The sequence below is a fragment of the Seriola dumerili genome, unplaced genomic scaffold (genome assembly GCF_002260705.1).
Source record: "Seriola dumerili isolate Sdu_G_001 unplaced genomic scaffold, Sdu_1.0 BDQW01000242.1, whole genome shotgun sequence".
Lineage (NCBI taxonomy): Eukaryota > Metazoa > Chordata > Actinopteri > Carangiformes > Carangidae > Seriola > Seriola dumerili.
In genome coordinates, this window is record NW_019174497.1 from 722269 (window position 1) to 859899 (window position 137631).

Here is a 137631-nt window from a genome sequence, read left to right on the forward strand (position 1 = left end):
ATAATAGCACCGGCATCACCGCTGCGTTTAGCAATGGTTGAGAAGGCAAATGGAACACAAGCCGGGGAGACTTGTGCTAAAGCTTTCACCAGAATAAAGCATCAAGAAAATTTACACTGAGAAAAGCATTCAAACCACCATACTAAGCGAAATTTACATCATTGGCAAGAACAATATTTTGGCAAACACACCCTTAATGTACATCCACTATATTTTTGGTTGCCTTATAATATCTATTGTATTATCAAAAACTCTTTGAGAACAGTTCTTTCTGTCTTTGGATCTCATTATCTATAGTATGCAAAGCCCTTTTGATATTAAGGCCATATTAAAGCTTTGGGTTCAGTGCACTGAAAATGTCAAACAATATAGTATAAAGCTCAAATAGTTTGACAATATCTAATGCACTTGTTCTTTTCACAGCATACATCATTCAAAGACAAACAATGTGAAACTAAAGCTCTTTTAACCGTGAAAATAGAAGAGAGGGAATTTAAAAAATGAGGACCTCTAGATAATAATGCCCCAACAGAGGTAACAAGACATGAGAATGAAATGTTTTCACCTTGTCCCCTGAGTCTGAGATAATACTGCACAATATGTGGTGAAAAGGAGGTAGTAATGAACATACAAGAACAGAACACTGAGGTAGGTAATCAGTCAAAAGGGCTCAACGACACCCTTCACTCCAGTGGAAAGTAATTAAATATAATGAAAATGTATCACAGTACATTTCTGACATTCTTTTTAACATTCATCATGGGTGAGCTTTGGTTTAGGACAGACAACGCCAAACACAGGTAAACAGGTAGAAAGTTGTAAAAAAAAAAAGGAAATAAAATGTTATAATAAACATTCATACAAAATCCTGAGGTAGATCCGAAGCAAAAACACATCTCCTCCATCCCAGCAGCTGGCTTCCTGATCCCTTGTGCCTCAGGAAATAACCATGTCGCTCAACTCGGGAAGAAAACAAGGAAGAAGTGCTGTAGCTTCGGCTGCTGCAGAGCAGACAACAGGCCGGGTGATGTCAGGATCCAGCTGCTTGGGACGTGTGCAGGGCAGGATGAGAGCCCTCCAAGGTGTAGCAGAGCCGGGAAGCATCAGGGGCGGAATGATGGGCGGGATGACTCAACATCTCCTCATTTTCCACTTCAAAAGACTGCTTCATCTCAGCAACAGTGGTACCATCATCTTCCCCAAAAGATTCTGGTCTGGAGCCCTGGCTTGACGAAGGGTTGCTCATCTCTTCGTTGCTTTCTTCGTTGGAGTAGTGTCCAGAGTCTCCCGTCTCTTGGCTGCCCTCACTGGTGTGAGAGCTCTCCGAGTGAAGTGGTCCATAGATGATCTCCCGGGAAGAAGGAGGCAGGGGCGCTGAGCTTAAATTCTCGTCATACCTCAGAACAGTTTTGCCAGTCTCATACAAACTGGCTCTCCTCTCCACCTAAGGAGATTAAAAAAAATGATGAGATAGAAATTAAGATAAAAAGAAATCTGATTAAAAAGAAATCTGCTTGACCAGAATAATGTCACTTACATCACTTTGCACTGGATTCCTGGTCTCCCTCTTGAAGAGCAGCCACCTCTTGCTTTGATTCTTGTTGCTGACTGGACCGGCACTATTTATGACCATATTAGATCCACCCTAGAACACGTGAAATATGTATGTGAAATATTTTTCAATGGTTCTGTGCTCTTTTAAAAAAAACATGCACAACATGTGGAACTTAAAATTCTATTTTGGAAACCAGTAGTCATCAGAAGCCCATTTCCTCGTGTACTCGTTTTGTTTTACTCACCTTGGCATCTAGAAAGTGGCGACTTATCATGGGTATAAGTGCCTCGACATTCTCTGTATGGTGCTCATTGGGCAGGGACATACCAACATCTGGACCTTCACCAGCGCCTACTGCAACGACTTTGTGGCTGGAGGATTTTCTATTAGTCATACAAAGATAATGATGTAAACAAATGTCATTGTTTATGTTTGATAATATAACAATGAACTGTTTTTAATTACTTCAAAATGATTATAATCAGTACCTTGGTCGGCCCTTGCTGATGAGGATCAAGGCACACATAACAATACAGGTCAAGGCGATGCTCACACCAACAATGATCCCTGTCATTGACCTCTGGTCTATATGGTACAGACCATCAGAGTACACTGGAAGATAAACAACACAGTGTTTCAGGTGGGACATAATTACACATTAGCTGCACTTATGGGAAACAATTAAGATACAGGGGAGAGATAACAGAAGTTCATACTCTCACCCTAGAGACTGCTGTTTAGCCAAACTTCACATTTATGTATTCCCAACAGGCCAAAATGTACTAACTACATATGTAAGTATGAGTTAAGACCAGAATCTGATGTCTGTCTATATATAAAATTATTATGCCATAAAAATGTAAATTTGCAGTAACTACAAAGCAGAGCTAAAAACCAAACCAAACCACAGTAACTGCACTCTGACTGTGCAGTTACGGCATCATGGTTTTTCTGTTGCTGCCCATGCTGTGGTTACTGCACTCTGTGGACTCTAGAAGCCACTGACGTACTTACTGCACGCTGTCACAGAACTCTGTCAAGTAGATAAAACTACATTTATTTTATTGATTCCAACAGAATACAAATAATTCCCAAAACCTATGAACTCAAAATAATCAAACTAAAGTTTATTTTCTTGAACAAAGAGGAAAGCTGAAAGAACACATTTTGTTAATAGACACTACACTTTCTCTGCTTGCTCTCTGTGGGAACTGTTGGGTTTCGCTCTATAATATTCTAAGGTCTTGACCTTACCCTGTAAAGTGCTTTGAGATAATGTATATTATGATTTGGCACTATACAAATAAAACTGAATTACCCAAAGGGAGAGTGCAGTATCCAATTTTGTTTAGGTCTTTCAATTTGTATATTGTAGTTTTGTTGATGCCAATGATAATGTGTAATCAATAATCAGCCTAAAAAGACGGGAGCATTACAACTTCTCTAACTGTTACACAGTTTGTCAGACACCCTTCTCAACTTCACTGTTTCTGTAGTTACTGCTCGCTGCCTTTGTAGGGCACTGTTGTTGTTTGCAGTTCATGGTCAGCACTGGACTGTGTGCAGGACTAGAGGTGCGTTAAAAAGTACAATATGCTTTTATCAGAATAAAACAAGGAACTTCTCCATATTACTACCTTAAATATGAAAATACTATAACTAACATAAAAAAAAAATTCAATAAACAAAAACTAATAATTAAAAAAAACAAAACAAAACAAGATTTCCAATCTAACTTGAAATTTGAGTACAACTCATTTAAAACTCACATTTATGGTCCAAAAATAGAGAATTTTTTTTTATTAAAAACAAAAACCTCCATGTTCTATTATGCCAATACTGACCCACTCTTTTGTCATTAATTAACAGAGTTAAGAAGTGTTGCTGAACTACGCCTCCTGGTGGTTTGTTTCCTACCAGAGAGGAGACCTCATTCACTCTTACTACTCATGATAAATCTAATTAATAAACTAATGTCGGAATCACAGGTTTTTTACATATGTACAGCAATAAACAACAGAATGCAATTTTGTCAACACAAGATGCAGAGCAGAGATTACATAGAGATGGACTCAAATTAAGCCTAAGCGGCCTTAGAAGTTCCATATGGAAAATTCACTCCATTTCAATTCAAGCACTTATACACTTATACCAGAGTTATAGCATTATTTTAATATAATAATAATAAACAAATCAAAGCCATCAAGATGAGACGCCTCATGTATGCTTCAGTGCTTCATGATGCTTACCTGTTGTGTCCGGGGAGCTGTCAGAGTGCCTGGGGTTCTTGCTCCTGTGGGTGTTTCCACGCTTCAATGCCAGCTCCACAATGTTAGAGAAAGGCCCATCACCGACCTGATTGGAGGCAGAGATCTTCACCAGGTATACGTTCCCCGGCTCCAGCTTCTCCAGCAGGGCCATCGTATGGCTTCCTGTAAATGGCAGCAGAATCAGACAGTGAGAATTAGAACTTGAGGAAACTAATACTGGTGCACTTAATGTTGCGCTGTAGAAAGCATATATCATTTTTATAGCTCCCTATGACAGGTACGCTTGAAGCTGCAGGGTTCAGGTGATACACAACCCACTATAGCCAGTGGTGAGAGAATGTCCCTATGTGGTTGGTGGTGTATATCTTAGGTATTGTAGAATGAATAACATTGAGCAAAGTAAAATGTATTAAAGAGCTTCCAGAAATCTAAATGTTATTATTGTTTAAAAATTGCCCAAAAACACTCACATACTCATACTATAGGGGATAATAGTGTTTCATTAGTTACCTTATTTATCCTTACTTTATTTACGTGATCAAGTGTACTACTCACCCTCCCTTTGCATTATTTGCCAGTGTCCAGCCAGCCAGGCTTTCTGAGAAGCGTACAGGATGGTATAGTGTGTAACCACCACATTGGACTCTGTGGGTTCCCTCCAGGACACCAGAGCAGTGTCATCCTCAATCAGAGTTACTCGCAGTCCTGCAGGAGGGTGGCTAGGTGCTGTACACAGAGAAGTCACGTTCATAATAAACATGACTTAGAGTCTGCACCACAAAGGAAACAGTGGGGTACACAGAATGCAGCATAATTATATTACAGTAATGTCCAATTTATTACCTGCTGGCAGGGTTCGGTGGTAAACAACAGAACTCCAGGGACTCGACATCTGGTCCACATGGAGACGCACAACAAACTCATAGCGAGTGTTTGAGTCCAGATTCTGAACCATCACGCTCTGCTTGGTACTGTGAACAAACAGCATTCTTATATTATGAGCATTGGGCAAGGAATAATCCAGAGCTAGTTAGTGTATGAAATGTACAACTGTAAGCGTAAGTAAGCTTAAACTCCAGTGTCATCATTAACACCCAATGATAAACCTTATCCACACATCATTTGCAAACATGTAATACCTATGCAACCAAACCAAAAATATGTTTTGTTTCATGCCAGGAGTAAAATACTAAATTGATTTTGGTTCTCATCTTACGTTTGTATGTAGCGTATGGCAGAGGCGTTGTGGGTGCCCACAGGTGTACAGCGGACTGTATAGCTAACAGTCTTTCCGGAGGGGAAAGCAGGACGGCTCCAACGCAGGGACACTGCAGATGAATTGTTGGCCAAGACAGTCACGTGATCTGGAGATGGAGGGGCTGCTGCCAGTTGGTCTCTAGCCGCTGAATGACGAAAACAAAATGTATATTTTCATCACATTTCTTAATTTGAGAAGAGGTTCTATGTCAATTTCAACTGGAAGTTGAAATTCTGAAAAAAAAAAACAAAGAGAGAACTGTACTTACACACACATCCCGGAGTACTGACTGTTTGGTCTGTTTGATAACCATCTCCAGCTTGACCGACAGCTAGAATCTTCACATGATACTTTCTCCTCGGATCTGGAATACAAATAATCAATTTTCAAACACAACTGAAGGTTGCTCAAACTGACATTACAATAACTGCACAACCCTTTCACATGAATAGCCCAATAGGGGCTAAATAACTTGGTTAATAATGCCAAAGCCTGAAAAATCATCATTAAAATACCAAAAGTGATGGGTAACAAACAGAGCAGCATCCCTTTGATACAAGGCAAAGTGACACTTTGACAGTTAGCTGCAGGAGGGGAAGTTTGGAGGTTATAACTAGCAATCTCCTATGCATGGACAATACACGGTCTCCTGAGTCACAACCACTTCTCATTTATCATGTGTTGTCATGTGTAAGGAGCATGAGAAAGATACACCAACCCCAAGGCACAGTAAATAAGGTGACATGATCAATAACAAACAAATGATACTTTGAAATTCTAGATATTACAGAAGATATTACAACTATAAAACCCTATTAGCACTAGGTTGTGCTTTAAACACAAAACAAACTAACTAACTAACTTTGGAAGAGATGGAAGTGGTAAAATGTGATCTTTGTATTGTGCAATTACAATAATTATGGACACAAAAGACTGTATCAAGGACTGGCTCAAAGGCATCAGAGAGATCAATGAGGTATAGGGGTTAGGATTTGAAAAAAAAGACTACAACTGCCCCAACCCCTAAATCAGGACATTTTTAGGGAGTGTTAAGATTTGTTTTATGCCTCCAGTGTGAAAGGTCAGTGCATGGGTATTGACCAGTGAAGGCAGTGTGTCCAAGCCTGTTGTGGGGGCTGGGCCAGGGGCAGTGTTCAGCTGCTGGGATCCTAGGCCCATGGGACTGGGGGGGGTTGACTGGGGTCACCAGGTCAGGCTAAGATAGAACAGAAGGAATCTGGGCGCAGAACTGTGGGATAGGAGCTGGGCCCCTTTTGTTTCCCCTTTCACATTCTTCCTACTGGCCTTGTGTTATAGCCTTCAACTTGAAAAAAACATGGCTCCAAAACAGAAGTTATATTGAGAACAATGATATTATGGACTATGTAAACCAGTGACGGTGGCTTGTGTGATCGCCGATACAGAACCATACTAAAAAGGATTTACATTTTGAGCAAGTAATTACTACAAAAACATTTGAGTTAGAAAATTGTTTCTAACAATCTTTCCGTTTCTATTTCAACTTTTTGGTTATGAACTGAGTTGGAGCCAAACTGTGCTTGAAGGCTCACATCAGACAAAATATATATACGCTGTTGCTCATAAAGTTGGAATAAAATATATTTTAGCTCTTTCCATGAAATGATTGTGACAATGTCATTTATTTCATTTCACCTGGGTAATTGGGACACATAATGTAATCATTGCACCTGGTCAAAAGTGATTACTGATGCATTTAAATAGGAATAAACAGAGGATTGTGTGAACTTATATATATACTGTATATATATATATATATATATTGTTGATCAGTATAGCCCTGGTTTATATTGCATATAGATTGCTGTGGGTTATTTACATGGACAGCACAGACGACCAGCGGGGGTGGGGTCCTAAACCAAGACTGCTGTCTCACGGCTAGAGGTCAGTGGCTCGGACCAGCTCTGGCCAATCCCAGGGGTCTTTGTTTGTGTGCTCCAGTGTCCAGCTAAAGGGGGGTAGTGACCAGAGTCTTAAAGGGCAGGTCTGGCCCTGGATACAACACAATGGCCAGGGGTAATTATGCAAGCTGCAGGATGGGAATTGGTGGTGGGAGGGACATCTGGACCCTGACCTCTAACCCTGGGAGCCAGATCTCACACAATACTGGAGAGGGCTTCTGGTTAGGCAAGAGGGCTCAGCCAGGACAGAGGGTGAAAATGCAAATGCAGCATCCAACTGCCCACTGAATGAAACTGGGCAGTGCAAAAGACAAGTAATCTGTCATTCTGTAGTGTCCACACCCCAACACAGGTCTAGAAGGTAGAAATGTGCTGAAAAAGTCAAATATAATCTTATGTTTTTAATTCACTCCATTATCCTGTGACCCCACAACTTGTCAGCTATATCAACAACAGTGCATCACTCACCAAGGCCACTGATGGTGTAGGTAAAGGTTTGAGCCTGCAGTTGGATGTTGGGCTGCTCTGGTTGGCCTTCCTCATGGTAACACAGCCGGTAACCCTGGACAGCCACAGATTCTGGGGAGGTTTGCCAGCGTGCCACAATGGAGGTGCAGTTAAGCGGCTCAAGTTGAAGAATAGGGGCTGAAGGCACTAGGGGGAGGGACAGCAGGCATGGGATCAATAAACACTCATATTTAGAATATTACTGAGCACAAAGGAAGACTAAACCCTGAACAACAAAAAAGAATAGCATACTGGGTGTAGGAAAAGCTGGGTAGATGGAACATCACTTCATTAAGACAATGTTTTTTGAAAGAGTCAATTCATACTGAGAATTTCAGGTGTTTGTTATAATTTCAGCTGCCATCTGGAAGAAAATCACTTTAAATATGCAGCTAGCTTTGTAGTAACAATAACCACTGTCCTCAAATCAAAAATGTGGAATACTCTGTGATCAACACGTATGCCTAAATATATAACTAAACTTCTGAAAACAAGAATTCGAGCTTTGGTGGACTTCTCTCTCTCAAATTAAATCGAAGGCAACTGGACTTGTATTTGTCTGTGGAAGACGTTTCGCCTCTTATCCAAGCGGCTTCATCAGTTCATCATGTATTGGTCTCTCTAGTCCGCACTAGTCTGACGAACAGGACAAACAGCCTCCCCCAACACACCAGGCCATGAAAAGAGGCTATTCTTTCCCCCACATAGACGCCTGAGGCCCTCTCTTTATGACCCATGACTGAGGCCGCTCTAACATCACTGACAGCGAAGGGCAAAGGTTCCTGGGTAACCAACACAAAGACTGTGGGACAATGCTACAAGAGCAAAGTCTAGTCATAAGCCGGCCACTCTGCATGAGCTCTAGTGACCCCCATGGTATTCTAAGAGCAGAAAAACACTGATGTGACAAAAGCAAAAGGACAGCCAGTTACCAGTTTGCCACCATGTGATTCTATTACTCTATACAATGTACTTTTTAAATTTTTTTTTTATTATTCTATAGAGGATCCCTGCCTTTGACCCAATGAAATAAATTCAAACCTGCAAGAAAATTTAGTAAGAAATTAAGTGAAAAAAGCTCTATACAACCGTGTGATGAGATTGCATCGAAAAAAATCACATATTACTTTGTAACACCAGCTCTCAAAATATCGTGACATTTCCATCTCAGCCATCTGCAGGTTTACCTTTATTACTGGAGGTCTTAGGTGTACGGTGCGAAGTCCATGCTGAAGGCTCACACCAGCCCACACGGGTGGCTGCAGCCATACGGAGCAGATAGATGGTATCAGGCTGCAGACCCTCCAGCAGATATTCAGTGCTATTCTGAGGTAGCTCCACAGAGGTGACAGTGTTGTCTGCAGCTGTACGATAGGATAGTCTGTATGCAGACACCCGACCACGGCTCACTTTAGCTGGGAGCAGCTGCCAGTTCACCTGGATATCTGTTGAGCTGTAGCTGGTCAGACTAAGCTCTGGGGTACGCAAAGGCACTGCAGAAAGACAAGGACATCACAGATACACTTGATACTGATGTGGTTATGGATTTCTTCAGAATGCAAACTTGCTGGCAAAAAGCTAGACTGTCATATTTCTATCTATTATTCACACAAATTTCCTGTTAGTGAGTAGAATATACAAGAAAACTGTGTAAACAACAGCACGCCCATCCCCCTTATTTCCACTCAAAATGTGCTCTGAATACACACCACTTGCATGCATGTTAGCTTAACTACCAAAGTGATTTATTGCATGGAATGCTGGGAGGCTCAATGCTCTATGCTTACCATCCTCCAGGGTATGTTGACTGACTTGGTCTGACATACGACTGGCTCCCATTGGCATATAAGCCACGATGTAAAAGCTGTAGTTTCGAGCTGGCTCAAGGTCATCGATGATATAACTGGTCGTGTCGTTGCCAATAACAACTTGGTATTCCTCGTTGTTTAGCCCTGACATGCAACAGATCAGAAAGTTAGGAAATAAGTTAAGATTATCCAAAGAAGAAGACATTTCTATGAAAGGCTGTCAAGCCTGTACCATGTAAACAGTCCGTGTATTGAAAGTCTTGATGCTTGTAGTTTCTGTGTGTCAATCATCCTTTCTATAAACATGTGCAATGCTAGGCACAGCAACATAACTGCTTCCAGGCCTCTTGAAGCAAATTTAATTAAACATCTAAAAACCTGTTTACTACAAAGGCAGACTTGACTTAATAGAGTTATCTAACTGTCAATTCAATGCATAAAGTTAAATATCTCCTTACATTACAAGTTCGCAAGACTGCGAGGCTTTTAAAAAGCTGCCCTGTCCCTTTAACTGTGAGCAGAATGAGCTGGGGAGTGGACAATGGCTTGACTAAGCCTGTTGTTATTTCAGTGAAGTTGCCATTCTGAGTCCTCCTTGACCTCTGCTCTGTGCAGCATCAACAGATGGCCTTCACCAAGGAAAGTTGATCACATGTGAGAGAGTGAGATTGCTTATTGTCGTCGACTGTCATCTCTCATCTCTTCACAACTTTATCCTTCTTAGTTCACAACAGATTTTTTTTTTTCCTCAAATGCAAAGCCTCAAACATAACTAACTGGTTCTTCCTCTTGGTCTCACCTTCAGCCTTCATGTAATGGATGGAGTAAGCAATGACTTTGTCTGCATTGTAGAGTGGTCTCTCCCAGGCCAGTAAGATAGCAGAGCTTGAGATGGTCTCAGCATGGATATTTCTTGGTGCACTGGGTCTGTCCTCTGACATGACAACAATAAGGCGAGCCAGGGACAGCACTGAACCCTGTTCACTTTCTGCCATGCATTGATAGATGGCATCATCCTCAGGGATGATCTGGGTAATCACCAATTTACTGTGAACCAATAAAAAACAATAAAAATCAGTACAAGAAATCAAAGAAAAGTTACTTCAAGACATTTCAATTTAATCAACTTAGGGAAGTTGATGTTATTTATTTTTGTTTGATTGAGACCATTACTCCTGTTGTACAATACCTGTTATACATTTTAATCCTTCCATTTAAGTGAACCTCTTCTCCATTCTTTAGCCAGCTGATGTGTGGTGGGGGCACTCCCTCTGCTTGGCACATAAACCTAGCAGTGCCTGCTCTTGGACGGGTCTGGCTCTCAGGCCTCTCAACAATGGATGGTGGCTCTGAAACAGAGGCGTAAAACAAAAGTAATGAAAACAGAGTCTATTGCTTATTATGTATTAACAGACAAAGCATTAACTGTTTGGCACCTTGCACCTAACAGTTTCTCTACAAGCAGACATTGACTAATTATTATAAAAGTATAAAAGTATAAAAATTTGTTCACATCTGCAAAAGCTTTTGGTTTGCTATGGGAATATGGAATACAAGATTTAGGCAGAAGATGTGGTCTAAGGACCCATGTGCTATAACTACTTAAGAGTTTACAGTACCTAGAACCGTGAGGTTAGCTGCAGCAATAGTGTAGTTGCGGGTTCCAGGGGTGGTGGCCCTGCAGAGGTAGACTCCACTGTGCTTGGAACTGACATCACTAATAACCAGGTTCCCATTGCCCAGCACTTTTGCATTGTACACATCAATGGGTTTACTGTCAGCACGGCTCCAGGAGATGATGGGCCAGGGGTTGCCCGTGGCCACACACTCCAGCACCACAGTTTGATGAAGAGAAACTGTGACGTTCTGAGGTCCAGCAATGATTCTGGGCCTCTGACGTGGTTTAGGACCAGCACCTTCACAAGAAAAGAAAATATTGAAAAATTAATTCAGAGTTGTCTAAACAGTGTGATAGTTTTATGTCCAGTATCATGGTTTAATCAGATGTAATCTCTTTACCTTGGTTGACTGTTAACATGGCTCCTCGACTCCTTAAACGGCTACCGATGTTAGTTGCCACACATCGGTACTGTCCAGCATCTTCCAGTTGTACATTGTGAATCTGAAGGACTCCATTGGGCAAAACGGTAATTCTACAAACACACAAAGGTAACATTAGGCAACATATTTTGGCAACATAAAAACAGGCTCCAAATACCTGACAAAATGAAGTTTATTAAATGGGGATAACTGTATGATGGTGTCTAAAATGACGTGTCCGCGGTTACCTGTCCGTCTGTAGTGGTAACGTGCTTTGGTTGAGCTCCCAGGTGATGGTGGCAGGAGGGCTGGAGGTGACCGCACAGGAGAACCGTGCCACTGACCCCTCAGTCACCGCCATAGGCACAGGATGCAACACAAACTCTGAGATACCTGTGGAAAAAATTAATTAGCAAACAAGGCCGGAAGTATCAGCAGCATCATTTCAACTATAATCTACCTTATTAACATACTGGGCCATTAATGGGTATTTGTTTTAGTAGTGGGCTACTGCATTAGATATTTCACATGATCATTTACACAAACCTATTTTGCAGTTGTGATAGCCATACACTAAATATAACATTTTCTTCCCCTTTTGGTAAAACATTATACATTATGCATGCAAAGCCCTGACTTTGATGGATGTTAACTGATTCTATGAAAGGAATTGATTTCTGTAAGACACCATCATCTTGCTTTTGCATAGATGAGCTATCAGGTCCCATACTGACCAGCTGGTCCAATCAATGGATCAATTGAAGAATGACAGTGAATGATGCATTGTTATAGATAAAAACTAATCAATTTAGCTTGGATAAGAAGGACTGCAAGCAACCACTAGGAATAGAAAATACCTACAACAATATTGTAATACAAAAGTAAAGCTATTTCTTGCAGAAGCCATGGATGACCCATTATATAATGTAAATGTGTCTACTTAAACCCTGATATGTAGACACCGATTAAGTATAAATATACTTGCTTTACAATAGCTTAAATAGCTCCGCACAGTTTGCTGAGTCACATTCTGTTTATGTGCAGTCAAAAGGTCTTTCAATAATCACCACAAATAAAGCAACCCCCAATCTGCATCAATCTGAAGCACACTATAAGATATGACCAGTGACCTTCATTCATTAAGGTGATAACTCTCTCCCTTCCCCCTCACTCACAGGAAGGAAGTCAATATCATGTTAAAGAAAATCAATACCCTGTACTCCCACTGAAACGCCACATTCAAATCCTGAGCTTTGGGGGATTCAAATTAAAGAGCAATCCTTTCATTTAAGACCTAATCTCATCAATATTACACAAATAAACTGGCAACCCTGTTTATGTGAAGTGCATTAGGGGTTTAGCCTACACCAGGATAAGATATGATGATCCTTTGTGGTTGGTTTGTAAGGTATTCCTCGGAAATGGCAGTATGTTTTGGTGTAGGGTTAGTACATGACAGCCAAATCCTATGCCAAAATATATTTATTATCTTCCAAAGGTCAGTATTGTCAGAAAGTCAGGAATAACCCCCCTATTCTGTCTCCAATCAACATGCCTGACTGGTGAGCATCATGAACAGCCCTAAGCATCTGGTAAGAAATTTAAAACAATACGTTGTTTACTCTCTTTTGGGAGATGAGAACAGTCCATGCTTTTATCTTGCTGGGATCAGAGACGTAGATGGTGGGTGTGGTCTGCACAGACTGATCCGCTAATTTGGTCACCTCTGTTGTATAGAACGAATCAATGTCTAGGTCAGACAGCACAAAGGTTTCTCTAAAGAGGTCAGAGTTCGCTTCAACCCCCTGTCCATTCAATTTTAGCCCAAACTGGGCAGCAGATCGAAGTCAGTTTATCACTGGTCCACAAAAAAGAATCTTGTGAGTCTTATGTTGTTTATATCGTCTAAAAATGCTATAGTAGTAAAACCTTATAATAGGCAAAGCACATATGTACTAATTTTGCAAATATTGTAAAAAATATATGACAGATATCTGACACCTTCTGTAAATCTAAGAGGTGCTGAAACTGGTGATGTAGTCCTACCACTGCAAGGAAAATACTTCCTGTATGTAAACGTGTTTTGAAAGGACCAACACTATTTACTGTGGAATATCGGGCCCACTCATTCACATGACAAACTGGCCTTTCTTTTACAAAAGGGCTCTGCTTGATAGGGCAACAGAGGGACTGGTCGAGTGAAAGGGATTGTGGGCTGGGAGAGAGAACAGCAGGACAGCCCAGGCAGAGCAGGCCTGTGACATCACAAAGCCTTTCCCCACTGACCCATGACCCCCAGGACCTCTGGACAGAAGGGGAGCAGAGAGGAGGCCCATCCTCCACTCCCCGCCTACAGCTGACCAAAAACCTTTAACCCTTTCACTGACAAAGGCTGGACACCAGGTCAAACTTGACTTTTGAGGATTTTTATCTGGTCATCTAATAGAAAAACCTTTTCTTGCCCATCAATAGATTGGCAACAGTCACAACAAGACTGTTAGAGAGTTGGTGTGTGAAAAAACTGCTCAGATTTATCTTCCTGTTGGTATTTCTGTATCTATAAATCTCTTCCTGCATGATAGTTGTATCTAGTTCTTCATCATTTTGTTCTGTTGAGTATCAGGACACATTTCCCAAAATGTCATTGTCATTGTCAAAATCAGTATATTTCAGAAGGCCATGCTTGTTTCCATGACACCAGTCATGGGATATCCCTTCTAAGACCTGTGGAAAGTGGCCATGGTAGGCCAGGCCCAGTGAATAGACACAGCTGTCCTGACCACTGATATGTGGACAAACAAATGCCCTGGAAACCTAGCCTTTTCTTCTGGAGCAGTCAGGGGCACTCCAAACAAAGGCTAAAAGGCAAATGGCCTTTCAGAGATTCCTCTGTGTAGCAGACCATTCAGCAATTACACAGCCACGCTCTGCAGTGACAATGCAATCCCACTACCATGTGAGAGAGAGAAGGCTCATTTTTAACTTTTTTCCAATGTTTCCTGAGCTCTTCCATACATGTTCAAGTGGTATTTTCCCTCAAAACAAGGATGAGATAGTGTACTCAGACTCAGGGATACCTTTTTATTGTGTATTTATGAGCTTTTAGATTGACTCTCCATCTACCTTTAACTGTCTCTTAAAATGTTCCTATAACTGGACTGACAGCTTTAAACTCAAGCATGGCGAAGTCTGAACATGGAAACCCAGACTTTAGAGGTTTTTACTCAGTAAAAAAAAGAGAGAGGGGTGAGGTACATCTGCTTCCCATCTCCAGGTTAATAACCCATGAACTTGCTATTCTTTTGCCAGCATGTTGACACTACAAAGTGGATATCACCAACAAGTCTAACCCACTCCAACTTGGTCCCATCAGTGGAAAACAGGAATAAAGTCCATGCTAACCCATGAGGATTCGTTTCACTCTGAGCTCCATACTTACTTGCGATAGTCAAATGTGATCTTTGGCTTAGGATAGCTCCATATTTGTTCTGGGAGAGGCACTGGTAGAATCCTTCATCTGAATCCTCCTTGGTATGTTTTATCTTTGGTATGTACAAGGAGCCGTTGGGCAGAAACTGTATGTGCTCACTTTCTGCCAACCGAACCCCATTCTTCAGCCACTTGATTGAGACTGGAGGCTGCCCATGAGCCTGACAGTCCAACACAGCAGGGTCCTTTGGTAGTACAATAACATCACTGGGCTCTGTGATGAAGGACAACTCGCTGAAACATAAAACACCTAGAGGAAAACAACAGGAACATTATTAAAGTGTGTATTATGTTTCTGAGTAATAGAAGACTAAAGACAGCTGCACAACAACAATAACTATGTAGCCTGTGACACACCATACATATTAACTACTACAGGGGTATTAAGGAAAACTATGTTTCTATTGAAGGAAAAGATTTTGAAAAGACCATAGAGAATGATGTTATCGACAAACATTAATTTCTTAGACACACTGTTATGTCTTCACACAAATATTAAAGTAATAGCAGCTGTATTAGTTAATATGTAATTTGCTATCCTGATAAAAAGAAAGAAAGGGAGAAGAAAAACATTTATCTTTCGTAAACAATGAGGAGTTTTAATATTTGCTGCCTGTCATAAACACCGGACATGAAGGTGGTGAGCATCCAAACCGACGTAACGTAACTGACATAATGACAGTGAAGCACTAGACTCATAGAAAGTACACAGATAAAGTTAAACAACTTGTCTTGTTATCTCCTCTTAGTCAATGTGGTTCAAAAACAACGTTATCTTTTAACAAAATATGTGTCTGTTTCCGCAGCTATCGTTACGTAGGCAGTCGACGGTCCGTCCGCGGAGCACAAATCAGGTCAGCACACTTAGTAACAACGATAACATCAATAACAAAAACAAGACACTTACTTGACAAAGGAAGAAACAAAACAAAAAGCAGCCACTGCTGGTAAACTTTCATCTTAAACTTCGCCATTTATCACGACTGTTGTGTCATTTTTCTTCTCCACCTCGAACCGCCGCTCTCCTGCGTGCTGTCCGTAGATCCCCAAAACCACGTCTGCCGGCAGCGGAGGACCAGCAGCTCTACCGGGGGGAGCCGGGGACCCCCTCCACCCTCCAGCGCATGCGCTGACAGCACAGGCCAGACGCAAGTGTGTGTGTGTGTGTGTGTGTGTGTGTGTGTGTGTGTGTGTGTATGTGTGTGTGTGTGTGTGTGTGTGTGTGTGTGTGTCAAAATGGGGTCCGGGGACCTCAGGGGCCCCCGGGAGGAACCTCTCTCAGAATGCGGAACTGGAAACTTTCCACAGCAGTTTGATTCACTACACCTTCAGACTGATGCAGCCTGATTCTTTCCTTTTAGACCCTCACCTGGAGCCGGAACTGGCAGCTCATCAGGTGTACTACAATAACCAAACTTGGTCTCAGTGGCCTAATAATCTTCACATTTTTTTCTTTGACATAAATAACTGTGAACTTTGAAAAGTGCTCACACACAAGAAGTAGCCTAATGCACTCCCTCCTGAATTATATCCTTGTGTTTAGCCTCCCCTATGTATGTTACACACTTAATGTGTGTCTGTGGTAACTGCTGTATGTGACTGAATTGCCTTATTGTTATTATCGATTAATCTGCTGATTATTTTTGTGATTAATTGTTTTTTGTTAATTGTTCATTGTTAACTGTTAATTGCACATCACAACTCCATAAACATCTTTATTGTAGTCTTGTTATGCTCAGCCAACAATCCAGCAGCAAAAATATTTTGTTTACATTCATATATGACAAAGAAAAGCAACAAATCCTCTCATTTGAGAAGCTGGAATCAGAGAATATTTGGTGTTGCTTCACTATTTTTGCTTGAAAAATGAATGAAACCATGAAATTAATATAATAATAGAACTAATTGATTATTTTTCTGTTGAGCACAGGTTTTCTGGTCCAGGCCCAACTTGCTTAACTGTACCTAAAAGTTGCTTGTTTTCTCTGACCCACATTTTTCATTTCTTAATTTAGCTGATATTATCATTGTATTTCTCAATGTTGTTATTTCACTACTGTCTGTCCTCATCCAAATCCAAGGAAGAGGTATGTTTTATAATTTGTAAAGCCAGGCGAGACAAATTTCTGATCTTGGACTATATGAATGAAACTGACTAGATTTGACTTAAGTTGAGAGTTTTCACTTCTTTTAGTTAAATTGTTAACACACTATATGAAACTGAAGTGCACATAGGCCCTACATGTCAAGCTCAGATAAAGGTCCATAGACAAAATCCCTTCATACAGTGATTTTCAAACTACAAACTGATTAGTAATCAGCTACTGATTTCCCCTGTCGTAACTTAGCTTAGTGAGATCTTTTCTTTTCTGTTTATCAGCTGTGTAAGACAACAAAATAAGATCAACATAGTAAATTATCAGTTACCAAGGGCCACTGGTAATAAGGTCACACTGAACAGCATCTGCTCCTTCCACAGAACCTGGTAATTATGAAGAGGTATTGATGGCTGCAAGTCAGCTGCCTAATTAATTCAGATATTGATCCAGCGACCATGCCTTTTGACAATGACCCTCCCGTCTCCCAGCCCTCATTCAGTAGCAATACAATGGGCTCCAGCTGTGAGATCAGCCATGCTGCATCAGCAAAACACACATCCACTGGTGCAGGTAAATGCAGTCATCACATTCAGACCGGGAGATGTGCCTTCTAAAAGATATTATATAACTCTTATTCTCAACAATATCTATGAATGGTTGTGTAATGATTTTAAGGGATTACTGTCACAAACATGCACCAACCACACTTCAATATCCAATCAAATGAGGAGAGCAAAGTGTAATTATGTATTGATTAGAGCTAACTATTGATTTAATCATCTAAAGCCTCATAGTTATAATTCAACACTAAAAACCGATGGTCAGCTAAACATCATCCCGTAATATGTTTACTCAGTAGTTTAGATTTTGAGATCATTTCATTATTTATACTAAAGTTAGGGAGAAGCGTGTGCATCTACGATTATGTATTCAGTTACATTTTCTTCATTAGGAAACACACTTACATTGTAGTTTAACTAGTTCAACTAGTAAGTGTGTTGCTGCGTTCAGATAACAGTTATTGACATGCATCAGTTAACAGAAATGTTAATTCTGTGGATTGAAAAGAATCGTTATTCTCACAAAAGCTCCAGTGATGATTTTAGCTGTGGCAAGGAACCATAGTTTAACATTGTTTGGTTATTGATATGTTGTATACAAACAGGAAACATGATCATGTATCCCTTGTGAAATCTGTTGACTCACGTTGTCAAATGTTGTGGTGTGGAGGTCGAGGTTACTGCTGTGCTCCACATGGCTAGAGGTTGGGCTGTTTGGCCATGATCAATAGGGTTAAGGTCATTAACATGTTATGAATATCACGAGGCCCTGGGAAAGCCGAGCAGAGGACCAACGAACTGGGCTCTGATTGGCTGGAGCTTGTCTCTAGGAGAGGCCACCCCCCACTGACCTCAGAGGTCATTTGAAGAGCTGATGACCTCTAACCTTGTGTCAAGAGGGTGATGGAGAGGTTTTCTTGCGTTTGCATAGACTTGAAAGCTGAAATATAAAAAAAATCTCATGTTTGAACAAAGGCAAATAAACATCAGTATTAGCATAATGTCTGGAAAAATCAATACCATCCTGTCATAAGCTGGGGGGACAGTCCAATCAAAACTGTTCTTGTTTTTCAACATTTGTATTGGAGACAGATCCTTCTTCACCTATTGATGTCTAGTATTTCTATTATTAAACTACAATGAGAACTAAGTCCTGAAAGTCACTTTCTCTCACCTTTTTATTTACTGCAATAAAATTTAAAATCATCAGCACATAGACACACAAGAACATTCTTTAAAAAAGTTTATTGGCTTTTAAAACCACTTTAAAAATCTCACCAGTGAGTACTTTCCATTGAAAAAAGAAACAACGCGTTTGCAATATTAACAAGCTACTGTACATTAAGCAGTACACCAGACAACACCACAGAGGAGGGTTTTTTTTTCTACTGGTAGAAATGGACAAGATAGTCAAACAGAGTTGGTTCTGGGTCAGTCAAAGGTAAAGAATCAGTCACTGCTTGATGGAGCTCCTGTACACATAAAGAGGTGCATTTCCTTCATTCAAATTCAAATATCAGTGCCTTATTGTTAAAAAAAAAAGAGAAAATGTTAAATTTCTTCACAAATGCATTTAGCAAAATAAGAATATGTAAAAACAGTCATCAACATAACATATAGAACAACATTAACTTAGTAAACGGCACAACAAAAGTAATGTAACTCATAAAACTAGCACTGCCAGTCTGGTTAACAGAACCTGCCCAAATCACAGAAGACAGTGGTTACCAAGAATACAAAGTACAACAGAAGTCATCACACATGCGTGCGTACAATCATTTATCAACATAATGAGCATGTAGGTTTTAAAAGGTTATTTAACTTTTTTTTCCCTCAATGCTTTATATTCTCATGTATGAGAATGAGTAAGAAATGTGTATCTCACTGAGATTAATGCACATTTTGCTACAAGACAATTAGTCATTTTCTGACAATTCAGTTAATTTCCTTACTCATTTTGTCATAAAAAAATTTTTTTCTTTTTTTTTTGCGGGCATCCATCATTACGTTTGTCCACAAAGATGTGGCAAAGCCATGTGTCATAAAAATTTAGTGCAATAATGTGAACCTCCAAAGTTTGTTGAAACATGAGTAATAGTTTTTTTTTTCCAGTGTCTGCTGAAAGGCTTCGAGCACAATGTCTGTCACAGAGATGTTTGCAACCAGCTAACAGTATCACAACTTTTTTTTTTCTCAATATACCATGCTATTGATCCTGCTCAAAGCACACATCACTTCTGCAACTGCAGAGACCTATTATCTTTGAATAGAAAAAAAATAAAAAATAAAATCAGCAAGCGAGACCAGACAGCATTACTTTTACGACACATTGAGCCAGAAATGTAACACACAACATACAGTATCTTGCCGACTATAGATCTGTTAAGCTTTTTTTTTCTTTTAAATGGCACATACTTAGCTAGAATAATGGCCATAATATAGTGTCTTGATACATCAAATCTCTATGTATCTATCCTATTTACAGATGGAGCTTAAACATGACTTATACAACATTGACAATAGCCAAAAACTCAAGCAAGCATCCTACTGTATCACATAGCCTACCTGGCTAGCAGTGATGGTTTCAACATGCTTTCAGGTCCATGGTTACCTATAAAACATAGGACAGTGACCATTTCACAAATTTACATACTGTACATAAGATTTATGCAACTTAATCCTTTTCCTCAAATGCAATAAAACTCTTTTTATATCTCCGAGGCTGCCCGTTTCCCGTTGTTGTTAATGTTTACAAGGAGTGTCTCTAAGTGTAATAATCTCTTATGTTATTCAAACAGATCATCTTTGGTATGGAAATAAGGCTGGATCTCAGCAAACATAATAATTTCTTTTCCTCTTGATCTCAAGATGACATCAAAACATACATGTCAGCCTTTAGCCTTTTATGTAAGTAAGCCTTCTCCATACCATTAATATTCTTATCCAAGCTGGGAGTATAGCATGCCAAAAAAATCTCATGACTGAAAGTGTGCCTGCCATGGTTTTCATGAAATGACAGCATATCAGATTCCTCGAAATCCATTTCTGATAAGGGCACACACAGTGTAGTCGTTAGCCTATACAATACGTGTCTATATTGTAACACTGCAAAACAAAAACGGAACAAGAAATAGTACTGAAAATATCACAGTAACAGCTGCCTTGATATGATGAAGCTCTGGATGGTTCTGAAGATATCTTAACATTATACTATATACAGTCTCTCTAAAGATGGCGTAAGGCCTTGGACTTTGGGAATAAGGCAGCCAGTTGTTGATTCCTTTCAATGTGTAGTCCGCAAAGAGGCCTGAATTCCCATCTTCTCCCTACTGATTCATCTACTCCCTTTATAAGATATTAAACAGTACAAGAAGTATAGGCTTTAAGAAAATTTCACTCTTGGACAATGCTCAGATGTGAATCAGTTTTCCACTGATTTGGTATATGATAAAGTATAAAGATTATGTCATAAATTCAGCACCTGGCAGCACAAGATGCTACCCTTTTTAATATTCAGATATGGCAGGCAAATGTACTACAACTATTATGTGCATATACTACAATCCCAATATTGTCTCCATTTGGTTGAACTTGAACTGCACACACTGAAAATAGTATACAACAGCGTACGTTTTTTTTTTTTTTTTTGGTGAAGTCTTTTGTGCCAAATTTCCTACCCATCTCACTTTCATGAAGTGATCATTAAATATAAATATTGCATTATTGATTGGTTATGACATGGAAGATTATGTTTCTCTTAATGTTCATACCATACAAATCTGCTCTTGTAAGTGCATGCTGCCAGACCTTTTACTAGAAATGCTTACATTTCTGTTTTCAGATGAGGGAGAAAAGTGGTTAAGTACTGAAACTCTGGGTGACAAATGAAAGAGGAGAGAAGTAACGAAACGTCAGTAGGAGAGATTTTCTGGTAAGCCTGGCACTTTTAACAGAACGAATGGCAAAGTCCAGACAAATCCCAACAAACTATAGTTTAAAAACAGATATACTACATACCCACCAAACAAACAACAGAGAACAGAAATCATACAGAGTAAAAGATAACATTAGCCCAGCATCTCTACTGTAGTAGGCTGGTCTTTGCTTTCTAGCCAGTCAAAACCAGAGTTCACAGTATCACTGCATATCTGCTGAAAAAGCGGGTCGTTCTTCAGTTCTTCCAGTGTTGAATCTTCATATTGTTCCTGCTGTTGATTTGGGTCAAACAGCAGGTTGGTGTCCAATGTGTTAAGGTCAGTGATGCTACTGGACAGATCTGAGGTCAGTCTGATGTCGTTTGAGAAGTCAGATGCCACGGCGTTGAGCTCCGAAGCTACCTGACCCACCAACTGGGAACTGGGGTTGAGACCATCATCCCCCAACAAGTCCTTGACAGTGTTGTTGAAATCCAGCTGCTGTTGCTCGTCCTCCACCTCCTGCTGCTGTGTGCTCTGGAGGAGGAGCTGTGGTTGTGTCTGAACAGGATTCTCCTGGAGCTGCTGCTGCTGCTGCTGCTGCTGCTGCTGCTGCTGTTGGTCTTGCTCACCAGGACCGGCTTGTGCTTGGCTGTCCCCAGTAGAGAAACTCACCTGTTCTCCACTGCCAGTGGTGAGGTAGCCATGCTGCTGGAGCTCAAAGGCAGCAGGGCTGGGGCTGACAGGCAGCTGAGTCTGGTGAGCGGTTCCTCCAGCGAAGCCAGGAGTGGTCTCCAGGATCTGGGTGAGGTTCATACGGGCCGTGTAGTTAGAGGGGAGGTTGTTTATGCCCAGGCCACGGACAGAATCATCTCCATCAGCTTCCATCTTGCTGAGAAGGACATTAGTGATTTTGGCGGTGTTACTCTGACCCTGCACAGGCAGCATCTCACTCTGCATCATGATGTTCAGAGGGACAGACTGGCTACGCTGGGCCATGCTGTGGACAGAGCTGACTGTCTGGCTGTTGGACAGGATGCTGAGCACCTCTGAGGTGATGGGTGAGTTAAAGGGTGAAACCACGGCACGGGTGGTGGTGGTGGTGTTCGTGGTGGTGGTTGGAGGACCGGTGTTGCCGCTGAAGTTCCTCTGGCGCACTGCAGGGCTAACGCTGCGGCAACGGAAAGTAATGGACGCAGATGAGGTGGATGCTTTGTTATCTAATGGTGCAGGCACAGCAAAACTCTCCTGTTTAGTGGGAGTAGTTACACCTGTTACCAGCTGCTGCTGCTGCTGCTGCTGCGGTGTTTGTTGCTGCTGCTGCTGCTGCTGTTGCTGCACTGGGGAAATGGGAGTCAAACGGCCAAAGTGAGCAGCATCCTGTCTCGACTGGGCTTGAAATGACTGGCCAGGAATTGCAAAAGCATGTGGCTTGCGAAACTGGTCATCTACCAGGTCTTGGTAGCTGGGCAAAATACCAATACTATGGTTGGACAAAGGGCCTCCAGAGTTGCTGTTATAGCGGTTGTTGATCCACTCCAGTTTGGCCTTGTCGGGGTGTGTTGCCATGGGCCTCTGCATGGGCTTAACAGGGCTGCTGGACACAATACTGGCGTCATGATAACCTGTGATACTCGAGTTTATGGGAGTGAAAGCAAAAGGGTTCCTGCACTCTACCGGGCTCGGGGGGACGCTGCTGCTGCAGTTGGACAGTGGTGTGCTGATGGGGGTGTGGCGACCCATGGCTCCATCCACAGGGGTGATGGGAGCCATGCGGGAGCAGGGGCTCTCTCTCGTCAGGCTGTGCCCCATTGTCATTTCAGAAGTGGGGGTCGGTGTCGGTGTCGGTGTCGGAGTCGGAGTGGGCGTTTGGACGGGAGTGGTGCTGCTGTGGGCAGAGTGGTAGAAGGTAGTGCTGGCCTGGTGAGCGTTTAGGATAGAGCCTTGGTTGCTGGCGGACTGGCCTTGTAGAGACACGTCAACACAGCTACCAAACAGACCCTTCAGCTTCATCTGCTCCTCCATTTGGACTAGCTCCTCCACGATGCTGTCCTGGGTCATGTCGTCATCATTGAACGGGAAGTAGTCCATGTTGGGCTGAGAACCTGCAAAGTCAACCATCTCCTGTGTGAGGGTGAGCTGGCCTGAGGCCTCAGGGGGTGGAGCTATAATGGAGAGTTGGTCAGTAGGGGCTTGTTTGTGTTCTGCTGGTATCTGCTGAGCAAACGCCTGCTTTCGAAGCTCATCAAGCTGTCCCTCCTCCCATATTGTGCTCTTTAAGTCACTCATCACAGAGGCTTCGTGTGCTCCTGAGTTGGCTGGTATGGCACGAGGGTCCCCGGTAATCTGCTGCAACAATGCCTGATCAGACGGGTTGTTTCCAGCCGCTCCAGTGCTGGTGTCAGTGCTGAGAGAATGGTCTTCGTGTTTCACCACCAAGGCCTGGGGTTTGACAACAGTCTGGGAGCCCTCAGTGTGTGTGATGGGCGAGTCGGAGAGTGCGAGGATCTGTGTGGGTCCTATGGGTGTGTGTTTCACAGTCACTTTGCAGGGGGCACTCTCTGGTCTGGCAGGGGTTCCCGGTCGGGGGATCCTCTTCACTGCAGCACTGATTCCAGGTTTTGGATTGTCAACTACAGCCAGTGGCTGCTGGGAGATAAACACCCTCTTCACAGGAATCACGTGAGACTCCCCACCTGGGCCTGTGCGCTTCCTGGGGCTCTTGGCATCTGAGCAGGGATCCTTCGACGTTGGGGTAACAGCGGATGAGCCATTGGATGACGTGTTGCCATTGGAGTTGTGATTATCAACAGTCAAGTACAAAGTACTGTCATGGCAGTTACTGTTATTGCTGTCCTGAGTCCCAGCTACAGCTACCGACGTGGGAGGGGATGTGGGGTCACTTTTTATCCTTACCCCTTTATCTGGTCCCGGTGAACACTTAACCAGGAAGCTTGGCTCACTGGCAGCCCTGAACTTAGCCACTCTCTCCTCTTTGACCCCAAGAACAGTTTTCTCTGTGCCAGAGGTGGGGTTATTGTCACTCCCAGCTTCAGACACCACTTTGATGTCAGTGGAGAGGGTGAGGGTGGAGGCTGGAGCACTGGGTCTGATTGCAGGAGACTGAGGCGCAGCCGAGCTCCCACCATGCGATTGTTGGGAATCATCCAAAGCAGCCGTGGTACTCACACCGGCCGAGGCAGGACGCACAGTTGTGCTGCTGCTGCTGGGAGCCAGAGCGATCGCCGTCATCTTCACCACATTGACTGAGCTCACGTGGGAAGTGGGCATCACAGTTTTTATGGGGCTGTTGGTGATGAGCAGGGTGGGCGGTGAGCGCAGCGTGATGGCACTGGTGGCAGAGGGCTTGGGCAGGATTTGAGCGTATCTTGTACCGTGTCGTGCCAGGCGGTCACCCACAGGACTAGCTGAGATATTCTGGGGAGTTTTGGGGGACTGCTTCAGAGACTGAGTGACCACTTGGAAATTCACAGGCAACACTTTCCCCTCTGCTGTCCCTACAGGGCTGGGCGAGGTCATCAACTGCCTGCTTCTCTGTACCTGCGGGAAAAACATACAATTACATTTAGGCGTATTTATCAATAACAAATCTGACCATAAATAGCGGGAAAAATTCAGCCACATACCGTAACTGGGCTGGGGACAGCTGCTACTACGATGCCTATGGTGGGCTGAGGGGAAAGAAGAGCAGGGCTGCCACAGGGGATGGTGGGGCCGGGGGTACTGGCCTCCGCTCTCTTGACCTGGGTCTCGCTGGGCAGGGGTGAGTGGAGCTTCTGCTCCTGTTGCTTCTTCTGGATCTTTCGCTGCAGTTGCTGCTTTGCATCAACAGAGGGCGAGGGCAGGGTCTTCACCTGGGGCTGGAAAGAGTTTGCCTCAGCGGTGGGCACAAACGCAGAGGCAGGAGTTGGCGTCTTCATTCCTGTCAAAAGAAGACAGAGTCAAAGAATTATGATTGGCAGAGTACATATACTCTAAGCACAGAAAATGTCATGAACAGGGTTATCAATATTTCAATCTTGCAACAAGCTTTAAATCGAAAACCCTGATCCATAATATTGGAAATATTGTTACTCTTAACCCACATTGCCTGATATCACCATTTATTTAAACTCCATTCTAATTTGCCAGCAAGCCGCTGAGCTGTTATACAAGATGGATTTCATCTTTTGTTTTTTACTGCTCATAACAATGTTTTGTTTAGCAGGAGTGAGCTATGTAATTATTATTCTTCACTGATGGACAATTTCAAATTTCGACTACAGTCTCACTCGATGTGTACGTGATGACAAAATGATGACATGACTTGCTGATGATGCTCCTTTTGAAGAAGCGTATTAGAATTGTTCCTTTTGATTTTAGGCTAGTTTGAATTAGCGTCAAGCTGAGATCCGACTGTTGACAAAACGTTCGGCTCCATTTTCACGTTTTACTTAAGTGTGTTAATGAATTTTCCAAGAATTCATCATTTATTTTTAACAGCTTTCACGTTGACAAAACGCATAGACAGGCGAGGTGCAGACGTGTGGAAGCAGAGACGGATGAATGAAAACCAGGTCGAGCTGAAGGAGGATTTAGCTGTGAAGATCACACTAGGAAAACACTTGTAAACCCTTGAAGGTGTAAAAGTGTAACACATGGTGTCCAGTGATGATCATCAGGAGGCAAAATAATCACAAAGGAAAACAATAAATGATATTTTTGAAAGGCACTGCCCCTCGTCAAATAACACATCGACATGCCGCACACAGACAACGCACAACAACACACGACAACAGACCAGCGGACGTCTTTACCTGTGGGTGTTCCGGTCATAACAGTGAGTGCAGCCATGGACTTCGTGCCAATGTAGTGGCTATTGAGCAAGAAGCGGGCCAGGTCCTCCACGTTGTCAAACTGACGGCTCAGGACCTTTTGCGCCCACTCACACACCAGTCCACAGGCCGCAGATCTCATTTCATCTTCAGCGCTTGGCGACTGGCCCGTCGACTCCATCAGCTCACACTGCAGTCGGACAGAGCAGAGCAGCGGGTGGATGAGCATCGGCCTAGTTTGAAAGTTTCACCAGATATTTATTTTAAGTTGAAAAAGTTTTTATAATGTAACTTACCCCATCACCAGATTTCTGCAGATCCAGGTTGGGTAAAGACGGCATGTGAACAAAAGCTTTCTTCCTTAACCCGCTATAACAGTATGTGAGACGGAGTTAAGGTTTCTAAAACATTTTCTGAAACTGTGTCTAATGTATCGTCTCTGCTAATGTGAGTCTCTGCATCAACAGAGAAGTTGTTCTGAAAATCTGCCAGACATCATAAAAACATCAGCCTCTCAGCTCTGTGACGAGGATCTCCTGCTACAGACCTTTTAAATACACCAGCAAAATTGGCAGCAGCCTTTTGGCAGTGGTGGTTCACAGTTTTTTTTTTTAAAGTAACCACAGAACAATGTGCTTAGCGCATAAATCCCCTTATTTTAGGAAGTTTGATTTTTCAGTGGCGCCTTGTTGACACCATGCGCCCCTTCTTGTGCATTATCGATACTGTCTACAGTTTAAACAGCATTTTCCTTTGGTCTTGACAAAGTCAGAACAGATTATCCACCGTGCATATTCACGCATTTACACCATGAGCAACACAGCCAATAAATCACCAGGCCATAATTAGTCATAAAGTGTAGAGCTGCACGACCACTTACACTCAGCAGAAAGTCTATGAGCTTTCTGGTGAAGGAAAACTGTCAACAGCTGAACTTTATAATCAGCGGCTTTCTGATTTCATTTTATGAACCTGACAAAATGAGCCAAGAGTTTCTACTTTAAAATAATAATAGTATGTTAACATGATGATAAACTTACTATATTCTGCTAATGGTTGTGTCCGGTGTGTCCATTTTGAGTTTTTATGTTTATAGAACATGTCATGAATTTGGATGGCTGGTCTTGTTCAAATGGTTAGAAAAAAACTGAAAAGTGACACATATTTACAGAAGCGAAAAGCAACGATCTGCCTGATCAAATCTGAAGGAGAGCACTGGCAACAAAAAGCATCAACCAAACTTGCACACAGACGAAAAAAAAAAAAAAAAAAACACAGCTTCCTCTGAATTCAAGGATATTTGGATTTGCCCCTCATGCCCAGTCGACGTGCCTTCATGTTAGGAAAGACATTCTTCATGATCTTTCCAAAGTCTGCTGCACTCAGTGGATTGTAGCCGAGATTGTCACAATAGCTCCTGTAAGAGAAGAGGATCCACCGTCAGGTTAAAAGGTAACACATACACTGGCCTCCCCTTCTGTCCCCTTCACCTCCCCTGACCCCACAGTGAAGGTCACACACTCACTTGTATTCATCATACACCTCTTGCTTTGGGAGGGAAGTCTCTGGGTGCTCTTCTAGGTGATTCCGTATCCAGTTGAATGCATACATCTGTTGAGTACGGCTTGATGACATGGAACTCTGATCACTAAAATTGGTGCATAAGAGAGACAGATCTGGTGAGGCAGTGTCTTTGACTTGTATGCATCATTTCTTGTTAATACAGAAACTTCAATACCATAATCCAGGAGTGGAGGACCCCCTCTCATTCTCAGTCCAAATGGGCAGAATTTGGGGGTTGGGGTGATGAATAGATATGGGGAAACAAATGAAACACAGACAGCTAGGTATAGCAAAAATCTACATATATCAGCGGTTTGCGTCATCATGATAATCAATCATACAGCTGAAAAATGAGTGTTAATTTCGTACGAAGAAAAAAAAATAAAAATACACCAGTGACCAACAACCCCCCAAAAAATGTCACAAAGCAAAAAAAGGAAAGAAAAAAAAAAAAAATCAATCTCATTTCTAGGAGCTATCAGCCTAAACTGTGTCTGTGTAGTAGCCAGTGGATAGAGACTTGAAATTTTGACAAGCAATGAGACAACAGCACCAATAATGTAATGAGAGCCACAACAAAGCAGCCATGTGTGTGTGAGACAAAAAAAGAAAAAAAAGGCCAAAGAGCAAAGTGGAAAACTTGAGTAAAGTGTGTGTCTGTGACTGTGACATACCTTTTATCATTGCCACTGCTGGGACCAGAAGGCAACTTAAGGTAGAGGTAGAGTTTTTCGATGTCTGTAAACTTCTCAACATCTTGCTGTAAAAATAAAAATATCACAAAAGGAAACCATTCAAAAGATTATTCACATAAAAAGTAAGTAAATCACGTGTTGACTGGAAGAGAATCTATAAATGTGTGTTTCTAAGTATTAACTAGAGAATGAAGTCAGAAGGTGGCAATGATCAAAAGAATCCAGATCTTATTTCAAGGCCTGATGTTAGGTCTTTGCAAATGGGCTGGCAGCGGTCACAGAGGTTTCACTACACAGAAAATTTAAACTATCTGCTTCAAAATTAAGCGCAGATTTCAAACACACCACAGAGGCATGACGGCCGCACACAGTGTCCTTACTATTGATTCCACCCCATCTGCTTGTCACTTGGCGTCTAAGAATGGCTTCATCTTACCTGTTCCTTTTCTATTTGTCTCTTTGTTGCTAGGGGAACCAATACTTGAATGAATGAGGTGAGAGCTGTCAGCCAATGAGCAGTGAATGAAAATGCTATTTACTACGCTCCATCCCTACAAGCAGAAAGTGAATTAGCCGAGTGCTTCTCTGCTCACACCGTGGTTGATGCTTTAATTCTCTTCTTTTGGACCTTTACGCTTCTTTACATTTCTGTTTTTGTTTTCTTGGATTTTCCAAGATGGGGCCTATAGGCCTACCGTTGGCATGTATGCCGGTAACCCCTGGCAACCTCAGATGTTTGATTTCATCTGCATAGTTAGGTTTTAGTTTCATGTTTGAATGTCTCAGAACTGGAAAACTTCATGTCAAAATCTATAACATGAAGCACCACTATGCAAGCATCACCCTGCATTATTATTAATATTGTATCCTTAAATATGATATGAATTGTTGCTCAGCTTGGTTCATCCACACACAATCTCCTCATTTGGAAAATTTCATCCATACATGCAGGAAAAAGGGCTGACATGTGCAGGTTTTAAAAGTTGAACCCTTAAGAAGGATGGCATCAATTAATCAAGTTATTTTAATTTATTATTGGGGTTGGATGATACGATGTCATATAAAATCAACTGTCAGAGATTTTGCTATCGTGTTTATACCATGGTAATATCGACAAAAAATAGGATTTCAGCATTTTTGTGATGAAGTATCTTGATTTGTCGGGCGCTGAATTAGACAAACACAATCTAATCTGCTTATTTTATCTATAAATGGTTTCAATATCAGTATGTACATCAACATCATAATAAAAACTCAATCCAGTCGTGAGACACTGACACACAGAGGTGCAAAAGGTGGGTACTATATCTTGCAATGAAAATGGACTAAACCTGGCTGCTGAAATCTGCCAAACAACAGATACAGACTCTAACTGTCTGTTTTTTTTTTTTTTACTGCTGACATAAAAATAGACAAAAGCTTTATCATGCAGCTTTGATTGTTGCTGAATACAAGTGTGTGACACTTCAGCTCAGATGAATCCACAACAAAATGTGCATAAATAGATCAGTTTTTACTGACTTAAAAAAAAAATGTAATACACTGATATGCAACATATCTAAATAATTACACCTGAATTTACTCGCACACAGGCAGAGATGAATACCTCACACTTGTGTACATGTCATGTTCCTTTGTATATTTTGAAAAAATGGTTGAACATGTATTGAGAGGCCAGTGCTATATATTGTGCACCAATATAATGTACACTATAGTACATATTTTAATAAGATTGTCAACCTATGTCTTATTTTGTATCATTTCATTAGTCATTTGTGTACTGTAGCACAACTAAGTCACTTCATCAGGTTATAAGCATGAAACACACATTCATATATTCTTTTTTAAACAAAAGCTAAGCTGCACACCTGATCTTATGATCCACCAATCAACAGTTACATGTGTCTCTCTGATGATAAGGCGGTGGCAGTGTTGGGTAACAAATAAAGACTGTTCTAAAGTAGGACAGTTTGTTACGGATACTCACCAATATGCTGTCCACTTTTGATTGTACAGATTTACTGCAATGAGAAACAGAACAAGAGCCAGAAAGGTGAATGCTTTAGAATTGTTTGCGAATACATTGAAAATTAAAATCTCATTACATAACAATTCAGAGCCTTTATTCAGTACTTTGTTGAAGTCCCTTGAACAGTAATAACGCCTTCAAGTCTTTTTCCTGGCAGATCCTCTCAAGGTCTCTCCACAGATGTTCTATGGGATGGTTTTGGCTGGGCCATTCAAGGACATGCAGGGACTTATCCCAGAGCCTCTCCAGCACTGTGCTGGCTGTATGCTTCATATACTTAGTGTGCTTTATTGTAGAGATGTGTGTTAAGAAAGGTGGGACCTCATATACACTAAACCATACACTACACTAAACATCTGTGCTCAGTCAAGAGAATTTGCCACAGCTGGACTCCAGTCCGAGTCTGTAAAATGTCAGGCATTGCATTTTGGGATTGTTAGCAGTAAACAATTGACATGCCATGGACACTTTTTGACTTGTCATAGTAGGAAAAGCATGTGTAACTAATAACATTAATGACGACTTTGTTCTTTAAAAATGTCCCAGTAATACCAGGACCCTAAACTGAAGCAGCTAAATGGACTTCGGCCATCGTTCATTTAATTTTTATACCTGTGTTTTTCAGTGAGACTGTCAAAACGACTGCTGTGAAAAAGGCCTATTTTGGGATTTTCCAAGACCATAAATTTCACATTTTGAATCCTGAAACTCAAATAACAGTGGACAGTAGATACAGTGCACTATTTAATTAGTAGTGATTAACTAAAGTGATTTCAGACACAACCATTGACAGATCTCAAGAATAATCAAAGCAGGTGCATCAAAGGATGCAGCTGAATCCCATGGCACAGAGTCTGAATATTTATGTAAATGAGAGATTTTTTTTAAGCAAATCTACAAAAACCTATAAAAATATATTTCTACTGACACTGTGGATTATTCTGTGTAGAATTACTGTGTGCAAAAGGTGAAGGTGTCTGAATTCTCTCCAAAGCCACTGTACACTGTAACAGCTGGATTGATGTAGATGATAAAATACAAAGTTATGAAACTGATTTTAATCACAACTGACTGCATGGTGATGAGGAATCAAACTGAGACTGTGTGAAGATTTTTCAAAGCCAGAAATACAGAAATGTAAAAACTGAATTGGTATAAGAAGTTCTTGCATTCTGAAAATTATTATTATTATTATCATTATCATTATTATTATTATTTCCAGCTCTTCCATTAACAGCATTAAATCAGAGTGGAGCTGTGTCTGTGGAGCTGTCTGGTTTGACACCTGTCATCCTGAGCATCAGCACCACCGGTGGATTTGGTGTCATCTATAACATGGCCTCCCATGGCTCGATACTAATGATTAGAGCTACTACAGCTGTAAGTACTCCGACGTTAGCGTGTTATTACTGCACAAACAGGCAGCAGGCAGTGAAGCCCCGCTCACTGCTATCGTGTTTCGGGTAAATATCCACGGTTAGCACGGGAGCACTCGTGTTATTTTCAGCCGCTTTGTGCAGCTCACTGCCTCCCTGCCACTCCACAAGCTAGATACGCTAATTATGAGGCTACGGCTAGCGAAAAGGACAGTGTGGCTGCTCGAGGATCATTTCCATCCTTACCAAATTGAATTCTTTATTTTGAACTGTAACGCGTTAGCCTCGGGCCCCTGGAGTCCTGGCACCAGCGCTGGAAGAGAGCCTAATCCCGAGGCAGGCTTCTGACCAGGTTGTTGTTGATCATCAGCCATCGCGATGGAGGGGTGGTGGGGGAGCTTTAACAAGTAGGCCTCATCCCCGGCTGTGCACTGCACCGGACCCACCGCTGCTGGAGCGGCTCAGGCAGCTAGGACAGCCCGCTGAATCCACCACAGAGCATGGCTACAAACGCTGTGATCTGACCCTCGCAAAAACGCAAAACAAAATCAGAAAGAAAAAAACACCCGGGCGTACAAAAGGCATTTCGAGGAGGTCTCTCCGCTGCCGCAAATAGCACGCCTGCAGCAGCCAGCAGCAGCTACAGACGAGCCGTCCGCGTCAAGTTACGCACAGGCAGCAGAGGGGAGGCCGGAAGGACGGTGGGATTTCGCTGTCGAAATAAAAGCATTAAGTTTGTCGTGTCAAGAGGAGTTCATATAGCTGTGCTTAAACCAAAACTCACATGCCCATATTTAGAGTACTGTGCAAGAAATTTAGGATGTGTGAGGATGATTTTGAAAATAATGCCATGAATATATTTTATTCATCAATTAACTTCATAAAAAATGCAGTAAACAGACACAAATCTTAACCAAATCAATATTTGGGTTGAACACCCAGCACCGGTTCTCTCAGGTCACTATTCCTCTGTCTCAGTGTCTTCTGTATCTTCATGTGATCCCAGACTGACTCCATGATGTTGAGGTCAGGGCTCTGTGGGGGCCAGACCATCTGTTGCAGGAGTCCTGTGGTTCTTCATGACTCATCTAAAATACTCAAAACATTTGCACAGTGCTGTGCATTCAAAGAGTTTCTCTTTGCTGGAATGATTTCATACAGGCTGTTAAAATATGCCTTTCTAACATACTTCAAATCGATGTAATGAGGGACAAAATCCAAGGCCCTCATTCTGAACAAAAACATAGTATTATCTGAAGTTAATATGAGTCTTCAGCTGTCTGGATAAATCAAGTCAAGTGGGGATCTTTAAAGTTAATCTTTTTAGCGCAGAACACCCTCTTTTGTGTTTCCACACATAGTGTTTTCTTGGGGATAAAAACGACACAGTAAACTTTTGATTACAGCAAGCAAAACTGTTACAGTGTTCATATGAGCACCTGACTAATGTTTAAACGCAGACCTGAAAAATACAGAAAACCTATCCTTTATGAAATACAGAGTAATGCAGTGTTGGGTGTGCACCAGATCCAGATAAAACTCAGTGTACTTACAATTTTCTGGTACTTTTACTTTAATGGACTTTCTACATTTCAGAGTGAAATGTTGTACTTTTTCTCCACTACTTTTTTTCCTACCGATACAGGTACTAGATATTTTTATCGATAGATCTTTTTTGTCTTACATTATATTTAATTGAAATTACTTTACCGAGTATTGGTCAGATAAAACACGCGAGATGGACATTTTTCACAATGGCAGATTAGTGGACTGCTAAATAATCATTTGTAATCATAATCATAATCATAATCATCCTCCAACATACCCTGCTTTATCAAATGAAAATTGTGCATGTTAAACAGACTTTTAATTTAAAAATCCTGACCGGGATTTTAGTTTTTCGTTGTGTCTAATTTGACGCTGTCTGTGCGCTGTAGATCCGCTGTGAGCCGGAGGGGGCGCTGCTGCAGGAAGCTGGTTGAGCAGACAGTGACAATGACGGGTAAACAGCCGGGATGATATCACTTCACCATGTAAACCGGTCATTTACCAGCGCGTGTATTGATCTCGATATCTGCCGATATGTTCCTATCGAGCGATGATCTGATCAGACTCTCGCTGAGGAAATGCACAAACACCAAACTGGCTTCACAGACAGATTGTCTCAAGATTTCTCTGTGCTCATCACACAGCTCACTATTTTTTCCTTCGCCTGAAATGTGAGACACAGTTGGCGGAAAAAAATAACCTGCGAGGATGAACTGAATTGAGACAGTCTGTACCAGATATAAATATAGGCGTCACTTATGTCCCATCGGTAAACCAGCCATAAATGATACATATAATACTCACATGTGCTGTTAATTTGGTTATAATTACTGCTTTTAACCTATAATTAATTAGCAAGGATCTCTATATCCCCGTCATGAGAGAGTAAATGTGAAAATCTCGAATAATAAAGTCACCAGGTCAAGAAAAACAAGACCTAAATAAATTCTTTCATCATGACTTATTTTATGCTGCCATCTGTTGATGGAAACAGGCAATGTCACTTCACTGATCCACTCACACCATGGTCATGAAACATAATGCAAGACAGCAATAGACTGAGGCACACGTGGGAAAGGCATGTATGTACAAGTCACTGGTCTGACTTTGCAATAAGAATAACAGGAACATAAGGGAATAATAGAAATGTTGTTACTTGCTTCATGTTCTTCTGCGGGACTTCAAGTTACTCTGCTCCAGTTTTGTTTGAACATTATTGTTTATTTAATGTCTCTTATCACAGTATGTGACTGCTTTTCTGTTTGTCTTTCAGCCTTTTTTTAGCGCCCAGACTCTGATGATGGAGTCAGAGACCCAGGTTAGACATCAATTATACAAACTTAATATAGTCACCTCATGCCCAGTGGCATGATCTGCTTACACACCAAGAAGAAGCCATTTTTGGGACAATTTTTCCAATATTGGAGCCTCCTATATATTTTGGATAGATTTTTGTCAACACTGTTGTTTCACGGATTTGTCATGATGGCAGAAACTTCTCAGACACCAGTGCACCAATGGTAAATCCTTATATTTTTGAAGTATTGACAATAATTTGACCCTAGAAAAAATAAAAATAAAACAATCCATCATATTTGAAATTGATTGAAAGTGGAGTATGACCTCATTACTTTATTTTCATGTGAGATTTTTGCCCAACTGGCTGTGATTGTTACACTGGATTTATAAAACAAATATCAACTGTATTCCTGTACTCAGTATTTAAATGGCAGTTTTACATTTAGAAAGAAGGTGACGGTGTTGGATTAAGGAACATATGACTGGTGAAGCTAAAAATGTCACCCTGTTTATTTCTTATCATATTTCATCTGCATCATCATATTTGTTATGTTTTCTGTTTGGTGCAAATCAGTTTTTAAGCAAATTCATGATTCACAAAAAGGATACAAGAGTCCATTAAAGTGTAATGGGAGGAGTCTTGTAACTGGTTGTATAAAATATAGTCCTTTTGACTCTCCTATTATTTGGAAACATATGGCCTGTTAGTGTAGCAGCTAACTCAAACGTTATCCATAAGAACATATTGTACATTGCACAAATACACTTGCTGTCTACAACAGTACATCCTGGAGGCCAGGGAGCTCCTGCACCTTTGTTACAGCCGAGAGAAGGAATCCTGTTCTTGGGTTGTACATCAGTGCCAACACGATATCTGAGTAACGTCCTGAGGGAATTTCTTCAAGTTTGGCACAAACTGTCACTTGGACTCAAGGATGAAATGATTAGAGTTTGGTGGTCAAAGGTCAAAGGTCAGGGTCATGGTGACCTCACAAAACACCAGTTTGACCTTGTGAATGCAAAACTTCAGGAACTCCTCAAGGGAACTGCTTCAAATTTGGCACAAATGTGCATTTGGACTCGAGAATGAACTGATTAGATTTTAGTGAGCCATGGTCAAAGGTCAAGGTCACTGTGACCTCACAAAGCACGTTTTGGCATCTTGAATATGATATCTCAAGGCTGCCTTGAGCGAATTTCTTCAGATTTGGCTCAAACGCTCACTTAGGCTCAAGGATGAACTGATTAGATTTTGGTGGTCAACATGTTTTGGGGCATAACTCACAAATTCAAACACTAATTAGGACACAATTTAACATAAATGTCTAAATCGATTAAAAATCTTGTAGTTGAGACAGAAAAAGATCAGGGGAGTATATTAGTGTGTTTTTTATTTGTATTGTGGTCATGCATTGGGGGAGAAAGTGTGTGACAAGAAACATACATGATTTACATTTTGGTTTAATTCTTTAAATCTGAATGCCATAAATATTTGAACCTACTTTTTTTTCCCTCAGAAATTGTATGAAAACTTACACTGAAAAATTACCCTGGAATGCCAGTGCTAGCTGCTTTGCAAAAAGTTAAATCACGTAAATATTTCAGCTACATGCGATTGTATAAATCATAGATGAAGCTGTAGTAGTTTGGGGGGGGGGGCATAAACAAATAAGGAGAGATGATGTGCAGAATAGAGCTGCAAGCTGTTTCCTAGAGAGCACATAATAGACATAAATCTTGCCAGTAGTGGACATACGATGGGGGAGCCATGTGAGATGAGGCATGGAGTAGCTATGGAGAAGATCATAAATATTACATATCTTATGTATGATATATTTGATACACGACACCTCATTTGTTGCTGTAGAAGTGATGTCTTGTAGGTGAGCTTTGTACCCTCTGGTATATGAAATTCAAATCAAACATTCATTTATCTCACTAAAAGCCAATAAGGCAGGAATGGGGACATTCATTTAGTCTGTTCAGCCCTTGTTTTTAGATCTTTTTTAAACATTAAAACTATAAACTGAAGTAAAACTGAAGACCAGAGATGTAAAGTTGCAGGATTATGTCATTCATTTAGTTGTTTTGTGTGAAGGTGGCCGAAACTGTGACACATCTTCTCATACACTCGACAGGCAAATGTTTTAATTATGATCAGATGACCAACAACTTATTTTTGTAGCTGTTGTGATTTGATGAAATAGATATCTGCTTCAACGTTTAGATATTCCTGACAGTTTCTCCTTCTTTCCTCAACGTATCACACACATCCATCAAACCCTGTCATTTGCCGACTTGTTAACAACACCGGAGGTGTGGAACGGTGACACTTCATCTAAATCTCAAGAAAATGTTGTTTCCTTGTTAGTCATTGTTTTCTCACTCTATTTTTGACCTTGGGTTGCTGGCTATTCTGGACTGATTTATTTTACTGTCAATCTTCTGTCACTTCTGATTTGGGTTGGAAGGTCTCATCTCAGCAGTCTTTGCCCTTGCTCATTCCTCCAAATGTTAAGATTTACACTCCTCCTATGGTGGCTGCCATTTTTGTGGTCATATCATACCACACTCACACCTTACAATATCTCATCAGTGTGGTCTGCGTAGCTCTGAGACACACGTCGGCCTGTTGCTTCATTTTTACACAAAATGTTACTTTTAAGAGGACGTATGTCACATTGTGCTGTGATTGTCAAACACATGCAATTTTACATATTTTAAATTTACAAACACAAATCATTTTAAAGGGATGTTCGTCCGAATATTTAAATCTATTTGAAAAATAGACACGTTACAATAAAGAGAAATTATAACAACAAAGCTGACAAGGACCATCAGTCACAGCCAAATTTTATTTAAATAGAAACCAATTAAAGCTGATAATCTGAACATTTTGTCATATACTGTAGTCTAAAATATAGATCACTTAATGCCACACTTAAAACACATTTATTTCTCTAAACAGCACTTATTTTGTTTCTTGTAGAGTTTTGACTTCATGACATGCTCCATGAATATTGACCAAGTTACACATTAGACTGACAGTGACCTAAAGCCACTTGTGTTCTCCTCGTAAGTGCTGGTGAATGTGGGACAGCGAGGTCACTGTGGTGCAGAGGTCGGTGAGTCTGGCTCTCACGTGCACCGTGCAGCCACAGCCGATCCAATCCTCTTACACCCCCCTCTTCTTCCAGCACTCAGGCCAGACTATAAGATCAGCTCACTGTGTCCAGGTTTTATCCTGAAGTAGAAGATCCTCAGCACAGAGTCACGCCAGCAGGTATCAAACACCACAGCCAACCCACTTACCTCTGGACACGTAGAGTGGGCCTGTTTGCTTTTGAGATGCGTTCACTGACATGTCCTCAATAGAATATTCCAAATTAAACATTTCTAAACACATTTTTTCCAGGTTTGGTAGGAAATATTGTAGGTCAGTTGTGTTGACCTGATATAATCTCATTACAGTGACATCATGTGGTTAATGAACAGCAGAAACCAAGTTAGATTTATCTGTCTGATAAAGCCAGCATTATGTTGACGGTAAACCACGTTTTATTAGAGTACGCAATCCAAGAAATCTGTTGACCGTTGAAATGACAGAAAATAATTTGGCAACTATGTTGATAATCTATTGATATTTACCAATCATTTTTCAAACAAAAATGCCAACCATAATATGAGGATTCACTCCTTTTTCTTCAAATTTGATGGTTTGTTTTTGTTTTTTAGGCAGAGCAAGTCATTTGAATACATCACCCTGAGCTATGGGAAATTAGCCTATAATTAGCCTGAATTGATTTTTTTCATTACTGTCTGACATTTTATAAACAAAACAATTATTCAAGAAAATAATCACCAGATTAATCAATAATAAAAATACAAATGTTTCTATAAAAGCTAAACCTGACTATTAGGATGGGGTCACGTAACCCTGTTAGAGTCAAGGGTCCACAGTGTGTCTGCATTAAAGAAGTCATTTTAGTCATTTTAACCCCAAAATACTGTTATCGGATCTCCTAAAATAACACATTTGTCTGCCTTTACCTTTGGTTTATCAGTTTAGTACCAGGGTGAAATATGGGAGTCCCTGGATTTGACGTCACTTACACAACCTGTCCCAGACCAGGCTGTTATTGCAGATTTTATACAGTGTTTTTTTCCTCCTTTTTCTTGGCGTCCTGTGGAAGAGCGGATGGGAAATTCTGATGTCATCAACCTTGGCACAGCGGGACAGAGGAGCATGCAGACCCTCAGGGTGCCACGATTGGTGCCCATGTATTTGTGCCCCGTAGATGGTGAAATAGATGGTGTGGTGCTGCCCGCCTGTGCTGCACCTGCGTCCCAGCATGCTGATTGATCAGTTTGGTCATGTGGAATGTCACCATCTGCTCCCCAGTCCCACTCACCCCTTCTTGTGTGAATGCCAATCACTGGCAGGAAGATAGTTATTTAAGCCATGTCAAATCAGGCGCATGACGATGAGGAATATGCCAACAACACTTGAAATGTGTGTTGAAGGCATAGTATGCACAACAGCATATCGTACACTAAAAGGACAACCATGACTTCAGACTGCAAAGAGGTTGTGCGTTTGTTCTTACCGGTTGGCCATATCAATAAAGATTTTTTTTCCTCTGCAGAGTATAATCAGATTTTGTGCACCTCACAAAATTATATCCTGCAAAAATTGAATTTGATAACCGAGGACTGCAATGATGGCATGATTAGGTGAATGTGTTTTTATTTATTTGCATATAAAAGTCTTCATTTTATTTTCAGCGTGGTTCCTTATTTATTTCTCCTCCAACCCCTTCAGTTGCTCTTTTTTGGCCTCTTAATGGCCAACAGCGTATCAGGGGGCCATCAGGAGTGACATTCTTCATTGTAGAGCGCCATAACCAATGACATTTCAACCATGGGAAAATAAAGATATGCAAATTTGAACTCATTAACATTTGCATTACCTGTTTGAATAATCGCACTCCTGACAAGACTGCAATTAACTAAGATTGATGCAAAGTTCAGGGTTAGGGGACTGTATATATTTGCTCTTGGATCATTTACTCAAGATATGTGCGTGTGTTATTCACGCTTAGTGTCTCAGATAGGAAAACTGATCTCTGTCAGCAGAAAAGGTCATTCAGTAGCCGCTGGTGTTCCTCGATCATTTGTACATAAAAAAAAAAAAAAAAAAAAAAAAAAAAAAAAAGCATGTATATTCCAAATTTTGTTTTTATTTTCTTACACCTGCATAGAGATGATTTCCTCTTGATAACCCAAAGTTTAACCTAATGAAAAAAAAAAATCATGGGACATATGCTGTTCCTAAAAAGAAGGAATGGTCTACAAACGATTGCTCTGATGAAGATGAAGAGACTGACCTCCTAACCCAGTTAACACTAGCGTGGATAGTCAGGATTAGACTTTGACTCGAAGGAAGCTGTGCGGACTGCACAACTCACCTTCACATGGACTGAAACCAGTCGACAGTAGTTTGTTTTTCTGGTTTCAGATCAGTTTATCTCCTACCTATGGTCATGCTTGTTCAATAACAGTTTTCTAATTATTTAGTGATGGATAGTTTGCCCAAAACTATCAGTTCTTTAAATATAAAAAGTATTGTTAAACATATATACATATATTTATAAAAGTTTGTTTAAACTGCACCAACTGTGCGTTAAAAGTCACACAGAAACGTTTTCTTAAAGACTTAAATAGAAATAGATGCTATGGAGAGATTCCAGAGAACCGTTAGTTTGGCAACAGTACACCCAGTCCCCTGTGGCTTCAGTGTAAACACTGGAGGGTTAGTAAGACAATGTGTTTAAGATAAACACTTTGCTCCGTCTCAGTGGGAATTATTTGATTGGATTCTTGCGAGGTCTCTCTAGGACAAAATGCCTTGCCAGGACAGTGTGCCACTCTGCAAGTCTGCATCATGCCAACTGCAGTGTTTTTTTTTTTTCCTTCTATTTATGTAACGCACAGAGTATGGTGCACAGATACTGCAGGTCAACTCCTTGTACTGTTTATATGCCCTCTGTTCTGGCTGATAAAGTATTTCAATGAGAGCAGCTGACTTTCCTTGAAGAGAGTTTCTGAAGATCTCACTCAGAAATCACAACCCTAAGTTGCTCATTTACACATGCAGTAGGTCACTGTGATTATCAGCACCAGGGCAGCAGACAGTGGATTTTTACCTCAAACAGGAAGTCTGACTGTTGCTGTTCATTAGCAGATCACCCAGACAGACTACTGTAACCTTTAACCCAGCCGCTGGATGAGCTTGCCACGCTACACGTGCCTACAAACCAAGACTTGGTTCTATTTGTAAATGTAGGTCAGACAGGGGTGTGGTATCCTCTGTTTACTGGAAACCTCTACCTGTCTAACGGGCGCTAATCTTCAAAGCATCATCACCGCTCCTTGGTCCTGAGGAGGCATCTCTGAGCTTGCTTGCTTATGATTTGACACTAACAAAGGATATCACAGGAATAGGATGACACCTCAGTAACAAAACTTATAAGCCACATTGATGATGGCTTTATTTTTCTTTTTGGACTGGTGTCCTGGTTTGCTGATGCCTGGGTGGGGAATTCCCTGATTATTACAAGTTTCAAGTTATTTTCATGTTGCCATTCTGCACAAACACACTCTCTCATTGTCACCACAAACTTAACACTAGTGTTTTATGACTGAATTTTATCTAATAAAATAAAAAAAAGGATGCTCATAATACTATGGACCAGGCTTGTACTACAATAATAGCATCAACCCTTGGCCACCCCTCTCTGCTGCCTGGAATGGTCCAGCCCTGATTTGCATAAGTTGTCTGCGGGTAGCTGCATGACCAGCAGGGGTAGGTTAGGGGAAGGAGTGCATGTGGACTATATACACATGAGTAGAGACGCGGACAGACGAGCTGTGTGTGGACTGTATTGTGAGGCTGGAGTCTTGCACTGAACCAGGCAGAGTCATGTACTGTGCTCATCCTGTCTCTGGCACAGGCAACAACTCATTGATGTATTGCTACAACATGAAACCAGTGAGTACATATCTGATCTATATTTATATTTTATTTTCCAGGGGTTACATGACACTGTCAGTGTGTTGAATGGCGAGGATGCTGTTGCATTCTGAGATGGTTCTCTCAGATGTTGTGTCTGTTTGCTGACTTCTTCAGTTCATCACTAGTTTCCAGCTTTATCTGTTTATTTTGCATTCATTTTGCATTGGTAAGAAATTAATTTACACGAGTAACCTTTATAAAAGTTAGAGGCTTTGTAATTTGACATTCTCTCATTTGGATATACCTTTAGTGAGGCACATCAGAGTCGGTAGGAATGTTTCCTTCTCTGCACAGGACATTTGCTGGGATATAAGGTTGTTTCTTCTGGCTTGTTTGCATGTGTGTGTGTGGGTGAGAGACACAGGGAGAAAGAGCTTTGTGTTTTAAATGTGACATGTTTCTAGTTTGTACTAAATGTGTCATTGTCACTGTCATGAGGAGCTGTGTATATGGTATGAAGCTTACTCTTATTTAGACTTCTGTGGTTGCAACTTAGCAGAGTTAATACAAGAACTGCAAGAGTCTGTGTAACGGTTATAAGGTTTAAAATCCTAGTGAGTTGCTTATTGGCCATTTGATTTTTTAAATTTGTTTATTTTGTTCCCCATTTAACTGCATTTCAACCCATATTCGTCTTGGAGTTTACATAAAAATAAAATTTTTCATTTTAAATATTCACAAAACTCACCACCCATAACCATTACCCATACATAGCACCCACATTAATGTTATTCAGTTATTACACTCACTCACTTGTGGTTTTATGTTGATAAACTCGTGTTAAAATGCACCGGTGAGACTCACGCTTCCTGTTAGCTGAGCACCATGTAGTCAAGCCTAGCAGCAGAAAACATCTTGACATGAAGCAGATTGCTGCTTTTTCTATTTGATTTAACCCTGCTATGTTGGAGCAGTCCCTCCACCACTGCAGCCATTATCAAAGGCAGCTTTGATCTCTGTGAGACTAACCATATCCAGACATCGTGGATCACAGAGGCAGAAAATTGGTTGCATGTGGCTGGAGTTGGCCATGGTGGGGCACAGCATAGGCCCTAAATAGCGAGTTGATATTTCACTCATCTAGCATCATAATGCTGTGTACATTTACAATGGGGAAAAATAGTGTAGTGATTTCCTCCTTTTGTACAAGTTAATTGGTGGTTTTAGATTTAAATAACTTTAGATTTAAAGACACATGTTCAAAAATGATTATTTCAAGCGTATGAAGGGTGGTGTAGTATTCCAATCTTCTCTTAGTTGTGGTCTTTATTCACTGAAAAAAAAAGTCTCTTATCGTTTGTGATGCCATGATTGATGGTTCCTAAATCAATGCTATGCTAAAAGAGGATGCCATGGTGACGGCCCCTCTCCAGCGGGGGCCAGAGAGGGCGTGCTGGGGCGGGGGTGTGACCATTATTAACGGGTCGCCTGCTATGCTGATGGTAAGGAGGACAATTGGCTTTATCCTCCGCCATATGCTGCCCATGGCGGCTCAGACGGGCCCAGTGTCGGCAGGGGCTCCTCTGTTTGGCCTAGCCCACAATCACCATGGGACTCATGCCAGCCAGGGTCATGGCTGCACGTATGTGTGTGTGTGTGTGTGTGTGTGTGTGTGTGTGTGTGTGTGTGTGTGTGTGTGTGTGTGCTTAAGTGCGTGTGTCTTTGTGTGTGAGCCTGTGAGTGTGCTTGCATGAGCATACTCAAGAGAGTCTTTAATAGCCTGCTTTACAGAACTTGTCGTCCGGGTAACTGACACCCCATTGATGCTGCGCAGGGAGGTTTATTTTCATTTCCTGGGGCACATCAAAGCAATCGAGGGAGGTGCAGGTGCAGCCCAGACCTCTTGGTGTGTTTGAGTGAGTGAGCATGTGTTGGTGTGTTTTGTGTGCATATGTGCAGTTTGTAACCCTGCAAGTAAATGAAAAAGAAAACACACGAGCTTAAGGTATTTTTAGTTTAATTCTTTGAACTGTTTGCTATTTACAATGTTTTGTTCCCTACAGGAAAGATCATTAGGGTGAGACTGTCTGAGGAAAAAGCATAAGAAGGCCTGTAATTCAATTTTATTTGGGAGGGAATTGTATCCCAGTCTTGTGAAGCCAGTCGAACCTGATCATGATTAGGGCAGGGATTTCTCATGGTGAATGGTTCCTAAATCCGGATGAGGAGGTGCATGGATCTGCAGCTTATGGATTATCGCAATAGCTCTAAGTGTGCATCAGCTCTCTGCTTTGTTTTCATAATACTGTTGCTTCAGCCCGCGCTCATAGCACTCGCGTTTGTGTCAGTAAGAATGGTTTGAGTAATGTAGAAGCAGTAGAAAATTTGTGTTTGATTATACATCATCTTACAGTTACAAAGTTGTTTTCCAACAATGCCTTAAACAAGATCTTCTTTTTAGGTTTATGGGCAGTCTCCCTCTAATGACGACATCAACCAGAACTCATCCTCACATCCATCCAACAAGGCCCCCAGCAATGTGTTCGCAAGCACCTTCTTTGGTGAGCTCAAACAATCCGAAATGAACATGGTCATCCATCAATAATTCTAGCACAGTGACAATTTCTGTAATTACAATATTCTGCCTGGTTCAATGTCCATTCAAACCCTTTACAAATACTATGTGAGCTTTTAGTGATCCTGAAACAGCCATCAGGTTCAAGTTTAATCAAACAACATTATCATGTGAGCACACAATGATCTGCTTTGCATGCTCTGATTTCTAAATAGACAAAAGTAAAATGTTCCAGACCTTCTTTGTTGTCCGTTTCCTGTTTTTGTTTATTTTCCTATTCATCCACAAAGCCATGTACTCCTGATCAAAAAAAGCCTGATTTCAGGACATAAGAAATAAATTCCCTTCAAATGAAACCATGAAATCAACTAAAACCTTTATACCACAATAAAAATATGTTAAACAAGACTGAGAGTCTACAGTCATTCCAACTCTGTGAGGCTGTGTTTAGGTGCAAATTTGCCTAAATGCTAAAATCAACATGCTAACATGCTTACAATGACAATGCTAAGATGCCAATCTTTAGCAGATATAGCTAATGTTTGCCTTGTTAATCATCTTAGTGTAGCATGTTAGCATGCTAACACTGGCCAATTAGCACTAAATACAAAGTACAGCTGAGGCTGATGGGAATGTGAGTATTTTGCAGGTATTTTAGTCATAAAGCAAAATGTTGGACAATTTTAAGTTTTGACCTGATGCCAGTTGTAGAAAAATTCAGAGGATCCGAGGAAGTCATTACATTTATTCCTGAGGGAACATGAATATTTACCAAATATCATGGCAGAGAAATGTGTCAGTAGTTGTTGACATACAGTATTTCACTCAAGGGGGTAAAATAACCATTCAGACAATAGCATAAACACTAGAAACTAGAATTAAGAGTCAATAAGAATTAGAGCCTTTAACAATTGGGCATTTCCTATGATTCTCAGAGCTCAGATAAACACTGAAACATCAGTTATATTATATCATTGTCCAGCCATTTCAGATTTCCTTGGTGTAGCTTTCAAAGTTTAGATTTTAAATGAAAAAAAAAACATGTTTGTATACGGAACAAGTGGTAGACATCAGCTTTAATTCAACCAGTGAAACTTAGTGATAGGACATCATTATTTCCATAGAGGCTGCTGTTGAGCATCGTGGCTGGACTGGCTGATTGAGATGCTGTTTCAGTACAGGCTATAACATATCTTTATGCATTTTAGAGGGGACGAGCAATTCACCCGACATCTGGAATGCTGTAAATGGGCTGAACCAGCAGGGCTATGAAGGTGCACTGGGAGCAGCCACAACCCACCAAACACAGCCGGGGAGCTACAGCAGCCTGCAACCACCACACAGTAACCTGGTGAGATTTACCTCCAGGCCCTCGCATGTTGACAGCACGGGACTTTTTGACCCCTGTGTATTTAACCGTGTGTTTGCTTACTGTTCAGGACTACTCTCCACATTCAGTGATGGCTGCTGACATGAACAGGGGTCTCCCACCCATGTCCACTTTTCACCGCAACAATACGGCACCAAGAACTCCATCAATCAACACCTCAGAGAATTCAACAGGTGAGGAAATGGAGAAAATAATCCTCACTTCTTATTTCAGCTCAGGCTTGACTGTTCTTTATTCTTTCATTTCATGATGATTGTTTTTTTTTTTTTTGCAGTCTCAGGGAGCCAGGGAAATGTATCAGGAGGGTCACAGACAGGTGACACCTTGGGCAAAGCTCTGGCCTCTGTAAGTATGCTCCACCTCAATCCCATTAGACCAACTCATCTATGCTTTGTTATGTTCAAACAGTCAGACCAGAGCATAAAATCAAGCCCTGAGAGTCCCAGTGGTATAATGCAAAAGGGACATAGATGTTCCGCCCTGCCAGTAACAGACTAGTGCATATTAACCAAGGGCTACTTTTGTGCTGCTGGACTTTTTATTGGCTGCCGACTAGTAAAATGACCAGAATTGATGAGTTTAGTTCAGGTTATGAGCCTGCTCCAAAGGCTGTGGCAGCAGCTGTAAAACCTCACGCAGAAATGACAAGTTGTGCTTTTAAAATGATCCATGCCCTGGTCTCACCCCTCCCCCTCCTTCTCTCTCTCCCTGTCTGCCGCCAGATTTATTCCCCTGATCACACCAGCAGCAGCTTCCCCTCCAGCTCGTCCACACCGGTGAGGTCTCCGTCTCCACTGCCGAACGCAGCTGAACCTGCAGGTAAACTGGAGTAACAGATGCAGCCATGGGTGCCGCTCAGCGTGAAATATCATTTATTTTTATTTTGTATATCTCAACCTCCTCATGTTCTATTTTGGTTGTTTTCTTCCTCCCAGGTACTAACATGTGGCCCCGGAGTTCAGTTCAGGCACCAGTCTCACCACATTATGAGTCGACACTTATATCAATGGTAAAGACCCAGTTTAATACCATCTCCCTAATAGTTTACTTGTTCATATAGAGATAATTAATGGATGGATATGTAAATAAATGATAAATGAAACTCATGACAGCAGAAAATGTAAAAAGGCAGGAAAGACAAGTAGAAGGTTCAATATAAATGCACCTAAAAATATCAAATATCAAAACAATCAGGCAAATAAAAGTATATTTAAATATATACTAAGCATTAGCATTTGTATATACCTGAGAAAAAAGGACACTTATGAAAATACCAATACCATGTATGTAATAATAATAATATACATGTAATATTTGCTTGTTATACTTACTTATTATACTTATACTATACTTAGGAACAAACAACCAGAGGAGACTGCAAAACACAAGGCCATACACAGGGAGGAACAGCTAGCCTGCCTCTGTCCAAAAGTAACAAAATCCACCTCTCAGCACCTCTAACGCTCACCAACAGACTTGTTATATGTAATGTTGAGATTTTACAGGATCTTATGTGTCAAGCTCGTTGCCTGGCAGCCTACTAGCCTTGATCTTATCATCCCACTCTCGGCAGGAGAGTGAATAAATGTATTTCTCAAAATGTCCAGCTACTGCTTTAAGGTTTCCATCATTCAAGTAAAAAAAATGACCTTTGACTTATATGACTATTCTTGTCAAAACTGAGCAGAAAAACTGCCAGTTTATGTGATTTTGAAAGAATGGATTTCAGAGCTACAAAATGTCCCATGTTTATTGAACTGAGAGGATATTTAAAACTTTGCCTGGATTGCTAAATGCCATGAAAAGTGCAGTTTGTAACTTTTTGTCCACTGGTGTTTTGCAGTCTCAGGTGGAGGACCGTCTGGACAGACTCGACGACGTGATCCATGTCCTGAGGAACCATGCTGTGGGCCCCACGGCCGGTCTGCCCCCTGACATCCACAGCCTGCTGACCCAGACCCACCACGGCCACCCGGGCTCTGCTAACACTCTGCCGCTCACCTGTCACGCTCCAGCCATGGTTAACAACTATTACTTTGAAGTATTTAAGGAAGGACAGGGCAGTGTGTATGGAAATTCCGTGTTGTGTGTGAATAGTACGAGTGCGCCCTGGTATTCAGTTTCAGGAATTTTCCACCCGCTACGTCTGCATGTTTTCCTCATGTAAAGGTTGTTGTCCTTGAAATAGGAAACTGAGCACAATGGGAGAGCGCTGTGACGTTTCACCCTTGTATGGAGAGCGTACAGTATGTGCGGACTCTAATTCCACTGTGGGGTGATGGGGGATGCCTGCATGGTGCACTCCCATTCCAGCATGTTTGCCTTTCAGTAGGCCAAGGGGATTTTACCCAGCTGGAGTGGAAGTATATGCAGGGGAAAGGGGTTTTTAGTCTAATCCTTTGGGGGAGGGGGATATTAAATTCTCTCACTTTTATTTTTTTCGAATGATGTTTCGGTCAGGAGTGAATCATTCCTGAAGAGAATTAGGGGTATGTTTGGGGAGTATATAGTAGTTTTAAGGGAAGGATTAAGATTGTCTGAGATTAAATTAATTGTGTAGAGCGAGAGATCTACTCAGGGTTACGTCAGAAACCAGAGGGCAGATGTTGATTTTGTGACTTATTTGTCATTGGTTGGATCTAAGAGTTGGATACTGTATGTGACCGAGCCACAGCAGCGTTCACACTCAACCTTTAGAGAGTTTTCAGGTGCTCAATGCTCAGGCGAGGATTTAGGAACCCATGAATACTCTCCTTATCTCATCCTGTTCTTTGTGTGTCATAAAGGTTGAAGCTGTCAGTATGAACAGCAACCACTCAGCCTTCCAGAGCCGCACACAAAATGGCCACCCATACCCAGCCAGACAGAGGATCACACTTCAGCCCATGCAAGGTGGAGGTAGGGGCGCGTTATTCTTCTCATCTATCCACTGCTGTGTTTCACCTTCTTTGTCTGCAACTATTAGAACTTAAGACATTTCACAGTTTACTTTTTTAAAAAAATAAATAAAAAATTGTCTGTGATATCCCACAGGAGGTCTGGGAGTTCAGGGTAATCTGGAGCTGAAGATGGAAAGCAGGGAGAGGGAAGAGATGATGCACACCAATCACAGTCACAGCTCTGACAGCCAGAGATCAGATGAGGAGAGTGAACACAAGACACAAGGAGAAAACAGCGCAAGGAACAGGTAAACACACACACACACACACACACACACACACACACACACACACATTTCCCTGCTTTACTACGTGGCGGTGGGGGGGGGGGGTGGCGGGGGGGGGGGGGGGGGGGACCAGAAGCCACCTGGTCAGAAAAACTATTCTGTTGTGTTAAACCTGGTGCTGAAAGTGACTGCAGAAGAAAAACCGCCCCAGACTTATTGTGCTGATTATGCAGAGTCAGGCCTTTCTGCTGAGACGTGCTGTGCATGATTCATCAGCTGTATTTTCTGCCACATTAAGGAAGCAAAATCAATATTTATAGGTGTTTTTTTTTTTATAGAATTATGCACTATATATGTCATGTGATTACATAACAGATAGAATAGAAAGGCAAGTATTAATGCCTTCTTGACATACAAAAGACCAGACCCCCCTCTGTGAAGGACAGCTGTGTCCATGTAGTCTGTTTAGCTCTGCTTCATGTTTCTTCTCATGTCATGTGACATTGCAGTAAATTAAATGATGAAAAAAGAGGGATAAGAACAGCTGCTAGGACACACACTTCTGGGTCAAGACATCATGGTAAACACCTCAGTCAAAGTTGGAAGCAGGCAATTTTTGGCTTAATGAATTGATTGAATCACTAATCGACTAATTGTTTCAGGTTCATTTATGACATCAGACTTGATCGTTGTTGATTTAACCATTAACATGGTTTTGGTGCTGAATGAGCCATTACAAAACATGGATGCATAAAGTTGATGTGATTTAAAACCGTACTGTACATCTTGAAAATCTCACAGATCAGACTGTATTTCCTGATGTCTCAGAGGTCACTTCAGGACAAACCTCTTCATGACATTAGCTCTGATGTCTGAGTGCATGCTTTCTTTTTATTTAGATCTATAATCAATGTTGGCATATGTGAATGACCTCGAGCAACATTTTTCCTATTGAACATTGTTTTTGTTTTTTATTCAAGCCAAATGATAAAATAAAACAATATGCCACAAAGTGCATCTCTTGACTGAGAATGGACTCTGACTGGTTGTTTATAAATGTTTTTAAAAATAAATGCTCTCGTGGATTTATTATTAACTTATGAATGTGTGACTGATTACATGAGTCTGTTCTATGTAAACCGCTCTCACAGAACAAATGAGAGTTTATCAGACGACCTCAGGAGACTCAGTATCATGGTGTCAGCTCAGTGACCAGCAGAGGGCAGAGAAATCCACAGTATACCTCAACACAGTCCTCTTGTGTTGTGTAATCTGCTGAAGCTTCCACTTGGATCAACTTAAACTTGTCTATGATTTTTAAAAACATTAATTTTATACCATTTCTACATTTATGAGCATTCTGTATTTTATATTCTTGTTGTTGTAGCATTCATGAGGATGAGGATCTGAGCCCGGAGCAGAAGGCCGAACGCGAGCGCGAGAGGAGGATGGCCAACAACGCGCGTGAACGTCTGCGTGTGCGGGACATCAACGAGGCGTTTAAGGAGCTTGGTCACATGTGTCAGCTGCACCTGAAGAGCGAGAAACCGCAGACCAAACTGCTGGTGCTGCACCAGGCCGTGGCCGTGATCCTGAGCCTGGAACAACAAGTCAGAGGTCAGTGCATCGTTGCTGCTGCTGCTGCTGCTGCAGGCACAGATGTGCAGGGAGGCAGGAGAGGCTGCATGTCCTCCTCTGTGATGAGGGAGATGCAAAGATGGCGCCTTGTCTCTCTGTCAAGTCAAACAAGTAAAGGAGAGTGGAAATAAGATGGAAACCCACAGGAGTTAGTGCAGGAGAGTAAGCATATGGGTTACAGAGTCTAAACATGTTTTTAGCCACAGTTTATCCAGATTAAAATATCTCAGATGTATTTATCCATACTTCTGTGTAGGTTGAGTCATAAAACCAAAACCAATGAGCTGAAACAAGCTACAACGCTCCCAACGGCTTAACTGCAGTGGGGTGATAATTCTCCATGTTAAAAGAAAATATGAATTAGAGCAGCTTTAAAGCGCCTATGAGCAGGATTTGAAAATATCTGACTTGTTGTAGACATATCAGAAATGCAAAGTGGCCGATATGTGCCACAACAATAACCGATCAGCTAAAGCAGAATTCATGAGGTATTTTCCACTGAAGTTAAATATTTGAGTGTGCATTACACATGTGATGGGAATGAATAATAATATCCCTGTACAACCAGGCGTCTTCAGTTTCTTTATTTAGTCTAATTCTAAGCGTGTTGTTTGTTGAATCCCACAGAGAGGAACCTGAACCCGAAGGCAGCGTGTCTGCGGAGGAGAGAGGAGGAGAAGACGTCTACAGTCATGACGGATCCGCAGTCCATGCATCTCGCTTTTCATCCCAGTCTGACCGACCCAGGAAACCCCATGGGCCACCTCTGAGCATCTGACAATACCTACATCATGCCCAACATAAAGTATTTAACATTAACTTTACTGTTTGATATCAGTGTGAATTATTTCTTTCTAAAATGACATATACAACATCTGATATATGATTTTCAGCATATAGGATATACATGTTTCTTTTTAAAATATTGTTGAAAACAAAGTGTTGATATGTCCAAACCATGATCTCTCTACTTCTAGAGATATTGAGTCGAGGATATTTGTATTTGGATGTAAAGCATATTTAGAAAAAAACTCACTAAAACTCATTAATGGTATTTATACAAACAGTCTGTCATTATCTTTTATGTCACCAGATGTTGCGTGAAGAGCGTCCCAGGAGCATCCAGCGTTTTTTGTGAATTCGGACCCGAGCGGAGAGGTCCACCTCTCTGATTGTAAAGTGTGATGCAGTTGAACAATCATCTCCTCGCTTCCCAAACAGACTTCTAACTTTGTGCCTAAACTTTACTTGTAACAGACAAATGCATTGTAAGCTGCAGATGTTTTGTACATATTTTGTATATTTATTGATTATCTTTATGTTTGATTATATCTGAATGGATGAACCCCAGTAGTGGCAAGGTGTCATCTGCAGTTTTAATTTTGGCAGGGCCAGATATATTTCTGTCTGACTTTTACAGTGTATCACTATTTACCATGTACACTCGTGATTTCCACCGAGCTCAGAGGACTCATTATCCCTTTTTGTGCGTTCACACGACGGATTTCATTTGTCCTGTGGTTTGTGTGTGTTGAGTGTGTGAGTGCGCGAGTGTTGCAGGAGCGTGACCATTCTGTGAATGAACAGACCTCCGAGAATGTTCTGTAACGTGTGGGCGTCATCTGTTATTTGTATATTTGTTATAAGTTTGTGTTATAGCACTGTTAACAAGAAGATTACACTTACTGAAACACTGGTGGACAGAATCCTTCTTCTCCTCAGTGTAAATATTGCTCTTCAGACGTAGTCAAAGCTCTTTGCATGTTTGAGTTTTTCATAGAACATTTTGTTTTTATATGTAACTTATCTTTTATACAGATATTGTGAATTTAATAATGTCTCTATTTGCTTTATTTTCATTCTGATTTTACACAAAACACTTTTTGTGCAGTTTTGTTAGATGTAGCCACATTTCATGCTCTGAGCAATACAGTATTACAGAATAATTGATGTCTTGTTTGCTTCTCATTCTGCTGAACAGATAATGAATAATAATCAAGAATAATCTGAAATACTCCTATCATAACATGTACAGTATGTGTACAGTTTGAAGTAGCCTACAGGCATGTGTCAAAAGGATAATGTAGCAATAAATGTCTTTTTTCAAATACTCTGAGTCTGTGTCATCTATTATAAATTGTAGAAGATAATGGCACACACACACACACACACACACACACACACACACACACACACACACACACTCATACTTGTCTTATATTAGTTATGCAGACGCTCATTGACATAATACATTTCCGAACCCCTTACCCTAACCAATACAAATAAATGCTTAACTTTAACCCCAAAAGTTTTAAACCTCAAACGCCCCTTTGAAGTTGCCAAAATGTCCTCACAACAATGGTTTCAAAGACACACACACAGTGAGGTAGACCCCCTATCAATATATGACAGCTTTAGATGTTTTGTTTTTTCAAAGTAATGAGTGGGAAGTAAGATATTTCCAAAAGAAACAAAATATCTGCTGTTTCTGATCACAAAACATGAGATTACACCATGTAGCAGTTCTAGATGTTGTAAAGCCTGAGCTGTGTGACAGCTAAGACTAAACGTGACAAACTGCATCAGTAAGAAAAGAGAAATCCTCACAAAGTTGCAGCTCAGTTCTACCAAACAGCAAAAATGACACAGGTTAGAGGTCAACCCAGTGACCTCTGGGTTTAAGGTGTTGACCAACTGCAACGTCCCATGTTCGAGTCTCTTTCCTCCAGTTCCTATCTGCTTATTTCTGTCTTTAATTAAAAGCATAAATTTTTTTTTTTTTTTTTTTACACAAGCATGTGGTCTATATGTAGCAGGGCTTCTATTCAGAAACCACATTTACAGTAATCAAGACCTGTATTCAAAGATGTGACCTGGTAGATAAAACCTTGGCCCCTGAGTGATGGAAATATTCAACAGAAATGTTTTCGCTTATTGTTAACTTTGATGTTTTGTCTTCACTGCACAGAAAGATGAATGTGCAGTGTTTGGCACTATAAGGGTAAAGGGGTTTTGAAGTCATCTGCTTTAAATCTGGGTTTACAGTAAGACATGTATCACAACCTGTTTGGACTCAGTCCAATATCCAGTTACACAAGTGTGATGTAAAAACCTGAAAAGGTCAGTGAGTTGTGTCCAGCATTTCAACTTCTAAAACAAATTATACATGTGCATGTATTTTGAATATTTCAATGCTATATGATGAACAGCTCCCAGGACAAGCGTTTCCTTTTAGGTGTTCAAAAGTTCCAAGATGATAATGCCTCATATTACAGTAGGCTACACTAATGGACACCTGGATGAAGTCAAACGTGCAACAGTCTCCTTAAACTTTTATGGGAACTTTTAACCTCCTTCATCCCTGTAACAGTCTTTACATACTGGTCCAGTTTCCAGCTCGGGACTTTAGTGGATCAGAATATTACAGTGTGATATACGGTCCATTGATCCTCATCATTCCTTCAAGCCCATTACATCATATCAAGCCCACAGTCATATGGGCTGAATGTCTGACACGGAGCAGGCAGTGAACGCCTCTCTCTGAGCGGGACAGTGTGATCGTGTCCGGGCGGAGGAGGACAGTGTGAGCGGACAGAGGAGGAGGAGGAGGAGGACGCAGCAGTCAGACCGGAGACACAGCGGTAAGTTGCACCTCAGATCGATCTCTTCGTAACTCGTGTTTGCTCAAAGGAAGAGCCTCGTTATTGATCCTGTAGCCACTCGCGGTGTGTGTGCTGTGCCCAGTGGTGAGTTTAGGATCATAATGTAGCTACTTTACCTGTTGTGTTCCTCCTGTAGTAACTACTTCAATGAGACAGTTGTCTGTGATGTTTAGCGTTTATGTGCCGTAATTTAATGTAGTTGTATATTTGACTGAAGGCTAGCCATTTGTTTAAAGTTAACAGTGTGAGGCCAAGTGAAGTCCATCAAGTAAAACCGGATAAACGCAGATCAGACAGCAAATAAACTTGTAGCCTACTTATAACCATCCGCGACCACTTGCTAACAAATAACTCTTATATGGTTATAAGCTGTAATTAATGGCGTTATTAATGGTTAATAAATCATTTATTTCAGCGTATAGTTATAAGCTAATAATAAGGAAATCGGAAGGGTTGCCAGGTTGTATAAAGTCCTCTTTCTTCCTCTTTGCTTTGTCGTTTTGGCTGACTCTTTGTTTCATAAGGAAGACCCCCTTAAATTGACAGTCAGACCTTTTGGGAAGTATGTTGATAAATTGATGTTGTTAAAGTTGGTGACGAGTGGATTTGTGTGGACAAACAGTCCGTTTGAGTGGACTTTCTGATGAATTTAAGAGTCTGCTTAAAGGACAGATGAAATGGCACATTTTCTATAACCTACCAACCCAAAAATCATTCTTATTAATAACAGATCTATGAAGTGCTTGTTGATGTCACAGAATTACAACTCAGAAACTGCCCAGAATTAAAGTTGTCATGGTGACCACGGGGTTTAAGTTGCTGATCATGTAATCACAAAATGCCAGGTTTGAGCCCGGGAATCTCTATAACATATCATCTCTCCTCAGATCCTGCCAACTTTCTGATAAAAGCATTAAATGCCTCCAAAAACTCTTATCTGAGAGGATAGTCAGATGAATTTAAGAGATAACTCACAGGACTGCAAGTGTGCTGAAGGAGGATATTGTACAACCTGGCAACCCAAGAGTGGTTCTTATTCATGGCTTATAACTGATCTGACTACTATAACAATTATTAATAAAACCATGTGTTAGAGCTTATAAACCTTTTATGAAGGATACCTTATCAGAAAGTGGTAACAATACTTTTCTTTCTGAACTTCCTGAACACAACACGAGCTGCTGTCTGTCTGTAGTGCTTTTAGTTGAAGTATCCACGCTCGGGATGGTGCTCTTGAGAAGATACCGTTTTGTGTGCAGCACAACACCTCTTGTGTTCTTGCGTGTCAGCCTCACAGTAACATATTTGTTGACAAACATTATCTTCATGTGTCATACTATGAAGTGGGTGACGACACCCCGGAGACCTCGGCCAGTTGTAGTCGTCATACAGATGGCTCAGCTTCAGCTGTACAATAGCACACTGTTATTAGCACACAGAAGGAGCTGTTTTCATTGCACAGCAATATCACGCTGTTGTCAGTGTCTCATGTTGGATGAGTGCAGCTGTGTGAGGAGCTCCCTGGATGTCTGTCATTGTGTACCACTGAGGCACCAGCCCTGCTCCAATGTTTTGTAAACACCAGCCCCAGCTGGACCAACCTGATGCATCAGTTTTTAGTTCACCTTCCCATGCAGGATTTCTAAATTACCTGTCTGTTTTTTGTTTTTGTTTTTTTTGCCAGTTCATCTCTTAATCTAGTGGAGTCAGGATGGAGTCTCACAGACTGAACGGCTCTCCAGACATCAGGATACAGAGGAGCTACATGCAGCAACACAGTCAAGGAGGCAGCCAGGACAACTTGTTTGGAGTGAAGGTGCAGGTTCAGGGGTTTAAAGGTCAACCTTACGTGGTTCTGAACAGTTCTGGTCAGGAGAGTCACAGGGACATCTCTGTCATTACTCATCAGGCGGGGTACAACCCGGGTATGGTGAGGTCTGTGGATGAAAGACACTCTCCAGCTGAGACACAGAGGAGTGCAGCCTCCTCTGTGTTTCATTATCAGAAACACCCAGAGATTATGAGACCTTATGACCCTGAGAGTAATAACCTGAACCTAGTCATTCCTTCAGTCGCCCAACCTGGACTTCTTCCAGAGACAACTCAGACTGCTAACGTGACCAAACCCAGGATCCCTCTGCCAGCCGAGGGCCCAGAGGGAGACCAGGTTGAGGTGGTCCAGAACAAGGCACCTCCCTCAGGTGGACACATCCCTGCAAGGTCCCCAAACTTAGTGGACACGGACTCCATCTTATCTGTGGGGAAGCTGATAAGCCAGTTCAACAGCAGCCAGCGAAGGGGAAGGTGTGGCCCAAGAAACAGGCTGGACCCAGAGCAGTGTCGAAGGTCGCGCAGCGTGGACAGCGGTCGAACCTCAGACTCCTCCTTGTCCTCCCCTTCCTCCAGCAGACCCTCGTCTCTGAAGGGCACCAGGGGGGAGATCCCAGGTGGGATATATCCTCCCGGGTCAGCCAGGGCTCGACTCCTTGGCGGAGAGCCGAGCACACTGCTCAAAGGACATCATCCTCATGCTGCGAATCTGCTTCACAGGACAGAGAAACCCTCTGTCTCCAGATCATGTAGCGACCAGACTGATGAGTCTGATGAAAGAGACACACAGGTAATGAGATCTGCTTTAGAGCACAGTTGTTCTTTTAAAGATTGAATTTATTTGCTGTATGTTCTCTGACCAGGTCACTCCTGATCTTCTGAAAGGACAGCAAGAGCTCTCAGCAGACCCAACTGCAGATACAGCAAAACAAATACTGTTCACGTACCTGAAGGATGGGTAAGTCCCCCTCAGCTCTCAGCACTTGTGGTCAGTGAACCAGTTTAACATTTTTGGAAATAATGGTCATTTGCTTTCTTGCTGACAGATGAGAACATTGATACCACTTTCATGTTTTTACAGTAAATATGAAGCTACAGCCAGCAGCTGCTTAGCTTAGCTTAGTTTAGCTTATTTTATCTTAGCCTATCTTAGCATAGTTTAGCTTAGTTTAGCTTATCTTAGCACAAAGGCAAGGCAACGTCATTGGTTTTGCACCATTTAAACACAGAGGCCATTCAAAATTCTTTACGTTAGGCAAAGCAAAAATATATAAAATAAAAATAGAATAAAATTACATTTAAAAAAAGACTGGAAATGGGGAAACAGCTAGCATCCAAATAATCATCCAAATGTTTGCAAAATCAACCTAACAACTCATGCTCAGTGATTAACACCTTAAATCTCACGGCAAGAAGGAAAATAAAAATTATTATATAATATAATATAATTACTATTCCTTTGAAACAAGGTAATAAATGAGTTTACATTTCCACTTGTTTCAGCTGAAGATTCAATAGTGTGTAGTTCAGTCAGATAAGGGGGTGCCGATCCAGCTGTGTGTGCTCAAACACACAGCAGTCAGGAATGCAGAGCATGAACTTGATAAATAACCAGTCACATGGAAAGTTTTTAAGATCCATCACTGCCTATTTTCAAATATGTGCTGAAGTAGGGCACCGCCATGTATCGCTGGCTAGATTTAATTTTATCTTTACAACCCGTCGGTGTGTTTGTGAAATGTTTTTCTTGCCTCTCAGGACGACTGATGATGACTCCACCACTCAGAGGAAAGTCAACCTGCTGCTTGAAAGGATCAACAAGCTCAAATGGAGGACTGCAGAGAATGTGGAGGAGGAGGACAAAGTGAGTGTTGGGATGAGATGTTTGCCAGTGTTGATAGTTGTTCAGCATGTTAAGATGTCTTTGTCTGAAACTCCCAATGATACCTCTCTTCTCCTGAAGGATAATGCATCGGAGGTGAAGCAGTTGCAGGACAAACAGGCAGCGCTGGAGAGAGACGTGTCTGAGTTAAAGCAAAGACTGGAAACTGAGATGAAGGTGCAGTGCGACCCCATCCTGCTGACTCACCTCCGAACCACTCACTTCCTGTTCCTGTGACTGATGATGTCCCTTTCTTTTACTGTGTTGTGCAGAATGAAAAGACTCTTGCCAAGGCCTGTGAGAAAGCCAGGACGGAGAAGAAGAAACTTCAGGAAGAGTTTACCAAAAGTCAGACAGAGCTCTGCAAACTCAGGGACAGACTGGCTGAGCTCGAGGCAGAGCTTCGGTCTACCAAACAGGAGTAAGGATTTGGCCTCCCACTCATTCAGAAAAGTTTCAAAGTAAAGCTCTGCTAAGTAAAAATACTGACATCTTATCAGCTCAACGGAGGCTATAATTGAGAACCGTTTCATATTTACTTTCCAGACATCAGAGTGGTGTTAACGTCCTCATGGTGTCTAGTGTCACAGAGGAAAGTTTATGTTTTCCATGGATAGCAAATGAAACAGTTATGAAATGCATGACTAAACAGGATACACACTTTAGCTCAATGCTGTGCTCCGCTTCTTTTTTTTTCGCAAAGCTTCTGCTCATACTCTTAGGTCATTCAAGTGAACTGTAATGTGTGATCTGATGAAGGTCATTAGAGCGAAAGCAGAGTCAAATACCATTTGGATTAAGTGTGCAGATATCTAGTCCTGTCCAGGGCTGTTCTAAGACTTTAAAGCAGGGTCAAGCAGGTTTCTTTACCAAATACATACAAAATATGGAACTGAAAAATGCTGAAATATATGTCTTTCCTGTATATTTGTGTTTCTTGTATGTTGTCAGATTGAGTAAGATGAAGGCAGAGAGAGAAAGATCCAGGACGGAGATGAAAGACCTTCAGCAGCAGCTCTCTGAGATGCACGATGAGCTGGACCAAGCCAAGAAGGCAGAGGTGATAAACACAGAGAAAGAAGTCCTTCTGAAGGTAAATGAAAGCAGATGTAGAAGATTCACGTCCCAAATCATCAGCAGCTGTCAAGTGTCTTCACTGCGCTAAAGGTAGTAACACTGTATTATGATGGATGTCCGTCAGGATATGGCGCAGCTGAGTTTGGACTTTCAGGAGATGCTACAGATGAAGGAGGAGCAGGAGGAGGTGCTGCACCGCCGGGAGAGGGAGCTCAGTGCCCTGAAGGGGGCGCTCAAAGAGGAGGTGGAGACGCACGACAATTACACGGCCGCTCTGAAGGAGGAATATGAACAGGAGCTTGAGAAGCTGCTCAGGGATTTAGAGCTGGCTAAAGAGGTAACAGGGAAGACATGCATGTCTTTTGAATTCACAAAACTAACATGTGGTTTATTACGCTGCTCACGCTCATCATTTATGACTCCAACCTGTCTTTCAGAGCAATACTCTGCTGTGTCAAGAGAAGGTGGAGGCAGAGGGGGAGAAAGGTGTAGCTAAGGTGCAGCTGAAGGATCTGAGCCAGGAGAGAGATCAGCTGAGAGGAAAGGTGCAGGAGCTCAACAAGAAAGTGGATCAGCTGAACCAGGCAATCCAGGAGGCTAAAACCACAGAGAGACTGCTGGAGCAGAGAGCAAAGCAGCTGGAGGTGGGGAGAAGGTGTGGGTGAGGGTGGGGGGATTTTGATGTTGAGCTAATTCTTTCTGGGGACATGTTTTATTTACTTCGATTTGATGTGGGTTTTTTTTTTAGTCAAAGTTTCATTTATATTCCTGATGTTTTTTTTTGTCTTGTTCCTCAGAGGGAAAAGCAGCAGGTTGAGGAAATGCTAAAGGATGTGAGGAGGAATGAGGAGGAGATGTGTCAGTCTAACCAACTGCTGCTCACTCGGTTGGAGGACGTGCAGGTAAAGTCCAGGTCACTGTTAGTCTCAGAGGGGAAGCTTGGGGGCGAGGTCTGAACTTCCTGTCTGAAAGAATGATTACAAAAAAGAGAAACAGCTGGATTGGTTTTAAGATCATGACTCAGGGCGTGAGATGATTTTTAGCAAAAAACAAAGCTGTTGTCTTGTCTTTCGACAGAGTAAGTTGACCAAACTCAATCATGAGCACAGGGACTTGAAGGAGAAGCTGAAGGAGGAGAGGAAACAAAGAGAGGAGCTGTGGAAGGCAAAAACTGAACTGGAGGACGAGAGGAGGCTGCAGGACCGGGCTGTTGAGCAACTGCAGAGGAAGGTGAGAGGTGGACCTTGACAATTTATTAGACCCAATCGGAAAACATTTTTGGAGCCAAACAAGATCCAAATATCTGTTGTCTTAACCCTGCAGCGACATGAGATCAGCAGAAACAGCTGATAGTTCTTGTGCATGCATAGTTTCTTTCATCCCTTATGTCCACATACCCGAGGAGGTTCACTTATCTCACTGTACAAGCTCTGTTTATCCGTCTGTTCAGATGAACAGCATCATGGAGGAGTGCGAGGCGTCTACAGACGTACTTCAGAGCCAGGTCGACGAGGCCAGAGAGAAGAGTCAGAGGGAGTTGGCTGAGCTGCGTCGACAGCTGCAGGAAAAGGGAGCAGAGCTGGAGAAATCCCGACAGGCGGCCAAAAGACTGCAGGAAGAGGTGTGGTACTCATTGTCTCTCTCGATTCATCAGTTTGTGGGTTCAAATGTCTGAGTCACCAATAAAATAATAAGTCAGCGGCAGGGTAGAAAGGAGTTATGTTGTTTTAGAATTTTTCTCCTGATAAGGTGCTACACGGATCCTGAGAGAAGTTTTCAAACGTTTAACCTGATTTACTTTTCTGAATAATGTCTGACTAACTGAGTGACCACTGCCCAACACTAAACCTTGGCATGTTACCTTATCTCACAGTGTGTGTTTACTCAGTGGCGTGTTCTGTGTTCAGCTCCTTCCTCTGGAGGGGGATCTGCAGCGGTGTCGCAGGGAGCAGCAGGAGGCCCAGCTGAGGGGCCAGCAGCTGGAGCAGAGGGTGGAGGAGCTGGAGGAAAGGAACGCAGCCACGGTGGAGGAGAGAGAGCGGCAGGTCAAACTCATGGAGGTAAATGTCTGGGGAAATCCCACTCTGGAAACTTACTGAATTAAGAAGTTGTCACAAGAAAAACAAGCATCTAAATGATAGTGAGAATAATTTTCATTTGCATTAACATACACAGCAATAAAATTAAATTTCTTTTCATTGAAAATTGTCCGTAACACTTCACTTGTTTAACATGTAGAAGCAGTATGTAAACATCTAATGAATGGTTTACAACACTCTATAATGTTGTTGTAATAGCATATAGAAGGACATTTAAGTGTTTACCTATGATTAATAACAATAATAATAATAATAATAATAATAATAATAATTGTACATGCAGCAGTAATGATTCCTGCCATTGTGCGCTGATGACCGTGGGAAACGTTCAATTATAAACTGCTCTCACTCGAGCATACTTCACTTTATCACGTGCTTTGAAAGTGTTTATCTGTTCAGGTGCCAGTATTTGCACTCACTTGTTCCTGTGAAATATGAGGGTGCTGAGAGGAGTCATGGCAACAACATCTCGCTGCTCACCACTGTTTGTCTTGCTGATGACAAAACATTACACAGTGACACCAGTGTGCTCTCTGTTGACACTGCGTATCAACCGAGGAAGCTCGTGTTTACTGTAAAAAGTTATCGGACCTGTCTGGGTGTTCTCAGGAATCTCCTCTCTCACACCCCCCCCCCCCCCCCCCTCACCTTCATTGTTAAAAACTCACTTCCACACACAATTTATTATGAAAGGGTTTTCAAATGTGATTATCTTTATCTTGGTGCATTTTTTCCCAGCAGCCTCCTCATGTGTTATTACCCAATAACCCTTTTCCCTGAGTCAGTTTTGTAACCACAGCCTCTGGGGACAGATCCATCATGTTCGCTGCACTGGTAAACATTGTTGTGCAGTGTCATATAAATGAATTAGAGGATGGTTCAACTCATTTTTCATGTCCTCCTCTCGTCTCAGGGACGTATCAGTCACCTAGAAGAAGATCTTCACGATGAGCGCAGCAGTGCTGACCGCCTGATGGAACGACTAGACAAAACCAAAGAGCAGGCAGGTTTACTCCCACACTGTCTTTTCTTCTTTTTCTTTTTTTTTATCTACACAAATCTTTCATTTTGTATTAGCTAACATTCATAAATTTCCCCAACAGCAAAGAGACAACCCATCAGTGATAGAATTATGCCCAGTCTCAAGTTTGAACACCCGGCCCAATATCTGTTTTTATCATGAACAGATGTAGGGCTGAGTGCTCAGATTTCCCCTCAGACACTGAGAGCTGCAGGTCGGTGTGTTCAGACCAGCTCGTTAAACAAGTCTTGTTTTTCTTTTTCAACACTCACTTTGTAACTGCCCTGAAATATGACTGAACCCCTCTCACTTCATATACGTTGCTTCGTCTGATCCCGTCATAAAAGCCCCACTTCCTCTGTGTGTCTGTAAAGTAGGCCACCGTTCATGGGAGAAAAGTGGTGCAGACTAATTGACACAAAACACTGTTTTGGGAGCAGTGCAAAGACAAAAACAGCTAACTATTGTGAGCAGCTATTCACACTCCCTTCACTGGGCCTCTGGATGTTATTAGAGAGGAAAGAGCCTTTAGGTCTGATGTGGCCACTCAGAGCAGACAGCATTTCCTCTGGGTTTAGGAATTAGGCTGGAAAACTTTTCATTTAACCTGAAAGCGCTTGTCAACATGTCCTGCCCTTTTTAATAATGTACAGCCGGGGTTTTGTTTATAATGGAAGAGAGCACATATGCACATGTCCTGGCCTCGTTGACCTACTATACATCTACGTTATGCCGTAGATTGTGACTGAAACTCTCTGTATGTGTGTGTGTGTGTGTGTGTGACAGATGGATCAGATGAGGAACGAGCTGATGCAGGAGAGAGCAGTCAGACAAGACCTGGAGTGTGACAAGACAAGCCTGGAGAGACAGGTACTGACCCCTGACCCCCTCACACTGTCCTCAATCAGAGAAGTAGGTTATGATCTCCATATCAACCTGTTATCAATGTGGCATATGTACTTTTTACATTATGCCCTTTTGAATACTCATTTTACATATATTTATATATATATTTTATCTTCTTGTTGTCTTTCTGTCAAAACAAAGTTTCTGTTCACTTTCACTCACCAAAAATGCCTTGTGTGAATCCTTAAGGTCAAGTAAAGGTCAAACTAATGCAACTCCTTCCTCCTAAAACATCTGCAAAGCCATTTGTTTGGAAAATTTTGAAACTTCAGGGTTCTTTCACATTTCCGCCTCATTTATGACAGTCTCCTGTTTGACTTCCTCCGTCAGAACAAGGACCTGAAGAGCAGAGTGACTCACCTGGAGGGATCACAGAGGACCAACCAGGACTCACTGGTCTCCAAACTTAACAGCCGCATCCAGGAACTGGAGGAGAGGTTACAGGGAGAAGAACGGTGAGCGTTTACACATTTATATTAGTTCTAGACATAAATGTATACAGAGTGTGTGAGATTGTAGAAGACACTTTGGATCATAGCTCCCTCACACACTTGATGGTAGCTGTGGAGCGGTGAACCCACTCATATCACTTTCCCCCGTAGTTGTAAGAGTGAGAACACACTGGGAAGGTGTTGAGTTACAGGAAGCTGCAGCAGCGATGTGATCTCTTGGTGCTTCTGCCCTCAGGGACAACAACAGCCTGCAACAAGCAAACCGCAAGCTGGAGCGCAAAGTCAAGGAGATGAAGATGCAGGCGGATGAGGAGCACATCAGCCTGCAGAACGAGAGAGACCAGGTAGACACATCTTTAATCATAAAGAACAAAGTCAAGCAGTCAGGAGTGGCGGACTTGACTCATGATTTAATATCTCACTTTTGTGAACTCTGCAGCTGACTCAGAGGCTGAAGACGGCGAAGAGGCAGATGGATGAGGCGGAGGAGGAGATCGAGCGTCTGGAACACACTAAAAAGAGGCTGCAGAGGGAAGTGGATGAGCAGATCGAGGCCAACGAGCAGCTTCACGGCCAACTGAGCGCACTGCGGAACGAGATGAGGTGACCACTCACCGACTCGCTGTGTTTGATTTACTGTGTTGCATTAAAGGGTGTTGTTTAACTCCAGCGGTTTTATTCTTTGCACTGACCAGGCGTAAGAAGAAATCACCTCCTCTCATCAAGGTTGTGGAGGATGATGTGAACGACGTGGACGACTTTGGCTCCGACTGACTGACTGAGGAATCATTGATTTATTAATTTTGCATATTAACAACTCAGGTGTGATTTTATAACGTTTCCAGTTGTGAGCAGCGTGGCACCTTGCCAAGGCTGACCTCTAGTGGCAATATGTGTAACTACAATATAAGACAAACTGATGTTTTACAATATGACAAACTCTGACTTATTAATTCAAACATTTTTTTGTTGTCTAAGTTATTCCAACACTGTGTGAGCTAATATGGTGCAAACTGCAAATCTTAAACTGATGAATAAATGTATTAAATTTATACACCTCTGAAATAAATCCAGCTCTATGATGTTTCTGTAAATCTGAGAGTTTGTCAGTGACTACACACACACACACACACACACACACACACACACACACACACACACACACACACTTTAATGAATAAAGAAAATCAGATTTTATAAGACAAAACACACCTGTCCATCACCTCTGCTGTGAACCTTTGCATGTTGACCGGCTGACAAGGAGAGTGCGATGTGGTGGTTGTACAAATGGATCAATGGTCTGTGCTGAATGGCTGCAGCGGTGTAGAGGTGGAGATTTGACATGAGCCCTCTGATCATCTCCAGTGGTTCACACAGCTGGACATCTGGCAGATTTAACAGCATTTGGCACAGTGATACATGGAAATACAACACAAGAGAAGCATGAGGCAACACTGTGCTCTCAAACATGGAATACTCAAGGAATTCCTGGCAGAGTTCCTGGGGACGTTCGTCTTGGTTGTAAGTGAAACTTTGTTTGATAAAGCTGTTTTTTCTTTTTCATCTGCGCTTTGGTCTGAGCAGTAGAACAGAATATTTCAGTGCAGTGAGCTTGTGCGCTACGGTGCGTTTGCTTTGTGACTGATTTTAAAGTTAATTTAAAGTTAATTTCAGTTTATTGTTGAAGTCCAGACCACTCAAGCTGATCCTCATAAATGTTGATGAATTTCCCTAAAAAAAAAAAAAAGACATTTAAGTGAACAGACTCTGGTAAAAATCTGTTGCTCTCTTTCTCCCTGTTGGTCAGTTGTTCGGCTGTGGCTCAGTCGCTCAGACCGTCCTCAGTCGAAACACCCTTGGTGAGCCTCTCACCGTCCACATCGGCTTCTCTGTGGGACTGATGATGGCAGCGTACGTGGCTGGTGGAGTCTCAGGTAAACATGATTTCATCTGGTTGTAAGCACTTCTGCACAATTTCTGTAAATTCATCTCACATGAGCCACAGAACCCCACTGGCTGCGTTTGATATGGTCATTTGGATTGAATGCATGTAAAATAATTTCATGAATAATTGTTGATGGATGCCACTGAGATCAATTTCCCACGCTGCTGGTATTGGCATCCTGTCAAATCAACTGAAATACATCATCAGTTAGTTGTTAACAGTTTGTTGTTTGCATATCCAGCTTCTTTGCTGACATGTAATCTCCTGTTCAGCACTACAGTCTCAGTGATGCATTAAAATAATTCTTAGTTGATACGAACGACCTGTGCCAGGACATATAAAACAGTCTGACACAGGTTGCTTGCATGTGTTTTAATCCAAACATTGTTACTCATGTGGCTTGCAGCTTGTAATAATATAACTTTATGGCTTCCTGTCCAGCCATGTGCCAACTCCACAACTCCAGTGTCAGCAGGAACGTGCCAGCTCTCCGTTCAGATTCAATGGATGTGCACTGACCATTGATTTGTTAGTGCTAGTGCACGGCCTCTACAGGGTCATACATAACCCTGGGCACTAAATGTCCTGCAAACTACATTGATCATAGGCTTCGTTCATCTGTCTATGACAGACCAGACTCAGTCCAAATGAGACTGCTCGCCTCCTCTGAGCAGCATCTACCTCCAGTTCTACATCAAAAGGACCAATTGCATTTCATAAAGAAAGATCACAGACAAACTGATTTGTAAATTGCTTTTAAACTTTAAAAACTTTGCAGGATGTGAGCTTGGTTTGATTAAAAAAATGAGGGGAATAATGGTCACTTTTGTTTTTTTGACTTATAGGATGAATTTCCAATATGTGACCATTATTCTGCCTCTGTGCTCTTGAACATACATAACAAAACCCAGCGCTGCCCTGGGGGCTGCTCCCCTTCTGCTGCCCCTTGTAAATGTGACGGCCTCGCTAATGATGGAGAGGATATCATGCCAGACACCCCCACCCACTGCACCCCTCCTTCACTCTGTGCTTTGTCCTCCGTCCCAGGGGGCCATGTGAACCCTGCTGTGTCTCTGGCCATGGTGATTCTAGGCAAACTGAAGATTTGGAAGTTTCCCTTCTATGTCATCGCCCAGTTTCTTGGTGCTTTCGTTGGAGCTGCTGCAGTTTTTGGATTATACTATGGTGAATACGCTGAACTTTACCCTTAGACTATACATGCTTAACAACTGTTGGTTATGATCTCCGGAGGCTTAGTTTCTCCCAAATTTAAAAAAACCCAACCCCTGTCTTAAAACTGAATTTGTCACAGTAAAAATATTTCAGCTACACGTCCATCAATATGAGATACTCATGGATGAAAGCAACCTGTTTGTCCTCTGCACAGATGCTTTCATGGACTTCACCAGCGGGATTCTGTCAGTCACAGGAATCAATGCAACAGGTCACATTTTTGCTTCCTACCCTGCGAGACACCTGTCAGTCCTCGGCGGCTTCATCGATCAGGTGAGCTCTGGTCACTGTGACCCAATGACCTCCCCTCCATTGTGACCTGCCGCTCCCATTCAGGCTCTAAATACTGCAAAGTCTGGCAAATGTGGCTAATGCAAAAATTGATTGTCCCATTTAGTCTGAGAACACCCCCACTTTTGCTTGGTTTTGGGTCTAATGACCCATTTCCTGGCTTCCTCCGGGAGGTCAGATCTATACTTAACACCATTTTCAGTCTGTTTAGTCGGTGCAGCGATCCAAAAATAACTCGTCTACCAGATTAAAACTGTTGAAAACCACATCAGGTGAACCGCTGAGGTAAATCTAATTAGTCTGACTGCGCTCATGTTAATGTTCCCTTTGTTAGCTCTGTGTAACAGTAGTGCTTAGAGGTGAGGAAGAGGCTACGGTCTATAAATACCCTAAACACTTAACACTAAAAAGATTTGAACCATCAGGATAAGACTTATTTGTTTTAGTGATACATATCTAGTTAGAGGGAATGATAGACCAAAATGTTCAAATGTGATTTTAATGTATCCGATAAAGCCTGATAACTGTACCAACTACACAGTTTAATGATTTTTTTTATTTATTTATTTGTATGTTACAAATGATAAAAGATATAATATGTGCACCTTCACATATATACAAACACACTTTACATAAATGAATGTAAAGTGCACAGAAGAGGGAGGAAGTTAAAAGCTTCTCCTCTCCTAAAAAGTCAAGGCAAAGTAAACAGGATGGCATAAAAGAAAAATAACGAGGAAAGAGAAAATCAATCAGCACTGTCATTGGGAAGTTACCAGTGAGTGTTTGTTATGATGTTTTGTGTTCACCCTACAGAACGGCAGTATTGCAACTAATGACGCTCTGCTCCTTCAGGTGGTGGGCACGGGTATGCTGGTGTTGTGTATCCTTGCTATCATCGATGGCGGAAACATTGGAGCTCCTAAAGGCGTGGAGCCGCTGGCCATCGGGCTGATCATCATGGCCATCGGCGTGTCCATGGGACTGAACTGTGGCTACCCCCTGAACCCCGCCAGAGACCTGGGACCCCGACTGTTCACGGCTGTAGCAGGATGGGGGATGGAGGTTTTTAGGTAACTGTACAACAGAGCAAGACAGACATTAAGACATTAAGTTTATTTTGTGTCATATACTTGGGTTGAATCAAATACAGGCAGATCTAATATGTGTGGATCTTGAGGCAATGATCAGGGTGCTGAACAACATTATATTAGATAATGTTAATTGGAAAAAAAAAACATGTTACATCTCAATGTATGTTCACATTATGGAAACATATACATGTGTTTGTGATTCTCTGTCTCCACCTCCTCCAAAGTGGATCCTTTCATTCTTTTTATTCATTGAGATTTTTAATTGAAGTAAACTGATTAAGACCTGAGCTGCTGACATGAGCCCCAGTGTTATATAATGTCACATGCACTCGACAGATGCAGTCGATGATTGTGAATGATCCAGTGATGGCACCAGTGACCTGCAGTGACTTCTGTGCCAGCTGCTTGAGTGACTGCCAGAGATGAGTTTAACCCTTTCCTCTTTTCATAACGTCGGTGTTCGCAGCACTGCAGACTACTGGTGGTGGATCCCCGTGGCCGGGCCCATGGTGGGGGGAGTTGTTGCGGCCGTCATCTACTACCTGCTGATCGAGCTGCACCACCACCACGACGAGCCCGAGAAGCCCCAAGAGGAGGAGGAGGAGGAGGAAGAAGACGAGGATGACGAGGACAGCAGTCTGAAGGACAAATATGAGATGATCACCATGAGCTAAAAGAGACATTAACCTCCAGGACTGACTGGTCAGATTCAGCTGTTTCACTGTCAATCAGATGACTAACACCCAGCACACCTTCCATCTGTAAGGACAGGCTTCCTCTGTCAGTGTGCTCTCTGTGCTAGACCCATTAATAGCAGGATAGGCTGTAGTTACACTTCTGATTGACGTTATGCTCTGCAGAGACAAGCTTTTCCAGCTCAGTGATGGCACCATTAAAACCTACACGGGTCAAAACACAAAGTAAAATAACTTAGGAAACTGTTTAGACTGAAAAACTGCAGCCAACACCGGGTCGTCTCCTCTGCAGTTTCACTTTTTATGTTTTATGTTTCATAAACGTGAAAATCTCAGTCCTGCTTCACATTGTCATGACTTTTCATATAGATGTGTTGTAAATAGCGCCTTGTAAATATCCCACTTCATTTGAATATACACTTAACACGCATGCCAGTTTCCTTTTAGGTTTGCTCCCATGTTCTTCAGTGGTTGTGATGCTACCATCTGTATATTCACTTAAAACGTATTTTTCTTTTCTTTTTTTTGTTGTAACTTGTAATTATTTTTCTTCTTTTGCAAACCTCCCTCCTGTTCGTTATTATTATTTGTATTTTACTCAGTGTTGTTTTGTCTACATTAAAGTTTCTACAAATATCAACTTCACCTCAGGGACTCATTTCCCTTCATCAGTGAGACATCATCTATTTTATTTATCACTGACAGCCGCAGTTAAGCTGAACGAGTTTGTTGATGTCGTTTTCCTTTCAGCATTCACAATATTACCCTAGTATATCCTCATACATCCCTTCAATTGCTGTGCAGGTCGTAATAATCTACGTGACGAAGTGAAAGAAGACAGTAATAGCGACATGAATCTTCTGAGTAAACTTCAGCGGCAGACAAGTACATTCATTAGACTCAGACTGAACACCTTCAACAATAATTGGACCGACATAAGTGATGGATTTGTTGTGTTTAGATGATACAATGGCAGAGGATGATTATGCCTCACTGCAGTGTCAGCTCAGAGCGCTGTGCTTTAAACAAATATTTCCTGTATGAGCTGATCACTCTAGCTAATGTCCCTGTGCATATCAAAGTTGATCTGAGTCTCATCTGGGTGTCTGATTTTAACTCTCCAACAGTGGATTCAGGTGGTGATGCCACTGTTGGAGGGCTGAGGATGTAGAGAGAATGAAATTAACCAGGAAAATTAAAGCAAACAAAGTGTAAGAAAATCCTTCCTGGCATCCTGTGAAGAGGAAGTATTTGCCACCTTTACCTGAGCAAAAGTACCAATACCAGAGTGCAAATTTATCCTGTTACAAGTAAAAGTCTTGAATTCAAACTTTCTCCAGACTCCACAAAAATGATCAATTACCCTCATGGAAAAATCCAGGATTTATGAACATGCATCAATATACATGTATAGATAGATAGATAGATAGATAGATAGATAGATAGATAGATAGATAGATAGATAGATACCTTTGGCTGAGGTGTTCTACAGCCTGATGGCAGTGGGCACAAAGGATCTCCTGAACCTCTCTGTTCTGCAGCGCAGTGAGATGAGACGTTCTCTGTCCTGCCTGAAAGTTGTGGAGAGGATGGTTGGTATTGTCCTCCATCTTACACTGCATGCATCTCTCCACGACAGTCCTGAGTGAGTCCAGACTCCTGCCAAGCGCAGACCCAGCCTTTTTGACCAGCTTGTCCAGTCTCCTCGTGCTCATGCCTGACATGCTGCTGCCCCAGCAGACTGCAGCATAAAAAAGTACTACTATTAACTGTTTGAGGGAGACCATTTTAACTACTTCATATACTGTTGTAGTTGTATACTTTACTGCAGGTTAGTCTATAACAAACCTTCATATTTTAGAGGCTGATCATTTGTTTTGTGTATTAAATCTTAATCTACAAAGCAACTAGAGCTGTCAGATGTATGAAGTAGAGTACAATATCTTTCTCTGAAATGTAGTGGAGTAGACGAAGTACCTCATGTGTGCTTCAGTTACTTTACATCTCTGGCTTTGGCTCAGTATTTGTCTGTGGGTGCAGGCAAAGTTGAAAAAAAAGGGTCTGAGATGCCTTCAATGACACGTGGAACTCCAGGAGAAGAAGCAGGTAGGCAACACAAATACCAAACTTTCATGCTCACCACGTTTCAGAGACGGGGTGAGGGGTCACTGACTCCAGCAGGGCAACAGATAAAGCTCTCCCACTGGGTCAGCCTGGAGGAGGAAACAGAACCAGATAACCAGTACAAGAAGATCAAATACTCATCGCTGAAAGGTGAGGTATCTGAAGGGCGAAGTGTGGAGCTGCAGGGTGAGTTTATCAGACACCGGCCTGACGGTGGAAGGAAAGAGATCACATTATTGTTCACGTCAGTTTGTCATGTACACAGTGCAGGATTGCATACATTGAACAGAGGGGAAATCACTTTGTATAGACTGACTGGCGGCTCAATAACAATACATGTGTAGGTGCATGTGATTCTCTCCTCTCGTCTCTCACCTATCGGCCACGATGCAGGGCGATGTAGACGACATTACTGAGCTGAATCAGCCGGGCTTTGATGAAGCACTGACAGGACGCTCATTATGAACAAGGCACAGTCTCCTGAGAACCGGGTCTGTACAAACACATTTGTCTTCCTCTGTCAAATCACAGGTTCAATATGAGGAATGCCTTCAACTAAACTGACACACACTCATTCTTTAAACTTGTGTGGAACAGTGTGTCTGTATGTTGTTTTATATGAAAGGGAAAGACACAGTATGTGGTAGTGTCTTATACCCAGCAGTGACTTTATGTTTTTCACGAGATATACAAACTTGAATCTGTCTAAATCTCCTCAGACTGACTGAATGGAAGTTTCTGATACTGGACAATGAACTTGCAGTCTTTGTTCTGCAGTCCTCAGGGTCAGCTGCTCTTTGGAGCGAGTGCTGGCTGCCACTTAGTTCAGTCTGGGTGACACTCTGCAGCGTGCCGGTGCCACTTTTACAATCATGCTCTGTCACTGCGAGGAGAGACAAAAGGTACTGCTCGCTTAAAGGCCGTGATGTCAGCTCCTCGCACAGAGCCACAAATCTAAATGGAGAATACTGACCAGGGTCGGTGACACTGGGCTCTCTGCTGGGACACTGTTTCAGGCACAGAGTGGCATCCGTTTGAAGAGCGCTGTAGGGAAATGGACTACAGCATCAGGAGTGACAACAATATAAACTTACAGGAAAACAACTCACAGCCTGTGTTATCCACAAAATATTGAACCCAAACTCTTGTTGTGGGTGACTGTGCTCGTTCATGTCGCAACCAGCGGCCGCATGCAGCTGAGGATCCACATTGAAAATCAATAGCAAGCGCCATTCCACTGCATGTGCAAATGTGTGCTTCCAGGATCTCACGTACACTTGCCAGTGGTTGTTACATCATTACATCATCAAACACACTCATGAGGAAAAAGTCATCAATAAATATAGGCAATGAATAATAAAGAAAAAACACAAATGCAGGATCCTAATTATCCTGTGAATAAGTTGTGTTCGTATGTGCAGGACATTACAGCACCTGTATTCCTTTATACCAACTTTACTCACATATAACGCAGTATCACCGAGCCCACACAACATTTTGAGCTCCCAGTTCCCAGGTTAAAGTTATCAGCCACGGCTGAAATACTATTTGATGGAGACAGATGAAAAGAGATGAGAAGTGGGTCCGTGGTGCTGATGTTGACAGGCTGCTCTAAAACCTCTGGTCCCAACAACTTCAGCCACAGCAGCTGCTCCCTCTGGTGTGGACGCCCCTCTACTGCATTTAGCACAAGGTCAGCTTAACAGGAACTTGAGGAACTCACCACAGTAAACGATCAGTTCAGCACCCACCTTCAGGAGCCCAGCACCACAGGAAAAGAACATCAAGGGGCAAAAATCAGATTTTTCTCAATCCTTCATCCTGCTGCAACTGTCATTCTTATCATTCATCCTAAGATCCCTTTTAACCTCACATTTCTTTATCATGCAGCATTTAAAGGGTAAAAGAACAACTCTAGTATTAACAACATTTGATGCCTTTTTTAGTTGTTTTGCAAAAAAAGAAAAAAAAAGAAATCAGCTCTACAGGCTATGTACTTACACTGATGTAACCAAATCAAGTTTTGGGAGACTTGCAATAAACAGATTATATGTAAAAAAATAAAATGAAATAAAGTAAAATAAATATAGGAAAAGTATCCACATAATCTGAACTGTGCAATATGGATTTATAGCGACAAGCTTTTGGTCAGATGTCTCAATAAATGAACTGGATTGGGCAGATGCTTTTCCAATATATTTTGTCACAGTCTCAGTTCAGGCACCTCCAACAGGCTTGTATTTGTCAGGTAATTGTTTATTAGACAAATAGATGACAAAAACAATGGACAAAATCATTGTGGCAGAGGCTGAGATATTCTTTCTAACTTTCAGTCCCAAGTAGTTGCAAAAACACTGAAACCAACTCTTCCCATGATAAAACTCCACATCCATTTGTAACACAAGCAGCTGTAAATTTCAAGTCTCAAGCTGTGAACGCTTCTTCATGTTAAATCAGTGGCCTCTAATTTCATTCTCTGTATCAGACCTCAGCATACATAAAACAATAAAAACCAAGGAGTGCACACTTTACAGACAGTAAACAGGGGTCTATTTTATTTTGAATGAGTCTTTTAATTAATGCATTTCAAGTACTCCAAAAATTACATCTCTTTGCACAATACAATTTGAAATTTTTTTTTTAGTAAAAATGTTCAAAGTGAACAAAAATTTCCGATACTGTATAAAACACAGTGAACATTAAAATCAGACAGTAGTATTACTTTTTAATCTTGTGTTCTTTCGGCCTACATCACCTACAACATTTCAACTCAATTTGGACATTTTCAGTGCACGTTTATCTAAAAACTGTACCAAGACTACGAAATTAAAAAGAAAGTAAAATTTACAGGCATTATTCTTCTGCTCTTCTACCCAAACCATGCCACAGGATAACGAAGACAAAAATGAGAATGTAACATTAACTCCATCACACTGAATTGTTTTTACCATTGATGACGGTGGAGAAAAGTATCATAAGCAAACTCCAGTTCAACTAGCACATATAAGAACATAAATAACTTAGAGGAGAGGAAAGTTTGTCACATATGAACATCTTTGAACAACTTACTCTGGAATTAGAATACAAAAAAGGAAACAGATGTATCAAAATGTAATTTTCATTTTCAAATGAAATGCAAATTTTCGAAGTACTGTACAAGTTTACATGTAAGTTCTCTAGGCCTAACAGGCGTGATCCAGCCTAGACGATGAAATTTAAAAAGAGCTCCGTTTTTGTACAGACATGAGAGGTTGTAGCAACTGCCGACCCGCCTAATTCATCTGCCATGTGAAATAAAGTGTTAGCTGTGAGACACATTATTTCTATGTCCCCTCCAGAGCACACGTGTGATTATTACGACCATCAGGACAGTGTTGGAAGATATTAGTTGAGATTAGTATTGCATGCATTTAAAAACAATAATGCCAGGATAAAATAAAGTCAGAGCAGAAAAAAAACATCCTTTGCTGAATATATAATGCAAAATCCCGTGATTTATTATTTGTGCAAAACTTTTCGCTCAGTTGTCACATTATTTTGGTGGATACAATGTTTGCATGATAAATAAATCATGGGATTTTGCATAATATACCAGATTTTTCAAATCCTTTCATTTAGTGTTGTCATTTTCCAAAATGTACCTCATGCTTTGCTGCAGCGAGAGGAAAAAAAAAACAAAAAAACACCTGAGGTGAAACAATCTGACAAAAACTATCACATCTCCTTCATTTCTTCCTTTTTTTAAAGTGGCTCCAGAAACTTCTACAGGTGCTTCCTGTGTTTTATAAAACCTGTGCACAGAGATCAGCTTTATAAAGTTATATGGCACGCTGATGTAAACTCACACTGAGGCCCGCACTCATGAGCTCTTAAGGGGATTCAGTCCATGATGAGATCTGACCAGGAGAAAAACCGCAGGTGAGTTTTAAAGAACACAAACAGCTGCTTGTCTCCAGTGAAACGAGTGAACACACTGAGGAATGTGTTTGTGAATAGTGTGACAATACCGCCGCGTTACACTGCTCCTTCCACTTGTTTAAAGACTAACATTAATAGTTGTCAAAGCAAAGAGTGTTGAGTGACATACAAATATTACAGACCTTGGTCAATTAATAGTCACATTTAATAAATGTGTCTGCATGCCCACATTGAAAAGTTCTTAGATTTGCTATCTTGAAGAATAATAGAACGATTTAATTTTACATTTTTTTTGTACATCCACACTGGAGTCATTTTTAAATTTATTATTTCCACACTCATGTAAACTAACTCTGTAACATGATACACTCTCGTTTCTAAACTAAGCCACAGCAGCCTTCACTTTCCCTTGTTTTCATATCTCAACAGGTAGAATCATCATAAACTTCATTTAGTGGTTATTCATTCTTCATTATCAAAATCAAAATCCGTAAAGACAATAAAAAGGTATACCAAACTAGGTGATCTTCCCTTTCTGTTCCCATGACTCTATACCTCATCTAGCTTGTTACACAACATGAGCAAAACATGATGTTATAGCAAGACAATAAAAAAAAAAGGATGAAGAAAAAAGGGACCTTGAACGAAGAAGGCCTAAAATGTGGGATATGGTGACCTTGTTGTTCAACTTTGAAACCTAGCAATCTAAACGTGAAAGAGATCCACCTGATTGGACGACTGACAAGAGAACTTGATGGCCTCAAATCCTCAACAGCAATGTCCAAGGAACTCCTCACAACCATCATTCCTTCTTTTATGTGTTAAGAGTCCTGAGAGCACTAACCAAAAAATAAAAGAAAAAAAGTGAAGAATTACACATTTACAGTAGAAGAAATAGTTTGTTTTCACTTATGATACACTAAATATGTACAGTCACATGCAGAAGACTGTCTGCACGAGAGACCGGAGCCTGTGTCTTTTGCCGTTTGACATGTGTAAATCAGAAAAGTGCCGCAAATCCCCTTCTGAGCGTCTCTCATTTCTGGCTTGAATGGCGAAAGAAAAGCACAGAACAATTCACCAGCAGCCATGGGTGTGTCACTCAAGAAGACGTTGCAATAGAACCAAAGAGAGAGAAAAAAAAAAAAAAAACACATCACAGAATGTACTAAAGCTACACATGATTCCTTAACTCCTTGGCACTCCTTAAAAAAAAGAAAAAAAGGTGGAAAAAGATGCTAGATCACACTGCATTGGAAATGGCTGATGGTCGAGTCCACTCCACAAAGAGCCAATTGAGTTGCTAGATAGTGTTTTCTCTTTTCCACGTGTCTGTTTTGTCTGTAGATGGAGGATATGATGGTGACTAACAACCATGTCAGGCTTTTCTTTGGATGGAGTGACGCTTTTGTTTCCCACTGTAGGCACAAGGAGGAGCCAAGGCATTGGGGGGGAGGAAGGGGTGGGGTGCAGGGTCTCAGCGTCTCATCTGGCCCATCTGATAGTTCTCTCTGGGCTGGCGGTGGTGCCTCTGGGGCTGCGCCTGCCGCTGAGGCTGCCTCTGGGGTTGCCGCTGGCCGCCGTGCCCGCCGTGGCCGCCGTGGCCGTGCTGGTGGGAGTGCGGGTGCTGAGACTGGTGCTGCACCTGGGAGTTAGCATGCTGCTGCGCTCGCCGCCTCTTCAAAGTGCCTGTCAGGAGAAAAGTTTTAGATGAGCTTGTTAAGAGACAAACTATAAGATCGACAGTGTAAACAAAATCTGTTTCATTTGAGAATCGAGCCAGAAGAAATGTCCAGAGTCCCAAAACTAAAGCTGTCTTCATTTATTGCCTCCACAACAAATGGAGGAATTTGTGACTTGTAAAGAGTCTACTGTATATCAGGTGGGAGGAAACAACCGAACTATAGAAAAACTATAGAAATAAATTACACGACATTGTTGACATTTGCAGGCATCAGTGTATGGGTATGTGGTTAACAGGCAGACAGTGTGCTAATAAGAGACATTTCATTTTGATTGTAAAAGTTCTGTTGGGCCTAAATTAAAATATATTGTATAACACAACAGGCTTTGGGGGTTTGGGAAAAATCGTGACCTTTACAATACTTAACCACACGCTTATTTTTTAAAATTTATTTATAAATTCTAAGAGTTTATTCCACTGCAACATTCATCATGCCTGTGTGCACATTTACAGTTTGACAAATTAAGGCAATACATTAACTAATATCTGTTATCCCTGTATTTGGTACAAGATCAGAGTCTGAATATGACCAAACCTTTCTATTTATTCAAGTATGGAAAACAGTTTAAACAGATTTCATTTTAATGTAGGAGTGGGAGGTGATGCACTATACATGCAATGTGTTAACTAGAAAAATAATTAATCATCAAGCTCATTACAGTCAGTAGGTGGTGTATTAGTTTGCATGTAATTGTAATTGTTAGCTGAATATGATAAGCCTCTTTTCCTCTGTTATGACAAAACGTTCTTTGTAAACCTCTGAACTCACCTGGAAGTGGTTTGGGAGGGGGAAGTTTGGGGTTACTGCTCGGTGTATGCACACTACAGATCTTAATGAAGCCAGCCATGAGCATGATGAGGGCAATACCCATCAACAGCACTGCCCACCAATGGGCCTAGAGAAGAAAACGAGGAACAGATCAAACACTATCAATACAAAGACACCTCATAATAATAACTAATCATGCAATGAAGAATCAAGAAGTCTACACGTACCACAATCCACTCTGCAATGTTCTCGTAGAGCTCCGGGTTGAAGATGGCCTTCTTTAGCCTGGCAAGTGGTCCGTCTGCATCCACCAGACGGCATTTCATGAACACGTCGCAGTAACCCTTGAAGTCGTTGCAAGGCGAGCCGGCTGGCAGCGTGGTCACTTTCTTATTAAAGAAACGAGCCAGGCGCTCTGATCCGGTGCTGCTGCACGTGTTGGGATTCACTGAGGAGATGGATCGCAGATAGTCAGAACAATTCAAATAAAAAAAAGACCAAATCACGAGTGTATTTTATTTTAAATTAAAAAAAATCTGTTATCAAGGTGGAAAAAAGGTAAATGACTCACTCTTCTCCATGCAGCACACGTGGCAAAGCTCAGTCTCGTCCTTGCCATCTTGGCTGGCACAGGTGCACGCCTCGAGCCCATACTTCTCACAGATGGAGCCAGAGCAGCCCTGCAGGGGAGGAGCATGAAGACAGGCGAGATTAGACACTGACTGGTATGAATATGAAGTTGCTATAACAACCATTTCTTCCAGGTGTTAAGTCTTCAGTCACCCACCCCATTGAGGCAGACTTGAGTCTCTCCGTGGCAGGCAGTGAAGTTGGCCTTGGGCTCAGACGTGGGGCACTGGGCACTGACTCCATTACACATGCCCTGGTGAGCACACTCTGACTCCTCCCTGCACTTGTCATTACGACCCTTGTATGTGCACTCGGCAGTACAGCAAGGACCCTGGCTGGGACTGGTGGGCAAGAGACAGGTGTTGTTCAAAAGTCATCGCAAATGAGCTGGCAGGTCTTTCTCATGAAACATCAAACAAAAATTTAAAAATAACATCCCCGTCTACCTGCAGACTTTGTTGGGCTTTAATTTGCACTTCTTGTTGTCAGCTTGGTTGGCATCATAGCAACACTGGTCCCTGCACTGATCGCTGTAGCCACAGTCACACTCCTCTCCTGGCTCCACCAGGCCGTTACCACAGATGGGCTGGCCAGACTCTGTTTGGGAAAGAAAGAATAAACATTGAGCCTGGTCCCCCAAAACTAGAAAACCGTGTTTGATTCTTTGACTTATGGCACATGGGACTAAAAGTTACTACAAAAACCGTCTCATTACAAAGCCAAACCAAACAAATACTCCTGTGAAGAGAATAAGTTGCAGCAATAATAGAAACACAAAATCAGTGTTAAAGTGTTTGCTCAAAAGCAAACACACCCTCCGGAAAGCCCAATGCAGCATTAAACCCAAACAAACACTCTCATTAGTCTGTTGGTGGAAAAGCTGAAATATCAGGCAGTTCAGGTGCACCAAGACTTTTGGAAGCTAACATGAATATTTAAATATTTTTCCACTAATATCAGCCAAGACTGATATGCTTGATACTGCATGTGCAGAACTAATAAGACTTTGTAGACATGCCAATCTTATGGTTAAGTAACTGAATGATTGAGAAGTATTTAGGTTGCTGATGAAAGTTGTATTAAGTGATACAAAAAAAAAGAAAAGAAAAAGACATCACAAATAGCACAATCGGCCAAATACTGTCAGTAAAAATAATACTGGACTGATGCCAATATTGCTTTTCAAAGGCAATACCAGCTAGAGTCCTGGTGCATTTTTAGTTACATGGATTAACTTTCCAGTCATCACTGGGCTTCAAAATCTCCTACACTCTCCAGTACAAGTAAGAATCAAGAGTCATACTGTGGTTTCTATTTACATGTCTGGAACAAAGCTTAGTACCAAGGTCAAGCACAAACATTAAAACGTACCGACAAAGCAGTTGCTTCTCTTTTTTTCCAGCACCTGGCTGATGTTGCGAACGCTACATATGGAGAACTTATTGTTGTTGAGCTTGTCTCCTGATGTAGCTCTTGCATACATGATATAATTGCCCTTCTCCTTCTTGTCTTGGCTCTTGGATTCTCCAGGGGTGCACTCAGATCCAGAGTCATGCTGAGAGTGAGAAAGGAAAAGAAAAATCACAGGTTAAAAGAAGAAGGGACAAAGTGTACGAGCCCCTTATAAATTCCTTCTCACCATGTATAAATGTGGAACATCTAAGTAACTCACCGGGGAGCCAAAGTTGTGTCCTACTTCATGAGCAAAAGTGATATGGGAGACTTTTGGAGGTACGTGGGAGGCATAGTTCTGTACAGTGATTATACCAGTGTTGAGAGACTTCTTTTTTCCGTCTGAGTACAGCTTGCTTTTTTCACAGATGCCTCCAGAGCTCCCTGAGAAGGAAAAGCACAGGTTGGAACCAGAGCTAAAAAACACAAAGGATTTTGCTCGTTAAGGAGAGGAAATCTGATTATGGTACCGGTAGTTACAATTATTCATTATTCTTTTCTAGAATAGTCCAACATTCAACCAAGATTGGGTGATAATGTGCCCACAACCCAGTACAAAGACTGTGATGTGTTTATATAATGGGTTAAAACCTGCATCTGTTGGTTAGGAATTTATTCACATCTTGCTTTAAAAATAGGACAGACTGTTTGCTATTGCTCATCGTGATGATACACAGAATTGTCTTTCAGTACCTGAGGGGGCTCCCACCCAGGCCAAACCCAACACTCCGTCATCAAAGTCTCTGTCGGTGAAAACATAAGCCAAGCAGTAGTCGTCATGGTTCTGCTCCGAGTTGAGCTCCAGGAACTTCTCCACGCCAATGTTGGCAAAGCGGAACGGGTTGGACCTGTCCCTCTCATCATTGGTGGTGTTTATCTGTGAAGGGGGATGAGGATGAGTTCAGAGAAAAAGCGGTGACCAAATATAAAATGTAAACTGAAAATCAATTCATCAGTACAAGACTTACTCTGATCCTTTTCACCATGAAGCTGATGTTGCGAATGCCCATGAAATCTGTGCCCTGGTAGATTGCATCAATGGCCTTGACATGGCTGGAGATCTGAAGCAGAAAAAGGTAACACACAGCACTCGATGAAAAGGCTTTAGCTGTGAGGATCTAAACACAGTTTCAACAGCCTGTTGACTAAACCCACATTTCACTGCCAGATTCAGTGTGTAATGTGTGCAAATATACAATAACACAACACCAAATGTACGCTATGCTTGTAAAGAGGTAAATAAATAAATTGTTAGTGTCACTGTATTCTGTGCAGTGTCCGTGGCTTAACTAATGTTAGACTAACAAACACTACAGCAGCCAAAATTAGCCAAGTTTAATTATTTCACAATGTATTTGAGGAGCAGTATTGTCAGTTTTTAAAAAAAATAATTTTAAAGGAATAGTTTAACATTTTGAGAAATATGCTCATTGGCTTTCTTTTCATTAGTTAGATGTGGAAGTTCATGTTACTGTCATAACTGTACGGTAAATGTAACGCTACCAACAGCAGACGCTTAGCTTAGCTTAGCATGAAGAGAACCAGGAGGAATTAACAGGTAATTTACACATTATATCTTGTTTGACAGATGGATATCGATCTTCTCATCAAACTCTCTGCAAGAACACCAGTATTTCCAAAACACTATTCTTTACATATACAATATTTCCATTGGAATTACACTTTTACTGACATTTACTACTTGTTGCATTTTTTGTGTACTTCCAGGCTCTGACTTTAAATTCAAAACAGGGAAGCTGAACATTACTGCACACAACCCTAGAGTGAACCCTTGAGTTATTTTTTTTTTTGCTCTATTGAAAGTGTTATGACTCACCCCTTGCACTGAGTAAGAGGTGTTATTATTCCAATACTAATTATCCTTTAAACTCAGCACTAATGAGCCGTTTCTGATGGTTAAAAAAGTGCCTCTGCACCAACATCACCAGACAAAAGCCCTCCACACTCACTGTGTAAAACTCATTTTAACAGCAGCCCAGTAGCATGAGTCAAGTGAATACACTGAGTGTGTATTACCTGGGCAATGACAGCCTCTCTGGTCTTGTAGTATTTGTAGAAGAGGTGGTCAGTCTGAATGAAAAGCTGGCAGGTATTTTTCTCAGCCTGGGCCATCCTCTTCCTCCTGAGCAGCACGGGGTCATAGGAGCCATCCTCAGTGTGGAGTTCCTGGTGTGAGCAGCACAGGGAATGGAGAGTAGGAAATAGACAGTTAAATAAAACATATATATTGCATTTTCAACCAAACAGTGGCTAAATAAATAATGTCCGGTATTTTTAGGCTGTGGTTTTCCAGCTGCAGCATGTTCATGGACGGCAACTGCACTGAGGAACATGTGCTTCTTATGTCACATAAGAGGATATAGTGGGAAAAGAGGAAAGAACAAGAAAAAAACCACACTAAGCATCCAGTTAAAGGAATGTCCTTTCTAATAAACTCAGACCAACAAGTGGTGGTTGCCGTTTTCATGTTGTGTGCAGTTTTAAGTAGCTCGTTTGTTTCTTCATTAATTACCATTACAAGCATAAGGGAAAGCATCTGATTAGTAAAATAAATAAATACGAGGTAATCTTAGTTACACTGATCTCAGGGTTTTCCATCTGATAAAAATTTTTAATTAAAAAGTTTAAAGATTAAAAAGAAGAGTTTAATTTTGTTTGTTTTTTTATGCAGGTAAGTATGCCATTGTTCTTTTTGTAAAACACTAGCAACTATGAACAAGTTATGTGGTATGAAAATAAACTGGAAAGAAACTAGTGTATATCAGTACAAATAATAATAATAATAATGATAGCATTTTTATTTTTGGTTCATATGGTACAAATTGCATCTGTGTTTGGTTTAGAAAAGGAGGCACAACTTGAGAAAAAGGGTGAAAATCGTTCTTCAGTTGAAAGAGTCTTTGAAGATTCTGGAAATACCTTCAGAACAGCAGTAAGTGTTGTTAAATGGCCTTTCAGGTTTTTCAAAGATTGCGGCGTAGTTATTTTCCAGAAAATTGGGTGCTTAGCTCTGTGACTTGAATGTAATGATAATACACAGGAGGCACAAGCCGGGGCTAGATTTATTGGATGCTGGGCAGTGTGATTAACCTAGCTTTCCTCAATTCAAGGAGGACTATGAAATCAGTAACAGCTCCTCTCAAATGAAAAGAAATACAACATGAAACTTCTCTTAAGATGACTGGCTGATAGAATTAATTTATACATTTAGGTGATTTCAGAATTTACAAAGAAATTATATGACGTCAAACCTCCGAGCCACTTCGTCTTTATGTGAACATACACTCAAGCAAATCACATGAATGCATTTTTTGGTAGTCATTCCAGACATGTCACTGCTACTATACATTGATTATATTGTATTTATGCATGTAAGTATTTGTTAAAAAAAACATTAGATTAACATAAGGTTAAGTGTTGACTGTGACTGTGCTGGTTACACTTGTATACATGTTAACCGATGTTTGACCAATTCACATTACTGTATCTAAGCTTAATCAAATGAATATTGTTTTGAGGAGTAGGAACGTCACTTTTTTCATAGAGTTTGAACATCCAATATTTCAATGGGATAATACTTTGATGGACATTTGCTATTTGTGCCATTTGTTGTGTATTTCCGGGCTCTGAGTTTAAAATTTTCAAACAGGAAACCAGGCATTACTATGCACAGCCCTACTTTAGGATGACATATAACACTTCCAGCAAAGAACAACTTGTTTTCCTAAGCTACCAATTTATCATGTAGACATCCATTAATTAAGCTGAGACAGGCTATTCTCATCCGTCAATATAAGTGCAAACTGCACACAGAAACTTTAAAAAAGCCTCTATGGGTATCTGTGACCCTGACAAAGTAGAAAAAATGTAAAAAAAAAAAAAAAAAAAACCCTCAAAAATCAAACTCTCTTTCCCCAACACTGTGAGGATTTATTGTGGTGTGTATGGTGAAGTTCACCTTGGGTGGCTCCTCTACGGCAGAGGCTTGGTACTTCTTCATCCTTTCAAACACTGAGCTATCAGCACAGCCTCCCTCTGGGCCGTACTTGTGAGGGTAGTCTGAGTGAGAGAGGCAGACACAACACTGTTAGGATTATGGGAGACAATGTTAGCTACTTAACCCCCTGAGTCACTCTATTTCTGGCGCTATTCATGATCAGCTAATGGATGTACTTACACGCCACTTGAGCCTAGCTTTGCTGTGTGAGCTGTTACTTTCCTGTGACTCTCATTAGCAATTCTTCTCCTATTTCTGTTTAATTTGCCCCTCAGCCACATACTATATGTACACAGATGATTTGAAATTACGGGGTGCAAGTGTAGTGAAGTGTGCTTGGTGCTCACTACCAGTACCAGCAGTGTAAAGACTGCTTAAATGAGTCAGTAGCCCAAGAGAAAGATCGTGTTACTCAGCTAATGAGCACCTCAGGTATCTTTGCTCCCTGGGGGGCGACTACACCAGTCTGACTCCATCAGCTCAACTGCCCTAACCTTGCACTTTCCCGATCGCACATTTACATATACACGCATCCAATTACACAAACCCGGTAGTTACAACGACTGGCTATCAAAGTATTTGTGCAACTGAATTTCCTGGGGACTTACGTATGTCGTCTTCGTGGTAGATGACAGAGTGGAAGGGCACATCCTTGCCCTCCAAGTATCTCTCAGAAGGCTCCACGTAGTAGGTGCCGTGGTAGCTCTGAATGAAGCCCTCAAACTTACCATCCACAATTGAGCCATGAGTCAGGGTACCTTTCTCACCTGGGAATCCAAATTACAGAGAAACAGGTGTCAGAGGATTCACACAGGATCAGAAAACACGATACACAACAAATGCCTAGGTCTGCATTACTGCTTTCATTATTAAGAAGTAGATAAAAACTGGTGGATTTAAATTAAAAGTACAGTCTCACCGAAGATTTCTCCAGTGTAGATATGAGAGGTATCAAATGGAATTTCTTCTCCTGAAACATCAACCTTTAAATCTTGGGAAAACAAGGTGGTATCCCTCTTCATTCGCAAATTAAAATGCCTGCAACCAAAGACAATAAGACAACTGTTTTACTTATATTGCAAGAAGTTTGTTTCCTGGATGTCTCCTCGTTTATTCATGTCACAGAGCAGGAGCCTATGGATTTGGGTGTGGATCTGAATTTGGCTTCACTTTTTTTCTTTTTAGAGGTAAGGGTTAGGGTAAGTAATATTCCCCCAGCCTTTGAGAAAAAGGAAAATGCAAATGAAAGGGGAAAACGGGTGAAAGCAAGGGCATGGTTTGGCAGAGAGAAAAAACATCTTAAAAGTTTTCTGTTGCAGAGGGGGAGAAGAGAAACTGCAGTCTTTATCTTTCAAGGAAGGGGAACAGGAAATTAGGACAACTTGAAACAATGCTGACTTTTTTTGTTGAAAACAGAGAAACAAATATGTATCAGTAACCTTTGGTTTCATGTAACACCTACACAGTGTTCTTATTGTATGCTTGTATTGTGTGTAAGTTACTGTTCTGTAGGTCGGTGCACAGCAGCTGACTGACGGCTTTGGGAAAACTTTAGATCAGAAAAATATGGTCAAAGTTGACATGATGGCACACAAAGCTTACTCTGTATGTGTACAATATCTATTGAATAACAGTTACTTTGTTGAGACTTAGTCTCAGGGGGTAAATCTAAGGTGCACAAAGTCCAGGATGCAGTAAAATATCAGCTATTTCAGACATATATAGACATTTTGTTCAAACCTGGCAAGGGGAATGTGGGTGGTGCTCCAAATTAAATGTAAGAATTTGAGTTGTGTCTGTAGCTTTGTCATGAAGTCAAAGGGAAAAGAAGCTGACACATTCCTGCTTTTCAAAGGAACAGACATCTTCCTTCTATGTGCTTGTTTGCACAGCTCTTATCGTTTTCTTCCCTATTAAGCACCATCAGAGTTTAGGAACAGCAGGCCCTGCTACAGGCAGGATGATAAACAGCCTTTGCCAAGCTCCCAGCCAGATGGTCTTGACTTTGTCATGGAGAGTGTGGACACTTTCTATCAAACACCACCACCTCTTCAAAATGCTGGAAGAGAAACAACAAGGACTATATGTATGCAAGTATGCATCTATCTATCCATCTATCTATCCTTCTATCCATCCATGCCTGCCTGCCTTGAGTGGGCTGCCACCCAGGTATCAAGAGAATGAAAACACCCAATCCATCAAATGGCTAACTAACATACAGACAAACACTTTCAGTCTATATTTCACCTGACCAGCATGTATATAGAATATGGCAGAAAATCACAACAACCCCAACTAATAATTATTTTCATTATTGATTAATCTCTTCAATCAATCTCCTCGATCAATCAAATCGATTAATTGTTTATCTTTTAAAATGTCAGAAAATAGTAATAAAAAAAAAAACAAAAAAAAACAAAACAGTTACAATTATCTAAAGCCAAAGTTTGTGTCTTCATATATCTTGTTTTTTCTAACCAACATTGCCAAACCCAAAAATTATGAGTTTACTATCACATAAGACAAAGAAAAGCAGCAAATGTGCAAAACTGAGATTCTGGATCTAGGAAATATATGGTATTATTGCTTGAAACCATTAATCAACTATCAAAACAGTTGCCTTTTCATCTTCTGTTGATCGATCAATCAATTAATTGTTTTAGCTCTAATGGAGAAACTTATAGAAACTACACAGAAAAAAAACAAAGCTGAGAATTAAAATCCATCCTCACCACAGTCTCAAAGTGATGCCCCTGACGCGGTCTATGATTTCATAAAACAGGCATTAAATGTAAACATCTTTCAAGCACTCCACAATCTCTGCTGGAGCTGACCTCCACCTTTTTCTCATAAACAATGTAGGCATAGGGGATGAGCTTTGCAAATAAATAAACAGAGAGAGACATAAAAATAGACAGAGAGGCAGAATTTCCCTTTAGGTTAATATCTGGAAAAACTGACAAACCTTCCATGGGCATGAAAATCTAAATGAAGGAACTTGTCTTCATGAGATAGCGCCCTCTTGGCCCTTTGATGCTTGCTGTGCACAAGCTCTGTGTCGTAAGTCAGGCCTTCATAGTGGCGGATGTACTTGTTCAGGGGATTTCTGTAGTGTCCTGTTTGAAAAGAACAGAGGAAATCCTGTTATCACCAAAAACAAGGAAATTTCACACCTAATGAAAGTCATCCCAGGTGTATGGACACAATTTCATTTTTTTTTTTTTTTTTTTTTAGATTTTTTATGCATGCACTGTACATAATCAAAAATGTGTGTGTATACATGTGTCTCAGAGATCATTAGACAAAATTTAATAAAAGAATATTATTTAAAGGTAGCATGAAAATATACATATAAAAGATAAAATGTACACAACCAAAAATTGGGCATAAAACAATAACACCCAAGTGCATAACTTCGTAACAGAGTGTCTACCACATCCGCTATTCTTGGCAGATTGCATTAAGACAGAAACACTTGTTTGGATGTTAGGCAATATAGTTAAAGCATTAGATACATTATTTTAATCTTTTAAGTGACATTAGAGTATAACAGCTATGTATTAGAGTAAATAACTAAGACATGGTACATGTTAAGATAATTTAGGTGCCGATAAAATGGATGATCAGGCAGATATTTGACAGGCAGGATTAAAATGATGGAAAATGACAGCAAACCAGCATGGCCTGTTTTTAAAACCCTGCTAAATCTATTTAAGTCAAATGGATGCCAGTTTTGGAGCTGTGCTAAACAACAGCCCCCAGTGTCACAGCATAATTATTTCGCCAACAGAAGAGTGGGTGGTGGGCTCGAAGGAAAAAGATTCTCGAGCGCCTCCACCCATTTCACCAACTGCTTCACACTCAAAAGCATTTGGACAAACTCCATTTCAAGGAAACATAGTATTTTTGTTCAGGCCATTTAAGCCCTTCTGCAAGTTACTTCTACTTGCATATTTGCCCCATAACATATAAATCAAAAGAAAGTATTTTAAGTAAATACAGTATATGTAATTAGTACTCTCTGGCAGATAATTATGCCTGACTAGTGGGCCATAAATTGCAGGATTCAGAGTAAGTATGTAACAAAGATGGGTAAGTAGTCCAGGCTTCAGCTACTTCTCCAGTCATGTGCATTATGAAATATTTAGGTGCTAACATTAAATTTTTCATTGAGGTGACTATGAGAAGTGAAGGCCATGACTATTCTGAAATACCTTAATTCCTCAAGGCCTACAACACATAGGACAATAAACACTGAGTAAACACAAGGATTCCTGATTTCTACTTTTCCGTGATCATACAAAACCATCAGAAATACTCAACAACCTACACAAACCAACATAATAATTATAAAATAAGTGGTTAAGCACAAATATCAACATATTTCGATGTTAATTTTACCACACGGAATTGGCCAAATGTGTGAAATGACAATAACTGCTACTTTTGACAGTTTGACAAGGGATCCAATTTGAGGTGTAAAATGTGTGGATTGTGAATGGAGAATTTGGTCAGTGCAAGTGACTGAGACCTAAACAGTAAATAAAAGTAATATAGAGCTAATTTATTTCACTATACTGGATTTAAAACCGCAATAGCAGTATATAGCAGTTGTATGATAGCATGGGTACAACAGCCAGGTTGCAGGGAGGTAATTTTGCTTTCAAAATATATATATGAGAATTATTTTCAACATGTTTAATCCAAAGTTCTTGCGGCTAACATTAAATTGGAAAACAGTGAGAAAAGCTGAACACACTGCAGTGACCGGGGGCAACACAGAAAGTAAAATTATGCCAGCAACCCTGAAAACTCATGTCACGTAAATTGTTATCGCTAGCCTGTTTCAGATAACATAATGTCAGAAGCTAAACTTCGTATTTTGACAAAATTGTTAATGTTAGTGGCTGAAGTGTTAGCTAGCACAAAGCTAACGGTCCGTTTAGCCAGTCGGCATCTCCATCTTCTCATAACAATGGCTGTCGGCGCTATTCGCACGATAACAACAAAACCAAACCAAACCTGACAATAAAAACTGTGACAACACACAGAAACAACTCAGCAATATCGCTTTATTCCAATCAACCCCACGAATCCAAGTCCGCTTTTGCGTTATGTATCATTTGTTAGCTAGAAGTAAGACGGCAAAAAGGGTGCAGTCCTCTTCACAACAAGCAGGCCCCGCTGATCCCTCCTGTTAGCTAACGGGCTACCAGCCTTTCTGCTCCTCTCAGCCGCGGATTCATGGAATCAACACAGCGTGTACGGTTTTCTCTGAAAATGCTTCACTCACCTTGGGTGTAGTTTAGTAGGTACACGAAGAGGAAAACTTTGATAAGAAGCATATCTGATAGATCCATTGTTAGAGCATTGATACCGTTTTCACTTTATTGTCCTACTTAGATAGGCGCAGACGCCCTGTGTGTTTATTGCAGCTTCCTCTCATCGCCTCCCCTCGCTCTCTCTCTCTCTTTGCGCCCTGACGTCAGACGCAGGGCGGCTTGGCATCCCTTCCCCCCAAAGGCGTCCATGATCCAGGCCTGCGAACATGACAGCGCTGACTGCGCCTGGCTCTCATTTAATGTATGGAATGTATCTGTCTTTTTCCACTGTTACCATGGAAGTATTATACGACCAGATACATTCTAAATTAAATAAACCAAATACTACAATTTTGAGGTACTTTTACTTGAGTATTTATGCTACTTTATAATTCTACTTTATTACAATTAAGAGGGAAATATTGTACTTTTATTTTACATTTATCTTAAAGTTATAGTTAGTTGCATTAATTTTACATACAAAACGTGATTCATTTTTAAAATATGTATATATATGTATTATTATTAATATTTATTGCATATTATTATATATGTATCTATGGATTAAGGCACTGGAGTTGTACAAAGCCCTGTTAGGATTTACATGAGGTCAACATGTACTAACAAGAATGATAAAGTAACTTGTCTCACAATAATAATGATAAAGTAACTTGTCTCAAAACAAAATGAACAGCATATCTCTGTAGTCTGCCCAGAATTATTAGTTTTCATCTTCCTGCTAAGATATTATCTTGTACACAAAACATTAAAGAAACGTCATCTTTCGGATCTTGAGTGCTCCATAACTGAACATTCTGTAAGGGGCAATTCTACATAATGAGCACTTGAACATTTTGCTGGCAATACTTACAGTCTTTCACTCAAGTAGAATTCTAATGGCAGGACAGAATATTTTAAAACTGTGATATTGCTACTTAAAGATCTGATTTCTTCTTTCACTAGTGCTTTTTTATTTAGTTCAGAGGGAGATCTTTTGTTATTATTACATACATCAAGTCATTTTTTATTTTTTTTTAATTAATTAAACAGAAATGCTGGAACAGTTCCAAGGTCCATCTTCTCAGTTGTGAGGATTTGCTGTTTTCGTTTGTTTGTTGTCTTATGTGATGATTCTTATAGTAAACTGACCATCAGTCAGACCAAACAATCAATGTAATTATTATATAAAATTGTGATGCGATTTTCCACTATTTGACATTTTATTTATAGTTAATAGAGAAAACAAAGCAGTTTAATCGATAATGAAAACAACCATGAATTGCAGCTCTATTATTCCTTTCTTGGTACCTAACTGATGTTTTTTTCAGGTAGAGTAATGGCAAAACTAAATATTTATAGCCATATTATCACAGTAATTACTTGCATAACAAACTTGTAGAGCTGTCATACAATTCATAAGCAGCCAACTAAACGTTTACGTTGCTTGGCAACCCAAGATCCTGAGAATATAGTGTTGCCAAAGAGAAGGAAACACCATCAATTTTGTGTGGTTGTTGAAATAATTTCCTGGTATGCATCAGCTCTGGTTATGTTAGCTATTTCTGATTCTGGCAGTTCTCAGTGATGATCATCTCATGATGCACCTCTTCCTGTTGAAGGCAGTGGTTTCCTCGATGATAACACCACATGGCACAAGTAACACTCCTTCCTTATACTCAAATAGGAATAAATTTGTTATATATGGAAGACAAATGGAATTTTTGGAGATAAACATCTACATCCAGTCTAGATGACCAGAGTCAGAAAAAGCACTCAAATCATGTTTTTGAGTCTTTCCGTTGATGTTTCCATTTCCACCACACTCTGATTAATTAGCAGCAAATTTGTAATCAGTCCTTCTGGGTCTGTTTATTCCAGACGAGCTCCCCTGGCTCCAGTGGCCGCCACATGACACACCTCCACGTCAGCCCCCAGTTTCTGCAGCTCATCCAGCCAGATCTGTTGCTTTTGGGATAGCCGGTCATTGGGCCCCTTCACCTCCACCAGCTACAACAAGACAACCCATGTCACAGGCCAAAACGCAGTATAATCCATGTAATCAGACAAGAAATAATCAGGAACCACAGAGCGTCTGAATCCATACATAAAGGAAAATATCTAATTCAAACCGCCATGATGTGATGTGGTCTCACCTTGTAAGTGTTGTTTGAGGTGTTCCACACCACTAGATCAGGCAAACCTCCACGGCAGTGTCTGTAGTCTTTTGACATTCTTGCTATTACTCCTCCTAAGAAGGCTCCACCAAGGCAAGACACGAGAGACTGCAAATATCAGTGTTTAGAAGTTGTTATGTTAGTACCATGTTATTGCCTACAATAACACATGTAGACAAACATCTGATCCTATTTGTTTATTGAAGCTCATCACGGCATAATTTGCATTATCTGTCCCATTGTAACTACACACAATGTCAGAATCACTATATAGATTACATTTATATAATGTATAATGTGATATACAAAGTTTTGCTCATTAATCTATACATTATAATGATAAAGTGAAAATAAGTCTTATTTATTTATTAAAAAGCAAAAACTGAAATGTCTCATTTACAAAAGTAATCAGACCCATAACTCAGTAGTTTTGGGCAGCAATTACAGCTTTAAGTCTTCTAGGGTAAATCTCAAGCTTTGCACACCTGGATTTGGGCAGTGTATCTCACTCTTCCTGGCAGACCCTTTCAAACTCCATCATGGATGGGAAGCATCTTCAGAACCGCCATCTTCAGGTTTCTTTACAAATGGAGTACATGGGCCTCTCTGTGTTTGGTTGCATTAATCAATTCTGACCGGTCTCCCTGTCTGAGAAGCACCCGCATAGCAGGATGCTGCCACCATAGGGATGCTTCACCATAGGGATGGTATTAGCCACGTGATGAGCAGTACCTGGTGTTCACCAGATATAGTACCTGAAGTTCAATTTTTAACTCATCAGACCAGAGAACCTTTTTCCTCATGCTCAGATTCCTTTAAATGTCATTTGGCAAACTCCAAGCAGACTGTCATATTCCTTTTACTCACAGTGGCTTCTGTCTTGCCACTGCACCATGAAGGCCTGATTGTTGGGAGGGCTGCTGAGATGGTTGTTCTTTAGGGAGATTCTTCCATCTCTGCAGAGGACTTCTCAAGTTCTGTTTGAGCGTCCTGGTGGTTCCAAACTCCCACTTCACAAATACTGAGGCCACTGTGCTCTTTATGCCTTTGCCCTCATCTATGCTTCGCTACAATTTCCCTTGGATTTTTTCCTGACATGCATTATAAATCATGAATTATAGGACCTTATACACAGGTGTGTACTTTTCTAATACTATGTCCATTCAATTTGTCACAGGTGAGCTCCAATCAAGTTCTAGACACATCAAGGAAAGTTATGGCAAACAGGAGGCACCTGACCACAGGTGCCACAGCAAAGGGTCATAATACTTTTGTAAATGTAAGATTTCAGTATTATTTCATATTTCAGTCTAAAAAACATTTAAAACATGTTTTCACTTTGTCATTATGAAGTGTGCAAAAAGTGACTGGGACTGAATACTTCCTGATGCCTCTGTGTATTCACAAGAGTGACAGTAAATACCTGTGCCTGTTGAAGGGATGAGAAACGCTCCCAGCTGACCAATGAACACACTTTACCCTCCTGTGAGGTCCAGACATCCTCCAACATGCTATGTAGTGTCTCCACAGACGCCTCAATGAGTAACTGAACACGAGAATCAATCGCCTCCTTTCTGTTCTCATAGAAACAGTCAGTGTAAAAATCCAGTGGACATGTCTGTTGGGGGGAAAATAAACATAAATTAAACTTGTATAGATGTACGGTTATTCAACAACACTTTTATGGAGCTTACTTTTACCTGGAATGGGTTCCGGAAAACATCTGGAATACCTTCCATAAAAATGATATCCCACAGCAAAAGAGCAAACAACATAGAGAATGTTGAACCTTCACCATGGATCCCTGTTACATTAAAAAAAATGACAGTACAGTTCTTGTGATCAGAGGATATCCACATCTTTTTATTTTTCGATAGGAGTGGAAAAGTTGTTTACCTTGGTCAAAACCTTGTTGGCTGTAATGTGCTAAAGACAGTTCTTCCACAGAACATATTACAGTTGCATCAGCACTCTCTTCCCCCTCTCCATTTGCCGGTAAAAGAAACCTAGATTTCCCCATGCCTCCTTCATGAGGAAACAGCTGTCCTCGGATTGTTACCTGCAGACACAAGCATGTTTACTTTCATACACCAAACAATTTCCCAGGAAAGCCCAGTACTGACAGATCGTGCCAAACTCACATGTTTGACGTCTTGGACATGAATAGAGGGTAAGTTTCTGAGTTGCAGGTAGTACTTCTTGAAGCTGGCAGACTCTTTCATCCTAACAGCTCTCTGATGCAGGGCGAGTTTATGTCCTGTTCGTACCAGAGTGTCTGACAGCCCATCTCTAATAGCACAAATAGCCTTGGGGCAATGGGAAAAGACCAACAGTCAAACAAATGACAACACAACATCTATTACTGAGCACCGTGTCACACTAAGAGATAAATGAGATAAATGAATGTCTCTGAGGAGGTGAGTGGTGCTCACTTCCTCAGGTTTTTTGAGGTGCTGGTGAAGGTTTAGTGCCAGTCTGTCCCACCATCGTCCTCGGCTGTCAGGACAGTAAACAGTCTGCAACAGTAAAGACCGCAGCTCCTTTACTGCTTCCTGAAACACAAAAGTAACCGCTTTAATTATGACGTACTTCATAAATAGTTCAATCTGTGACAGGGTGTGAGTGGATGAGGTCATCAAACCTCATATTGACGTAGCCTCTGCAAGATCTCCACCCCTCTAGATAAAATACGAGTGTAAGCCCATCCTGTAGTGAAGCTGCGCAGGAACACAGGCAGCTCTTCCTGATGGCTATCCAACACAATAGTAATGTTAACATTAAACAATCACAAGGGACTCTTCACACAGAAACAAATAAATAGATTGATGTCCTCATCACCTCAAGTCATGGTTTTTCCTCAGCTCCTGCCAGGCACTTTTGGCAGTGATGTAAAGCTCTAGGGCCTCTTCCCACTGACCCACCTGCATAGCTGAGATAACCTCCTGCAGGGATCGCATGGATGCTTCATATCTGGTGAGAAGGATGGAGTCAGAAGTACACATACCTGTCTATCCTGCTTAGAGAAAATACAATAAACTCAATTTAACTCTTTCTCACCTGATCAGATCCTCTCTGTCCTGGAACACCTTGGCTGTACGCTTCACTGTGTAGTCCGGGAAGGTCAGACGTCCTGAGTTGACCAGCAGGATGGTAAAAAGCTGGCTCTGGCCACCAGCCGCCATCTCCTCCTCATCCATGCTGTCCGTCAGAGAAAAGAGCAGAAGGATGCGAGAGAAGACAGCCCGAGGAGCACGACACAGACGCACACAGGAACCTGCAAGCTGCTTCGCCCTTTAATGTCGGAGAGGACAGGGGTGAGATCATCACTGTAATACCAGTGCTGTGAATAAACCAAAGGTAACTGATCATCTCACCTTTTGAGGATGACAGCCCTAATGTTGTTTTGAGCAGAGGCCAGAGAGAAGAGGGACTTTTGCTTGCTCAGACGAAGGAGCCCATCCACCAGCTGCTGTTTCTGAGTCCCAGAACTGCCCAGGTGGAAGGTCTTAGCCAGAACTTTGAGTTCAGGAGCAGGCAGGAGATCCAGAGCCTCTTCTAGGTCCTCAAGATCATTTTCTTTGAGATGCAAAAATTATCATAGGTGGGCATTAACAAGAGAAAAATAAATAATTTATGTGTTTGAGGTGATGTAGTGTACTCCAAGTGTTACAAGCTAATTCCATCAATCATCCATTGTCTAAGCAGTCATAAAAAAAAAAGACAAAAATTAATATACAGCCTGCAGCAGCATGGTAATAAATATGTCAGTAATTCAGCTAACTCAGACAGAGATGTTCTTAAATATTTGAAAGTTTCAGTCATCATTTACCTGTCTGTAGAAAGCCATCTTGAGCCAGCTCCTGAGCAACAGGTTCCAGGTCGCTGCTTATCTCTTCATAATCTAGTTTATTCACTTGAAGCCACTTCAGCTTCCTCTGAAAGAGCCTCACGTACAGCTTCTGTCCCATGACTTTTGATAGAGAAGAAACATGAAAACAATTAAGCCTGGTTTCATTATTATTTTCTTTTTTTTTTAATGACAATATCCGAGTGATATTCCAGCATACCTGACAGCCTCTCGAATGCATGTACGAGTGACATATCATCCTGGTTGAACAAGGCCCTGTCGTCCTCATTCTCCAGCACAGCCTGTAATACAGTCCGGAAGTTTCTGAGGTAGTAGGGAAGTCGTGGTAGGTGAAGGCTCTCCACAGCCTGCTCACTGGGGGTTTGCTGAGCACAAAACTCTGGCAGCGAAACACTATGGATGACTGCAGCATTTTTCACAAAAATTTCCTCTGAACTCAGAAGGGGGTCAGAAGAAGAGGTAGAGGGCATTTCAGTTTTATGTTGGTCCACATCAGCCATCTCTGTTTTATTTTCAATTGGCAACACCTCCTCTGGCTCCCTGCTCCTCTCAAATTTTGCTCTCTTTCTGAAACCAGATGTCTTGCCAGTTGAAGTCGTTTCCTTTTTCCTCTTTGCTAGTTTGGAGGAAGAAGGGTGCAATGTTGGAGTAACCACTTTTTGGAAAGTCTCAGGTTTAGGTGTGTTCTGTTTAAGATTACATCCTTTTTCTGAACTCAATAGATCTCCCACTGCTGGTGGAGTCTCAGCATTTGTTGCTGTCAGGTCAATGACTGTCACAGAGTCTTTTTTGTTCTCTGAACCCTGAATAAGAACATTTTCTTTCTGTGAGCTGCTGAGTGTCTCAGGAGGATCGCTCTCCTTTTCAGGGTGCGCTGGTACATGTTTACCATCTGTCGGTGCCCTCTCTGGTAGCTTAAGACACTTTCTAGATAGCTTGGAGGAGAGACTTCCCAGGTCAATTGTCCTAACCACAGTTTTACTGTTTATCTCCCGTGGTTCCTGCTGAATGTTGTTCTTTTTGAAATAAGGACTGGTCTTGGTCTCTTTGACATCTTCTTCCTTTTTTCGATTCTGCTCTGGGGACTTTGTGGGATTCTTTTTGGGTGACAGCTGGATGCTTGGCACAACACTATTACTTGCTGAGGCGGCACTGCTGTCTCCTCTCTCAAAGTTCTGACATTGCAAATCAATGTGCTCATTGATCTTGAATTTTGGTACCAATTGGCCACACAGGGGGCAGGCCAGCTTAGATGGAGGCTGGTTGCTGAAGAAGGAGGTGATTGGAGTCGAGGTGGCAGCACTGGCAGAAATCCCAGCTATGACATTGCCTTTCTTCTTGCTCTTGGACAATGACAGACTTCTCTTCAGTTTGCCTTTGTTGGCTCTCTCGGTCATGGTGCAGGTGGCTGTGGTGTTGCTCGATGAAAACGCTTTTTAGACACTTTTCACGTTGCATACTCCGAGATGAATGATGCTGTGGCTCCGTTTAGCTTACTTACAAGCTAACTTGGCTCAGAAATACACACTTTACACATTTTAAATAGTTACATATTTGCAGCTCAATCATTATAAAAAACTAAAAAGAAAACATTAATATAAAAACTGCCAGTGGTTCAATACATAAGGTAACATACCGGTGGTGTTTGGTAACAGAAGAGCTGCATGACAATCCCGCTTCTCAGGCTCAACCAGCGGAGCACAGAACGCCTCTTAGGCAGAAATAATCGATCCCAACTGCATCGATATTTTATCAACTAACTAAACGCAAAATCAAAAACGGTAAAATAAATAAATATTCTTCTTTTAGATGTAAAATATTAGGTATATAAATCTTTATATATTATATATATATTAAATTGAAGTTGATTTTAATTATAATGCAAAATATATAAACAATAATTTTTTCTTCTTTTTTTTCACTTAAATTCCACTTCGGTTCATAGGTAAATATATAAGAACTAAGTGCTTTAAAATGGTGTTGCTTTGTAATTTAGGCGTATATTTGACTATGCACTTATTCTGCCTCTCACAGTGTTTTATGTTGGGGAGCAGAGCAGAAAGCACATGATGGGGGGTGTATTTTCTACACAGGTTCCTGGGCTGCTGTGCGGCTTTTATTCAAAAATCACCATTCCGGAGAGCAATCTGATCTGATCAGCACACGGGCATTTTACAAGGAGGGCCAGCGACAGGACTGATGTTGGTAAGTGCCACACTGGATTTTTCCCTGCATAGATGGAAAAATGTAATAGTGATGCACATATGGCCTATCCGGCTTGCGATAACAGGGCTGGGGACAATGCTTGATGTGCTCCTGTGGTACAACAGCAGCCCGTAAACTGGATGTCAGCATGGTGCAGTCTCGATGCTTCAAATCAAGGTCGATGTGAATTGCAGCAGCAGCAGCAGCAGCAGCAGCAGAATAATATGATGCTTCCAGGTGGTGAAACTAGCAGAGTGTGTGGGTGGGTGGGTGTGGAGGGTGTTAGCTACATTAATGCGTACTATATGCGCAGGAAAAAAAACATACATCCAATTATCATATCGATATTTAGGCAGATGGGAGTGCGGAGTCCACTTGAGGGGAAACCGGAGCAACCACAACAACCACCCCTGCAGCTGCGGCAAAAGTTCGGCGTAATGGCTTTATAAAATACCACCACAAATACGTAAAGGGCAGGGCAAGATGCTCAAACACTGAGCCGCATTGAAAGACTGTAATGAACCCGTATTGTTTTTAATTAGCAGTTCAGCACCATGGAGAGGTCATGATCAGGTCCGCCTTGTTTATTTATTGCAGCTTTTTGTTCTCGGTACATCAGAATCTCAGTTACATTATTATCTGATCAACGGGATTTACTGTGTTTAGTGTGTTGAATCGTATTCAGAAAACAAACAGCACAGTCGAACTGTTTTTCCAGTTCAGCCACAAGCTTCGATGCTTCATGTTTAGATAAGGGTGTTGATGGTGACATGTTCAGACTGGGCGTGTAGCAGACCACTGTGTTCATTGTGATAGCTCCGATACATTCAGTGCTTATCAAGTGAAATAGATTTTATTGCCAGACTGAGATTGAGAACACCATTATCACATTTCAGGGAGTTTCTATTGTTTAAAATCATAACAGATGAAAAGAGATTTGCTGGACGCAGGGAATACATAAGACCACACATTTATAACAATATATGTAAAACGTATAGGGTTTTTTTTTGTTTTTTTTTTGTTGAATTGCTAAATCACTTTTTAATGTTCTTTTTAACAGTATTTTTTTTGGTGTTATATCTTGTTGTATGTTTGTAGTACTGTAGGGCTGCAACTGCAACTATGATTTTCATTACCAATTAATCTGCCAATTATACTCTTAATTGATAGATAGTTTGGTCCATAGAATGTCAGAGAGTAGTTACATATGCCCATCATATTTTCCCAATATCCAAAGTGAGTCCAAAGTGATCGACTTTAAACAGCTATTTTTGTCTGACCAACAGTCAAAAACTCAAAGATATTCCAATGACTTTCACATATGACTAAGAAAATGGGGAAATAATATATTCACATTTGAGAAGCTGGAACCAGTTAATTTTTGCATTTTTGCATTAAAAAAGCAATTACATTATTATAAAATAGATTAATTTTCTGTTGATCAGGTTTCAGCCCCATAATTCTGTATGACTTTGTTCAATTTGGTGCAAGTGTGTTGTGACTGGTTTTGTTTCTGTTTTACTGTTGTTTGGTTCCTTAAACAACTAAAAAAAATCATAAAAGAGACAAAACAAGAGCACAAAGACATTCGTTTTCCACCAACAGTGTTTGCGTCCTTATTGAACTACACATTATCTGTTAATTTGCCAAAATATAAGGATTCTTTGTTGTGCCTCAGTCCAAGGCAAACATTCATTCAGAGCGCTGCTATTCACATGTCAAAAGAATGATGTACTATTCCACAAACAGAAACCTCAGAGGACATAAGTCATGAATCATAGATCTGGCACCCACACTAACCACATTGTATGAATTTTTCAGGGACACTTCATTGTAAGCACTTTTAAGTAGAAAAAGTAACAATGATTTCACAGAAAATGAATACCACACAATGCTGGCCTGACTCACTTAAAGCAGTTTTACAGAAGGTTTCCTGTTCTGCAGGACATCTAGACAAAATCAGAGCAGACACAACAAAGCAAGTTGACAGATAACAAACAACATCATCAGTCACCATAGACAAAAGGACTTAAATGGCACATGTGGGTGTTGATGATGTAGAAATAATGGATGAATGTAAATTTTATGACTTAAACAAGAGGCTACTGTTTGTCCTTGAAGCCAGGCTTGTTTCTGTGTGTGTTTAAAGCGTGAAACTAAGCCATTTATCATATCATTTTGTGTAAAAGAATCTTTGACCATAAGTTATTTAAATCTGCTGCAGTGATGTGCTTGGGAGATGCTCTGGTGTGTTGTTGGATAACAAGCGAAGAGGTTGTTTTGTAGCTGAAATGAAATCTTAATGGATAAATAATTTGTGTATTTACAGAGGAGAGAGAGGCGTACCCTGTGATAGTTAATTTCTACAGTATGTTTGTTCCATTGAAGAAATTCCTTTAAGCTCACTTATAAAACGTATGATTTGTTCAGTGATTTTTAATATGAGGAAAAAGGCAGCAGGAGCTTGTAGAGAGTATCAAAGAAGATGTGCTATTGAAAATGTCAAGTGAAAATTTACAGATATCATAATGCAAGTATTTGAAAAATAACACTATTATCTATTAATATTCACAGGGTTGAGGGTAGTGGGCTTACAGGGCCAGTTATGGCTCATGGTAAGAGGCCAGGAACCATTTCCAAAATATTGGCTCCCAGCCCTCCACCGTGCCCCGGTCCAGGACTCACAAAACAGAGTGAAGAGGAGCAGCGAGGTTTGGTGAGGGAGGCCTCTGAGCAAGCACCTTGCGCCTTGAAAGATGATAACAATGACCAACTGACTGCTTCTGCTTCTGCAAACCACTATTACATGAGTTGTGACCCTAGTCCTGAGGACATGGAGGACACCTGCTCCGAGTACGACAACGTGGGCTCCGATGTGGAGCAGGATTATGATGAGGTGCTGCATTTGAACAGAGAGGGCGTGGTGGACATGAGGTACTACAAGCAGTACTGTCCTGAGGATGGTGGCTATATAAAGCATGCAGTAGGTGATAATATTAATGAGAACAGCAGTGCTGTCGACCAGTTCACTCCCAGAGCTCGTCATGGCACAGAAATAAGTGAGGGATCACAATCTGACACTAAGCCTCACAAGACGGGCCATCGCTTTAGGTCACATTGTGCCCCGGTTGCTGGGGATGAAGCAGAGAGGGAGGTGGGAAAGGGCCAGGAGAATAGGTTCTTCTTCAGTGACGGAGATGAGATAGAAGAGGTGCTGGATGGGGCCAAATTTATAGAGGATTTAGAGGAGACAGAGAACAGTGTTCAAAGACCGACCAGCCTTTATCAGGGCAATGATAATGAAAGAATTAGAAAGGGAGGTGATGAAAGGGAAAGAGAAGATGACATTCGAGTTACAAGAAACCATAATATTCAAGGAGCCAGTAAGAAGTGTGAGTCATCTCACATGGGTTCAAAGGAGAAGGAGAGGCAGGGCAAAGGACGAGGGAGGAGGGCAACGGGAGAGGACGTTGAGCATATTGTTTCTGGGATCAAAGGATGCATGACCAACAGCACTGAGCAGCGTCTAAAGACTTCGTCAAAGGACTGCAAAAAGGCCGCTGTGCGGACCAAAGCTAGACCTGGTTCCAGTAAGCAACATCCTCCTCCCCCCCCACCTCCTCATTCCCATGCTCAGTCACCTGCCGAGACCCAAAAGGGCCAGCCTCGCAGAGAGACTCCTCCTGTTCCCAGACCCAGTCCCTCCTCTGCTAACAGCCAGGAGAACGAACCCAGGGTTATCAAGCCATCGCTGGCTCCTCAACACACACCGGAACAACAGAGGGAGCCTCTTGAGGAGAGGCAGAGACAGCCAGAGAAACCCCAGCAGGTACGTATTGCAAATGGGGCAGATCTTTGTCAGATCTCATCCCCTGTGGCTTGTGTTTCTTTAATGTTTGTGCCCAGTCTACCATCACTGTATCCCAGAGTGAATTAAGTAAGATTTTAATTAAATGCTTTGCCACAAATAGTCTTTGTCCCCTTTCCCCTGTGGGATTATCATCTACATAGGACAAAATTTCAGACTTGCTCAAGTTAAAGCGGATGGTTTTGTACAACAGGTTGAGAAGCCAAGCACAGCCATGATGCCTGAGGACGTGCCAGAGCAGGCGAGGAGGCCTCAGTGTCCAGAGCTCATCCCTGCAGAGGAGACCAACACACCCAAGGTGAAGATGTATTACACAGCAGCAGGTTTCAGCCAAGATATCTGATTTCTCAAAGATGTAAATCAACAACTTTAAATTTATGACCATGTAACTTAGTCTGTCTTCTTCTATCTTTATAATTTCATTTTTCACACTTGAGTTTTTGTAACCACTATACATGGGAAACAACACCCACAGATATTTTTTATTAACATTAAGATGTATGCACGTGAAGTCTAACTAATAATATATTAACTTTTTTTTTTAAAGAAAACACAGGAGGCTACTTCTTTCCCCAGCTTTGAGGATGGTAAATATCTCTGAATATTCTTACATTTTATAGTTTTCTATGCAGCCAAATACAGTGTCTCACAACAAGAGCCTTTTGTTTTACTTTGCACAGTCCCAGGTCCCTGTGAGCCTGAGGATCTTATTGATGGGATCATCTTTGCTGCTAACTACCTTGGCTGCACTCAGGTGTTGTCTGATAAAAATCCATCCAAGTCTGTTCGCATGTCCCAGGCCCATGAAGCTGTCAGTCATATCAAGGTAATCTGCCTCTTTAGGGAGACAGTTGTTAACATCCATTGATTTTTCTTTTCTTTTTTACAGGTATTTAAATCTGCTTTCTTCCTAATAGCCTGTCTCAAAAATGTAGGAACAGACTTAAAATAAATTTGGGGAACAGATTAGTTTTGGGTTCAGGGGAAATTGATTAGATTTCGGTGGTGTTTTGGATCTGGGATCCTCTTAAGCCTTTTTTTAATGCCTTTAAAGCTTTAGCTATCAAAGGAACAGGGATACAGACTTGATTCCAAATCCTAAAGGCGTGTTTTCAGGTTTAAGAAATCGAAATTGGTGTATTTGTAAGATACTTGCTCAGCACTGGCGGAGGTTCAATCAATGAACGGGGTTTTCAAGTGTATAGCTGTATCTCTATTGCCACGTGAACTATTTATGAAAGGTTGACTGTGCAGTTGATTCCTTTTTTGACCACACGGTGGAGCTGTTGTATTTCTTTTTTGCTTACCTCCCCATGTCAGTGTGTGACAGTCATCTGAAAGTTTGAAATGTGAGATTAAATTACAGAAAAATGAAATGTCTCACTAAAGCAATATGTCATTTATTTAAAAGAGCCAAGATGAAGACTCTCAAATGATGACAGAGGTGGACCTGTTTATCTCCACTAAAGCTGTCAAAGTGCTGAATGCTGACACGCAGGTGAGTAACTCTTAGATCTTTGTGTGTTTCATCTGTTTTCAGACATAATGAGCAATGGTTGTTTTTTCTTTTTGCTCCACACAGGAGACAATGATGGACAGTGCCTTGCGTACCATCTCCTATATCGCCGACATTGGCAGCATTGTGGTTCTGATGGCTCGGAGACGCATGTCTCAGGCTTCATCAGAAGATTTTTCTCCCGAGTCTCCAGATTCTACCAGTGAAGGGAAGACTCAGTACAGGATGATCTGTTATGTCTTTGAGTCAGAGGATGTGAGTGTTTGCTGCTTAACTATGCATAGATTTTTAGTTATGGGTTTATACTTTTAGATATTTATTCTGTGGTCACTTAAACCAATGTGATCTTTCTCACCTCCTTGCTGTTGTCAACTGGGATAGCCTTTCTGCTGAGTAGTTTTCCCCAAACGCTCCCCTTCCCATAGGCACAGCTCATCGCACAGTCCATTGGTCAGGCCTTTAGCGTGGCCTACAGAGAATTCCTGCGAGCCAACGGCATCAACCCGACCGACCTGAGCCAGAAACAATACAGTGACATCATCAACTCCCAGGAAATGTACCACGATGACCTCGTCCATTTCTCAAACTCAGACAACTGTAAAGAGGTGTGACATTTTTTTATTTGGCAGCAGGTGAAATGTGGATGATGGATTTACATTAACATAAGTATGGCTTTACCAGAAGCTCACAAATGTCATAAATATGGGCATGTGAAATTTAAAATGTGTTTGAAAAGGAATTAGGAAATGCTTTTCCTGCTTTCCAGCTGTATGTGGAGAAGCAGAAAGGGGAGAGCCTCGGTGTGGTAATCGTGGAGTCCGGTTGGGGATCTATTCTGCCCACCGTCATCCTTGCCAGTATGCTGAACAGCGGCCCTGCAGCTCGCTCTGGAAAACTCAGTGTTGGAGACCAGATTATGTCCATTAATGACACTAGCCTGGTGGGGCTGCCGTTGGCCACCTGTCAGGGCATCATCAAGGTACAGAGTATATCAGGGAGCTCTTGTTAGTCTTTGTAGATATTAAGTGTTAAACCAGTCTTGATGATACGTGGGAATGGCACGGTGGCTTACTCGTCATAGATAACAAAAATATTATTTTCATCTATGTAAGGGTTTTTTGCCACACTGCAGCCTCTGATGACCCTCAAAATGATAAAATGGATGACAAAACAGACACATGAACAAATGTTTGATTTAATCATGAAACCATACCATCCTAGATGAGTTTTTCCATCCACATAATCATGCAAAAACAAACTTAACTTAATTAACTGACTTCACTTGACTGTGCCCTTCAGCTACAAGCCCATTGTTCCATACATATGATGTACATTTTTTAAAAAATAATGAAAAATATGTGCTTTTATTTTGAAATAAAGGCTAAATAATTTTAGTCTTGTCAGCGAACTACTAAAAATGGTGTAAATAGTGCAGTTATTGCAGACTCTTTTCAGTCGTGGATTTGTCTTTAGCAGGACGGTATCTTGATATCTCAAGACCAACTTGAGGGAATTTCTTCAGATTTGCCACTAACGTTCACTTAAAGACGAACTGATTAGACTTTGGCTGTGAAAAGTCAAAGGCCAAGGTCACTGTGACATCACAATGTTCTGCAAAAACACATGTGGCCATTATTCAATGCTCTAACTCAGGAAGGGGACATTGTGATCATATTTCCTGCAACATGGCTGGTTTGGCGGAGGCAAGGTGGTAATTCTAGTTTTGATATGTTCCAGGGTCTCAAGAATCAGGTGAAGGTAAAGCTGAGTATTGTAAGCTGCCCTCCTGTCACCACTGTCCTCATCAAGAGACCTGATCTCAAGTTCCAGCTCGGCTTCAGTGTTCAGAATGGCATTGTGAGTAAGCCCTTGTCAGTGAGTAAATGTTACACCAACCTTTAGGTTGAAGCTCGAAATTTATGGTTGCCAACTTCTGAAGAGCACCACTGTTTTTTAAGAGTGATGGTTGTGCTATACAATGTATGCAGTTACATAGTGTCTTTTTCACACCCTCAGATCTGCAGTCTGATGAGAGGTGGCATTGCAGAGCGAGGCGGTGTTCGTGTTGGACACAGAATCATTGAAATAAATGGTCAGAGTGTTGTTGCCATGGCACATGAGAAGATTGTTCAAACCTTGTCTGTCTCAGTGGGTGAGGTAAGAACTCTTCATGCCACAAGATGGCAATTTACAAAGATTACTGCACCACACAAATCACTGAGCCATACAGGCCTTTTAAAGATATAGCTACAAATTAGATTAGTTTGAGAATGGTTCAGATCCCAGATTATTGCATACATACAGTTCCACACCTGCATTTAATCAATAAATGAAATCAATAAAAGTCCTTGGTGAAAATGGCACAGTTAGATATTTAAATCTTTGTGGAAAAAGCTGACTTCTGAGTAGTGCAACCGATGAAAGTTAATTGTTTGTGAAGTCTTAGTTGGCCACAATTTGTAATTCTGTTTCTAGCAAACTGTCAACGTCAGGAAACTAATTTATTTACTTCAGCTCAAATCCATTAATTAAAGTGCATATCTTCATCTACACAAAAGGAGAAGTATGTCATTTTGGAAATTGCACTTATTTGTTATCTTCTTTCTTGAGTTAGATAAGGAGATCTCTACCAAACATTCTTGATCTGCTCCACTACTCACACTTTTCACCAGCTATTAACATACTGGGAATTTGTTTTTGTGTGTGAATTTCCCTAGATTTCTCCCAGTATGCACTGTATGTCAGTAAAAGCCATAAAAGCCCATTATTTGTCTGTAGTGGATCCAAGTTCTCTTCTGACTTCTCTGGTGGCTCAGAAGGGAGTAAATTAGGTCTGGATTCAAGCGATGTGAATTACGATGGTGCTTCTATAAATGGGCTCTTAAGTTGAGAGTGTAATTGTCCCTGCTCCTCTCACCTCTGCCTCTCTGCCAGATCAACATGAAGACAATGCCCGCTGTGATGTTCAGACTGCTGACGGGACAGGAGACGCCTATCTACATATAGAGACCCTGCATGGATCAGCCCACTGTAGCGCTGCATGTCTGGCGGTGTGAAGACGACGGACAGATGATAAGACAGGTGGCTCAGTGGGACGAGGAGAATTTATTTTTCTATCATTTTATTTTTTCGGCCTCTTGTTGCAATGCTGTAAAGAACATCCAGTTCTCATTTTCAGGTTTTATCTCGAATTACATTGTCATAATGGCCTTACAATGTGAATGCTCTGTCTGTAGTACTGTATGTGAGTTTCTGGTGTTGAAGAGAAGTAGCTTTAAGGTCATGATTATTTTCTTATGAAGAGATAAATTAGTACATTTATTTTTTATTTAGTCATTTTTATAATGTGTATGGAGTTTAAAAAATGTACTTCTACTGTAAATACTTTGGATTACTCAAGGACTTGATTGGAAAGGCCATATTACTCCTACAGTATATGCATGTTATTATGAAGAATTACTGACCAGGGATTAATTCTCAATCTGACATGATAATCTATTACAGTAAGTATTAAAAGAAGATAATAATATGCTGTACAAAGGCACTAAACTATGTGTATTATGGTGACGCTGAAGGCCAAAGACACACCGACTTTTCAAAGACATACAGTATGGGTGATCATTACCTTTACCAGAGCGTACAAGAATGTATCAAAATATACATTACTGAATGAATGTAATGTTAAAAGACACTAAAAATACAAACTCACTGCTGAACACTTGTTTGTTTTCATTTTATTAAGGTGTTACTGCAAAAAAAGTGTTACCCATAAACAGATAAGACAATAAAAAACATTTGCTTGGTTTAGAGAAGATTCAGTTGACCTTTCACAGGCTGTTTCCTTTTGTATATTCACATTTATTTGGACCCTCAGAAGCTGTGAAATGAACTAATAATTACACTGTAAAAGTTAATGTAATGTAATAATGACACTGCTCACAAATTAAATCGCCCATTGGCAACGTGCATGCACTGCAAGAAATCCTACAGAGGCTATCAAACATAAAAATAATTGAAATCAAACAAACGAGTTGAACAGTGACAGACCTATAATCCATATTAATCAGTGTATATACATATTGTATAGATCCCATACAACTTCATATATTCTATTTACAACTACTGCAACATGACAATAAACTATTTACACTTAAATTGTTTAACACATAACACTCACAGGCTCACATACAATAGATAATTAAACCAGACACTCCTTCTGTAACACATTCAGCAAAAATATCTTCAAGTATTGGCTGGAAAAGCTCCCGAGGGAACCCTGGATAGATTCATATATGTTCCTGAAACAGAAATAAAAATGATCATAGTCAATGAGCAGCATAATTCTTTTAAATTATTTGTAGATGTAAAAGTTTAGCCAAAATGGTAGTGATTCTTAAATCCATTTACAAGCGGCCAAATGTTGATAGGATCTTTGTTACGAGTCAAGAGGAAGCGCAGTATTACAGTATCTTAATTCAAAGAACTTACTGTGGTGACTTTCGATGTCAGTGGTGAAATTGTCACTCCATCAAGGAAAGCTGAATTCAGGTAGCCCTCTCCATAAGAAACGTCCTCATCTTCGTAATTGTCGACACCACTGCTGAAAGCTTCTTTCATCTTCTCTGGTATCAGAAAGTTAAACAGCACCACCAGAACCCCAATGATGGTGCACAGAACACCTGGAAATCATCTCAGTTAGTAGAGATCACTACCCCCAGGAGGCTTTGTATGTCAGTCAGAAGTACAAAACATCTGAAATCAATGTGCAGTTTATTATCGTTACCTGTAGCCAGAGCCAGCCAGAATGAATGGCTGTATTCTGTTTCAAAGGAGTCAGTCCCTATGGAGAAAACACACTGCGGCACATTCATGATGGTGGAGAAGGAGGCCATGGAGAAGAAGATGAAGGCAGCAGTGGCCACCATCATGTACCCAGCGTACAGAATGACCGGCATGGAGAACAGGATGTTGGCAAGCATCCAGCAGCAAAATGCAGTCCTGTGAAAGTGTGCTGCCATTTTAATTTCCGCTATATTTTTTTAATGATTATCTGCTGAAATCAACAGTATCGTATTACAACTTCATACTGTGAGTCATATGTACTTACCAAAGAGTTGCAGAGGCGTATCTTCCAGAGAAGCTGTACTTAAAGATGAGTCCACATGGGCTGCTCAGAGTGAATTTCTCAGCAATATACAGGATGGGATTGGGTAAACCTTTCTCCAGAGCTTCCTCGTACTCCTCTTCAATAGTGTCATGCCAGCTGAACATCTCATTGTAGTCAATGGTCTCATTGAACTGTACAACAGGATTGCCTGAGAGAGAGAGAAGAAATGCAAACTCATGTACATGCAATATGACCTAAAGTTCATATACAAGACAGGTAAAATGACTTGTTACACAAACTGAGCAGAGTATCTTAATAAAACATGTAGGGTATCAGCATATGAATGTACTGTACATTACATCTACACAGAGTGACTCACCCTTCAGTGTAACGTTAATGCCGTACAGTCCAACATGCAGGCCGACCTCTGCGTTAACCACTGCGTTACTGAAAGACTTGTAGGTGGCATTAGTGGTCATTCTGGCCTCAGCCCAGTCGTTAGTGAAGTTGAGCGCTGCAGGAAAAGAACAAAAATGTTTATCGTGATACCAGTAAACAGAAATATCTGTGATTTATTCAACAACGATGATAAGAACACAGAACTCACCCACTATAACCGCACCTATGAACAAGCTGATAATTATCCTAAACATCCAGAACAGCCTCTGATTGAAAGGGAAGTAACAGAATAAAGATTATTTTTGATGCTTAGCATAAAAAAGGTGAGAACAAGTAAATTAAAGCATTGAAATACATATATACGTATTTTTCACTCTTACAAACCATCCTGAGAAGCACAAAGGGAGATAGCAATTCTGAGGTTTTGTGTTTGCAGTGAGTAATAGTTTATCTGATAGGTTGCACTCACCGACTTCCCTCGTATCCCTGGCAGAATGACAAGGAGACTGACTGCTAGCACAAGGAAGACCAGAATAATGGTGAGCAAGCTGCCACTGAAGATGAAGGAGGTCCTTTGTAGAGGGTAGAATGGGTAAATGTCATCGTAGAAAGTCATCTTAGCTCCTGATCTTAGGGACGCAGCTGAGACTAGACAGTGTAACAGAGAAGACAGTGTTAGTGGCCGGGTTCTCAATTTCCTCCAGATGCAGAGATAGCAGCTCTTGTTTCTTACAGTAGATAAGAAATGGGACATTATTACCACTATGTAACATTGCACATGATTAAGTGCAAGTATGTCTAACTGATGCAATAGTATTGAACCTTCCTTGGCACTGTGTATCTTTATTGCAAAGAAAGAAATGCATCAGTATGATGCACAAAGAAATACAATTCTATACATCCATTTGACCTGTCAGTGTAATATAAATAGGTACTTTTAACATGGCTCCATCCTGATTCTAATGCATGCTTTTGAACCTACATGAATAGGAGCGTTTCAAAGAGTCTAATAAAGCCAATCAATGGAATAGAGAAAAGGTGAAACCCAAAGGAGGTCTCTTACCTGAAAGTTGAAAGATGAGGACTGGGAGTCAAGTGTGAATGTTGAGGGAACATACACTTCTTTTATACCACTGGTCCCCTTTGTGTCACTGAGGGGGGAGGATGCATTAACTGGAATGCTGTGGAATAGAGGTGTGACCCAGAGATGATGACCATTCCCATCTGGGCGACACAGGTCACATGAAGTTTGTGATAAGCTCTGCAACACATGTTGTCTTTAGTATTGCACCATTCTTCACCTGCACCTGTGCTCCTACTACTTTCCAGCCTCTAAGGTAAGACTCAGCTATTTCATCTGATTCTTTTATGGGCTAGTGCAAGCCAATTCAACAAAACACAAGATTACCAAAGAGGAGAGAGAGCATATCTAGAGTTTATAGACAAAAAGGAACAGTACCAAAGTTTTGTGAAGTTTGTGCTGTTCATTTAATGAGCTTTTGAATCAGACTTGCTGGCTTTTGTTTTTAATTTCTGCCAAACCAGCTTTTGGCCATAAATAGGCTACTTTACATTACACGGAAATCTGACCGATATATAACAGTAAATGTTTCTTACCTTCACCTTTTCTTCAGCTCTCAGAAGCCCTTCGCTCCTCTTGGCTGGGGACTGAGCTGAGGAGCATCTCCCGCATCAATGGATTTGCGTAAAAAGCTTTGGAGTATCTGCGCCATGGTTGCCATGGTGCTCATTGTCAGTGAACGTGAGTAGACGACTGGTGTACTTCATGTTCACCTCACTCAACTCAGTTAACGCAGGAAAATCAAGGTAAGAAGAAACCTGTTTAACTGTTTAAACCTGACATGTGTTGAACAGATTCTCGCGGTGAAATAACCTGGGAGGTTCCTCGCTTTGACGGCTGGTACAACAGTCTGGGATATCCCAGACGCGGGGCTGTCGGTAAGTCACAGAGTGAGCAAAACGTGCAGCAGGAGCAGTTCACCCTGCCAACAGCACACTAGCTCACTGCACTCTGTGTGTGTGTGTGTGTGTGTGTGTGTGTGTGTGTGTGTGTGTGTGTGTGTGTGTGTGTGTGTGTGTGTTCTCACCTTGTCCGTCTCGTGCCCGCGCATTACTGGGACGGAGTCTACCAGCCTGTCCATGAGCCGCTGCTGCCAAACCCCCGCAGGCTAAGTAGGCTGCTGGCCCGGGGGCCCTCAGGTCTGCCCTCAACGCGCAACCAGACCGTGCTCTCTCTCTTCTTTGGTGTGTTGTGTGAGTGTGTGTGTGTGTGTGTGTGTGTGTGTGTGTGTGTGTGTGTGCGCGCGCGCTCGCGCAGGCTCTCACCTTGTCCGTCTCGTGCCCGCGCATTACTGGGACGGAGTCTACCAGCCTGTCCATGAGCCGCTGCTGCCAAACCCCCGCAGGCTAAGTAGGCTGCTGGCCCGGGGGCCCTCAGGTCTGCCCTCAACGCGCAACCAGACCGTGCTCTCTCTCTTCTTTGGTAAATATGTTGCATTTTGTTGAACTGGCCTGAACTAGCTTGTAAAAGGATTAGCCTAAGTGTGTGAAATTGGGATATAAGCCAAAAGCACTGTTCCAGCAGGAGTTTTAATAAACTACCAACTGATATTATCAGACCCTTATTACCGAAATGCAGGTGCAACACAGGTGTAACCTTTAAAGCAATTAAATGGTGAATAATACAAGAATACCCTTTCTGGTGTGTATGGAAGAGTTGTATTGCGTGGCAAACTTAAAATAGAATTACGAAATTGCAAATGACAAAATCAGAAAAATATCACTGATTAAAGATAAAATTGATTTTGTGTAGGCCTTGGCTTTATTGGCAGATATTGGCAGATATCAGTAATATGGCAAGATGTATTCTCCTAAGTTTTCTTGGTATGTCTATGACTGAATGTTCTCCAGTGTTGCACTCCCGTCTGATTCCCTGTTTTATAACAATCAATGATGATATATTCATTTAATAGTGTAGCTGGTAATGACTTTTTGAAGTAATTAACCTTTCCTGAACTTTTCAGGTTATCATGTTACTTTTGAAATTTTTGACTCAAGAACTCCTGGGTGTCCACCTGAGTTCATGAACATCCCAGTCCCACAAGGCGACCCAGTATTTGACCCGACTGCCACCGGAAAAGTCCTGCTGCCCTTCCAGAGAGGACCATGGGAAAAGGAGTCTGGACAGAGTCCCAGTAACCCTCGCACACAGGTGCTGATTGTTGACTCTTATCAATATGAAATAACTTATTTGTTAATGCTATCACCAAACTCCAGCCTCCAGAAACATTCAGGATATGTGAACACTAGTAAGTTAAGAACTGTAACAGTTCAGGCAGTTGTCGAGGACACGTTACATTGTGTTGAAGTGTAATAATTTGAGAAACACAAATACAACACATGCAGGTCAACTTGGTGACAGCGTGGATAGATGGCAGCTCCATCTATGGCCCCTCCACGTCCTGGTCTGACTCCCTGAGAAGCTTCTCACGAGGGCTCTTGACTACAGGCTCTGAGTGGAACATGCCAAAACAGGGAGGAGGACGCAATCTCATGTGGAGCGCTGCGGACCCCTCTACAGGAGAACATGGACCCCAAGGCCTCTATGGTGAAACATGTTACATTTTAAACTTCTGACCTGCACCAAACACTGTTAGCAAAGAATTCATTTTACTGAGTACCTGACATGTCAGGGGAGCTGGTTGTTGCAGAAAAATCCACTAAACTGACTCCTCCGGTATGTCATTGATTAAAGGAATAATTAACTCAAAAGCACCATCAAACATAATTTACTCATAAGCTTGAGTGCCAAGCCCCAAAACTCAACGACAACAATGTCTCTCTCCAAGTAGAGTTGTTCATAATAATCTACAGTTCTGTCTGTGAGCATTTAAAATAGTAATTTTCAATGAAAGGAAGTCATTATTATTATCATTTAGTAACTTTTCAGCATTTTAAACATCACAAACTAGTTGAGATTGTACATGATAGATCTCCAAATCTTATCAAATCACACTCATGTGTTTGTTTGTCTGAACTATACGTTTAAACCCCCCGTTATCTGTTCTCTGTTTTCGTACTGTATGTGGCATTACCCACCCAATCGATACTGCAAGCTGCTGAAAACAAACAGCAAGAATTTCTTACAAATATTATTTCACAGAGTCTGCTTTGATCAGGGTTGCAGCCTGTGAGACTGAGTCAAGAGAGGCCCAGCCTGACGTGTGTTATGACTCTTTAATTATTGTGTAAATGGCTTCTCACACTCACCACAGTAAATCCCTCTCTCTATAGCAAAGAAGATGCCGTACAGGTGTCATGAAACCAGTGTTTTGTTGCTTGTGTTGTTGAAGGTGTGTACTTATTATCTGGGGTGGAGGCGGTGGATCTTCTCCTGTTGTGACAGCTCTGTAGAAAAACAAACAGCCAAATTATCGTTCCATTAGTGGTCAGAGATCTTCATCAATCAATGCAATGGGAGTGCAGCGCTATACCGATAAGGTGCAGAAAATCTGTGAATTTTGGGAGTTTCCTGTACAAGAAAACATTATATATACAGCCTAGTCTCTGTTTATTGTGTCATGACCATAGTGATGTTATTTCACATGATGTAATCAAAGAATTCTCATCGTTTTTTACCATCTTCTTTGTCTAGAGTTGGGAAATGCCTGGGCCAATGAGAACATGTTCACGGCAGCAGAGGGGATTATCTGGTTTCGCTACCACAATTATGTAGCCTCCAAACTGCATGAGGAACACCGAGATTGGTCAGACGAAAAGCTGTTTCAAAACGCCAGGAAGACGGTTGTGGCCACATTCCAGGTAGAAGGAAAAGTCTCCATGTAATCCTCTCGCTGCACAGGTGCTGATTTAATTTGCACTCTGGAAGGAACGAGGTTGCATCAACGCCAGGTGGTCGTGATTTTATGGATGAAATTGATGGTTTTAGTTTAGGGTGAATGCATCATCTCCGACTTGTAGAGTCTGTAGAGTCTCTCCTCTGCAAGAACAGCCCTGAACAACATTACCCACACTTAGTTGACAACAGTTAACAAACTATTTAAGTCACATCAAATCCAAAATAGAAAGCTACACTCATAAAATTACAATTTATATATCAAGAAACTATCTAAAAACAATAAAGATATATATAATATAGAATCATCAAAGCGTATTCTGTCATGTTCATTTCTTCCCTCTCTGAAATAGTTTAAGTTGTGTGGATTCAAAAAGGCTGTGATAACTTTTATCCCTGCTCTTCCTCCAAACAGAACATTGCTCTCTACGAATGGCTGCCTGGATATCTGGGAGACAAAAAGCTTCCTCCTTACCCAGGTAAGTATCAGCCAGAGTGCATGTGCGTACAAGTGGAGGGGAGCGGGTAATGCACCAGTGACCACAAGCCGTGGTGAGGTGAGCTATCGCTGGCGGTGTTTGACAAGTATGTGCTCTGTCAGCAAAGCATCACCCGAGTCTCCCTCTTCTGCTGAATAAGCACCCGCAGCTGAAGAAAGTTAAAGGGACAATGGTCAGATGACCCCATCACCTTAATCACTCTTCATCTTTGAATCTCTGCTGCTTTTGTTGTCTCACTTTGGATGATGATGTACTGGAGGAGGTTTGCATGCACCGGGATTCTTTATAACTCAGCTTGTAGATCACCATGTTACTTCTCTTGTCACCCTCATTCTGTTGTTTTGCATTAGAACTGTTTTATTTGTACACAGGTTACCAGAAGTTTGTTGATCCTGGGATCTCTCCAGAGTTTCAGGCTGCTGCCATACGATTTGGTATCACTATGGCCCCACCTGGTGTTTACATGAGGTAGTGATTCTTTTTCTCCTCATGGCACATTGTGAAAAATCAAAGCTCACTATTGTCAGTGTGCTGCTGTGGACAGTGTCAAACACAATCATGCAGTAAAAATATAGTCTATTGCATTAACTCTCCTTACAGAAACAGAACCTGCCAATTTCGGGAGATTATCAACATAGATGGCAGCTTATCACCAGCAATGCGTCTTTGTAACAGCTTTTGGAAGCGTCAGGTACATAACGCTCATACTTAACTTACAAACTTTACTCATACTGCATTTTTCATAACGGTGCAAGGATGAATTTGATTTAATTATTTAATTACAATCATTTTACTTTTATTTCTGTAGAGAAAAAAAATAACAAATATATATACAGTCAGTCTTAACATGAATAATACATTTCTCTTTGATAAATTCATGTTATAGTTAGTGCATGCATAATGTTATCAAGGGTGTTTCTTTTGAATCTTGTGGATCTCTTAAAGATTCTTTAAGGATAGGATGAGGAAATACTGCTGATGGTGGTTTTCTTCAAAGAACTGGTGTCGTCAGCTTGTACTTTTTTGATACCTGTTAGAGAGAGGAGATATTTGTATATTATATATTAATACTGTGGCTTTTTATTTCCAGAGACCCAATGTGAAGACAAGCCAGGATGTAGACGACCTCCTCATGGGCATGGCTTCTCAGATTGCAGAGAGAGAAGACAACATTGTTGTGGAGGACCTGAGAGGTTTTGATCTGTCTTTTTCAGTTCTCTACATATCAATCTCTGATACTTATTCAAGTTATGATTCAAGTTATAATTGGTATATTCACTGTTCTGATGTGATTTATACCTTGATAGACTACATGTACGGACCCCTAAGGTTCACCCGGACTGATCTGGTGGCCTTAACCATCCAGAGAGGAAGAGACTTTGGCCTGCGAAGTTACGCTGAGGTCAGAAAAGCTCTGGATCTGCCTTCTGTAAAAACATTTGAGGACATAAATCCTGCGCTCAACAGCACCAACCCACAGGTAAAAACTGCAGTCTCTCAAGCAGACAGTTTCTTTAACAAAGACTGATCAAACATGAACTGCATAGAAAAGTTGAACAATAACTCTGTGAATTAAACTATCTTGTGTACAGTTGCTCCACAATGTTGCAGAACTGTATAACAGAGACATCTCAAAACTGGAGCTCTTCCCTGGAGGACTGCTGGAGTCTCTCGACGGTCCAGGTCCAGTTTTCTCCGCCATAATCTTGGACCAGTTTGAACGCATCAGAAATGGAGACCGCTTCTGGTTCGAGAACAAACAGAATGGGTAAGCTCCCCTCTGAGTAATTTGGGAATTAATATTATTCATTTAAAACCTCGGGAGATGCTTCGAGGGAGAACCCTGATTTTCAATGGTGCCAAGGTACAGATATACAATGAATGACAAAAAAAAAAGAATACATGGCTATAATAATTAAAACAAGGTAAAGTAACAATGTTTAAAAGCAAAAGAAATAAGAGATAGGAAAAAATGAATAAACAAGAACAATAAGAATAAGGACAATTAAAAAATTAAAAGCAATGACAGTTGCAATCAATAAAATTAACAATTAATTACCTTGGAATTGCCTCTGGGGTATTAATGAGGTCAACTTAAAGTTTTTTAAAGTATATTCCAAGTATGTGGGGCACAGTAACAAAAAGCAGATCCTCCTAACTTTAAGAATTTTTGGCAGCTGAGCTTGAGCCATCTCTGTGATCGATTAAAATGGCTTCTAATATACAGTAGAAATAACTGTATTATAGTTTTAATCCTACTGTAGTCTTTGATTGATCTCATTGTATTGTATGTGGCAGTTCCATCCATTTATACCACATGTCAGTTCACCGCAGGCTTTTACTCACTTTGGTCTTTTTCCAGTTTGTTCACAGATGAGGAGATCCAGGCCATCCGCAACATGACGTTTTTTGACGTCCTTGTTGCAGTCACCAGTGCAGAGGCCACAGATATACAGAATAATGTCTTCTTCTGGAAAGATGGTACAATATACAACGTGTGTATCATACAAATAGATCACTCTTGAATCTAAAAAAATAACTAAAAAACAATCTCTCTGTTACCTTAGGTGACCCCTGTCCTCAGCCCACACAGCTGAACGCATCAATGCTATACCCCTGCACTAATGCTACCAAACTTAATTACTTTGATGGGAGTAAAGCTGGCTTTGGGATATTTATCATTGTTCTGTTCCTCTTTCCTGTTGGTCAGTATCATGCTCACAAAATTCCTTTGGCACTGTAATAATACTCATACCACAGAAATCACAGTTTGATCAGCTTTTATTTTGCCTTCACAGTGAGTTTTCTAGTGGCCGTTATGGTGGCATATCTCCGCAAGTACAGGTACAGAAAGTTCCAGAGAAGAAGGAAAGCTGGTCCCAAAGCAGAGGAGCCAGCTGTGGGAATCACTGGTATGAATCACTGTGGGACTGAAGAATCCTGCTAATACTTTATTTGTAGTGTCCAGTTTTAATAAAAACATAATATCTATCAGTCTGATTTTACAACTAACTCATTGTTAATTATCATCAGACAAGACTAGACAAGACTCAAATAATAGTTGACATTAGATTCATTAAAAACACTTGACAAGCTGAACAACAACAAACTAACATACATATCAGTGACATGGGTGACAGTGAAAGTGAAATGCCTTTGCTATTGTCTCTACTGCCAGTATCTACTGTTATTTTTGGGTCCACCACCTATTTTCATTCTGCCTTTGCTCTCCAGCCTACGAGTGGCAGGGCCATAAAAAACCTCTGCATCCAGTCAGCGTGGAGGTCGATGAGAAAAGGGGGCTGCAGGTCTTTGACAGATCTGGGTCTTCTCTGCGCTACCTCTTTCTGGGCGACCAGGACTACGTTGATGTCCGTCTCTCCAACGACTGTCACCGGAAAGCGCTGCTGCTCAAAGTACCCAAAGAGTATGACCTGGTGCGTAGCTGGAAATGGGAGGGGATGGTTTACAACTTCAGAGTTTGATCTGAAAATGCAGCTGAAGTGTGATTTGAGATTGAAGAAAAAACAGTTCCAAAGAGTGTTGTTGGTGGTGGTGCAAGCATGTGCAGCCAAATACTGTGTTCACAACTGAGATTGTTTGAAGCTTATTCAAATCAAGCGCTTTCACTTTCTCACTTACACTGATGTCATCTGTTCGCACGTCCAGGTGCTGTTTTTTGATGACGAGAGCAAACGTACAGCATTCTTGAAGCATCTGCGCCCAGCGGTGACAGATATCGGGCAGGAGATTAGAGTGAAGGAGATGAGGGAGAAGGAACTGCTGAAGGAGACTTTAACCAAAGAGCAGAGGGCTCAGATTGTGGAAACTTTCATTCGACACGCTTTCTCTAAGGTACCGTCAACCTCTGGATGTTTACCTCATCCTCTGCTCTGTTACAGCAGCAGCAGCTTTAAGCTCAGCCACAAAATGTCGTCAAACCTTGTTTGAGGTCAATTTAGGTCCAACCTCAAGTCAAAAGAGCTAATTGATGGTCTTGGTGACATCATCTGTGACGATAACCTCAGCTGTCGTCAGTGATATTACTAATGACACTATGGTGACAATGACACTGTCCCTCTGCTGCACAGGTCTTGGAAATAGAGAAGTGTGATGCTGGTGACATGAGTAGCATTTCCCATGAGAAAGCCAGAGAGGTTCTCCAGTGCGAGCTGACAGCATCAGAGTTTGCTGATGCTCTGGGCGTCAAGCCTGACTCTTTATTTGTGGACTCCATGTTCACACTAGCTGATAAAGATGGAAACGGTTACCTCTCCTTCCAAGAGTTTCTTGATGTGATGGTTATCTTTATGAAAGGTAAAAAAAAAAACCTTGATTATTCTAATTCTTTGGGTCTCCAGGTGTCACATAGGCGCCACATAATGCATATGTAACATGAAAATCTACAAATGCCAAACGAGAGATGGAGTGAATTACTTTGAGGTTTGATTATTTTTAAGTTAATTTAAAAGATCAAAACTGGTGCTATTATATTAGTAATGAATACTTTTTCTGGCTGAGAATTTGTGCAGATATTTTCCATCTTAAATTTCTCTCCATTTTTAGATTAAAAATCCTTCCAATTCAGGGTTTTGTTAATTTATACGAGAGTGGAAAAGCCTCTGAAAAAGAATTAAGACAATCATGTGAAACCTCCTACTGAATCTAATAATAATCGGTTTCATTTTGGTGGGTTAGCAGCTCTCTAGAGACAATCTACTGTAACTATTCAGCTACATATAAAAACTAATTTACAAAATACATAAACTAACAATTAATGAAATCAGGCAGCTTGTAATGAGAAGTGGACTACATGAATGGCAGATGAGATGTCTGATGTTTAGTAGTGGCAGAGCAGTAAACAGTATAAGCTATTGATGATATGTGTTTATTTATTTATTTATTTATTTATCCAGGGTCTCCTGAGGAAAAATCCAAACTGATGTTTTCCATGAACGACATTAGTGGAACTGGCTTCTTGTCAAAAGAAGAATTTGCCAGGATGCTCAGGTTCGATCGCCTGTGGTTTTTTTTTTTGTGCCCGAACCTCCTGATTTTCTTTTGTTTGTTTGTTTGTTTGATGGGATGTTTTCACCCTTTCAATGTGCTGCAGTTCTTTCATTGAAATCTCCAATGGTGGCCTGTCAAAGAGCCAGGCAGAGGATGGCATCAAGGCCATGATGAAGGCTGCAGGGTTTGATGACAAGGAGAAAATCTCATGGCAGGACTTCCATTTCCTCCTGCAGGACCATGAGAAGGAGCTTCAGTTTGCTCAACTAAATGTCAAAGGTTGCACAAAGTTTTGTCTAAGATCTAAGATTTTTTTTTATACTCTCTCTGACCTTGTGTGATGAATCAGTGCATCTGCTATGTGTGCAGGGATGGAGAAACAGGGGAAGAAGCGGCTTAGTCGAGACCATAGAGTGTCCTTCATCTGTCCAGCAAACAGGTAAGAGAGCAGGACACACAGTCATTTGTCATCCAGATCACTAATGCAACAATTGTTGCTTATCACTATGGACAAAACAATGACACACTGTAACTTTTCATTCTTGTGATGATTGTTTCCAGGCTCACAGTGCGATTTTTGTTCACTTTTTGTTTGCAGCAACAACAAGACAGATGGACAGGAGATACGTAAACGGAAAAAGTATGCTCCTGGTTTTATTTTACTGCTCCTGATCTGAGTGGTCTGAGTATCTGAGTGAAGAATGAAGCATATTGAGAAATATAAGATGTTGGACAACTTAAAATAAACAAATACTTATGACTCTTATCATCTTTATTATCTTAATATCGCAGCAGTGTGTGTTTTGTACATGGCGTATTGACACATTAGTACTCTTGCCATATATTTACTATCTCACAGTTTAAACATTGACCTATTTTAAGGTGCTTTTGTGTCAATATACCTTGCTTACTCTACGGTTTTGGTGACCTGAATACGATCAAATACTTCACAGCTAAACGATAGATGGACAGAACACAGAATATTGACTGATTAAAGTTGAATGGATATGAATTTTTTCAGGTCAAGCACCAACACTCCGTATGTGTATGTAAAGCCGAGGCGTGAGCAGTACATAAGGAACCCGGTCCGGCAGAAGATCCAGCATTTCAAACGTTTCATTGAGAATTATCGCCGTCATATCGTCTGCTTCATGATCATATTCGGCATCTCGGCTGGAGTGACGCTCGAAAGATGTTACTGTGAGTGCTCTACATCCTCACTATGTCTTTTTGACGTATTATTGTCGTTCATTGCCCCATTGTATCATACTTCTTGGTCTGACCTGATTAAAAATTCTGTGTTCAGACTACGGTTTGCAGGCTCTATCTTCAGGTCTCCCTGAGACCTCGATGGTTGGCGTCATCGTCTCCCGTGGCTCAGCAGCCGCCATCTCCTTTCTGTTTCCCTACATGCTCCTCACCGTGTGTCGTAACCTCATCACACTGTGCAGAGAGACCTTCCTCAACCGATACATCCCCTTTGATGCCGCCATTGACTTCCATCGCTTTATGGCCATGACTGCCATCATCCTCTCAGGTTGGCGGAGAGAAGGAGAGAGTATTACAGAAATTATAGTTGAGAGTAATGATGGGAAGTTAAGTTTTGATGTCTTCACCTGTACATTATATTTTAAACGCGCTCACTCCTATTTCTGTTCTCGCCATAGTTGTTCATAGTTTGGGTCATGTGGTCAACATCTACATCTTCTCCATCAGTGACCTCAGCATCCTGTCTTGTCTGTTCCCCAAAGTCTTATCCAACAATGGGTATGGCTGAAATATCTGTACACTTTGCAGCAGAGCTATGATATGTGGCATTGAGCTAAATAACAGTCGGTTTTTGTTTTAGGTCTGAACTTCCTCTCAAGTGGTCATGGTGGTTCTTTCAAACTATTCCAGGTATTATAGGAGACTCATGTTACACCTTCAGCAGTTATACAGTACATGGGATGTTTGTACTACTACTCTATAATCCTGTGTTTATGCTCTGCTTTGTCCTTTTCCTAGGAATGACTGGCATCTTGCTTCTTTTTACTTTTTCATTTATGTACGTTTTTGCCTCACACTATTTCCGTCGCATCAGTTTTCGTGGATTTTGGATCACACATTACCTCTATGTTGTTGTGTACATTCTAGTAAGTAGTTTTCTAACTTGAAAATACTCCAGCTTCACTCTGCAGTCAGCTGGCTTTCATTATGAAAAGGCAGTTTTATTAGTGGTGTGATGCTGGCTCTGTTCTCATCCAACAGATTATTATTCATGGCAGCTTTGCCCTCCTCCAGGCGCCCCGTTTCTACATCTATCTGATCCCTCCTGCGCTCCTTTTCCTGCTGGACAAACTAATCAGCTTGAGCAGGAAAAAGGTGGAGATCCCAGTGGTCAGAGCTGAGCTGCTGCCTTCAGGTTACACTTCAGCATCTTCTGGAAAATCACAGTCTTTGAAATATCTCACTGTTCTCAGTCTTTCCTTGGCTTTAGTCTTTGCTAATGAAATTGCAGCATCTTCACTGAACTCACGTAATGTGTGTGTGCATTGTGCATTGTGCATTGGAGTTCATACTTCCCTCGGCTGTCCTACCTGTAGGTGTGACACATCTGGAGTTCAAGCGACCACAGGGCTTCATGTACCGTTCAGGCCAGTGGGTTCGCATAGCGTGCCTGATGTTGGGAGCAGATGAGTACCACCCCTTCACGCTCACGTCAGCCCCTCACGAAGAGACCCTGAGTCTGCACATCCGAGCTGTGGGGCCCTGGACCAGCCAGCTCCGAGAGCTCTACACTGACGAAAGCCTGCTCGAGCTTGGAGCTTATCCAAAGGCAGGTCATCGTGTTATTTTGTGTGTGAACAGTTTCATATATTTCCCCTTTCTGTCTTTTTATGGCATTTATATTCATATTTCATTTATCCCCAAGCTTTACTTGGATGGTCCATTTGGTGAGGGCCATCAGGAGTGGATTGATTTTGAGGTGTCTGTTCTGGTGGGGGGAGGAATTGGAGTCACCCCATTCGCTTCCATCCTCAAAGACCTGGTGTTCAAGTCCTCCGTGAAGTCCAAGATTCAGTGTAAAAAGGTACAGTTTAAACTCAAACATCTATTTAATCTGGAATTCCTCCCAGAAGAATTATTTATTTGCATGAGAAGCTCACTCTATAAACAAACGTTTTCTAACAGTCACTGATTGTTTGAAGGTCTACTTCATCTGGGTGACTCGAACACAGCGTCAGTTTGAGTGGGTGTCAGACATCATCAGGGAGGTGGAGGAGATGGACACCCTGGAGCTGGTCTCTATCCACACGTACATCACTCAGGTGGCCGAGAAGTTCGACCTCCGCACCACCATGCTGGTGAGATCAGCAGTCGCCATTTCAAAGTCTCACAAAAAGTGGACTGACATGCTGCTGAATATTTAACAAACATTCATTTTATTATTGTTATTAATACTAATGGAATAGTTTGACATTTGGGAAAATATGGTCAGAGGTTTTCTTGCTAAGAGATGCTCGTTCAGTATGAAGCTGTAGCCAGTTACTTTAGCTTAGCATAAAGACTGGAAACGGGGAAACAGCTAACCTGGGTCTGTGTGAACGTAACAAAATCTGCCTGCCAGCACCTCTAAAGATTGATTACCATGTTATATCTTGTTTGTTTAATCCGTACAAAAAGTCTCAGCCCTCGGCAAAGTCTCGGCAAGATATTTCCCAAAATGCTTCAGAAAATGTTGAATTGTTCCTTTAACATTATATAATACTGGAAACCACTAATGAATTCCTCCCTGTTGTCTTTATAATGTGTGGACAGTACGTGTGTGAGCGCCACTTTCAGAAGGTGTGGAACCGCAGTCTCTTCACTGGCCTGCGATCCGTCACCCACTTCGGCCGTCCGCCCTTCGTGTCCTTTTTCAGCTCCCTGCAGGAAGTTCACCCCGAGGTCAGCCCTTTCATTTACCTTCATCTACCATCTAACAGTACACATACCTGAACAAAATGAAGAAAATGTTGTAAAGGAATTCTAAAAGTTTTAAATTTGTAATACTATCTGAAGGTGGATAAGATCGGCGTATTCAGCTGTGGACCACCTGGACTGACCAAGAACGTGGAGAAAGCTTGCCAGCAGATGAACAAGAGGGATCAGGCTCATTTCATGCATCACTATGAGAACTTCTAACTTGTCCTCAGCACTGGACGGCTCTACATGGTTACAGAGGGAATGATGAGCCACGTTACACCGGAGAATACAAGTTACCGCAGCAGTTAATGAGAAATACTCTTCCACACACAATCACAGAGCCGATGTAGGAAGTTAAGAGTTTACGTAATATTGAATATTGAAGTGAAAGATACTTGTTGCCTACTTATTAGATATGTCTACTTCTTTACACCTTTATTTTCTAATCACGGATATTATTGTTACGTTAATTTCAATCAGTCTAGGATGGGAAATTTAATTTCATATTTCACAAAAATAAGGGATTGTATTCATAATGTATGTCAAAACATTATAATCGCCATGCTTCATGTGAGTGATTTTTTTGTTTGTTTGTTTTGTTTTGTTTGCTGTTTGATTCAGAAATGGAGCAAGTGGAGCTCTCACGTTTCTAAGATCATGAGTTATGATTTTATGTTATGAATTTCTTGTGCTTTGTGTTAAATATCTGGAACAAATAAATAAAATATTTGCAACACTGTCATGTCTGTCAGTGTGTCTGTCCCAAAGCAGAAACATTGTGTCACACTCAGCTCATACATAAAACACTGGCTTTCAGTGTTATGTCTTTGTTGTGGGACATTAGATTATGTAAGGACCTGTGGGGTTTTGTGCACTTGAAGTTCACTAAGTTCTGCTGTTGGCTCCTTCTGATGCCTTGAAGCTTTTGGACTACAGTTACACGTGAATTAACCCAAACTAAATTTGATTTGCTGGTTGAGTGATAAACCAGGCAGCTCCTCCATCCAGAGGAAGAATGACAAATATTGATTTTCCACAGGGAGCTGTACAGTCTCTTTGGTGCTGCATGAATGTAATTATTGTTTTTATCAGACATCATATTGCAACAAACAGCACAGTCTGAAAAAATGAGCTGTACACGTGCGTTTGCTCCTCAGATACACTTGAGATAACAAAAGAAGGGTGTATGCAGAGAGAGATTTAATGAACTGGGTCAATATTATGGCAGTTCAGTGAAACTTTCCCGGCAGGAGACACAAGTACTGAGGACGTGTCTTTGAGCAAGGCACTGACCCACTTATGACTCCAGAGGTGCCATGAAGTTTCCTGTGTACAAAAAAAAATGGAAATGAAAACGTCCATAATGACATTGACATGACAGCAATTTTCCAATCACACTAGTTTCAACTACAGGAATCAGTCTGCAAGCTGAACAATTTCATTTTTCTTTACCTATTTACTCAGGGAAGTTTCACTGAGAGCAAAACTCTCATTTTCAGGAACGCCCTGCTCCTTTCACACAGTTACACATATTCACACCTGGCAGCTGCTGCGTTTAGCACCGCCTTTTAACCCACTGAGCTTTGCTCACCTCAGCAGGTGAGGTGAGAGAGGGGTAAGCACTGCTATTTTCTTTTCCCAAAACAGATTTATTGCGACAGTCTAGCTGGCGACCTTCTTGTGACGAGCCCAACTAATAAGATGATGTACTTTTCCACTGTATGACACCGAAATTAACATGAGACTCACTGTTTTATCACATTCAGGCAATTTAACAATAAATTCAGATCAGTTCAGATTTACTATCCCACAGAATGGTTTTGTTTTGTAGCATAAAACCCAAAAACATGAAACATAAACACAATAAACCAAATGAAGTGAACTGGAGACGTTAGACGTGCTGGAACTGTATTCACAAAATGTTGGCAGGGTGGAAAGAACAGAAAAAACAACCCTTATTGACCGTTATTTCGAGGTGGTTAGTCCCAATGCTGATACTGTAGTCACACCAGCTGAACTACTCTTATTGTGTTATGTATTTGTTGCCGGATACAAACCTTGTATAACTAAAATTAGCCGAATTGATTGTATTACTGTTAATATTGGATTTTATTTTGAGGTAGTGGTGGTGCATTAGCAGACTGTCTGAAATCACCAAGATGAAAACTGCAGGTTCTGACTGCTTTGTATGGGCACCCACAGTCAGGTGGCTTACATTTAAGTTTATTCTGTGTAAACATGTGTATTGGCTGTCTGAAGAAATCTCCTGGAGGTTTCATCTTGCTCAGCATGTGCTGGGCATCTATGGGTTTCACACCAGTAAGGCTGCTACTCGCATTATGTGAAGCCAATAGGATTGATTCCACTCTCTGTTGTCTCCTTGCATGGATGAAATCTTGTCACGGTTTTCCTATAAAGCTGGCTCTTCTCAAAAGCTGAGCGCAGACAGGAAATTATTGTGCAGTCAGTGACTGAAACCGGTGATTAAAGGGATCTTCGATCTGGTGCAGGAGAGAAGAAAGTTTATCGTACAGTGGTCTGCGATAAAAGAAAAGGTTTTTCTTTGGTGGGATTTTTGATAAAATAGGTTTGTATGTAATCTAAGATTTGATGATAATCTTCCCTGGAAAACCTGTGCACAATAATACAATAAGTCAGAAGTGGAATTACTTCCTTTTACTAGGCACATACTTACTGTAAATTGCTGGCAGATATCGAACAATTCTCAGCATCAAGAGGAATCTGGCATGGAATCAGAATTATTGTGCAGGTCAAATAAAAAATAACTACATATTTGTTTTACATTGGCTCTACTTTCTTGAGTGCTCTGCTTTTTTTCTATTCTTATCTGTATGCAGTTGTTTTGTGCGTGCTATGACTCAGTTTTCCAACTGTCATAATTATAATCTCAATTAATCCAATCTAATCTTATCAAATATTCCTTTTTGTTCTCTGATATACAAATGCACTAACAAACAAATATAGTTAAGATTTGGTCAGGTCGGTGGATCAGATGGTTCATGGACGTACCAAGTACCTGCTGTGTTCCCTTGTTGTTAAAATCTGGACCACATCCTTTTCCAGATACAGTATGATTCCTTTATTTATCTCTTCCTTTCTCTTTACTGTGCACGTGTTTGATAAAAGACAAACATTACATTTCAAATAAAATAATAAGCCATAATGGTTTTTCCTCACTGTTCATTTGTCATGCATCAATGTGTTATCTTATGAGGTGACAGTCCTGCCAGGTAGTAGTTCAGACAGAGAAAAAGAGGCAGGGTCGCAGGTGAGGCCTCGACTTGTAACAACGTGATTATAAGAGTAAATCTAAATATCTGTTTTGTATTACATTGAGGTGGCACTAGTCTACTAAGAGGCCTGTTAAGCACTGAATCATACATGGCTTTAATAAGGTTTCATGAGATGGAAATTGTGGTCAGAAGTCTATCATTAATGCAAAAAGCTTCAGTTTACAGGGGCATCCCCTGCAGACCGTACCAGTGTCAAGATCAAAGCTACGCCCTTGACAAAGTGCTTACAACAAGTCAAACAGAAGTTGACTCATAAAGCCAGTAAGTTGCTCTCCTGTATGACTAACTCAACTTTCAAGAAATAAAAACAAATTAAAACCAATTTATATGCCAGTATTTAGAAAATGGATAAAGGCACAACCCAGGAAGATCAAGACTTTTACTGTCAGCTGCATAACAGGGGAGCCTTATCTGAACAGCAAGTACAGCAAGACTTCAAGCCAGACCTTGAGATCAGGATCATTAATATTAGAACATATTACTGATAATTGACAAGCCTTTTGTTTATTTTATCACAGAAGGAATATTTTGTTTACAACTTTCATTTGGAAATCTTTAGGCCTACATAGATAACAAAGACATTACACAATATTCATACTGAACACCAGGTACTGTTCATACAACAAAAACAGCAAATCCCTCTTGGGGCATATGGCAAGATCCAGAATGAGAAAATGTTTGCTGTGAATTGCTGCTGTTCAGATGCACATAATCCAAACTGTGCTGCATGTCGCAATGTGCAGCTGTCATTCTCAACATAACCGTGATGCAGCTACAGAAACAGCAAAGCTGAACCTCTAGAATTGATACTCCCCACAGACCTATTTATCAGTTACTGAAATAATATCTTTGACCTACAGAGAATCAGACAATGACTTTGGTCATAGTTTTTTAGGGTCATTTCTTAAATAGCCACGCTGACATGTGTTACCATGTCCTAGGCCTGGGAAGGGTGTAGAGCAGAAAGAGAAAGAGGGCAGCAGTTTGTTGTTGCTAGGCAGAATTAGGAGGAGCAAGGTTGGACAATGCCATTCATGTCTTGACCTCTGACCTGTTTACCTGTTTGTATTTTCATTTGTACCCCTGCTCCGAACAACTTTGATGCTCCATGAGTAGAACATTACATATGATGTGTCTCAATTCGTGTAGCTGCTTCCATACTGACACTTGCTATTTTGAGTGCAGAAGTGTGTTCACATTGACATGTAGTGCACTATAAGTACCGGATGGTACACTCAAAATGTTTTTTAAAATGTTTTTTAAAAAATTAGTGTAAAACCCTCAACAGCCGCCATCTTGGATATGTAACGGAAAGGGAGGGACCTCTAGCGTTTTTTCAAACTTGTGAAAATGGCGGCCTGAGAAGGAACACACGTCATCGTCGCTGATGGCGGCCAAATTTCCATGTCACATGACACACGGGGCACATACAGAGGAGTAAAACGTTAATTTTGAAGTGAAGTGAGCAAAGCAGCCGGCAGGTGGGCGACAATCATGGTTACCTGTTGGGACAATACTAACCTGTTGATATTCACGCACTACGCCGGTGAGTAGCCACACAGTTTACTACATGAGAGTGTACAGACTGAAGTATTCGATTTGAGACACAACAAAAGTCTTTGGTTTTGTTCTCTGAGCAAGCCAGCTGCTGCTGTCTCTGTCTCTTGTGGTGTTCGAGTCAGACAGATGTCCATTTTTGTGTGGCCAGGGAATAACCAAGTGCATTTAAATTTTCCAGCATGTAATGCATTGTGATTTTAGGCCTCTCTGCTTTCCAGTTCCATACGATCTGACCTAGTATCCCCAGGAATAGCGCCAACATCCAATGCCATTGTTCAGTGCCAAGCAGCTCGCTGTTAATTTCCCAAGGTGGAAAGTAAAGCTGAAATTATGCTTCAGAGTCTCTGTCATACATTTGTGTGGCTGTTTCTTCATTCACAGCAATTGTGCATCTGCAACATTGTGGCCACAATTCACCAACAATCTTGGTCACGATGACACAGCCAGTGCACTCGGCGGACAGAGATGAGACAAGAGGCATCATGTAGAAAATATGATGTAGAGGTCAAAATCCTCTTCCTGTTGTATTTGTCACACTGTAGGAAGTCTGGTTCTTATAATAGTCTATATCAGAAGGAACACATTGGTATCAGATCTATAAGGATTAACAGATTTCTTTTTTGTTAATCACTACCATAGAAAATCATCAGCAATTGGTTGAATAAAACATTATAAAGCATTTGTCAGGCCTGTCAAACAGCCTTCAGGCCTATGTCACTATGTTTCTTTGACTTGTGTGAACAGACAGGTGCACATAAAATGCCTGATATCTTGCTCCTTTCATATCAGACAACTGTTTTTGCAATCCTGCAGCCATATGCAACACACTGTCACACTTTCATAAAGCACTTTGCAACATAGAGGAATGATTGGGCAATGAGATAAAGAGCTTTAAAGAGATCAAAATTGACACAAACCACTTTCCTCTTACATGTGGTTTGTTTGTATATGAGCTAATAGTATCACACTGATAGACCGGACGTGGCCACAAGTGAGAGAACAATTCATTTTAGGCAACTGCAAGAATGTGTTAAAGTTCAGCATCTATGATTTGGCAGTTCATTGGAAATTGATCTGATGTAAAGTGGATTACTGACGCTGAAAACTTCCACCCTTACGATTATGCAGATTATTTTGTATTTATGCTATGATGTGATATTTAATAATAGAGAAAAATAATACATATTCCATAACGGAGTTTAACAAATTTAAAAAATGAAAGCAGTGCTATTGCATGGAAACAGCTTTTTGTTTGTTAAAAACCGTCCTCATGTCCGTACTGGCCCTGAAGTGATTCCTTTATAATGCAACCACAATGTAACAGATGGAGTCCACAGTCCTTGTTTTATGCAAAAAATGCTTTGTAAAAGTCAGCATGCAAAATATAACACCTCAGTAGTATCCTTTAGTCAAGTAAAGTGGGCACTTCCCAAAGTTATTGTTTCTATGTGTTCGTCCTCCACTGCAGCTCAGCGAGGAAACAATGTGTGGGGAAACATCAAGAGGGAATTTAGCTCTAAAAAGACAGTTTAACGTGTCGTTGGATACAATTTACTTCACACGTTCAGTGTCATCGTGCCGCAGACTTTAGAACGCTGAGGAAAATACTGCACATGAACATGAATTATTCAGCCTTAATGAGTGTGCATGACTAAAATATGACTCTGGCCATTTTCAGCTTTTCTGTTGAAAGTACTTAAATGTTTCTGATTCTTCAACAGAATGAATTTTAGTAGAATACAGTGATTTTCAGTGTGTGCAGACTGATCAACTGATCAACAAGTAACAATTTCAGTTTACCAGTGATATGACATGCAAAGACATTTGTTTAGCGGATAAAGAAAAAAAGCAATAGTGATTACGAAACACTGGTTCTATAAGAGAAGGCTCATCAAAATATGTCTTGCAGAGTTGACAGGTTTTTTGTTATCTGTCTGTCTTGCCTTGTGGCAGCAGGTTGCAAAAAATAATCTGACGTCTTTGAGGTTTTTCTCTCGTGAGAGAAATTCAAGTTTTTCATCGTCTGGTTGCAAAGTCTTGAGTTTTTCCAGTATTTTACCTCAGATGGTTTTATACTATGGTTTTATATTTTGGACACACACAGAGGAAATGTGTCTGTGACATTTGGTATTAGATATGTCTCCATGCTGGATCTGATCACTCTGTATTTAGTTGAATTCCTCTGGTGGCAGCTTTTTGTTGTTCGATTTGTTTTTCTTCCCTCCATTGTTCACAATACTCTTAGGTGTATTTTAAATGCTTTGACTGCTAATACTGGTCTGTGCCCCAGAGGTTAGTTTGCCTCTTGTTACATTCATAAAACCACCACATAATTTACTGCAAATGTGATGCTCAATGATCAAACAGCACCCTCTTCTGGTGCAGAGTATGCCGTCCTGCATCCTTCTACACAGCAGCTGGATAAAATGTGATTCAAGGTCATGCTGGTTTGTGCTGCGTTTTTTTTTTTTTTTTATATATATATAGATTTTCAGTATAATGCATTAAGCTCTCCTTTAAATGCCCTTGTTCCATTTCATTATATGTTAATGCCTCTCCTCAATGCCGGCCTGACACCTCAATATAACGGGTCAATGCCCATTGCAAAATGTTTTTATCTTGTTTTAATCAGCTGCCACGTTCACAGAAATAACCAGAGAGGTGAGCTGTGGAGGTCTGACCAGTGGACTGCTGAGCGCCTCCGCTGCAGCAGCTGGGAGTGCCTTGCTCAGCGGCAATGTAAAATGTGTGTTTCATTCACATGCAGATTTTCCAAGATGGTTGGAGGATTTGAACCTCACAAGCCTTCTTTTGTAACTCCCTGATGATTTTTAGCCTAGTCAGCATTTCCCAAAAATAACTGTGGAGCCCGTGACATGGTTGTGCTAAATTATCTTCAAGGAACTAACGGAAAAGAGAAACTAGCGCAACAAATTTTTAATTAGAGGGAGCATATGGTTAATAAATGACCACTTAAGTAGCTCAGAGGTTTGATCTTCCAACAGGACAGGCAAAATAATGTGAAATATGTTGAGGATGTCTGTGCAGTGGTGAGCAGTTTGCATTGGTGTACTTAAGAGTCTGGTAATCTTCTTAGTGTCGGTAAGTACCCAGCTAGAAATCAGCTACTGTCCAGATTGTCTCTTCCTGCCCCAGATAAACGACTCAGACAACAACAAAGCGAGGCTCGAGGAAATATGTAGCATGGTTGCTTCACTGGCATGAAATATGCACGTCCCCTCCTTTGGGAACTGTGTTGACAGAGCCGTGGAAGAAGTTTTGGTGGGTTTCCTCAACTTGAAGATGTTTGGCAGCGGCACCAAGAAGTGGTTTGTGAAGAAGCAGAAGAGGCAGCAGCAGCAGCAGCAGCAGCAGAGGTCTGGCAGGAGGCCATGCACCAGGAAAAAGAAGAGATGGGCAGCTAAGATCCTCAAGCAGAACCGGCAGAAACTCCTGAGCGAGCTGGATGTCAACACTGTACTTCCCTACCTGGTGTATGATAAGGTTTTCTCGCTCGGGGAATACAAGGAAATACTGGGACAGGAGTCCAATAAGAAACGGACGGAAATATTCCTGGACCATCTGTCCTCAAAAGGCCCTGCTGCATTCTGCTCATTCTGCTCTGTTTTGGAGGAAGTGTGTCCCCACCTGCTAACCTGCTTTCTGTTGGATGGAGAAGGTACAGACATTAGTTAGCCACCGATTACATCAGTGACAAAACACAAACCAGAGGGCTGTGTGATCCTGCGCTAATTTTCACTCCGAAACACATTTCAGTGTGCATCTCAAAGAGAAGAACAGAGTTACAGCTCATCGATCTGTAGCAGCGTTCCACTTATTTTTTCAGTATTTTCACTTATCTTGTGTTACGTTTAATTTTCTGTGAGAAATTGGAAACAAAAGAACAATATAAAGAGAGGGAAACTACTTTGCAGTAAGCCAACGCCACAGACTAAGAGCCAGCAAAAATAGCTTCTTAAATCTGGAAGGCTGAGGGGATTACTGAGCCGCCAGCGCTCCTAACTAGCCTCCGACAACATATGGCCTCAATGTGGCCACAGTCTGCAGGGTCTTGTCTGTGCTTTATGCTTTACTCATATTTATATAAAAACTGAGTGCTCTCAAGAAAGGTCTCACATTTTACGGCTCTGCCTTATCTGTGGCTAATGTCCCACGATTAAGACCGTGTGAATCTTTCTGCTCTCTCACCCAGTCACAGGGGAAGAAGTGTAAATGAACAGAGCCATAAAAAGTGACTAATATATGAATCTGTTCCAACAGATGGTGCACCAGGACGGGGGAGGAAAGGGGGCCTCCGTGTGCCCCCAAACAGTCCAGGAGAGCAACCTCTGTGCTCCCCTCCCATGTACACTGACCCTGTGTTTGACTCCAGGTGAGAGCCACTTTATACATCACTGATGTCACGTGAAAGCCTCATACTGAGAGTGTTTTTGTTTCTGCTGGATTACATAATGTTCAAGGCGTTGATCTGGTCATCCTTGTGTTATAAACTTGTTTCCAAGCCACATTAGAAATAGTCTAACTTGGTAACCGAGTTAAAGACAAGGCTAAAAGTCGACATGTTGTAGTTGAGGTTTTTCCAGAAAGCACAAATATGCTTTTACTTTAATTGCAAAACTCCTCATTAGTGTTTTTAAAGGGTTTTTAAATGTTTGTTGACTGCATCTAGAAACTCAAGCAAATTGTCATCACATCATCTGACACTTAAGGAATATTGTGGGTTTTTTTTTTTTATTAATATGATTAGAAACATACATACAAGTGGATGACAACTTAAAGGAAGAACCTGATAAACGTGCGCAGAGACATAACAAATGCAGATGCTTCCAAACATATGTCACAATGGGTCACTAAGTGATTTGACGAGTACGACAACAAAATGAATCATATGCTGTGGCGTTTGCCGTCACCAGATCTAAACCCAGTTGAACACATATGTTGGATCAGCATGTTAGATGGTGCTGTCAAGTGGCATTGCTAAAACATTGAATGAGGGAATTATCTTATCTTTTGGTCGGGACTTGTTAGCCAAGGATCTCTGAAAAGGAAGCGAAATACCTTAGTCAGACACTTTCTGCTGGTTTTTCCACTCATGTATAATTTGACTTTGCAGAAAAGTGCAGGCTTTTGCTGCACTAAGAGGTGATGCTTAACTGTGTACATAAGTGAACTGACAGAAAAGAAGCGAATAGATTGTCTTCTGCTGAGCTGCTCTTTTGTATGTGAGAATGAGAGCGAGTGGAGCAGTGCGGTACACCGGTGCACAATCCTGCGAGGCTGCTTTTGTCACTGTGTGTCAGGCCCTGTGAAAGCATCATGACTGAGTGATGGTGTCTTTCTGGGTGTGTGTGGACCCCTGGAGAGTACCCTTGGCCCAGCTAGCACAGCACAGCGGGGCAGGGGGGGAGGAGGGGAGAGGAGTGTGTGTGTGTGTGTGTCTGTCTGTCTGTGTGTGTGCGTGTGTGCGTGTGTGTGTGTGTGTGTGTGCGGGTGTGTGTGTGTGTGTGTGTGTGCGGGTGTGTGTGTGTGTGTGTGTGTGCGGGTGTGTGTGTGTGTGTGTGTGTGCGTGTGTGTGTGAGAGAGGTGGAGTGGGGGTTTGCCTGGATGTGATGCCTGACGTGACGGGACAGACAAGCTGATATACTCCCTAGACCGTTAAGGAGGCCTCTTTAATGTATGACAGCTAAGTCAGCATGGAGACAGCTATCCCAGTGGTCTGGCCCTCGGCACTGACACACGCCAACACACATACATACACAGACAGGCTGTGACAGCAACAGACCAACACACACAACACAATCCCATAGCAGCACACACAGCCAGAATGGTCACAGAGCCTTCACAGGAGATGCAGTACGCCGACAAGGCAACGTAAGTCCTCCCGAAATTGTGTTTCAGAGTCAGATATTTTATTTGTGGATATGCCAAAGACTCCTGAGTGCACTTGTATGTGATGATGATGATGATGATGATGATGATGATGTTCAATGTATTCTGACATGCAGAGCTGAGGGAGAATGTGTCTGTTGCTTTTGCTGTGTTTTTTTTTGTTTGTTTGGTCCATCCTTAAATTCCTGCATCGATATTAACTGTTGATTCATGCAGATTCAGACACAGTGAGCGAGTGAAGTGTCAGGCAAGGTTGACTGCGTTAATATGTAGATAAAAATTAGATAATCTTTTGTTTATCCACTCTTAAGAGAAGTAGGACAGAAAGTGCCTTAAGTCATGGATGCTTGGCTTCAGAATTTGTGTGCCAGCATGTGTCCTTGTGTGACAGAGTCTGCAGCCGTGCCTGTTAGAAACGTGAAAACAACCTGGGAAGATGTTCCTGTGGTGAACTGCATCTTCTCACGGAGAAGTCGTGTGTGTGGTTTTTTTTTTTTTTGGTTTTTTTCACCCCTCTGCTCTGCACACTTTCTCTGATCCACAGAGGAGGAGCGGATTGATTGTCAGCTGTGTGGGTTCAAAGAGACACTGTGTTTATTAGCTTGGCTTTTCGTGTCTGCCTCTGGTCAGTATCCAGCTGACTGAGAGTGAACATGCAGCATTTAATCACATCTCTGGGCTTCCGTCATAAAGGGCACAAATGACCTGTGTATCAGTGTGAGAGCAGCACAGGAACTGCATGTGAAGCTGACTAGATCCTGTTTAAGGACCACTGACTACCATATTGTTTTCACAGGACTGTTGAAAACCTCGAGAGCACTAATCTCAGACTGAACTTGCAAATTCAAGCGCTGATTTAAGTGCATTAAACGCATGATTACGCAGAAATATTGATTGGATAACTGTCCCGCTTTAGCTGCAGGACATACCACTTTCTCCTGCAGAGGATTGGTGTGTGATTCACCAGGATGAGTTGGCCATGTGTTTGGATCTAAAGCCTTATATGTATATGTGAGGCTGCAGTGATGATGTAAGTCACCGTGCCTTCATCCATAAGTGGAGAAAATGAGATGCTGGCAGGTTGAGGAGGAGGAGGAGGAGAGGAGAGGAGAGGAGAGGAGAGGAGAGATTAGCTGGAGCTGTGAGGTTATGCTTCTCTGTGCTGATGACTCACCTCACAGCACATAGAGAGAAAGCACTGCGACAGCACTGAGGTGTGACTGTGTGTGTGCGTGTGTGTGTGTGTTTCATTACTCTTGTTCTTCTTGGTGCAGTGCATTCATGTGAAGAGGACTTTCTCTGTGAACTTCTCTTTGTTTGGTGCAAAAGTAATAAATCACGGTGTTACAGCGGTAGTGGTTCTCAGGGCTTTCGTCCAGGTTTGTCTCCTCGGGGAGCAGCCTCTGAGTCCTACAAACCAGCTTTGATTTTGCTATACAGAATAAAGTGGACAAGAGAGTCTAAGGACACCAGAAAGAAGGGCAGGCCTGTCTGTCCTATTTACTTGCCTAAAAAAAAGGTACTTTAGTGTGGTATTAGTGCACACATGTGCCTGTGTGTGTCTGTGTGAGCGCGCCGGTGTCGGTGTGTGTGAGTGTGCGGTGTACAATAAAAGATGCCAGCAGTGGGTTCTCATGTGAGAAGGGTAATGATGGGGCAGGCTGCTCTGAGCCGTTACTGTGGAGATGCAGAGGGGGGGATGCCAATGTGAAATCAAAGTGCTGCAGTGGAGTGTGCATGGGTATGCAGTGGGCTTCAGACTGCAGCACAACCACTGACCCACTGCTGTCTCAACGCTTCCCCACTGACACACTACTACTGGTTCCCATACAAACTCCCCATTTTGTATGTGTGTGTGTGCGTGTGTGTGTGTGTGTGAGAAGGAGAGAGAGAGAGAGACAGGGAGTCCTGGGTAATGTGCGTGTGTATCTGTGGCAGTTTCCCCATCCACTAATGACCGCTGTGTCTTACATGCCTGATAATGATGAGCTGTAGTGTCTGATTAATCAGGAGAGTTATCTGCATGGCTTCCTAGTCAATGGGAGATGACAGAGTGCGTTGCTGGTAGGTTTGCTGGAGCGCAGCTCTGCTCTGATGATTCTGGTCTCAGTGATGTAGTGGTTGAGTGTTGACTGGATTTAAGAGGCCAGTCACAGGAAGCAGTGACATCACTGCCAGCGTGCCACCAAGACTCAATGTAGATGTCTTCTGTATGTGAAAACTGAAGCATCTACACCTACAGTAAAGTGCCTTCATGCTACCAAAATTGGTTTATGCCAGTGCCAGATATTTAGTTAATATACAATTTAGTAGAAATCCTTTCAAAATAAATGTAAGCAGTGTAAGCTCCAAATCTGACATTGATTTTGGCTCAAAATGTAACTGTTGTTATCACCTCTTATTGCCAGGATGAGAGCCAGGATTTAAAAAATACTGAGGTCATGAGCTGAAGTCCCACCAACACCAAAAAGGAAATTGCTGATATATTTTTTTAATTAAGTGTTTTTTCCGATCTTACATATTGAGTCAGCTGTTCAGTTTTGTTTAAATTGAGCAGAAATCAAAAACTGCAACTAAACTAACCCAAGATCAATATCTGTTTTCTCTTCAATTCATACCAAATTTCATAGATAAATATCAAGAACTTATGGACCTGAAAAATAAAGTGTTACTATTTGATTTCTGACCTTAAATAAAATTCTGGTATAAATAAAAAACCCAAAAAACACTGAATCCTTTATTTTACTTTTTTTATATTTACTTTGCTGGGCTAGAAGTACTTAAGTTGAGTCTAAAAATATACAAAATGTAAACATTTGTACTGATTCCTCAGATATTCTGTTTCAAACCCAGAAACCGAATCCAGGCTCGTTTCAAGTGTGTACAAGAGTGTTCAGTATCTCTACAAGTGTAGTATTTTTGTTAATTTTAAAATGAACCTTTTTCATTTTTGCACACAGATAACGTTGGATGCCTTTTCACCAGCAGGTACTGCATGGAGCAATTTTTATGAGGCATATGAGCGCTAGATGAATTTAGGTTCCTTTAATGCCCTGAAGGGTTTTCTGCTTCAGTCACCCAGAAGTAACTAACTAGCAACCACAAAAAGGGCTGTTTTACATTTCAGAATACGCCTGCTGTTCTTTCTCTGTGTATTACATTAGGCTTTATGGTAAATGCTATAATATCTAATATACCTAAACCTATACAAGCTGAGATGTTTGTTTGAGCAACAGGGACGTTTATCATTGTTTTGACAGTGTTTTGCCTAATTTAATCAGATGGTTCGTTTTACATAACCATACATCATAGTGCAGTTAAACATGCAGTATATGTTTATCCGAGACTTGCCAAAGAGACGGTTACACTGTCAGCACTGCAGGTTAACATAACACACACCATGTGGAGGATACATTCATCCATAGAGCACTTCAGTGCCATGGGTGCATACATTTTTAGCAACATTGGCCACAGAGGGATTTGCTCCCCTGACACTGGCAGTGTCAGTGCCATGCTCTGCCTCTGTAGCTGGATGGTGGAAATCTTCTGGAGGACACATTTTCAGTGTGTGCTTCAGTCCAATTTTTCCTTATTAACTAACTAGATAGTCTTTATGATGTAGTGCTTCTATCAGCTATTTTTTGCTATTGTGTTTTTATATTGTTCACAACTGATTCCTCAGGTTCCATTTATCTGGCCTCCTCAGACCGCCTGTGTTGTTCACTGTTCATGGTTTAAGTCTGTCTGGTCTAGTGAGAGTGAGAAGTGCACTTCTCTACTCAGGTGAGAAGGCGGCTCTGTCCGCTTAGACTTCAAAGTCTAGACTAATCGACTTACTCTGAAGCTCAGAACGGCACAAGTGTGTCAGTCTATTGACTGAAAAACAACCCACGCCAGCCTCTGTTTGCTGCTAATGACAGGTGGTGTGGGCACAGTGCTGAGGCAGAGCTGCTGTGTGCTGCACCTCCATGAATTTAGCAATCACTAAATCACAGTGTAATCTGCAGCCAAACTGAGACACACATTTTTTATTTCTGTGTCGAAATGTCACTGTAATGTTAAATTACTTGTACTATGTCATTAGGCAAGATTTATTACTTGTAATTTGTTTGCACGCATACACAGCAATGCAACTTGCAGTTCCATGGACTATGGAAAATGTGCTGCATATGCTGAGAGTGCCACATTTCTGTGTTGCAATGTTACAATGAGATGTAACATCATGTCAAGTGTCAGTTTTTCCAAGCTTGGACCAAATAGTGTATTTTTGAAAACGCTGCGTCCCTCAGTGGAGTTGGCCTGCTCACGTTTCCTCCTGGTGCTCTGTTTCCTCCCACAGCCCAAAAACAAACTTGTTCTGACGACACAAAATTAGGTGCGATTGTGAGTGTGAATGGTCGTCTGTCTGTAAACTGTGTGCGTGAGCCTTGTGACAGACTGCCAACCTGTCCTGGGCGCACACAGACTTCTCACCCAAAGTGACCTGAGATAGGTCAGTCCCCTGTCACCCTGCACAGGATAAACTGGTAATGATTGAAATGGATGAAATTAATCAACATCATTCACCAGAGTTTCATCCACCCAGTCAATAACAATGAAGATATTGTGTGTGTGTGTGTGTGTGTGTGTGTGTGTGTGTGTGTG

At 41.3% G+C, this 137631-nt stretch overlaps 10 protein-coding genes across 11 annotated transcripts; 5 read left to right on the forward strand and 5 right to left on the reverse strand.

The window, feature by feature from the left end:
- Positions 1-774: 774 nt before the first annotated feature.
- LOC111229739 (protogenin B-like) lies at positions 775-15841 on the reverse strand. Its single transcript, XM_022756209.1, has 19 exons — positions 15775-15841; positions 14818-15117; positions 11627-11771; positions 11358-11491; positions 10958-11254; positions 10528-10687; positions 10138-10385; positions 9318-9482; positions 8718-9023; positions 7492-7677; positions 5352-5447; positions 5042-5228; positions 4669-4796; positions 4381-4551; positions 3805-3987; positions 2044-2167; positions 1800-1938; positions 1538-1645; positions 775-1444 (listed from the first exon to the last, which is right to left on the reverse strand). The coding sequence occupies exons 1-19, from the start codon at positions 15839-15841 to the stop codon at positions 1031-1033; spliced, it is 3558 nt and encodes a 1185-aa protein (XP_022611930.1). The 3' UTR covers positions 775-1030.
- Positions 15842-18752: 2911 nt separating this feature from the next.
- On the reverse strand, positions 18753-32581 carry LOC111229610 (DNA-binding protein RFX7-like). 2 transcript variants are annotated; one of them, XM_022756004.1, is made up of 10 exons: positions 32185-32581; positions 30521-30554; positions 28513-28598; positions 28014-28052; positions 27801-27923; positions 27576-27692; positions 26572-26656; positions 26258-26465; positions 25088-25383; positions 18753-25001 (listed from the first exon to the last, which is right to left on the reverse strand). In XM_022756004.1, exons 1-10 carry the CDS (start codon positions 32310-32312, stop codon positions 21594-21596), a joined length of 4524 nt encoding a protein of 1507 aa, XP_022611725.1. In that variant the 5' UTR covers positions 32313-32581; the 3' UTR covers positions 18753-21593. The 2 variants fall into 2 exon arrangements, with proteins under 2 accessions (XP_022611725.1, XP_022611726.1); XM_022756005.1 differs by lacking the exon at positions 28014-28052.
- A 9126-nt stretch (positions 32582-41707) lies between these two features.
- On the forward strand, positions 41708-52651 carry LOC111229624 (transcription factor 12-like). Its single transcript, XM_022756023.1, has 13 exons — positions 41708-41836; positions 44262-44361; positions 45584-45726; positions 45815-45938; positions 46040-46110; positions 46488-46584; positions 46701-46774; positions 47609-47785; positions 48552-48663; positions 48799-48952; positions 50319-50548; positions 51197-51374; positions 51663-52651. The coding sequence occupies exons 1-12, from the start codon at positions 41768-41770 to the stop codon at positions 51337-51339; spliced, it is 1494 nt and encodes a 497-aa protein (XP_022611744.1). The 5' UTR covers positions 41708-41767; the 3' UTR covers positions 51340-51374; positions 51663-52651.
- Positions 52652-54157: 1506 nt separating this feature from the next.
- Positions 54158-64566, forward strand: LOC111229575 (cingulin-like protein 1). The gene is made up of 19 exons (XM_022755945.1): positions 54158-54210; positions 55916-56851; positions 56925-57019; positions 57820-57925; positions 58025-58120; positions 58216-58364; positions 58895-59036; positions 59145-59357; positions 59458-59664; positions 59818-59922; positions 60098-60250; positions 60471-60641; positions 60928-61080; positions 62033-62122; positions 62927-63010; positions 63377-63501; positions 63734-63842; positions 63938-64101; positions 64194-64566. The coding sequence occupies exons 2-19, from the start codon at positions 55943-55945 to the stop codon at positions 64270-64272; spliced, it is 3150 nt and encodes a 1049-aa protein (XP_022611666.1). The 5' UTR covers positions 54158-54210; positions 55916-55942; the 3' UTR covers positions 64273-64566.
- Positions 64567-64839: 273 nt separating this feature from the next.
- Positions 64840-69318, forward strand: LOC111229576 (aquaporin-9-like). The gene is made up of 6 exons (XM_022755946.1): positions 64840-65019; positions 65306-65432; positions 66491-66628; positions 66831-66949; positions 67823-68040; positions 68528-69318. Exons 1-6 carry the CDS (start codon positions 64918-64920, stop codon positions 68733-68735), a joined length of 912 nt encoding a protein of 303 aa, XP_022611667.1. The 5' UTR covers positions 64840-64917; the 3' UTR covers positions 68736-69318.
- Positions 69319-73203: 3885 nt separating this feature from the next.
- On the reverse strand, positions 73204-88895 carry LOC111229691 (disintegrin and metalloproteinase domain-containing protein 10-like). Its single transcript, XM_022756115.1, has 16 exons — positions 88705-88895; positions 86377-86527; positions 84331-84449; positions 84020-84178; positions 83373-83473; positions 81431-81580; positions 80362-80454; positions 80087-80270; positions 79614-79777; positions 79313-79496; positions 78388-78538; positions 78099-78282; positions 77883-77991; positions 77539-77759; positions 77312-77438; positions 73204-76487 (listed from the first exon to the last, which is right to left on the reverse strand). Exons 1-16 carry the CDS (start codon positions 88769-88771, stop codon positions 76276-76278), a joined length of 2376 nt encoding a protein of 791 aa, XP_022611836.1. The 5' UTR covers positions 88772-88895; the 3' UTR covers positions 73204-76275.
- Positions 88896-90018: 1123 nt separating this feature from the next.
- fan1 (FANCD2 and FANCI associated nuclease 1) lies at positions 90019-96171 on the reverse strand. Its single transcript, XM_022756219.1, has 13 exons — positions 94974-96171; positions 94736-94876; positions 94281-94482; positions 93964-94197; positions 93745-93876; positions 93548-93656; positions 93339-93458; positions 93048-93212; positions 92803-92965; positions 92607-92710; positions 92330-92524; positions 90886-91014; positions 90019-90739 (listed from the first exon to the last, which is right to left on the reverse strand). Exons 1-13 carry the CDS (start codon positions 96169-96171, stop codon positions 90602-90604), a joined length of 3030 nt encoding a protein of 1009 aa, XP_022611940.1. The 3' UTR covers positions 90019-90601.
- Positions 96172-99573: 3402 nt separating this feature from the next.
- LOC111229719 (amyloid-beta A4 precursor protein-binding family A member 2-like) lies at positions 99574-106037 on the forward strand. The gene is made up of 11 exons (XM_022756175.1): positions 99574-100808; positions 101041-101145; positions 101395-101434; positions 101528-101673; positions 102259-102345; positions 102430-102618; positions 102789-102968; positions 103130-103342; positions 104101-104220; positions 104380-104520; positions 105298-106037. Exons 1-11 carry the CDS (start codon positions 99585-99587, stop codon positions 105367-105369), a joined length of 2517 nt encoding a protein of 838 aa, XP_022611896.1. The 5' UTR covers positions 99574-99584; the 3' UTR covers positions 105370-106037.
- A 581-nt stretch (positions 106038-106618) lies between these two features.
- LOC111229876 (dual oxidase maturation factor 1-like) lies at positions 106619-108485 on the reverse strand. Its single transcript, XM_022756375.1, has 7 exons — positions 108339-108485; positions 108078-108135; positions 107850-107984; positions 107471-107678; positions 107147-107361; positions 106852-107042; positions 106619-106661 (listed from the first exon to the last, which is right to left on the reverse strand). The coding sequence occupies exons 1-7, from the start codon at positions 108483-108485 to the stop codon at positions 106650-106652; spliced, it is 966 nt and encodes a 321-aa protein (XP_022612096.1). The 3' UTR covers positions 106619-106649.
- A 1079-nt stretch (positions 108486-109564) lies between these two features.
- Positions 109565-122422, forward strand: duox1 (dual oxidase 1). Its single transcript, XM_022756220.1, has 32 exons — positions 109565-109631; positions 109745-109828; positions 110208-110372; positions 110914-111101; positions 111296-111497; positions 112545-112711; positions 113161-113224; positions 113617-113713; positions 113846-113936; positions 114336-114438; positions 114553-114725; positions 114838-115013; positions 115608-115726; positions 115813-115950; positions 116044-116157; positions 116480-116682; positions 116915-117100; positions 117337-117562; positions 118162-118255; positions 118359-118534; positions 118625-118694; positions 119277-119455; positions 119562-119792; positions 119923-120022; positions 120105-120154; positions 120263-120390; positions 120506-120659; positions 120841-121073; positions 121170-121328; positions 121447-121602; positions 122057-122185; positions 122300-122422. Exons 1-32 carry the CDS (start codon positions 109565-109567, stop codon positions 122420-122422), a joined length of 4545 nt encoding a protein of 1514 aa, XP_022611941.1.
- The last annotated feature ends 15209 nt before the right edge of the window (positions 122423-137631 follow it).

Excerpts from the sequence above, each read along its gene's own strand:
- fan1 (XM_022756219.1), bottom strand. The coding sequence starts at position 96,171 with ATGACCGAGAGAGCCAACAAAGGCAAACTGAAGAGAAGTCTGTCATTG. Across the intron at positions 93,657-93,744 it reads AGGAAAAACCATGACTTGAG|CCATCAGGAAGAGCTGCCTG; the intron begins GTGATGAGGACA and ends TGTGTTGGATAG. Across the intron at positions 90,740-90,885 it reads CCTCAAACAACACTTACAAG|CTGGTGGAGGTGAAGGGGCC; the intron begins GTGAGACCACAT and ends GTCTTGTTGTAG.
- LOC111229719 (XM_022756175.1), top strand. The coding sequence starts at position 99,585 with ATGGCTCATGGTAAGAGGCCAGGAACCATTTCCAAAATATTGGCTCCC. Across the intron at positions 100,809-101,040 it reads AGCCAGAGAAACCCCAGCAG|GTTGAGAAGCCAAGCACAGC; the intron begins GTACGTATTGCA and ends TTTGTACAACAG. Across the intron at positions 101,674-102,258 it reads AAGCTGTCAGTCATATCAAG|AGCCAAGATGAAGACTCTCA; the intron begins GTAATCTGCCTC and ends TTTATTTAAAAG.
- LOC111229739 (XM_022756209.1), bottom strand. The coding sequence starts at position 15,841 with ATGGCGAAGTTTAAGATGAAAGTTTACCAGCAGTGGCTGCTTTTTGTT. Across the intron at positions 5,229-5,351 it reads CAGTACTCCGGGATGTGTGT|CGGCTAGAGACCAACTGGCA; the intron begins GTAAGTACAGTT and ends TTCGTCATTCAG. Across the intron at positions 4,552-4,668 it reads CCACCGAACCCTGCCAGCAG|CACCTAGCCACCCTCCTGCA; the intron begins GTAATAAATTGG and ends CTCTGTGTACAG.
- LOC111229575 (XM_022755945.1), top strand. The coding sequence starts at position 55,943 with ATGGAGTCTCACAGACTGAACGGCTCTCCAGACATCAGGATACAGAGG. Across the intron at positions 59,358-59,457 it reads ATTTAGAGCTGGCTAAAGAG|AGCAATACTCTGCTGTGTCA; the intron begins GTAACAGGGAAG and ends CCTGTCTTTCAG. Across the intron at positions 60,642-60,927 it reads CCAAAAGACTGCAGGAAGAG|CTCCTTCCTCTGGAGGGGGA; the intron begins GTGTGGTACTCA and ends TTCTGTGTTCAG.
- LOC111229576 (XM_022755946.1), top strand. The coding sequence starts at position 64,918 with ATGGAAATACAACACAAGAGAAGCATGAGGCAACACTGTGCTCTCAAA. Across the intron at positions 65,020-65,305 it reads TGGGGACGTTCGTCTTGGTT|TTGTTCGGCTGTGGCTCAGT; the intron begins GTAAGTGAAACT and ends CCTGTTGGTCAG. Across the intron at positions 65,433-66,490 it reads CGTGGCTGGTGGAGTCTCAG|GGGGCCATGTGAACCCTGCT; the intron begins GTAAACATGATT and ends CCTCCGTCCCAG.
- duox1 (XM_022756220.1), top strand. The coding sequence starts at position 109,565 with ATGGATTTGCGTAAAAAGCTTTGGAGTATCTGCGCCATGGTTGCCATG. Across the intron at positions 118,535-118,624 it reads TGCTCAACTAAATGTCAAAG|GGATGGAGAAACAGGGGAAG; the intron begins GTTGCACAAAGT and ends CTATGTGTGCAG. Across the intron at positions 119,456-119,561 it reads GACGCTCGAAAGATGTTACT|ACTACGGTTTGCAGGCTCTA; the intron begins GTGAGTGCTCTA and ends TTCTGTGTTCAG.
- LOC111229876 (XM_022756375.1), bottom strand. The coding sequence starts at position 108,485 with ATGACTTTCTACGATGACATTTACCCATTCTACCCTCTACAAAGGACC. Across the intron at positions 107,985-108,077 it reads CATAGGTGCGGTTATAGTGG|CGCTCAACTTCACTAACGAC; the intron begins GTGAGTTCTGTG and ends CTTTTCCTGCAG. Across the intron at positions 107,043-107,146 it reads CTGGCTGGCTCTGGCTACAG|GTGTTCTGTGCACCATCATT; the intron begins GTAACGATAATA and ends GATGATTTCCAG.
- LOC111229691 (XM_022756115.1), bottom strand. The coding sequence starts at position 88,771 with ATGGATCTATCAGATATGCTTCTTATCAAAGTTTTCCTCTTCGTGTAC. Across the intron at positions 79,778-80,086 it reads CTGGGTGGGAGCCCCCTCAG|GGAGCTCTGGAGGCATCTGT; the intron begins GTACTGAAAGAC and ends TTTCCTTCTCAG. Across the intron at positions 79,497-79,613 it reads GACACAACTTTGGCTCCCCG|CATGACTCTGGATCTGAGTG; the intron begins GTGAGTTACTTA and ends TCTCACTCTCAG.
- LOC111229624 (XM_022756023.1), top strand. The coding sequence starts at position 41,768 with ATGTACTGTGCTCATCCTGTCTCTGGCACAGGCAACAACTCATTGATG. Across the intron at positions 46,111-46,487 it reads TGGGCAAAGCTCTGGCCTCT|ATTTATTCCCCTGATCACAC; the intron begins GTAAGTATGCTC and ends GTCTGCCGCCAG. Across the intron at positions 48,664-48,798 it reads TCAGCCCATGCAAGGTGGAG|GAGGTCTGGGAGTTCAGGGT; the intron begins GTAGGGGCGCGT and ends GATATCCCACAG.
- LOC111229610 (XM_022756004.1), bottom strand. The coding sequence starts at position 32,312 with ATGGCTGATGATCAACAACAACCTGGTCAGAAGCCTGCCTCGGGATTA. Across the intron at positions 28,599-30,520 it reads CAAAAGTGGACAGCATATTG|CAAGATGTTGAGAAGTTTAC; the intron begins GTGAGTATCCGT and ends TTATTTTTACAG. Across the intron at positions 28,053-28,512 it reads AGCAGTGGCAATGATAAAAG|GACTGAGAATGAGAGGGGGT; the intron begins GTATGTCACAGT and ends TCTGCCCATTTG.